Raw genomic sequence first — 144,179 nt, 5'->3', positions numbered from 1 at the left:
CTGACAGATCCTTCCCAAACTCCCATCATGAAATTTTTGCTGGACGAGTAATCCAGAGACCCAGGTTCAAATCCCACCATGGCAGACAGTGAAATTTGAATTGAATAAAATCTGGAATCAAAAGTCTGATGACGACTTTAAAAAAAAACTCATTGGTTCACTAATGGTCTTTACTGAATGAAATCTGCCATCCTTACCTGGTCCGGCCTACACGTGACTCCAGACCCACAGCAATGTGGTTGATTCTTGACTGCCCTCAGGGATGGGCAATAAATGCTGGCCAGCCAGCAATGCTCACATTCCATCAACAAATACATTTTAATAAATGGTCTCTTTCTGCTCTATCACCATTCTATAATTCAAAGATGTCTTACAGACATTGGCGCTAAAATAGGATAGAATCTACCCATGTAGCCGTACCATGCACCATTAATCAAGATTTGCTGTTGGTTGAAAGGGGAATTGGTCTTGTGGCTCCAAAGTAAAGTCAACAATGCTGGCCCCTCTCCTCCACCCAGCCCACCGCACCAACCCTCCCCCCCGCCCCCCCAGCTCGCACCCTCCCCCAAATTCTCCTTCCAGGCACTTCCTCAGATTTCAACTTAACTGCAAGTTACAAGTCAAAAATTTTAGCAACTGCTTTCCAAAATCAGAATTTTGCGCACATCTGATAGACCAGGATGAATTCAAGGAGGGGAATGAAAGGATTTCTGGATGGAGGAAGAATTTTATTTATATTTTACATTAATTTGTCACTAAAACCTGGATCCATGCCTTTGTTAATCTATACTTAACTATTTCAACACATCCCTGGACAGATTCCTCATGTTCTATCTTTCTTAAACTTGAGGTCAAATGAAACTCTCTTAACCACCCATCACTTTCCCTGGCTGCAAGTTAAGTAAAGCCTCCATTTTATAATTTATATCTTTGCTTTCAATCTCTCCAAGGTCTGGCTCCTTCCCATCTCTGTGATCTCTTCCAGCCCCACAGCTCTCCATACTATCTACATTCCTGTAATTCTGGCCTCTGTTCCATCATTCGTGGTCATTAACTACCAAAGTCCCAAGTTCTAGAAGTCCCTCCTCAAACCTCTCCATTATCCTTTTAAGTTCATACATATAGACTGCAGCAGATACCCACTACTTTCTCAAGGGCAATTAGGGATGAGCAACAAATGCTGGCCGAGTCAGCAACGCCAACATTGCAAAAAAAGTGTGTTTAAAAAAGGCATTTAACCTATCACCTTTGGTCATCTGCCTTAATATTCCCTCACATAACTTGGTGTCAAATCTTATTTTATAAGAAGTGATTTAGACAAGATGAATGAGTGGGCAAATACTTGGCATATGCAGTATAAATATGAAGTTATCTACTTTGGACAGAGAAACAGAATGGTAGAATATTATTTAAATTGGGAAATGCTGACATACAAGTGGACCGTGACATCCTTGTACACCAATCACTGAAAACAAATTTATTTTTGCTCATTCATGGGACACGGGCATCGCTGTCTGGCCAGCATTTATTGCCCATCCCTAAATGCTTGAGGGCAGTTGAGAGTCAACCACATCACTCTGGTTCTGGCGTCAGATGTAGGCCAAACCAGGTAAGGATGGCAGATTTCCTTCCCTAAGAGGGCATTAGTGAACCAGATGGGTTTTTCTGACAATCAACAATGGTTTCGTGGACTTTTGATTCCAGATTTTATAGAATTCAAATTTCACCTTCTGCCCAGGTCCCCAGAACATTGGAGTTTCTGGAATAATAGTCTAGCAATAATACCATGAGGCCATCACCTCCCCTTTAAGCATGCAAATACAGCAAGTAGATAGGAAGAGAAATAGTATGTTGACTGGAATAGAGGAGGAAGGATATATTACCACAGACATACAGAGACTTGGCAAGACCACACCTAGAGTATTATGTGTAACTTTAGTGTCCTTATCCAAGAAGGGATATACTTGCCATAAAGAGAGTGCAGTGAAGGTTCACCAGACTGATTCCTGGAAGGGCAGGATTGTTGAATAAAGAGAGATTGCGTCAACTGAACCTGTATTAACTGGAGTTTAGAATAAGACATCTAAATGAAACAGAATTTTGACAGAGCTGGACAAACATTGAATGTCAGAGAAAGTTTGTAAGGTTGAGTGGCCTATTCCTGTTCCTGTTTTCTACCTTAACATTTCTGTGTTTTGCCTTGGGATCTTGTATTGCAATAAAGACAATATGTAAATACAGCAACAGTTGTAGTTTCATGGATGTTGGCTGGAAAAAGATTTCATCATCAACCAGGGTGGAAAAGGGCTATGGTACAGAGGGGGTGGCAGAAGAGAAATGTATCTGCAAAAACAGTGGAAAAGGGGTAGCAGATGACACAGTTACCCAAGTGCAGGAGAGAAGTGCCAAAATAAATTGCACGTTGGAAGGAAATTGGCAGCAATCAACTGACTGGGAAGAGAGAAAGAATAGTTGGATTGTGTGAAAAGGATAGTGATGAGAGTGCCAGCACAAACTGAGGATTAGGCAAGGGTCAGGGAAAAGATTGGCATTATTACCGGGCGAGATGATCAATCAAAAATTATGTGAAGAGCGCTTCCAAGTCACTATGGCAACTACACACACCATTCAATACCATTTTAGGAATCAAATCTAGAAAGAGAGACTGCCAGTAAGCAGGCATAATAACTCAATTCTTTTACAAGGAGGGATCATTCCCACAAACGCTGTCAGTGTACCATTGTACAAACAGCAAATTACTGAGTGCACCTACAGCTTAAAATTTGATAATCCTCTGCTGTGCCCCTTCACCTCCCGAATAGCTGCTGGCTTTATGATCCAGCTGACTGCATTTTTTTTTAAAATTGCTGGGAAGCTTTTGTTACATTTTAAACTGGCATGTATGTTTTTATTTCCCTAACTCAAAGATAGCGACAGTCTGAGAGATTAACGACAGCGCCCATGCCAAGGAAACCACTACAGTCTCAGTAAAGGAAAAAGACAGGGAAAAAAAGGGAGAGCATAAAATGAAAATGCGACAGGAAAGAAATTCTAGTTCAAACACCCCACCATGTCCATAACGTTCCAAAAAGAAACACAACCAATGCCTTCACTATTATTGCCTAGGCAAACAGAGCAGTTAATCTGCTATCAATGACTGTGTGATTATATAATTTTTCTTTTGAGATTGTATTGATCGAGGGTATGTTAAGTAATATAGTTTGGTGTGGGGGTGGGTGGGATAAGCCAGAAACAAAGCGAAGCATTTCACTGTATAATTAGACATGACTGGACAAATTTTGCTGTCATTATATTTTCCTGCAATAGATCTTCGAGTACAATGCAGGGGAGAGAACTCAGGCTGAGTAGCTTACGTAACTGTAACAGAATTCATACTATTTTCCATCCAGTAATTTAAATGGACACAAAATCAAGTAGGCTCAGTTATTCCACACCACCATCACAATGGGATTTTAAAAAAATTTTGTCATATCACCAAATGCTTTCTAAACATATTTTACACATATTTTCAAACGGGAACTCCTGTCCATATTCAATGCATTTATCAATTCCATTACTTGTTACTCATCCACTTTTGATTTGATTTATTGTCACAGGTATTAGTATACAGTGAAAAGTATTGTTTCTTGCGCTACACAGACAAAGCATACCATTCGTAGAGAAGAAAGGAGACTGTGCAGAATGTAGTGTTACAGTCATAGCTAGGGTGTAGAGAAAGAACAACTTAATGTGAGGTAGGTTCACTCAAAGTTCTGACAGCAGCAGGGAGGAGGAAGCTGTTCTGAGTTGGTTGGTATGTGACCTCTGACTTTTGTATCTTTTACCCAACAGAAATAATACTGAAAACGGAAATGTTTAAAAACAAGTTATTTTGTTTCTTTCATTAATGGTTAATGATTTGAGGTTTGATTTTCTCATCAGTTAACTGACTTGCTCTCAGAGTTAAATTCTCTGCTGAAAGAGGGTGTTTTTGGAGTGGGGTTTTTAGTTGTTGTTGAACAACAACTTGCATTCCAAGCACTTCACAACATAATCAGAGAAGTATTGACAGGAACCCAAAGGAGGAGACTTTAGGATGAGTGGCCAAATATCTGGACAAAGGAGGAAAGTTCCAAGTAGGGTTTTAAAACAGGAATAATTTAGGGAGGGAATTCTCAGACTCAAGGTGTTAATAATTGTTGAGTGAGGTGGGATGAAAGAAGTGCGAGGTGGACAAAGAACCAAAGTTGGAGAAATACAGTACCAAAGTAATTAGATATCTTTAGCATGTACACTTGTTCCACAGATGATATTTCAAGATGAGAATAGAGAGATCACAGAACTTTGTCAATGCAAATCTGCAGGAAATGGGGGTTCCGCAAGGAACAGGGTTCCAAGATGTATGAGAATGGCAGGGAAGGAGATGGGGACTGCAAACTCAACACCAGCATACATGGTGAGCCAGAGTCATTAAAAAAAACCACACAGTAGCCCAATCAGGGCAGGCAAGCTAACTCTCAATGCTTAAATCTCCACTGCCTTGTCAATGTTTAGAATGGAGGCAAGTTATTTGCATTACTAATTGTTTGCTCAAAGGATGAGAAAGTCATAAAAGTCAGCTGTCCTGAGAGACAAACTTTCTGAAGTGATGAACGTCACAGCTTTATTTATGTCTACGTGCCTGTTTCAGTCATATCTTAACCGGTAGCGCACTTGCCTCTGAATCAGAAGGTCATGGGTTCAAACCCCACTCAAAGATTTGATCTCAAAAATGGCCAACACTGCAATATAATAATGAGGGAATGGTGCCGTATGTTGGACACTGCCTTTCAGGCAATACATTAAAACTAGCAGGTTCCACCTATCCTCAAGATCCTATGGCACTATTTGAAGAGGAGCTGGGGTGTTATCGTGCCAATATTTATCCCTCAAACATCATAAAAACAAAATTACCTAGTCTTTATTATATTACTTTTTATGGGACTTGACTATGTGCTAACTGGCTGCTGCAATTCCTCCCTTTCCAATGCAGAGGTTAGATGATGAAACTCTCCTCACTGTCCAAGCCCCAGATATCTCTTCCAGAAGAAACTATTACATGTACTACTTTCAATTTAGTTTCATTGCTCAATGTGGTCTGCGCTACATTGGAAAGACCAAATGCAGATTTGTATGTTCATAGAACATCTTCATTCAGTCCACAAGAAGGACCCAAAGCTTCCAGTTGCCTCTCATTTTAATACTTCGACTGCAATATTAAACCCAAATCAACACGTGTCATAACAACCCAGCGCCTAATATTTAATCACCGCTCCACCTCCACGTGGTCTATCACACAGGGATGAACATGTTACAGGGTGTAGAAATATATACTTCTGCTTGGCCAAGGAAGAGAATTAGTTATCCACCAGAAAACTTGCAAAAATATCTTTCCCAAACTAAAAGCTTCAATTATCCAAAGGATTTAACACTGAAGTTGTTCACTACCATGCCACTGTGCTAACCCACTCAGAGTAAGTGTTCAACACAAAATCGACTTGCCACCTGTGTCAAATGGTTACTTAACTAATTCTGAATGAGTTTCCAATCTAAATTATCTATGGAAATACAATGTCTCCATGGGGGAGGTGGTGGCATAGTGATATCTGCACTGGGCCAGTAATCCACAGACTCTGGTTAATGTTCTGGCTACTCAGGCTCAAATCCTACCACAACAAATGGCAAAATTTGAAATCAGTGACATCTAATGATGACCATGAAACCATTGTCATAAAAACACTATCTGGTTCCCTAATGCCTTTCAGGGAAGGAAATCTGCCATCCTTACCAGTCTGACCTCCATATAACTCAAATTTTTATCTTTATTGCTATTATAATTTTAGACTGGATTTCTTCTGCTGAGCAAAGGAAATTAAGATGGCTGCTACAAGTCATCTGATCACTGGGTTGACCCTCCATCTGGGAATTATCCCCAGCTGTTTCAGGAACAAATTAGTTATTTAAGTTTCTGAAACATCACATGACATTTGCCTAGTGAGCTACTAACAGACTCAAATCACAACTAAGTGTTTTCAGAACAATTTCAAAGGCAGCCAAAGAGATGTTGTTGAATTTGATAAGCCAATCTTCCTAGTGGTGTCAGTAGGCCCATTAAGACAATAGGCCAAATTCTCCCATCCCACCCGCCACAAGAATTGTACCACTGTGGCGGCGGGGGGTGTGCAGGCCATGCAAAGGTCCATTGACCTCAGACAGGATTTTCCAGACTTGGGGCGAGCAAGGCCAGAAAATCCCACCCTCAACCTTCACACCCCTTTCAACAACTAATGGGCGAGACATTATCCATCCTGAAACCAGAGCCAATTCCAGATGCTGAATAAACATGCCTGTGAAGTCATTGCAGAGAAGGAAGAGTCTTTTAGACAGTTGAATATTACATCTCTGGTCATCACTGTCAGACTGCTGTTTTAATCAACTGCATAGAACTCAAGTAGCCAGGTAAGCAGTCTCATTCCACTGAGCCTGCTTGATTCTCAAAGTCTCTGGTCAATGCTTGCCAAGTAGCCTAAACACAAAAGCCCACTGTGCAGTAGCATCATTCGTTTCAAGGATTTTGGTATAATTTAACCAGCCAGATGCTCATCAGAATGGAATCCTACCATGAAGGAAACACCCTCTGGACTCTAACTCAAACTATTATTAGTCTTTATATAGAAAAACTCCTTTTCCTCATTTGCCATCTCCAACCCCCGCCCACTTTCACTGGATTCAGAAGTGACGAACACTCCTTTATTCCAGGTTTTGAATATATAAAATTAACTCACCTCCTGAGTTAATTCCAACTCAAATTTGCTGTGGGTTCTTGGTAAAATTGACTCACAAAACTGAGAAGGACGGCACCATGGCACAAGGGTTAGTATTGCTGCCTCACAGCTCCAGGCACCTGGGTTTGATTCACAGGCATGGTCACTGCCTGTGTGGAATCTGTACGTTCTACCTGTGTCTGCGTGGGTTTCCTCCCACAAAAAAACAAAGATGTGTGGATTGGGTGGATTAGCCATGCTGAATTGTCACTTAGTGTCCCGAGATGTGTAGGTTAGAGGGATTAGTGGGGTAATTATGTGGGGTTACAGGGATAGGGTCTAGATGGGACTGTGGTCAGTGCAGATTCAATGGGCTGAATGGCCTCCTTCTGCACTGTAGGATTCTATAATTCTATGAATTCAAAATTGGGAAAACACGTCAATGCTTATACTCTGAAAAAGTAATTCAAAGCATCTTCTGCTTACAGACAGATGACAAGAGGAAATTAGTGCCATTTGAAATATCCCTTTCCTGTCCATAACCTCAACCGTGACTACTGGCACCACAACACCTTTTCCTCTTTCCTGACTCCACCCTTTCTTCAGACACTCACTCTCTCAGGTTGAAGTAGTACGTACACAGTCAGCATTCAACACATCACTGAATTTAACCCACCCATATCCATCCCAACCTGAGTTACCTAGGTGACATATCACCTACAGACTCAACAAATACAATCCTTTCCTGGTCAGACTCCCCATCTCTATCGTCTATAAATCCCTGCTCATTCAAGCTGTTGCTCCCCATCTATTCGTAGAATCATAGAAATCCTACAGTACAGAAAGAGGCCTTTCAGCCCATCGAGTCTGCACCAATCACAATTCCACCCAGATCCTACCCCCATATCCTAATCTATTATTCCATATTAAGCCTCATTTCCCCTTCACATCGACCTACATTAAGTCCTTGGGGCCAAATATATAGTTTCAACCTTGAATTTTAATCCCTCCATGGCCTTGCACCTTTCCCCAACCACACTGCTTTCCTATCAGTATCCATTCCAATAATTCCCAAGCTTCAGTTTCTGTCTCCAGAATCATATGTTTCCCAATCCTCCAATTTGTCCCTTTTTTTCTCGGGTGCCAGAATCCCAGTGCTGGAAATGCAACACTTGCTCTTTTGCAACCTCCCTTCATACCACTGAACTGTAGAAAGATTACAGCACAGAAAGAGGCCATTCAGCATTTCTCACCTGCACCAGCTGAAAATAAACTAGCCATCTATTCTTATCCCACCTTCCAGCACCTGGTCTGTAGCCTTGTGGGTTACAGCACTTCAGGAACAGATCCAAGTACCTTTTGGAGTTGAGAGTTTATGCTTCAACTACAATTCAAGGCAGTGAATTCCAGAGACTCACCACCCTCTGGGTGAAATAGCTTTGTCTAATATCCAATCGAATCAATCAGCTTTAATCTGTGTCCCCTGGTAATTAACCTCCCTGCTTGGAGAAATAAGTCTTCCTTATCCTACACTCATCAAGACCCACTCATTTTGTGCACCTCAAGTCACCCCTCAGCCTCCTTTGTTCAAAGGAAAACAACCTGAGCAATTCATATAATGTGGTGACCAGAACTGTACTCAAAATTCCAGCTGTGGCCTAACCAGCAGTTCCAGCACCACAGCCCTGCTTTTGTATTCAATATCTCACTCAATAAAGGAAAGCATTCCATATTCATCCTGTAAAACCTTATCTGCTCTGCTACCTTCAGGGATCTGTGGACATGCACTCAAAAGTCTCTCACTTCCTCCACCCGTCTCAATATCCTCGCATTTATTGCGTATTCATTTGTACTGTTTGCCCTCCCGAAATGAACTCTATTTATCAATTTCCCACCCACCCAATCTATTGACATTATTCTGGAGTCCACAGCTATCCTTTTCACTTCAACTACACGGCCATGTTTGTGTCATTGGCAATTTTGCCAATCACATCTCTCACATAAGTCCATAAGAGTTAGAAGCAGAATTAGGCCATTCGGCCCATTGAGTCTGCTCCACCATTCAATGATGGCTGATATTTTTCTCATCCCTATTCTTCTGCCTTTTTCCCCGATCCCCTTAGTCCAAGTCATTAATGTATACCAGAAACAGTATGGGACACAACTCTGAGCTCTGTGGAGTTCCAGTGGAAACCACTTCTCATTCACCAACATCTTTCAATTATTACCCTTTTCTTCTTGTCACTGAACCAATTTTGGATCCAACCTGCCTCATTCCACTCCATTGCATTGGCTTTTACCTTTCTGACTTCTGGCATGTGGAACTTGTCAAATACTTTCCTAAAATCCATGTAGACACTACCTTCAACAACCTTCCTTGTTACTTCCTCAAAAAATTAAGTTACTAAGACATGACTTTCCCTCAACAAAACAATGCTGACTTTCCCTAATTAATCCATGACTCAGTAACAGTTATCCTGGCTCTCAGAATTGATTCTTATAATTGGCCCACCACCAAAGTTAGACTGAATAGTCTATTGTTATTTGGACTCTCCCCCGCACTTTGTTTTAAAACAGTGGTACAATAATCGCAGACCCCACCTCATCTGTATAGTCAAGATTGAAAAATGATCTTCATTGTATTCATTATTTCTTCCCCGACTTCCTTTAACAGCCTGGGATACAGCCCATCCAGCCCTGGTGATTTATCCACCCTCAAGGACGTCAGTCCTTCCAGTACTTCCTCTCTCACTATTCTTATTGTCTTTAATGTTTCACACTCCACCTCATTAATTAAAAAGTCCGCAACAGATGCAAAATACTCAAAGGACAACACACTTCCCACATCATCTGCCCAACACATAAGTTACCCTGTACATCCTTGTTAAACCTTACCCTTTCCTTTCCAGTGTCCCAAATATTCCTGCTAGGTGAACCATAGAACACTACAGCACAGAAACAGGACTTTTGGCTCTTCTTGGCTGTGCCAAACCATTTTTCTGCCTAGTCCCACTGGCCTGCACCTGGAATAGAACCATCAAAAATAAGTAATTTTTTAAACTAAACCACAAAAAAGAGTGCAAGAGTAATCTACTTCTTTTTCTTCCAATTTAGTATGCGGTATTTACTTACTGCTCAAATTTACACTGATCGGGTGGTCGCTTTGCTCAACACATCCACCTGTGTGACCCTGAACTCATGGCCGCTTGCCACTTGAATTTTCTGTCACTCTCTGCCTTGGCATTCTGGACAATTCCAATGTAGCTTGAAGCGCAGAACCTTATCTTTCTATTAGGCATTAGTAATCTTCCAGCTTTTAACACTGAGCTTTATCACCAATCCCATTGTGTCTCAGCCATTAGGTACTGATCATGGCTGGTGACTGTACTAGGAGTCTAATAGGCTAGTGCTTAAGAGTGGGGCTCCCTTATCTATAAGCAGTCAGCAGGGTAGTCTGCACTCACTGGGGTCTACTTACTATTGTTCCTTTTCAGCAGATTTTCCATTCTTCCCTGCCCCTCGCATCTATACTAAACACTTACCTCCTTTGTTGTTATTGGCTGTTTCCAGACTTGTCTCTTATCAAGAAAGATAAGATTCTGCGCTTCAAGCTACATTGGAATTGTCCAGAATGCCAAGGCAGAGAGTGACAGAAAATTCAAGTGGCAAGCGACCATGAGTTCAGGGTCACGCAGGTGGATGTGTTGAGCAAAGCGATCACCTGATCAGTGTAAATTTGAGCAGTAAATCATATAAACTCGTGCCAATTATAGGCCTCTTTGGTTCTTTTCTTGCACCCTTTGCCCATGCTTAGAAGCTGTGATCTGGATCATCTTCAAGTTCTGATGAAAAGTCAGAACTTTAAAATCATAAAACTTTATGTATAAATAAATATATATTAAAGCATTCTCCATTACCTTTATGTATATGTGCAAGAGAAAATCTGCATTAAAAGGTGGTGTTTTTCATTTTTACAAAGGACACAACATTCTATGATTTTTAAAAAAAATAATCAAAGCTTATTCCAAATCTTCTGTGTTCCTCTATTCATCCTGGTGATGAATGTAGATCGCCATTCATGCACTCTGCCACCAGAGGATGCTGTTTATCAAAGTGCTGAATGAAATCCCTTTTACAGGGTTCCTGATAACATTGAAAATTTCACCTTTTAAAGCAACAAATAAATGTTTCCTCAACTTGTGTTGCACGGTTTATTGTCAATTTTGATTCATTGTATCCCAACACATGTGACAGTGAAAAATATTATTTCTTGCGCACTACACAAAGCCCACCAGATGTGGAGAAGGAAAGGAGAGGGTGCAGAATCTAGTAAACCCCCATCTGGTTCACTAATATCCTTTAGAGAAGGAAATCTGCCGTCCTTACCTGATCTGGCCTATGTGCGACTCCAGAGCCACAGCAATGTAGTTTGACTCTGAGATGTCCTGGCAAGCCTCGCAGTCCAAGGGCAATAAATGCTGACCCAGCCAGCGATGCTCATGGAATGCATTCACCACGTTCAATGAATTTCAAAATGTACAATTTTTGTGAGGTTTATTCTCCAGGTAAATATAATTAATAGTAAGTATTTAACACTCATTAAAAGGGTGCAGGATCTTTAATGTAAAGAGCTAAGAGTTACTGCACTGCCCATTACTCCAGCTCTGAAGCACGGAGTGACAGCATGCATGAGAACATTTTTAAAATATACGTTTAAAAATACAAATTACATGGTTAAAACAGAAATCAGTGAAGGACTCAGACATTTTGATGAAAACACCAATTTTATTCATGCCAGGCAAAAACTAAGCTTGGTTCTGACATGTTACAGAAAGTTTACATTGTTACTTCTTGCTCAGCTGGATTTAACAAGTATGGAATAAATTTATCCGGCTAAAAAAGCTCAGCAGACTCCTGCTGGATTTAATAACAAGCATTTCGATTATATTACTCCAAATAACTGCAGCTTCATCATTTTAAAAGAGAACTTCGAATTTATCTAGCACCAAAAATAATGTCCCAAGCTACAAAGGAATAAATAATTAAAAAGCAGTAAAGCAGCAGAGGCCGAGCTATGGCAAAAGATGTAGGACGTTTGGTCAAAGTGATGGGTTTATTAAGATTTCAAATCCTGAAAGATAAGCTGTGAAATGGAGAGAGTTTCAGATAATGCTGTGCCTGGTCACCCTTGCAGAGTAAATGGAGGTGCAAAATGTGTTGTCAGGGTACTGGAAGCTGTAGATAGACACAGGGCAAGGTAACGTCAGACAAGGGGCAGAATTTTCCCAAAAAAAAGTGATTTAGGGTGAGAAAACCAGTGTGATTTACACCAGATATGCTGCTGCCAATCATATCACAATTTTCCCACACATAGTCATTTTCTTTTAGAAGACTGATGAGTTTCGAACTGGTTCCAAGATGGTCGGAGTTTAAACACACCAGTCGGCACTGTTTCACAGAGATCAGGCACCATCATTACAGGGCACCACAATCTTAAATTAAAAGAACAACCCCCCCCCCGCCCCACACTCCACAGGCGTAGGGGACTATCCTGCCCTCCCCTCATTGATAGGAGGTTTTCTACCTCCCCCCTCCCCAAAGATCACTGGCATTGGGAGTCTCGCAATGGGTCCACCAGCACTAACACTGGTATTTCACCATATTGTACTCTGTAGAAGTCGATTTCCATTTTTATTTTTCAGAAGGATTCTTCGAGGCTTCTAAGTTATAATCTGCTGAAAGATACCTTAAATAATTGGGAATTATTGAAATCACTGGTATGGGTAACACTGAATAAACTGAGACCTTTCACAAACTCTCAAGATGGTCAACCATTTGCAACGGAAAGTTTTCCTTACTTATCTATTTGTTCTAAAGCAAAGTCATGGATTTGTTTCATTTTCATTCCGGTGTTATTTTAACTGTGAAATGATAAAATCTTAAGTTTTGGCATGTTCTAAATTCAAATTCCATTGATTTTGGGTTTGAATTGATGCACAGTGCTGATCTTTGGGCTTTATTGAGGAGGGAAAAGTAAGTGTGTGTGTGTGTGTGTGTGTGTGTGTGTGTGTGGTGTGTGTGTGTGTGTGTGTGTGTGTGTGAGTGAGAGAGAGAGAGAGCCCCCCTTCATGACTGCCCTGGCCCTCTCATGGTCATAAGAAATAGGAGCAGGAGTAGGCCATCTAGCCCCTCGAGCCTGCTGTCTCTGATTACCTGGGGCTTCTCTGGCTTCCGTGGCTCCTTGGCATGGCTACCTTGCCTTGGTCTCCACTTGTGAAGACTAATAGTGATTCTCGCCGCACCCGAGGGTCAGAAACAGGGATGATCCGGCTTCAATTAAAAACAAATTGTTGCGGATACTGAAATCAGAGACAAAAACAGAAAATGCTGGAAAATCTCAGCAGGTCCAACAGCATCTGTGGAGACCCTTTGTCTTCAAACTAACTCTGCATAATCAAATGCTCACTTAAATATGTTGATCTTGTGCCTGCCTGGGAGCAGCGGGTGTGAAGATGCCAAGGTTTGGCACCGATGGGAACACACTAAACTACGCACCTGTGATTCTCCAGCCCCGCTCCATTCTAACACACTCTGCAACAGGCGTGACACAGCTACAAAAGAAAATAATCACAGCCAAGGATTTCAACACAAAGACAAATGATTTATATTTTATCCATTGGAGAACAGACGAGTGAGAATATAGGGAAATAGGCAAATGGGTCAAGTGTGACGCATAATATGGTTGACCGAGTTTTGAACAAGTTTGAATTTATGGAACAAGGTGGGGGGCAATAGTGGAATCAAATCTACAGGTAACACGTGCTGATAAAACATTTCAACAACGGAAATGGGCAATAGCAAGATGGAAAGTGCCAAAATGCCTATGAAGGTATAACTGGTGGCCAAAATTAAAATGAATAAAAAGGAGAGAGGCACAAGATTGGATGCTTGTGCCCAAACCACCCCCTGCATGCATCACATTGCTTAAGCACAAACCTCTCCTCTTAGAATAGCAAGGTTGCATCAGGCAACTGCAGGTAATTTAAACACATGTTCTTCATACACACACACACACACACACACACACACACTTTTCCCTCCTCAATAAAGCCCAAAGATCAGCACTGTGCATCAATTCAAACCCAAAATCAATGGAATTTGAATTTAGAACATGCCAAAAACTTAAGATTTTATCATTTCACAGTTCAAATAACACCTGAAGGAAAATGAAACAAATCCATGACTTTGCTTTAGAACAAATAGATAAGTAAGGAAAACTTTCCGTTGCAAATGGTTGATCATCTTGAGAGTTTATGGAAGGTCTCAGTTTATTCAGTGTTACCCATACCAGTGATTTCAATAATTCCCAACTATTTAAGGTATCTTTCAGCAGATTATAACTTAGAAGCCTCGAAGAATCCTTCTGAAAAATAAAAATGGAAATCGACTTCTACAGAGTACAATATGGTGAAATGCCAGTGTTAGTGCTGGTGGCCACCAATCTGAAATCAAGAAAAGCCACCAGTTATTCAGTTTAAATGAACATGACATTTTATTGAATGAATGAATTCTACAAGGAAAACTTCAGCCACAATCAAAATGTTCTAAAGACTGTTGAGCTTTCATTTGTCAAATTACTTGTTTTCAGCAGCCGAAAGAGTTCATCAAATCCCTCGAGTTGCCTTGGTGACAGCGTCATAAGGGATCCCATTCTGGGTCAGATTTGATATTATCAAGTTCGGAATCACCCCTCCACAACATATCTTCCTCTCCACCAATTGAATTAGACATTGTGTATTTTTTGAATGATCTTATGCAAGTTTGTGCATTAATAGTATTCCAAAACCACACAAATCATTGAGTAGGCACAGCACGCATATTTCTACTGTCACAGGTTTTTCTCTATCTACCTAATTCAACACAAACATAACCCTTGAATGGCTTGTTGAAGCATGCATCAAATATTGAACTATGGACCTCATGGACTCCCTAATATAACGGCAATGAGTATGTGCTCTTCCTTCGCAATGATCTCTTGATTTCAATGGTTATACGGGCTCTGAACATGTCCCACAGTAATGAGTACGTGGTATTCTTTGTGTAAGCTACCTAGACACTTATTCCACACATTTAAAAATACTAAATTACATGGTTAAAACATAAATCATAATCAGTGAGGGACACAGACATATTCATGTCTGTGGAAAATACTAATTATATTTGTACCAAACAAAAACTAAGCTTGGTTATGGCATGTCTCAGAAAGTTTACATGGATAAGGCTTCAATGGCAGTAGACAAGAATGAAGCTTCCACTGATCTTGGTTGAACACAACCTATATTTACATAGCACCTTAAACGGAATAAAATCAACCAAGCTGCTTCACAGGCACATTACAAAGCAAAACATGACCTAGAACTACACAAGGAGATAATAGGGCAGATGATCAATTGTTTGGTCAGAGGTAGATTTTAGGTAATGCCTCAAAAGAAGAAAGAGAGGCAAAGATCCCGAGAGGTTTAAGGAGGAAGTTGGAGAACTCAGGGCATTGGCGGCTAAAGGCACAGCCATCAATGACGTGTTTAAAAATCATAGATGTTCAAGAGAGCAGAGTTAGGGGAGTGCAGATGTTGCGATATTTCTCCCACAGAAAAAAGAGAGGAGCAAGGCTCTCGATAATTTGAAAACTAGGGTGAAGATTTTAAAATTGATGTGTTGCTTAATCAGGAGCCAACGTCAGTAAGCGAGCACAGGTATGGGTGCATTAAACTTGGTATCAGGAAGGAAACAGGCAGGGGGAGCTTTGGGCAACCTCAAATTTGCAGAGAGAATGTGGAACGTCATTGTAACCTTGACATTGACTATTCCAAACGCATGGAAGAGGGTTTCTGCAGCTAATGAGTTGAAGCAGGCCTGGAGTTGTTGATATGATAAAGATGGAGAAAGGCACTTAGTGACACTCTGGTTACTTGGTCAAAAGCTCATCTCAGGGTCAAATGTGACACGGAAGCCTGCAGAGTCTGTTTCCATAAGACCATAAACACATAGAAGCATAGGCCCCTTGAGTCTGCTCTGCCATTCAATCATAGCTGATATTTTCTCATTCCCATTCTCCTGCCTTTTCCCCATAACCCCTGATACCCTCATTAATCAAGAACCTATCTATCTCTGTCCTAAAGAGACTCAATGACCTGGCCTCCATAGCCTTCTGCAGCAAAGAGTTCCATGGATTAATCACTTTCTGACTGAAGAAATTCCTCCTCATCTGTTTTAAAGGATTGTCCCTTTAGCCTGAGGTTGTGCCTTCTGGTTCTCATTTTTCTACTAGTGGAAACGTTCTCTCCATGTCCTCTCTATCCAGGCGTCACAATATCCTGCAAGATTCAATAAGATACCCTCTTATCCTTCTAAACTCCTAATGAGTACAGATCCATAGTTCTCAACCGTTCCTTACACGACAAGCTCTTCATTCCAGGGATTATTCTTGTGAACCTCCTCTATACCCTTTCGAAGGCCAGCACATCTTTCCTTGGGTATGGGGTCCAAAACTGCTCACAATCCTCCAAACGGAGTCTGACCAGAACCTTATGCAGCCTCAGAAGTACATCACGGTTCTTGTATTCTAGCCCTCTCAATATGAATGCTAACATTGCATTTGCCTTCCTAACTGAACCTGCACATTAACCTTTAGAGAATCTTGAATAATGACTCCCAAGTCCGTTTGTGCTTCTGATTTCCTAAGCATTTCCCCATTTAGAAAGTAGTCTATAACTCCATTCCTCCTTCTAAAGTACATAACCTCACACTTTTCCACATTGTATTCCATCTGCCACTTCTTTGACCACTCTCCTAACTTGTCCAGGTCCTTCTGTAGCCCCCCCCGCCCCCACCACACTTCGTGAATACTACCTATCCCTTTATTTGGATCATCAGCTTCAGCCTCATAATTGCCAAGGAGAAAGATGGAGTGGTAGAGGACAGTATTTGTAGCAGGAATCAAAGACAATAGCTGTGGTCTTCCCAATATTTAAATTGGAGGAAATTTCATCTTTTCGATCTTGGATGTCAGATAACCAGTGTGATAATTTAGATATTAGAGGAGTCAAAAGAGGCATAGGTGAGGAAGAATTTGGATGTTGTCAGTTAATGTGACAACATCTGAAAATTGATCTTTTTCAGATGTTGCCTCAAAGGGGCATCATGTAAATAAACAGAAGGGGCCATGAATAGATCCTTGCAGAACACTAAGAGGTAACAGTATGGGAGTGGGAAGAGAAGTCACAGCAAGTGATTTTCCAGCTACAATTTGGATAGATAAGAATAGATCCAAATGAGTGCAGTTCCACTCAGCATGATAACAATGGAGTCATGTTGGAGGATGGCGGCTTGTCAAAGATTGCGGATAGGTCAAGGAGAATGAGGGAAGAATATTTTATCTTTTGTCACAGTCACATAGGATATTGTGGCTTTGTTAAGAGTTGCTTTGGTACTGTTGTAGGAGTAGAAACTTGATTGGAGAATTCAAACGGAGCTCTGGGAAAGTCAGACATAGTCTCAGGTGAGAATATTCATTGACTGGACAACAAAGGGATGCTTGAGATGAGGCAATATTGTTTTGCAAGACCCTTTGACAAAGGGTCATCTGGACATGAAATGTCAGCTCTTTTCTCTCTTTACAGATGTTGCCAAGCCTGCAGAGATTTTCCAGCATTTTCTCTTCTTGTTCTGCATAGTTTGTCAAGTGAATGGTGCTTTTTGAGAAGAGAGGTATTGACAGCAGGTCTGAAAGAACAGTAGTAGCTGTAAAGTGAACTATTAATACTATTGGCTAATGTGGGAAAGAGAGGGGGGTGGTGGGAAGTTGGGTCTGCAGCAGTTTAGTGGACAAGATGAGCTCAGAGCAGAACTGGGTGATAGGACAGAAACTAGGGAACAGTTCAGAGCTAGGCAGGGGAAAATTTCAGAGGGTCCGATTCAATGGGCTAGGGGAAAGATGCAAGTGACAGATGCTGCTGATCAGATAATCCAAATAACAAAGTCCAAGAGCTTTACAAACTTGCTGCTGGAGGCGAGGGTGAAAAAGCCAAAGGGGCTTTTAATAGGGTGGCTTGCAGTAATTAAAAGAAACCTCAGGTGGTTCATTCCAGAACAGTGAGCAGTTTTCACTGACATGAACAGGATCTGTTAACACTTCATGGGACCTAATCAGATAATATGCTGACTAAAGCAATAGTCATTCACCATCTCCTTTCAAATCTGAACTTCTTGAATATGAGTGCCAATACGACGGAATAGTTAAGGTGACTTAATAACGATTTCAGTGTTGGCTTCCAAATTGTGCAGATGCACAGTACTCCAGAATACACAGTGCAGTCATTCTTAGAGAGATTGCAGTGAAACAAAGGCCTTGCCTAAGAGTGCACGTATTGGTGGGGGCTATGACATTAAAATGGAAGTGAGGACACAGTTGAGCAAATCAGCAGCTGCAGAAATGTCATGATAAATGGAGGACTGAGCTGGTTACTTTGGGGTTTTGAAGATCCCCTCATCTACTGACCATTACCTGAAACCCCCACCCACCCACACACAAAAGAAGCGGGAGTGAAAAACAGGGATGAGATTGATACAAAGAAGGGACCAAAGGTGGCTTTACCTGTGATTGCTAGGAGAGTAACAAAGCCATGTGTGATGGCAAGATCAAGTGGGTGGCCTTTATGATGATACTGTGCTATGAATATTTTGTGTTTAATGTGTTTTGCTTTAAGTGCTTTGCTACAGAGTCAGTTTGTCTGATAGGAGTACAGCATATGCTGAGAAAGCAGGATAATTACTCATTTTAGCTAAGTGTTTGTTTAGCAAGTGACTTAATGGGGTATTTTTTTTATTAAAGTAATAAGATGAGTTAGGCATGTAGGGACAGAGTCATGTGATACCGGAAGTGGGAAGAGATAGGCTTGTAGCAGAAAAGCAGATTTCTTTTCATTTTAAAAGTAGCTGCAACTGGTTAAAGGCACAAGCCTGGAGGCTCTCTCTCTGAAAGCTTCAAGGCAGTTAACCAAAGTCAAAAGGAAGTAAACCTGGATTTGCTAATTATTTTTAAAGAGGGGTTTATTCTGTGAGAAATATTAATTAATTGGAACTTGAATAATTAACTTCAACTGACCAGAAAAGAAACTAAACCTTTAGGTTGAGGAAAATAACGTTAATTTCAGCTAACACTGGTTGAAAATTATTTTTTTTTAAAGGAAACAACCATTCAAGCTCAGATCCCATTGGTGCAGTGCAGGCAGACTGAAGATAGCAGAGATTGGATCCAAAAGTTGTTTGTTACTTAAAGACAACATTGGTGGAAAAGAAATAGAAAAGAAATGGAGATGGTCATGAGCAGAGTTGAGAAGGTTTTGCAAGAGTATTTTGGTAGCAACTGTGCCTGTGGAACTTAGATTGGTTGTGTCCTGCAACCAGCTGGGGATCAGGCCAAACCTTCTATTAGAGGTGGTTCAGCGCTTGTTGTTTGAAATTAGTGCCATAACCAATAAATGGACAGCTGAACAAATCAGAGGTCTGCTTTGTTGCATCTGTGATTTGATGTGTAAAGTCTTGCTGACAATAATTTGTCTGTTAATGCATTTTTTTTGATTTTGGGTTTGATTGTCATAAGGTTTAAAAAATGAAATCTTGTCCATCAGGTTTTTCCAGTGGTGTCTTTTGGGAGCCAATTCTTTCACAACTGAGGACTGAAGAGCTATTTGAGGGTACAGTATTGGAGACTGAGGTATAGTTCCATGGCCAACGTGGTCGTGAAGCAAGAGGTATGCAAAGCTCAAGAGCTTGCCAAAGTGCTTCACAGTCAATAAGCATCTGATTTAGAAACATATAGAAAAAGCCAAGTGATGTTAATTGATCAAAAAGAAATGTTGGCCAGGACAGTAAGAACTGCTCTTCCTCAGAATGCTTTCAAATTTTTTTTTACATTTACCCAAAAGGAGATAGTGTCTCAGTTGAATGTCAGTCGACATTATAAAATACTGTGCAGATGTATTGAAAGTTAGTGATTTAAATGGAGGAGATTTGAAGAGAATGAAATAAACTATCCACAAAATATTTGGACAATATTTGGGGAATTGATATTCAGGATGAATTTTTCCACTCCTGCCAAAGTCAAAGGGCTTTAGAATGGCTTGCTACATTTTCCAACCCCATCCCTTCTGTTCAGGCCAGTGTTCAAAAATGGGGCAGTGACCTGGAAGGAAATAGCAACAAACGTCAGGTAATTAAATCAGGCACTGTCCTAGCACTGTATGATGTTTCCTTGTCAGTCAAGAGATTGGGTAATGTTGGAGTTGGAACTGACAGCTAATTTAAGATGGTTAACTGTGGCCTCCAAGGGAGGCTAGAGATGTAACAGGAAGGAGTCTCCAGATATGGGAAAGCCTGCCATCTTGTCCAGAACATTAACCTGGTGTTGTAAAGTCCAACAGGTTTATTTGTTAGCACAAACCACAAGCTTTAAGAGCACTGCTCCGTCATCAGGTGAGTGGGAGTTCTATTCACAAACAGGGCATAAAAAGGCACCAACTCAATTTACAAAATAATGGTTGGAATTTGAGTCTTTACAGATAATCAAGCCTTAAAGGTATAGACAATGTGAGTGGACAGAGGGTTAAGCACAAGTTAAAAAGATAGCCACGTTCCACACACGAGGATGACGTCAACCAGGATTTTGGGTTCACATCACACTATCTGTAACCACCATGATTTGTCTGGGCTTGCAAAATCTCACTAACTGTCCTGGCTGGAGACAATACACAAATCTTCAACCTGTGCTTAACCCTCTGTCCATTCACGTTATCTGTACCTTTAAGACTTAATTACCTGTAAAGACTCACATTCCAACCATTATTTTGTAAATTGAGTTGTGTCTGTGCGTCTTGTATGTGAACAGAACTCCCACTCACCTGATGAAGGAGTGACACTCTGAAAGCATGTGGTTTGTGCTACCAAATAAATCTGTTGGACTTTAACTTAGTGTTGAGAGACTTCTTACTGTGCTTACTCAAGTCCAACACCAGCATCTCCACAATCTTGTTAAAAAGGCAAGGGCATAAGAATAAAAAAACTGAACCATATTGAACCTGGAATGACTGAATGAGTTGAAAACATGGGCAGGGAATGAAAAAATAATTTTACTGAGGTTCAGGTAAGGGTGTTGACAAAAACTTGACATGGAACAAAGGCTATAAGAAGCAGGGTCAGAAGGAAGGATTGGCATTCTTTCAAGAGTTGCTTGACTTTCTGATCTTTTTGTTATCCCACAAAGAATTACTGTGCAATTTTGTTATACCAACAACAGTCAAACAGGATTTTACTGTAACAAAGCTGTGCTGACATTTAAATGGCTTTATTAATCCTAATATTAGACATTTCAACACTTCTTCATGAACTTAAAATTTCAAACTAAATTGTAGACTCGCTCATGAACTTACTCATGCTCAAACTAAAGTTCAAACATTTTACCTAGCTGTACGTCAGCAAGAAAATGCTCATTCATTTTCAAGTATTCTCAGTGCTGATCCTCAGTGCTTTTTGGAAGAATTTTAAATATAATTTGATATTAATCAAATGTTTCGCAAGTAGAATCGCATTATGGGAATCTTTAGCTTTGACGGAAATGTCGAACTGATGTAGAAACTTTTTTTAAAATCGTAGGTCTTGCAGACTGAAGCTGTTACTCATTTTTCATTTTTAAAATTGGTGGCCAACTACTTGTGCAATCCTACTTTAATAGATGAGAGAGAGATGCAATTAACAAGGCGTTGAGTTCAATGTCTTTTGCCCCGTTACATCTGGTGTCTTATTCCAGGATCTATGCAATGCAATTCTGTAGTCAACCTTCAAAGCTCAGTTTATTTAGCCCACATGTAGCCATACAACGATGTGGGCTTCAGGTGGTTCATGGACAAAGTTTTCTTCGGTTCAAATACTTCAAGACGGTCACACAAGGAGAAGCCTCAGAGAAAGCAAAATATTTGGCCAGAGACAACTTGCAAGTGTGGTCAAGTTTTAATCACAATTCTAATTAATGCAGGTAATAATTCAACCAACATTTCTCCTTTGGATGTTAGCACTTTTTTACAGATACCTCAAGTTAAAATTCAGATCCACATCTTGCAGAAATACACAGTTCCAATTACAGTACACAAATGTATCTCAGTATTTAAATCTTCTTTCTCCTTTTATATACACTGTACTGTTCCATTGTTAAATTGCAGGCAATCTTATAAGACTTGTCAATTCTAATTGATCATAGCAGTCTTAGTGATACTTCCTTAACACAGCTTTACTAACGATCAGCAGCCCAGCTAAGACAAGAGCAAAATACTGTGGATGCTGAAATAAGAACAAACAAATGCTGGGGGAGAAAAATCTCAGGTCAGGCAGCATCTGTGGCAAATAACAGAGCAAACATTAAAGGTTAATGATCTTTCATACCATTCTGATCAACCCTTCATCAGAATGGCCCTAAAACATTATTAACCTAAAACGTCAACTTAGTTTCTCACCACAGATGCTGCCTGACCTGTGGAGTTATTCCAACACTTTCTGTTCTTGGCCCAACTAAGTACCTACTTTATTAATAAAAACCTGTTTTAGTAAGATGCAATCAATTTAAATTTGAGAACTATGCAGATTTTAAACACACCTTTTAGAAAGCAAATTTGTAACATTGTTTTGAACTGAATTTAGAGACAGCATTAATTCCCATTCCATGCTGCTTCATGCCTGACTTTAAATATACTAAACTTGCATCTTCTGTTGATCAGTTCAACAGAATGAGCTATATTCAACACACCCATAGGATTTCTGATAGAACAAGATATTCCACAGCAATTTATAGGTTATTGGATACAGAGGACAAATATTCCAGAAGGTAGCGAATAATGATCAGAGAGTGATTTCAATACAAGGAAAATGGTAAGGTATAAAAGGAAGACTGCAATGGAATTCATGTACTCAAACATAGCAAGAGAGGAACACAAAGCTAGAGGGGGCAAAACAACTGAGGGATTCAAAGCAAGAGAAGCATCTTCAACTCAACTGTCTGGAAAAAAATAAAGATCAAACCGTCAGCCCTCTCCTTTCTCCACCACTGGTGCTTGTCTTTTAACTATAGAGCACTTTGATACTCTCTGTATATCGCTTGTCATGCCCCTTTTCCTTAAAACATAACTGTTCAACGATAGCTTGTATTTATCCTCCTAACAAGCTTCTTCATGGGTTGGTGTCCATTTTCTGGTGAAAACATAATTGCCACGAGTTTTGGGATTTTTTAAATTTAAATTCTCTAAATATTGATTCAAAGTTCTTCCTGATGAAGGCTGTATTCAAAATGATGAACATTTGAGTTTTGCTCATGTGAAGACATTAATCAGTGGTCGATGTGCTTCATAGAAGGCCACCAAGGACCAAATCCATTCTTGATTTGGCAAAATGTGGTTACAGTCAGATTTTGACAGCAGTGCAGCAGATAGGAGCAGAGGTGAAGCAAGTGATCAGAGTGAGTAAATGAAGTTGAAAACTTGTGTGGGGTCATGAATACATCAAGATTATGCATCTCTCAGCTGAGAAGAGGCTAAATATTTTGTAAATTACATTTTCATGTGTGTAGGTTTCAAATGTAAACTGTTTACAGCTCGTAGTTCAAAACTGATTTAATATCATTGGAACATGATAAAATGGTTTAAAATCACAGTTTCCAAAACAAAACTTAAAAATTGGCTCCCATGGAGTTCATAAATATAAAAGATATTTAACTATTGCCTACTTTCCAGTCACATATTACATCAAGCCAATCTGTGATCTTACTTAACAGCAAATGTGATCCTACATTTGTTAACCTTCGGTCATAAAGGCTATTCCCTCTGAAAATATTTCTAGTTGCTGCATCCATGACAGAGGAAACAAGATCTTGAAATTGCGTAGCAGTTAATTTTGGATTTTTAAAATTACTAGTTTATCTCAATCAACAATCATACTTCAAACTTGTTCACAATAGATGTTTCAATGTCATTCGTGCTACAGGATTGCAAGCCCCACTAATTCATTGCATTTACTCTTTTAGGTGGAGATGGGGTGGCATGATGGCACAGTGGTTAACACTGCTGTCTCACAGCACCAGAGACACAGGTCACTGTCTGGAGTTTGTACGTTCTCCCTGTGTGTGTTTCCTCCGGATGCTCCGGTGTCCTCCCACAGTCCGTCCACAAGACATACTGGTTAGGTGCATGGGCATGCTAAATTTTCCCTCAGTGTATCCAAACAGGCACCAGAGTGTGGCGACTGGGGGATTTTCACAGTAACTTCATTGCAGTGTTGACGTAAGCCTACTTGTGATAATAAATAAACTTTTCAATCATCCACCTGAACACACTGGAAAGAGGCATTATTTCTTGTTTCATTTTAATAAAGATTGTGATTACAGTGAAAAATTGTGTTCAGTTATTAGTAAAATTCGTAGCATTAATGACAATTTGAGCATCCCAATTACATGAAATGAGACTGATCTGCTTTGCTTCTTTTCCTAAACTATAATTTAAAATTCAGTTTTTCTACTCTAATCCAAATATCTTTATGCATTCCTTCAAAATTCCTTCTTCCCTTTTAAGTTCACCAGCTATCATTAATCATTGGATAGTTAAGTGACCTCTTTACCTTGCTCTGCATATAGCTACTAACATAAGTACGTGGCACCCTATATTTTGTTTTGAGAAAGCACTTGATCTCTGGTTAATAGATCAGAAGAGGTACAACAGACAAAAAAAGAGAATGGATGAAACGTAACTGGATCATACAGCCAGCCCCATCCTGAAATATTGCCCTCACAGGCATTATTAACCTGAGATCTTGTGAGTTCCAGCAAGAAGCAGGGACACAAAACAAAGCTATTTTAAGAAATTCCATAAAGTTCAGGAGACCATTATTATGTTCTATAACTCGAAATGCCTTCCAAACACATCAACTTGTCCAGCTTCCTTTTGAAGGGCAAATTCACAACTACTGCATGTGTTAACTATCTACCATACTAGTGATGTTTGAAGTATACTTTCTGGAACCGAACCTACCTCTACGATTTTATTTTGCCTTCAGACTCCCCTACATCTCTCTTCCCCTCCCTACCCAAATCATCTCAAATCTCCAACCCATGAACAGAATCTATTTTCATCAGTTTAAAGATTCTAGCTTGTTTATTCTTTCTAAAGCATAAAATGCCACACAGGTGTCATCCACAAATGCAAGGCCTATACATCTGATGCATCCCATACAAAACTAGCAGCCCCCGCCCCCACCCCCACCCCATGAATTTAAGGCCTATACACCTCAAAATAATAAAGGTGTCAGAAACAACTGCAACAGAAATTGCTAAGAAATTCAAGTGATCAAACCCATGCAGAATTGCTTCTATCAATAAATATCCTCCTTGAACTCAGAGTCCAGTTTAAAATTTGACTGTTATTCAGGCTGCAACTTTACTGAACAGCCTTTTGTGTAGAATGTATTGAAATACAAGGCCCGCACTTTCAAACAGGTTACCACCATCCACAAAATTTGAGAGCACTTTGGGGGGTGGAAAATCAACCAAGTTAGTTGACAAAATATCCTAATTTTCATGAGCAAATTGTGTTTCCTGATGCTTTCTTCTCTTTGTAAGTGGCATAGTGCATCTCTCATAATATATTTGGTAAATGGCCTATAACAAATGTCAGATTAAATAACTGTTTACAGCTTGCTTTTGATTTGTTCCCCTTAATTTAGGCAGCATGAGGACCACCCTCAAATCTATCTGAACAATCCAAACTTGAACGAACTGTTAAATGCATGTATCAGTGGTCAACAAAGTACAGATCCCATTGTTTTTAATACTCTTATTGTCAGTGCCATCAAGCCCAGCAGCCCAATCTGACTTAAAAGTCCAAATTCTCCATCAGTCTAAATGGATTCTGTTTAAGCTCCAATCAGCCCAGACACTTCTGCATCATTAACGAGTTGGGCCTTGAGTCAGACGTGCCTGCAGAATTTCCCAAGGACATGATGCAGTTCTTGGTAACCAAAATTGAACAAAACTATGAAAAGGCACAGTATCACTGCCATATTTATTCAATTGTATTCTTCATTGCTCTTTTGAACTGATATTAGATTAAGTATAATGCATCTCATGTTTAATCTTGATAATTAATTTTAGCAGATACACAATTCTGTGCTCAAATTGGTTTGTCTGCAGATGTAATCATAATTTAGTTTTACACCACACCTTCCTTGCAATTCAGGGAACTGATTATGATTTCCCATTGCTGAGTGTGGCTTACAAAAGGTGTCCATTTATTATCCCATCACCCAGTGAATATCTTGGTAAATGCACTTAAATCTGATGTTCCAAATACTGTGCTTCCCCGTGTAAAAGTTCTACATAGACACTCAAGTCTATATTCAACTACACTGATTATTTTTACATACACACAATACCTTGGTTAATAATCCAGATGAAATTACTAGCTGTGGGAGACATTATTTCATGCTTAAAATTAGGTATGCCTATCTTTTTACATTGAATGCCAGCATTCATTGCTCCTAGGTCAAGCACAACGCCCACATCCTGTCATTTGTATTGCCATTCTGCCTTGGCTCTGTGGTAACCAAAGAAATGTGAAACCAAAATGGCTTAAATGTGACATTCAATAACAAATTAAACAAAAACACATGTACAATTAGACACAATACTTTAAGAGGCATCCTCTGATCATTGGCAGCATTCCAGCCTCACTAAGTCAGAAAGCAGTGGGCTCAAGCTCCCTTCCAGCAGCTTAAGCATCAATTTCACCTGAACTTCAATGCAGTACTGAGGAGGGCTACATGGCTGAATGTGTTATCTTTTGAACAGAACATTAAACAAAACACTATTTGTTCTCATCCAGTGATGAAAGATTCATTGTTAGGATTGCAAGAGAGGACATCTAATCATGGTTCTAATCAAACTTAATCCTTCAACTAAAATCACAAACACAAAATATGTGCCATTTATCTCTTCTCTGTTTAAGGGGCTTTGCTGTATGCCGGGTTGCACACAGCAAAGCCCCTTCTGATACGACAACAAAACAGCACTTCATAAATACTTGATTGGTTGTGAAGTGTTTTGCGACATGTGAAAGGCCAAATTGTTCCTTTCTTTAGAAAGCAATCACACACACATGCATTATTTGCCTTCAACTACTTTGGTATATCATTAGCAGTATTTCTTGACAGTGGCCATGTTGTGTATTTTTAAATATGATGCATAGTGCCAAATCCTGCATAATATTTTTCTGCAGAATCATAATGAACACCAGGACAAATTGAGAGAAACTTTCCACTGCAGGCAAGATCATGGGTAAAAGCAAACAGAAGGATTGGCAATAGGACAGGTAAGAATTGTGGTGACTTAGGATCTAAACTGCTCTGCCTGAAAGGGTACTAAAAGGAGTTCTAAATTGATTGACTGATCTTTCCTTGCTCTTCATTTTTACATGTTCACATATTTAACTTTCAAGTAGAAATTGGAGATGGACTTGAAAAGGAAAACAAATAAAAACTATGGTAAAGAACAGGGAAATGGGACTAATTGAAATGCTCCAAAATAGCCAGCACTCATGATAGGTTGAATGGCTTTTTTTGTTTAGCAATATTCTGAATACAAATTGAATTGCAATTCCAAATAGCTTAAGGCAAGATTGTTCCCTGTCTGCAACATTACAATTCATGTTATATTCAAACACACAACAGATTTTGCAAATGTACTTAATGTTGGAAGGCAACTCCAAAGACAATTTTGACAACCTTCATCCTCAAGCCAAATTTTGTTGTATGCCTGTAATGACTTAACATAAGCAAGGTTAACCAACTTCCATCCCACACAGCTCTTTAACCTAGTCACTTGTCCATGAGGAATTCTCTCCAACATGTTCTAGTAACCAACATAAAAGTGAAGCTTCATCCCTTTTCTGAAATGTTAAGTTTCTAAATCTCACAGAATTATTCTTGGCAACAATGAAATGGCAAACACTGATTTACATACTATTCCATCTGCATGGTTAAATACACAATGCATGAAAGCTTTGCAAAAATATTCTACAGCTGTTAAACATAACACACTGCCAACCTTTTGTGATCAGACATCAGGACTGCATATTAACAGGAATAATTCATTTCAGAAGACAGGAAAAAGCACCAACCTACCTTCCAATTGACAGTCATAGAATGTCAAAGGCAGTGATTACAAATAAAGCTTGAGCCTCACACACCAATTAGCAGAAGGAAAAAATGTCGCAGCAAAGCAGGCAAAGATAAAGAGGTCTTCCACTAAATTAATCATCTTTTATTCTAGCACCAGAAGCTATACAAGGATATAGTAAGACCAAACTTCAAGGAGTAGATGTATAGTCACCATGTGGATAGTTGTGTACAACCTTTCAGTGATCCAGCTCGAAGAACAAATCTCAAACCAAGTTACAAATCTGCTGAACTTGTACTCAGAGACCACTCACAGTCAAACCCAAAAAAAATCAGCAGGAGTTTCTCAGATTCCACACTTTTACATAATAGACCCATCTTCTGCAATGCCTGGTTGAAGCATTCTGGAAAAATCAAGTTAAACTCTGTAGGTAAACTTTGCAGGCACATGACCACATACAGCCGGGTATGCCCAGCTCCTACGGGGACATTCGGAAAGGACTACCACAGTTTTGTAAATTATACCTATAATTTTGTCAGTTAAAAGTGAAATGTGAGAATTAAATACTCATCTTTACATATACACAAGTTATGCCGTGAAAGCATATTTGTTTACAAACATATAAAAATACTTGTTAACTAGTTTGATAAGAAAATAATGTATAAAAGTATATAGCAAAACATTTAATCATCTTCATCAATGGAAGGATCAATTCCATCTCTTTATATTACATGAGGAAAAATCAACTACAATTTAGCACTTTGAATCCCTTATCCCGAAATATTCTCACATCAAAAGGAAGACAAATAGAAAGACTTGGAACTCCTCAACAATGATGTGAAGTTGCTTTTTTAAAAAAATCTAGAATGTTCATATCCAGTGAGATCACAGGTTCTTGGCCACATTATTTCTTGAAAATCTCTCTGGATTGTTTAAAATAAATACAGTAGACTGACTGGATTTGGCCACTGGAACAAACTGCAGCATTACATGAAACTCAGAGACTCTTAGCAACAATGAGGTGTTGTTTAAGGCTTATTTCTGTGTGTGTTATCCAGGGCAAAGAAATAATTAGTTCACCCTTACTTGCTGCCCTTTTCTTATCAATTTATAAGGATTTTTTTTCTTGAAAATAAAGGATCCCTATGTACAATAGCTGATTAGCATGTAACCATACCACAAGTTAAATGGCACTTCGGACAAGACGTGTGAGCGTGGATTTTAAACACTTCACAAGGCAAGTTAGCTCAAATCAACTGTGTTTACATTCCAAATTTTCTTTCATGATTAGTAGAAATATCATTCCTCAAACAAACAAAACTGTGTGACATTCGAAGTAGCAGCCTTAGTGTTTGTTTTCTTGAAATTTAACCCTTGGCCTTGAGGAAAGAGGGGTGACAAAATTCTCTCCCCCCTCAAGAGCCTAACACAGCCAACTTCTTCATCAGACTAAGGCTCTCTGCGACCAAACAGTAAGCATGCAGGTAAAGAGGCAATACTGATAGACACAAAATGATTGAAGGCAGAAATAGGGACAGGTGATTTGGCAGCTGTTGGGTGAGTACAGGAAACATCATCTTAAAACAGAACACAGTGACAGCCACTACTGTCTTTTTCGTTCCGTGAAGGTTCTGGAGAAGGAGGACATTCTTGTTCTTGAAATCTCCTGCAGAGAAGAGAGAGTATAAAAACACAACAGTAAATAATTCCCTCCCTCATGAAAGCATGAATTTTGCAGTATTAAACAGCACAGAAGATGGTCATTTGGCCCATCGTGCCAAAGCCAGCTCAATAAACGGGCAATCCAATTGCTTTTGCTTCACAACCTTGCAAATTTACTTTCGTCACCCAAATATCAAATTCCATTTTCAAAGTTGCTACTGAACTTGCTTCCAATATCTCGTGGGGCAGTGCAATCCAGGTCACTATAACTCTCACCATATATTTTTAAAAATCTCATCTCCCCTCTGGTTCTTTAGCTAATTACTTAGTCTCATCTTCTGGTTACAAACCCTTATTTTGTCACTTTGCACTTCACTGCATTAAAACTCATCTGCCACATATTCCAATTTCATCAATTTGTCTATGTCTTCGTAAAGCCTGCTACCATACTTATTACTGTTTATTATATGTTCAGCTTTGCTGAGATCAGGCCAGAATGATCCTCTTCTGCAATGGTGGCCCTCATTCTCAGCAAGCCAATCGTCCTCATACTCCCTGACAGCACGGGTGTGTTTTCAGAGGAATTGTCCCCAGTTTTTAGAAATCTCTATCTTTAGCAAAACTATTTCTGAATGAATTCCTACATTCGATAAGCGATCAATGTAAATTCTTATGTCATATATATTAAACCACAGCATGCTGAAAAGGAGTCACTCAAAAGTCAGCTATTTTCTCAATTCATTCATGGGATGGAGTGCCACTGGCTAGGTCAGCATTCACTGCCCTTTTCAATTGCCCTTGAGAAGATGATAATGAGCTGCCTTCTTGAACTGCTGCAGTCCAAGTGGTGTCAGTACACTCTCAGTACTGTTGGGGAGTTTCAGGATTTTGCCCCAGCAACACTGAAGTAATAGTAATATATTTCCAAGTCAGGACACTAAGTGGCGAGGTGGGAAACTTCCAGGTGGTGGGGCTTCCATGTGTCTGTTCTCTTCCTTCTAGATGGTAGGGATTGTGGGTTTGGAAGGTGCTGTCAAAAGAGCCTTGATGAGCTTCAGCAGTGCATTTGTAGATGGCACACACTGCTGCTATACTGCATCAATGCAAGCGAGAAAGACTGTTTGTGGATGGGGTGCAATCAAGTGGGTTGCTTTGTCCTGTTTTGCTTTCTCCACCAATGATTACAGACTGTTCTCAGCATGTGAACTTTAAAAAAGTGCAAAGATTGAGAAATCCAAAGAGACAAGAGTTAATCACTGGCATTTAAACACAAATTATTTCCCCCCCTCAATGTCCAAATTGCATTTTCGCCATTCTTCCCGCCACCGCAATTTAACACTTGATTAAATGTCATTCTAAAATAAAGTGTTGAATTGCATTTTCGCTGATGTTGTACATCCTGATAAGTCCCTTCCCATTCAAGGAAATAACTTGAAGCATAAACCTTTAAATCCGGAGCTTAAAAAAGCAATTAAGTCATGATGATGAATCTCCACAGAATTTTTGTGGGAGGATTCCAAGTTACATTGAAGTTTACTCTCCAGTGCAGTTCTGAATGTTTTGCTACTACCCGTCCCAAAGCAAGGCAAGAAACCTTCAGATGCTAACAATTCCCACCTTATAACGCGGACTAGTTCATGAAAAGCTTGGTCTACATTCAATCGAATTTTGGCTGAAGCTTCCATGTATGTTACTTTGAGCTGCCTAGCAAGTTGTTGCCCTTCTTCTGATGTCACCTGTGGAGTTAAAAATCCACATTAGATTAACCAATGAAAAAGCTATTCTGCAAATAAATTAAGTATTCTGTACAAGATATATTGAGAAAAGAAACAACATTGTAAAAGGGAGGTGGTTTAAAAAACCAAAAGGTTTGGGATCAAATCCTGGAATAAAACACAGCCAAGTAAGCCATGACTAATAATACTGCTGTGCCAGTGTTTACCCTCCAACAAATTCTTAAAAATTCCAATTGCTCAGATTACACAATTGAATATGTAAACATTTGATACATCTAATACTTATCTAAAGGTTAAACTGAGCAAATACACATTTTCTAAACTTAAAATGCTTTCATTGGAAGCAATGGCATTGTGTACAATATTTAGTCTGAAAGAGAAATTATTCCAAATATTGCCGCTGGAAATATAAATTGATCCAAATTTGACATTCCCAAGATGAGCCCACTTCAAAGTAGCTTAGCTCTCTAAATTGATGAAAGCTTGCTGATTACGCATCTGTGTAAAATAAATGACTATAACCCTGTATGCATTACAATAAGTACATATTGTGCAAAATCCTCATTATCACTCATATAGTGATCTTCCCCGCGCCCCCCCCCCCCCCCCCATCACTTCTCATCACCCAATCAGGTTTACATTGCAGCACGATACAGGCTGAGTCATAAATGACATTCTCAGTGACTATGATGATGATCGAACTTGCAGTCATCATCCAACATGACCTCTTCTTGTTCTTTGACTGTCAACTACATCATTCGCTTCCAAGTGTTTCTTCCCTGGCAGTCCTGGTTTGATTCCACTCTGGTTATCCAACTAACATCAGATCAATGCTCTGCAGCCCTGCCACATCTAATGGTGAAAGATGGTGGTTAATTGAACTAACCAGAAGAGAGGGTCCACAAATATCCCTGACCTCGATGATGGGGAAGCCCAGCACATCAGTGGAAAATACAAAGAAAGGGGGGAATACAATTTAGAAACCAGAAAACATGAAGCCAGCATGGTTTTCACAAAAAAAAGGCTGCCATGACCAATTTCATTGCATGTTTTGAAGAGGTAGCAGAGAAAAGTGTAATGGGAGTAGAAGTAGTTTGAGATTTTCAAGAAGCCATCAATATTCTTCAACATTAAAGGCATATTGCAGTTTATTGCACAATGGGTGCCAGTGCCAACAACATCCCAAGAATGAAATAAAACAGCATCTGTATCCCTTCGAAAATTTAATCCAGGGTTGAAACATTTGATATCTACCACTGATCCCCAACCAGTGATCCTTACTCTAGGGTGCACATGTGGGAACACGGGTGTGGAGAGAAAACGTGACCAAGAACAACAGAAACAAATAAAACTATTATGGTTCTTGATACCCACTCTAGAGATTCACAAATAACAAACAGTCACTTGGGTGGGCACAAGAGACCTACGGATCTTCATGGAACTGGATTCTAGCAGTAGCACTGTCAGCAAAAAAACACAATTTAAAACAAAGCAAGAAAAATACATCTGTCCAGTATAGAACGTACTTTGTTCCAGAGAAGCTCCAGAGTTGTAAACCTAGAAGCAAGGGTTTTACACTACGTTTTCTGACTAAATATTGATGTTAAAAACCAAACTATAACACTGATTTGATTATATGCAATTTGCTTATTTATATGCCATTCAGCTTAACTGTAAACCAAAATCAGTAAGATGCAAAACAAATTCTAAAACTTACAAAGTTCTAACCTGATGTACACTCACAATCCACCAAGTTACTAAAATCAAGTTGGCTCCAAACCAGTTATTCCGTAGACGTAGAAACATAATACTTCAGTAATGCAACATAATGGAACTGCAAAATGCTTCTGCAACTTCTCTGCCCATGCTATTTGTTTAGGGCAGGAACTTTTCCTTGCTGCTGTCTCAAATAATCAGTAGGTGGAGTGGCAGCAATCAAGGCTACACTGGCCTCCAATTTTCTTTTCTGATGGGAAGAAATACCTCTTCCATTTTCCATTACCTCAATTAGCATGAGCAGAAAAATTTACAGCAGTACTAATACAGGACAATACATGAGGCTGAATAATTATTCGGTTCAGTTGGTATGACCCCATAATTATTTATCTCAAATGATAGAGCACACATAGTTGCTGCTGAACAGTGGGAAATATTCGCCCATCGACATACTTGTGATATCAAGAGCTTGGCTGAAATGATCTGATATACCTTCCCACCAATCTTTTCAGCTAAACAATATAAATAAGATTCAAATTTGTGGTGCTCTTCCTCTAATTGAGTTTTGCAAAGTGCTCTGGGTGCAGGCTGACAATGAGCAGGAGTCAATGATGGCTTACTCCATATACAGCCAGAATTTTCAATTAAATGTAATGTCAAAGAATTTTATATAGACACTTAAGTTCCACTTTAATCTCTCAAGCACAATAGGATTTAAATTTTATTTTTCACACAAGTTGAACAAAGCAGTTTACGCTTCTCCCACTCCAGTGTCAGAAGTTAAATTTGCACAAATGGAAATTAAGCCAGGAAAAACAATTAATTTGGACTGCCTATCAGGAACCTATGAAATAATTCTCTTCACCCAGGCTTCCTCATCACTTGATCTACTCAAATTGTCCAAAACAAAAAAAAAGTCAATTTCTTCATCCTTTCCACACTAGACCTTTTAGTCTATTGTATATCCTTGCTTCAATTCAGAAAGATCACAGAATCCCTATTGTGCAGGGGGTGGCCATTTGGCCCATCAAATCTGCACTGACTCTCTGAAGCAGCATTGTACCATCTCCCTCCTGCCAATCTCATGAAATCAAACATGACTGAAGTAAACACAAGAATTTTTATAACAGTTCTAACAAAAGGTCATCTACTTCAAATGTTATTCATTTCTCCACAAATGTTAACACTTTTGGCCAATATAAATACATTTTGATTTCCTGTTGCCTGCATTGCTCAATTACATGAAAGTCATCACCAAGAGCAAGATATTTCAAAGCACAACTGTAGATTTAATTTTAAATGATGTCATGAACAACTGGGAGATATCAACAGCGAAGCATATGCTGGAGGCAATAATCATACCATTGCAAACAGAACACAACTACATGAACATTTTTGATTCATAAATGCATAAGGCCATGACATACAATTGGTGCCTGAAAAGGAACTTGGCAGCATTACATTCATGAATTCACGTGTGTTTGGAAATGCATGTTGAGTATTCTACTTTTCTAAACTTTCTATTTACTGTTGAAAGAAAGATGTAGAAAAGCCAAAAGTGTGACTTAGACCATTGAAAATACTAAAGTAGTCTAACATGGTAGAATCCCTTTCTGCCTCTTGATAACACTTTATTTATAGCTTAACTCGAAGGCCAACTGGAAAATGTGAAGTACCATGAAACAAAGTTGTTAGAATCCCTACCCAAAAACAGAATCAAGGAAAGTCATTTAACTGTCTAGGCCTGAAAGGAGAATAGAGGTAAAGGAAATGTTTTTACAATTTTCCATATGCTTAAGTGAAATGCGTACAGAAAACGGTTGGTCATATTCTAAGTTTGTTGGTTATATTCTCTTTTTCCCCTCCAACTCAAAAAAAACTTAACTGGATTGAAGTAAATCCAAGATGTAGGAGGATTATGAATATTCTATACTTAATTGTAATACATGTTTTTATAGTCATAGAGTCCTAGAGGTTCACAGCATGGAAACAGGCCCCTCAGCCCAAGCCGTCCATGCCGCCCTTTCTTTTTTTAAAACCCCTAAGTTAATCTCAATTGCCCGCATGTGACCCATATCCCTCTAAACCCATCATATCCATGTGACTATTTAAATGCTTTTTAAAAGACAAAATTGTACCCACCTCTATCATCATCTCAGGCAGCTTGTTCCAGACACTCACCACCCTCAGTGTGAAAAAAATGTCCCCTCTGGGCACTTTTGTATCTCTCCCCTCTCACCTTAAACCTATGCCCTCTAGTTTTAGACTCCCCTATCCTTGGGAAAAGATATTGACTATCTAGCTGATCTGTGCCTCTATAAGATCACCCTTCAGCCTCCTACACACCAGAGAAAAAAGTCCCAATCTATCCAGCCTTTCCTTATAACTCAATCCATCAAGTCCTGGGAGATCCTAATAAATCTTTTCTGCACTCTCTCTAGTTTAATCACATCCTTTCTAATAATAGGGTGACCAGAATTGCACACAGTATTCCAAGTGTGGCCTTACCAATGTCTTGTACAACTTCAACGAGACATTCCAACTCCTATACTCAATGTTCTGACCGATGAAACCAAGCATGCCAAATGCCTTCTTCACCATTCTGTCCATCTGTGACTCCACTTTCAATGAGCTATGAACATGTACTCCTAGATCTCTTTGCTCTGTAACTCTCCCCAGTGCCCTACCATTAACTGAATAAGTCCTGCTCTGGTTCGATCTACCAAAAAGCATCACCTCTCATTTGTCTAAATTAAACTCCATCTGCCATTCATCATGTTTTTGCAACAAGCATTTACCATTGTAGCCAAAATAGGCTATATTCACTGACATTTGTGCAGGCAACAGGAAGCTACACATCAAAAATCAAAATCAATAATGACTAAAGCCACCTGACTTACATTTTATTTGTGTTGCCTCCACTGAACAAAGCTAAAAGTTCAGAAATGTCACCTCATAGCGCTCACCTGCCTTTGATGTTCCAGGTCAGCTTTATTACCCACAAGGATCATAGGGAATTCATCACGATCTTTTACTCGAAGGATTTGTCTTTGGAACTTGTAAATTTCTTCAAAACTGAAAAGAAAAATAAAATTACACAACTTAAACACAAAGAGTGGATAGAGGATAGGCTGTCTAATAGGAGGCAGAGAGGAGGTGTCAGTGGGTGCTATTCGGATCGGCGGTTGGTGACTAGTGGAGTGCCCCAGGGATCGGTGCTGGGGCCTCGGCTATTTACCATTTATATAGATGATCTGGAGGAGGGAGCTGAGTGTAGGGTGTCGAAATTTGCTGATGACACAAAGATAAGTGAAAAAGCAAATTGTGCGGAGGGTGTAGAAAGTCTGCAGAGGGATCTAGATAGGCTAAGCGAGTGGGCGAGGACCTGGCAGATGGAATACAATGTTGGCAAGAGTGAGGTTATCCACTTTGGCAGGAATAATAGGAGGAGGGACTACTATTTAAAGGGCGAAAAGCTGCAGCATGCTACGGTGCAGAGGGACCTGGGGGTCCTTGTGCACAAGTCGCAAAAACCCAGCTGACAGGTGCAGCAGGTGATCAGGAAGACAAATGGGATGCTGGCCTTCATAGCGAGGGGGATTGAATATAAAAGTAGGGAGGTCTTGCTGCAACTGTACAGGGCACTGGTGAGGCCGCAGCTGGAGTACTGTGTGCAGTTTTGGTTGCCGCACTTGCACAAGGATACTTTGGCCTTGGAGGGAGTGCAGAGGAGGTTCACTAGGCTGATACCGGAGTTGAGGGGGTTGAACTATGAAGAGAGGCTGAATAGACTGGGCTTGTACTCATTGGAGTTTAGAAGGATGAGGGGGGGATCTTATTGAGATGTATAAGATGATGAAGGGGTGGATGGGGTAGGGGTTGAGAGGTTCTTCCTGCTCAGAAAGGACGGCAGGACTAGAGGGCACAGCCTCAAGATTTGGGGGGGGGGGGGGGGGGGTCGCAGTTTAGAACGGAGTTGAGGAGGAACTTCTTCACTCAAAGGGTGGTGAATCTCTGGAATTCTCTGCCCGTTGAAGTGGCGGAGGCTACCTCGCTAAATATATTTAAGACACGGGTAGATAGGTTTTTGGTAGGCAAGGGGATTAAGGGTTATGGGGAGAGAGCGGGAAAGTGGAACTGAGCCACTTCAGATCAACCACGATCTTATTGAATGGCGGGGCAGGCTCGAGGGGCTAGATGGCCTACTCCTGTTCCTATTTCTTATGTTCTTAAAGGAAATCTCAATCTGTATTCACCTGAATGGTTAAACACTTCTGATAAAGTGGAACTCGTTTTGATTCATACCAATGTCATCTTCAACTGGTCCTAAACATGTACCATATTAACTTGTGAAGAAGTTGAACTTTTGAGACCGATGTTTTGAGAAGTCAAGGAGCCAAATTTTACACAGCAAGCACAGTGGAAATGGGTGAACAGGACTTGATGTGGGCAGCAGAGTTTTAGATGAGCTGAATTTACTGGAGTGGGGAAGATGGACTCTGTCAAAGACTGCCAAATCTGGAATTCAAATGCACAATTTGGTTTGACAGACAAGTTGAAGCTGGCAACATTAAGATAGCTAATGGATGTGATCTTTTATTTACAAGAGATACTGAACATAAAACTAAGGATAATGGGCTTCAGTTATACAAGACATTGGTGAGGTAACATCATGAATATTGTGGGTCATTTTGCTCTCCTTATTTAAGGAAGAGGTCAAGTGTGTTGGAAGTGGTTCAAAAGAGGTTTAGTAGATTGCCTTGTGAGGAAAAGCGAGACAGACTGGGCTTGTTCCCACTGCAGTTTTGAAGAGTGAGAGGTGACTTGATTGAAGTATAAAGATCCTGAATAGTCTTGACAAGTTGGAAATTGAAAGGATGTTTCCTCTTGTGGACAAGTCCAGAAATAGAGGCCAAAGCTTTAAAATTAGGGGTCACCCTTTAGGATGGAGATGAGAATTGTTTTCTGAGGGCTGTGTGACTTATAAACTTTCTGCTTTAAAAGATAGGGTTACAGAATATTTTTAAGGCAGAAGTAGATAAAATCTTGTTAGGCAAAGGAATCAAGTTATTGTGGGTGGACAGAAATAAGAACATAAGAAAAACAAACAGATGCATCATGATCGTATCAAATGGAGAGCAGTCTTGAGTGGCCGGATGACCTACATCTGCTTCCATTTCACAGGCTACTGAAATGGAAACAAAACAATCTTAGGTGATATATAAAAAAAAGACAGGTTTGGGTGCTAGCTTGAGATAAGAGTCTCACACCAAGGTTGCAAACTTATGGACTGCTTTAACATAACTATGTCTGGAAATTAACATGGATACAGAATTTGTAGCAAGTGATGATTATGAATTTGGTCTTCCTAAGATTGAACTGGAAGAATTTGTGGCTTATTCAAGACAGACAGACAACACAAAGGCTTCGGAAAAGTAGAAGTAGAAGCTCCTAGCATACATGTAGAACCTCACCTTTCATGTTCTCAATTCACATTCCCTCGAAGCAATATGTATGGCAGCACGGAGAAGAGCTACGGATAAATCTTTGGGGGACTCTTGAGGTAATAATGCCAAGGGGAAAGAAGAAACAATTACAGGAGGGGCTCTGGCTACAGTCAGCTGGTTAGCATGCAAACTGCAACACAGTCACCAAGGATGCCATTCGGTGCTTTGCTTAGGCTCGTGGTAGGTAAAATGTTAGAATCCGTCATTAAGGAGGAAATTGCGAGGCATCTTGAAGGGAATTGCTTGATAGGGCAGACGCAACACGGTTTCATTAAAGGGAAGTCGTGTCTGACAAATTTACTGGAGTTCTATGAGGATGTGTCTAGGGCGGTGGATAGAGGAGAGCCGGTGGATGTGGTCTTTCTGGATTTTCAGAAGGCGTTTGATAAGGTACCTCACAAGAGGTTACTGCAGAAGGTCAGAGGACATGGAGTTGGGGGTAGGGTGTTAGCGTGGATAGAGGATTGGTTGTCAAATAGGAGGCAGAGAGTGGGGGTCAATGGGTGCTATTCAGATTGGCGGTTGGTGACTAGTGGGGTGCCCCAGGGGTCGGTGCTGGGGCCTCAGCTATTTACCATTTATATAGATGATCTGGAGGAGGGAACCGAGTGTAGGGTGTCGAAATTTGCTGATGACACCAAGATTGGGGGAAAGGCAAATTGTGCGGAGGGTGTGGAGAGTCTGCAGAAGGATCTAGATAGGCTGGGCGAATGGGCCAGGAAATGGCAAATGGAATTTAATGTTGGCAAGTGTGAGGTGGTCCACTTTGGTAGGAAGAATGGTAGGAAGGACTATTACTTACGTGGCGAAAAACTGCAGCAGGCGACGGTGCAGAGGGACCTCGGGGTCCTTGTGCATGATTCGCAAAAACCCAGCCTGCAGGTGCAGCAGGTGGTCAGGAAGGCGAATGGGATGCTGGCCTTCATAGCGAGGGGGATTGAATATAAAAGTAGGGAGGTCTTGCTGCAGCTGTATAGGGCACTGGTGAGGCCGCAGCTGGAGTACTGTGTGCAGTTTTGGGCGCCGCACCTGCGCAAGGATATTTTGGCCTTGGAGGGAGTGCAGAGGAGGTTTACTAGGCTGATACCGGAGTTGAGGGGGTTGAGCTATGAGGAGAGGCTGAATAAACTAGGCTTGTACTCGTTAGAGTTTAGAAGAATGAGGGGAGATCTCATTGAGACGTATAAGATGATGAATGGGATGGATAGGATAGAGGTGGAAAGACTCTTCCCGCTCAAAAAAGACAGTAGGACTAGGGGGCACAGCCTCAAGATAAAGGGGGGGCGGTTCAGAACGGAGTTGAGGAGGAACTTCTTCACTCAAAGGGTGGTGAATCTCTGGAATTCTCTGCCCGTTGAAGTGGTGGAGGCTGCCTCGCTAAATATTTTTAAGAAGCGGGTTGATGGGTTTTTGATAAGAGAGGGGATTAAGGGTTATGGGGAGAGGGCGGGAAAGTGGAACTGAGCCACGACAGATCAGCCATGATCTTATTGAATGGCGGGGCAGGCTCGAAGGGCCAGATGGCCTACTCCTGCTCCTATTTCTTATGTTCTTATGTTCTTATGTTCAGCATCAGAAGCCAGACTGTAAACATTCAAATATGGAGTCACAGAATATGCAGGCATGAAATTGTAACGTGATAGCATACTGAAAGATATTGCAAAGGGAAATAGTTTGCAAGGGTTTGAGATTAAAAGATGCAATTTCACATGAACAGGAGTTTGATAATGGCCTTTGTGCAATCTAAGTGGACAGTACCCAAGGAGAAACATTAATTACAGTAACAGCGAGATTAGGATTCAGGTGGATAATCCATAGATGACGCAACAGAGTATTGCATCAAGTACTACACATTTCTGGGTAAAAGACTGACAAATGGAGTGTAATGTGGGAAAATGTGAGAAAATGTGAAGCTGCTCATTTTGCAGAGAACAAAAGAATAGAGTATAATTTATTTGCAGAAAAACTGCAGAAAGCTGCAACACAGACTTGTGGGTATTTCTGCATGAAACAAAGCTAGCGCATAGGTGCAGCAGTTAATCGGGAAGAATAATGGATGTTGGCCTTTATTTCAAGTGGGTTGGAGTACAAGAGTAGGGAAGTTTTGCTACTAGTGAAACCACATCTGAAATACTGTGAACAGTCTTCATAATCATAACTAGGAGCAGGAGCTGATGGCTGATCTCATCTCAGTCTCAGCTCCGGTTACCTGCCTGTTCATCTTCGCCCTGCAAACCCTAATTAAAAACGTCCATCTCTTCCTTAAATTTATTCAAAATTCCAGCATCCACCATGCTCTGGGTAATGAATTTGACAGACCCTTTGAGAGAAGAAATTTTGCCTCATCTCTGCATTAAATCTGCCATCCCTTATCCTAAAAAGCTATGACCTCTTGCTCTCAATTGCCCAAGAGGAAACATCCTCTTGTTGACTTTGTCAATCCCCATTATCATCTTGGACAACTAAATAGATCTCCTCACAGTCTTCTAAATTCTAAGGAGCATTAGGTCTAAACTGCCCAATCTCTCCTCACAAGGCAAACCCCTTTGATGCCCTGATTTAAATAAAGATATAATTTCATAGGCGCCAGTTCAGAGAAAATCCACTAAGATGATCCCCAGTATGGAGGGATTGTCTTATGGGCAAAGATTAAACAGATTGGGACTCTACTCATTGGAATTTATAAGAATGAGAGGTGATTGCATTGAAACAAACAGGATCCTTAAAGGACTTGACAGGGCAAGAAGCAGTTTTTGAGTCAACTGGTACGTGACCTCAGACTTTTCCCCGAAAGAAAGAAGTGGAAGAGAGAATGTCTGGGGTGCGTGGGGTCCTGCCAAGGCAGCGGGAAGTGTAGGCAGATCAATGGATGGGACGCTGGTTTGACCATAAGATATAGGAGCAGAATTAGACCATTAGGCCCATCGAGTCTGCTCCACCGGTCGATCATGACTGATAAGTTTCTCAACCCTATTTTCCTGCCTTTTGCCTGTAACCTTTGATCCCCTTATCAGCCAAAGACCTATATATCTCTGTCTTCAATGCACGCCATGACCTGGCCTCCACATCCTTCTGTGGCAATGAATTCCATAGATTCACCACCTTCTGGCTGAAGAAATTCCTCCTCATCTCAGTTTTAAAGGGTCATCCCTATACTCTGAAGTTCTGCCCTCAGATTCTAATCTTTCCTACTAAAGGAAACATCGCCCTCACATAATACAATATATAATATCCCTCATACTCTCTTTATCAGCATTCTGAATACATGGGGTGTGCTTTATTTTCTGTGAAGAAATGCTAAGGATCTCCAAGGAGCTTCAATAATGTGCCTTTAATTGTCACACACTGAGCAAAATACATCCCACAAATTCTACAAAGACTTTGTTCTCTGCACACCAAACTGACAGATTAAAAATATTTAACATTTGATGTTGTACATTTTCTCTCTTTTTATAAACAGAAACAAGAACTGTTTCAGGTTGAAAAGATTGTTTTATTGTTTTGGATTTGCAAAATTATATTGGATAGTTGTGAACATTTATTTACTTGATGCATGATGGATAGGGCTTCATTCATTACCCTTTGATAGTGGATGCCTTAGTGATTATTTACCAAACTTCGCTGGATTCCGGGAAAGTGCCGGAAGATTGGAAAACGGCTAATGTTACACCGCTGTTTAAAAAAGGTAGCAGGCAAAAGGCAGGGAATTACAGGCCGGTTAGTTTAACGTCTGTTGTCGGAAAAATGCTTGAATCCGTCATCAAAGAAGAATAGCGACGCACCTGGAAAGGAATGGTTTGATAGAGCAGATGCAGCATGGATTCGTTAAGGGGAAGTCGTGTTTGACGAATTTATTGGATTTCTATGAGGATGTGACTAGTGCGGTAGACAGAGGGGAACCGGTGGATGTGGTGTTTCTCGATTTTCAAAAGGCATTTGATAAGGGGCCGCACAAAAGGTTGCTGGCATGGAGTTGGGGGTAAGGTGTTAGCATGGATAGAGGACTGGTTGTCTAATAGGAAGCAGAGAGTTGGGATCAATGGGTGCTATTCTGATTGGCGGTTGGTGATGAGTGGAGTGCCGCAGGGATCGGTGCTGGGGCCTCGGCTATTTACCATTTATATAGATGATCTGGAGGAGGGGGCTGAGTGTAGGGTGACAAAATTTGCTGATGACACGAAGATGAGTGGGAAAGCAAATTGTGCGGAGGGTGTGGAAAGACTGCAGAGGGATCTAGATAGGCTAAGCGAGTGGGCGAGGACCTGGCAGATGGAATTCAATGTTAGCAAGTGTGAGGATATCCACTTCGGCAGGAATAATAGTAGGAGGGATTACTATTTAAAGGGCGAAAAGCTGCAGCATGCTACGATGCAGAGGGACCTGGGGGTCCTTACGCATGAGTCGCAAAAACTCAGTCTGCAGGTGCAGCAGGTGATCAAGAAGGCGAATGGGATGCTGGCCTTTATAGCGAGGGGGATAGAATATAAAAACAGGGAGGTCTTGCTGCAACTGTACAGGGCACTGGTGAGGCCACAGCTGGAGTACTGTGTGCAGTTTTGGTCGCCGCACTTGCGCAAGGATACTTTGGCCTTGGAGGGAGTGCAGAGGAGGTTCACTAGGCTGATACCAGAGATGAGGGGGTTGGACTATGAAGAGAAACTAAATAGACTGGGTCTGTACTCGTTGGAGTTTAGAAGGATGAGGGGGGATCTTAGAGAGATGTATAAGATAATGAAAGGGATGGATAGGGTAGAGGTAGAGAGATTCTTCCTGCTCAGAAAGGACAGCAGGACTAGAGGGCACAGCCTCAAGATGGAGGGGGCGGGGGCGGGGGGGGGGGGGGGGGGGGGGGGGGGGGTCACAGTTTAGAACGGAGTTGAGGAGGAACTTCTTCACTCAAAGGGTGGTGAATCTCTGGAATTCTCTGCCCGTTGAAGTGGTGGAGGCTACCTCGCTAAATATATTTAGGACACGGGTAGATAGGTTTTTGACAGATAAGGGAATTAAGGGTTATGGGGAAAAAGCAGGAAGGTGGAACTGAGCCACTTCAGATCAGCCATGATCTTATTGAATGGCGGGGCAGGCTCGAAGGGCTAGATGGCCTACTCCTGCCCCTATTTCTAATGTTCTTTGAGGTTTCTTGTGGTCTTGGGCAGAGCAGGAGTCATACCAAGCTGTGATACAACCAGAAAAAATGGTTTCTATGGTGCATCTGTAAGTGTTGGTGAGTCATAACTGACATGCCAAATTTCCTTAGTCTTCTGAGAAAGTAGAAGCATTGGTGGGCTTTCTTAACTATAATGTTGGCATGGGGGACCAGCTCGGGTTGTTGGTGATCTAGATACCTAAAAACTTGAAGCTCTCAATCCTTTCTACTTCATCCCTGTAGATGTCGACAGGGGCACATTCTGCTTTACTCTTCCTGAAGTCAATGACAATCTTTTTTGTTTCGTTGACATTGAGAGACAGATTTTTGTCGCTGCATGACTCCTGAGCTGTGTTTAATTCTCTAATCTACTTGACCCAATGTTAATTGGCATGTAACTCCAGTAACAACCCAAGGATTATTCCTTTGAAGTTTGAGGTTTTAGTTTGGACGTTCTCTCCTCTCAGCAGAGCAACTTTCCTACTACTGGCTGTGCAACTGCTTTTTATGGAGACCAAAACATCTAGATTCTTCTGCCTCCTACTCCAAGTTTGTTCCCAAATACTGGGCAGGCAACATGACCTTGTGGCCCCAAACGTTAGTTAGAAGCCTGCTGACTTACCATAAAGAAAACTGAAACCTATTGCCATTTTGTGGACCAAGAAAATGAAATTAAACTTCTTTAACGTAAATACAGCACCTTGTTTTTACACATACCTTCCTCTATCAGTAACAGAGAAAACCAGCAGAAACCCTTCCCCAGTCCTCATGTATTGTTCTCGCATGGCTCCAAACTCTTCTTGTCCTGCCGTATCTAGAACTAGATGGCAAACCGAAACTTCAAGTTAACAATTATACGACAAAAGCACAACAGATAAAATATATGGATCGAGTTACTATGCTACGCAAAATGACCTGTTACTGTATTTCTTTCAACTGATGACATCAGAATGCAAAAGTCAACTTGAAGAATCATATGCACTCCACCAAAAACAGCAGGTGCTGGGAAAATAGTCAGAAATTTTTCATTGCAAAATTATCTTTCTGGCGAGATTCACAATTTTTTTTCAAGAGCAATTATGTAATTAGCCCTCGATCAACTAAAACCAGTCCACAGCTTTTCAGATTCGTTTGAACTGCTAGGAAACTGCAAGAATTAAGAAAATCTGAGAATACGCAGACTTTCATGATGCCTGATGGACTAAATTACGCTCGGCTTTTTTACTCATCAAATATCAGATTAGTAAAATTAATTGCAAGCCATTGCTCTTTGATTAACCACTTACTGGAGGTTAACAGCATGCTGCAGACCTATTAATCAAACTCTTATCACAAGGTCAGCATTAACATTAAGTTTTCCTTCTTTTAAAAAAAGACATTCTGGTGAAACTTGCAGCTTCAGCCTTAATTATCCCACACTCTCATTATTGTTCATCTTAGAATTTATTATCAAATCGATTTTTCCTTTCAACGGTGTGAAAGGAGATGCACCTTTCAGTAATTTTTATTAAATCATGTTCTCTACAGCTCTACCAGCCTCAGCTGTCATTGTTGTCATGTTGGCTGGAGAAGTTCCTTTACTGAGCCTTAAATAGTGTTTGTTTATTTTTATTGTGGGATATTGAAGTTGTACAAGGCCACACTTGGAATACTGTGTACAGTTCTGGTCACCCTATTATAGAAAGGATATTATTAAACTAGAAAGAGTGCAGAAAAGATTTACTAGGATGCTACCGGGACTTTTGAATTGAGTTAAGAGGAGTGGCTGGATAGACTGGGACTTTCTCCTCTGGAATGTAGGAAGCTGAGGGGGGAACCTTATAGAGGTCTAAAATAATGAGGGGGCACAAATAAGCCAGATAGTCAATATTTTTTCTCAGAAGTAGGGGAGTCTAAAACTAGAGAGCATAGGTTTACGGTGAGAGGGGGGAGATACAAAAAGGTCCAAAAGGGCATTTTTTTCACACAGGGTGGTGAGTGTCTGGAACAAGCTGCCAGAAGTAGTAATAGAGGCACGTACAATTTTGTCTTTTAAAAAGCATTTAGATAATTACTTAGGTAAGATGGGTATAGAGGGATATGCGCCAAACGCAGGCAATTGGGGGTTAAAAAGGGGTGGCATGGACAAGTTGAGCTGAAGGGCTGTTTCCATGCTGTAAACCTCTATGATTCTGTTTTATGACCCTTGGGAGGAAAGCCATGTGTTTTGGACAGTTCTAGGGAATTGAAGGTTTTATCTTCTGTTTTGGCTGGCAGCAGTTTGAGTTTTAGAAGGGACATCAAGTGAATGGAAGTGTGTATGTCTCTCTCTCAGGTTTTGGAAGTTCTGCTGGTTCGCTGAAAGCAAGGCTTCTTGCCTTCCTGGAGTAGACAATCTGCTGTTGCTGGCTTGACTAGAGTTCTTCCTGGTGTTCTGGGAAGCTGTTCTGGGTGTCCCCAGAGGACTGCTGGAAGTTACAAGCTGAGGAGTCAGGATTTTCAATTCTCCAACCAAAGGACTCAATTCCAGCATCACGTCAGCACTAGTCTTTGCTGTGTTATACCTTGTGGAAAGGTTTTTTTTAAATCTAAAGGAAGTTTTGTTTGATTGGAATATCTTAGATATATTTACTGATTATATATTAGAGATTTTTTTTATTTGTAATTGATAAATGTTATTGCTAACTTTCATACTACACCACCTATTTCTTAAACAAACTTTGTTTGAAAAAAGCACCCTAGTGGGACATTCGAATCATACTTGAGGTGAACCATATTATGCTTATCCTAGCCAAGTTCAAAAAGTGCAAAACCGATGATCCAGACAGGCTTCATAGAACATGAGTTTCTGACCTGAACCATAACAATGCCTAATTTTGAACCAATGCAATCCTCTTTTTTACAACTTAATTAAATTCTCATTTCAGTTGAAAAGAAAATCTGTTTTTTTAAGTGGTCAGGCACAGATTTCTATAGTGGACCACTCTACCCTTCTACTAGAATGCTCTCCCAGAGGTCTGCCCTCAAAATTTAAAAGCACTTACATATCTTTGGCTAATCCAGTTTCAGAATACTTACTATCTAATCTTGCTGCTCTGTCATCAATAACACATTGCTTGGTATAGGAATCTTCAATTGTTGGATCATAATCTGTAACAAAGTAAGACTGAACAGAGGAAAAAAACATTTAGAAATTTTTTAAAAACCAGAACTGCACCTGCATCCCCAACACTGATACAATCTACAAGAGGAGGATCACATATTTACAATTTAGGAGGCAGCTATTCAGTGAAATGCATCTCAGAATGACAATGCAGAAGTCTGTTATTCCCCCGGAACTGCTTCTTTCAATCTTTTCGTGTCACCTCTGGTTCTTTTGTCAACTACTTAAAATCCATATCCTACAAACATAGAAAACAGAAGCAGAAATAAGCCATTCAGCCCCTCAGGTCAGCTCCACCATTCAATAAGATTATCTTCTGCTCACTATGTCAACTCTTACCAAGGGTAATCAAAACTAAAGTGCCGACCATAAAATGCCAAACCTCCATTAAATCATTCAATGCTCCAGCAACTCTTTGCATAATAAATTTCTTCTGACCTCTTTTTCTCATTGGAGACTTTTAAATCAATGTCCTTTAAGCTGTGCACGATTCCCCAGGCAGAAGAAGCATTGTTTCTTTATTATTCACCCCGTCAAACCATTCTTAGTTATAAATTTAGACTAAACCTGCTCTTCACTTTTACTTCACTGAAAAAAAACTTGTATTTATATACTTTCATGCCTCTCATGACCATACAGCATCCTAAACAAATTTGCTTCTCAGAATTTATTGTACAGGTTTCTTGCTGTAATCCTAGAAATCAGTGTGCACAACAAGTTCCTACAATCTGCAATAGGACAATAAGCAGATAATCTGTTTTGTGATGATGACAGAGGAATAAGTATTGCCAAGGCATAATTCCTTTGCTCTTCTTCAAAATAATGTTATTGAATCTTTCACATGCATCCATGGGGGCCTCCACTTGACACTGCATCCAAAAGACGGCCTCCAACAGTGCAGCACTCCGATTTTTATACCCAAGTCTTAGAGTTGGATTTGATCTGTGTCACAATCTTTTAACTTGAAGGCAACACACAATAATCCACCTATTTCATACCTACCCTCATAATTACCATTTTGCATTTCTATTATCAACCAATGTATTCCCAGCACCATCCTGTGTACTCACTGGGCTTTATTGTTCCTTCAATAATGTGCACTTTTCAAACCGTAGCCTGACAAAGTTTAAAATCTCTTATACCCCCATTTACAAAGTCCAAGACTCTATTAACCTTTATTTTTGTTTTATCTAATTGTACTCATTTTCAAGGTTCTATGCCTTTATACCTCTTGCCTCAAATATTCAACATCTTTCAGCTTCTTTGTATTTAGCATGTATTCACATTTCTCAGTCTCCTTCAAAAATTGTGTCTCAGTTACAGCTTAATTGGTAGCAAACTTGTCTTGGAGTCAGAAGATTGCAGGTTCAAGTTTTACTCCAGGGATTGGGCACAAAATAAATTAGGGCTCCCACTCCATTGCAGTAATGAGGGAGTACTGCACTGTCAATCTATCCTATGAAACATTAAAACAAGGCTCTATCCCTGGGTGGGGGTAAAAGAGCAATCAACATCACAAAAGAACAGACCATCTAGCCATTATCACCTTACTTCCAAGCGAGTCTACTGCATATGTACTGGCTGCCGTATTTCCAAGCAAGCTTGTTGCACATAAATTGGCTGTTGCGTTTCCAATATTAGTGAATTCACTTCAAAAGTTTTTCATTACCAGTGAAATGCTGCAAGATGTTCAGTGGGTGTGAAAGGCAATCGATAAATACACGCCTTTTTCCTCTTTCAACCATGTCATCACAATTGTCCACTTTAAATTCCACCTGCTGCCAAGCTACTCCTAATGTTTCAATAATCCTTACGGTTTATGAAACTTTGTGACATTATACAAATTTCATCATATTTCTTGAGCCCAAGTCAATATTGTATCCTTCTCCCTCAAAGAAGAGTGCTCACACTACTAACCCTTGTGGTATACCAGCATCAACTCTCCAGATCTTACTATGCTTTCTCTTAAGCCATACCTACACCTGAATGGATGAGTTAGTCATATTTTAACTTTGAATATAGCTTGCATCAAATATAAGTGATCTAAAATAGCAATTTAATCTTTATTGAACAATAGCAGGTCTAAGTCAAGCAAAGCATACAATATCATAGTACTACAAAATGGCATATTATACAGCAAGCTGAATTACAGGAGATAGTCATAGGTTATGTTCAAAGGGATGACCTCAAAAGCAGGCTGTTTGAATCTCAGCCTATTTCTTTGAAGGAGACACTGGCAGAGTCAATTTCACTATTCACCAAAAGCAGCTCCGAGTTGGTCCCATAATGTGCATCCATCCTCATACTCCCTGATAACTTTGCTGAACGCCACCAAGTTAGAGCACCTCTAACTTATCACACACGACTTTTATTCTGCAGTTAATTATTAAACCATACAAATTTGCAGAATACATGTCCGTTTTTAAATATGTCAGTATAACAGTACCAATGTAAACTTCAAATTAGTTTACATAGACAAATCCAATTAAAACTTCTGGTACTTACATCATGTTCTCAGCTAGGTAGATAAGCTCACTGAAGCAACCCAACTAAAATGTCTAGTGTTCCAAAGACAAGTTTCAGTTCAAACATTCATTGACCATGTATGTCAAATAAAGGTAAAAATCTACATTAGTGTAACATACTTACCAATTTCCATTTTAACACCACATGGTATTCATTTGACCAAATGCCATCAAATTGTTGACGTGAGCTACAGATTTCCAGCTGCTACCTGTTCCCATTTTTACCGATTAAATTTTCCAAAGAAAGCAGTACAGTATATTCATAGAAACAAGCAGCAGTAGGCTCTTTGAGCCTGCTTGCCATTTGTTTTGATCATGCCTGATCGTGGAATTCAATATTCTGATTCCCCCTTTCCCCACATATCCCTGATTTGAACGGTCGCTGGAAATTGTCACATCCAGCCATTTCATGCAGTTGAATAGTTCCTATGCCTACTGTGATCTCAAACTCAAGGCCATTTTTCAGGATATGGATGTTTTGTTTATTTTCCTTCTTGTACACCTTGTTTCTCTGTAGTTTGATCCACGTGTGGGCCATTTCCTTCTGTTTGTGAGCTGATCAACATAGAATTTAGAAGCAGGAGTAGGCCATTTGGCCTTCTCCACCATTCGTTTCAATCATGGTTGATCATCAAATTCAATACCCTGATCTCTGACCGCCCCGCCCCCCCCAACCCCAAAATATCTCTTGATCCTTTCAGCCCCAACAGCTATATATAATTTTTTTTTTGAAACCAATGTTTTGGCCTCAACTACTTTCTGCGGTTGTAAACTCCAAACATTCACCACCCTCGGGATGAAGAAATTTCTCCTCACCTCAGTTCTAAAAGTTATTCTTTAAGGTTACCCTTATCCTCAAACTATGAAAGTTTAAAGTTTTTTTAAAGTTTATTAATCACAAGTAGGCTTACATTAACACTGCAATGAAGTTACTGTGAAAATCCCCTAGTCGCCACACTCCGGCATCCGTTCAGGTATGCTGGAGGGAGAATTTTAGCATGGCCAATTCACCTAACCTGTACAATTTTGGACTGTGGGAGGAAACAGGAGCACCCAGAGGAAACCCATGCAGACACAGGAAGAACGTGCAAACTCCACACAGACAGTGACCCGAAGTTGCAATTGAACCCAGGTCCCTGGAGCTGTGTGACAGCAGTACTAAACACTGCGCAACTATGTCGCCCCTAATTCTGGACTCCCACACCATTGGGATCATTTTTTCTGAATCTACCCTGTCTAAACCTGTTAGAATTTTGTAAGTTTCTATGAAATCCCCCCTCACTCTTCAAAATACTTGCATTAAGAGAGCAGCCATCACAACAAAATAAAGTTATTTACAGACAATAAAGTACTTTAAGTATATTAACTGTGGCAATGGAGAAAATGCAACAGCCAATTTGCCCACAACAAACTCCCACAAACAGTAATGTGATAATGATCAGTGATGTTAACTGAGGTGTAAGTATTAGCCAAAATTTAAAAAAAAGGATAAATCCCTGTTCTTCCAAATAGTGGTGGGATCTTTTATCTGGTCTAACGATTCATCCCAAAAACAGCACCTCCAACAGTACAGCATTCCCCAAGTATTGCACTGGAGTGTCAGTCATAATTTGTGAATTCAAGTCCTGGAAGCGATCTTCAACCCATAACTGTGACAGAGTCGAGACAGCTACCAACTGAGCCACGGTTGACACGTTTGTGAAATGCTGCTCTTCCATTTCAGGCATCTAGGTCAGCATCAAACATTTAGGTAACATGATATTGCTTAGAACCACATAATCACTACAATGAAGAGGCCAATCAGCCCATCAATTCTGCACCAACTCTCCAAAACTGCAACCCAGATAGGCCCTCATCTCTGCCTTATCCCTGCAACCACTTACCATGGCTAATCCACCTAACCTATACATCTTTGGACCATAGGAGGACCACCACAGGGAGAACATACAAACTCCATACAGACAGTCACCCAAGGCTGGGATCAAACCTAGGTCCTTGGCAGTGCAAGGCAGCAGTGCAAATCACTGACTGTGCTGGAAGTTCCACTGCTTTGGCCAATAATGTGTTTGGAGTCTGGAAACAACACACCATCAGGATATATCAATTTCTAAACATTTCAGAAGACATAAAAACTGCAAACTTTTCAAAAACAGCGGAATGCCAAAGCAAGAGCACAGTGTGCATATCAGAACAAGGTTAAAATCTCATCCAATTAAAAAAATGCTTTGGGACGGATGGCATATAGCTTCATTGACCTCTGGATCTCGGCCAGATTACATCTGATATCTTTAACATACAACATCGACAATAATAATCACCAGTGTGCAACTCATACATGTCATACTCTAATGTTAGGTAAAATGGATATTTTGAGAACTGGTATAGTGGCTGTACGCTGGCTCTTAACATTTAGATCAGCATTAAACCAGAATGAGATGATCTAAGTTTCCGCTCTGCAAGCTCAAAGTACCCCATCTTAAATAAGTCATTACAGTCTTGGTCCAATTTCTACTGCACAGAAAACTTTCCTAATTTGGACTGGAGGTCAAATGACATATCTTTGGTAAAGAAAATGTCATGCCGATGCATTTCATTTTCACATTATTGATAATGGAGAGCTATCTTTTGCATTTGCCAAGACATGACCGATTTGAGGCTACTTGATACTGATGTTTGTTACCCAAGTTGAAGGGCTCCATTCTGCAGCAACATCTCTTACTTAAAATGAGTTCAAATTATATTGAACTCTTTTGAAGTAATCCTGCTCATGATACAATAAATACATTTGCAACACAATTTTAAAAGCAAATGTTGCATTTTCCATATTTCCCAAATATGAATATGGGAAATATTTCCCAAATTAATTCTACTTTTGAACCCAATTTCTGGAAAGCACTAGCAAACCCATTAATTTCTTTAAAAAGTTCTAGGCTACTTGGACATTCAATCAAAATAAACATCTTCTTGGCAACATTAATTATTATGCATTACATACTGTCTCAAATGTACAATTTTAAACTCAGCCAGACAACCCTGATTAAAGATAGCTAATAATGCAAATTGGTGACAACAAGGAAAAGCAGGAGCAAGCAGACAATTCAAACAACAAAAAAACTCTGTAGAAGAAAACCCATATGAGATATTAATCTTACATTGTCCACAATAAGAGACACGAAAACTGACACAATTTGCATGGTCGTATCAACTGTCTGAGATGATTTCAATGTGACCTCATTCCTTTGAGGTGCCAAGCTTGAAACGACAGGACAGTTCATCAGTAGCTAAACAAACAGGACAGCTATTGTTAGTTCAGAGGTGCCAACTACCATTTTAAATTGTTCATGAGATGAGATAGAGGTATTGCTCAGTTCATGGACTATTAAATAAATAATAAGGCAATTCTCAGCTTCTCATTCCTTGATTTAAAAGCAGAGGCATATTTCAGTTCAAAATGTGTGGGTAGTTTACCAGCCATCGCCCATGCAAATGGCTGACAAACTACCCAATGACCCCCAAAGCTCCAAAACACTCACCCTCCTTCAGAGTGATAACCATCTCAGTTGCTATGGTTTTTTGCAATGTGTCTTGCATTTACTTTCAGCAGGAGGGAAGGCACAAGGCCAGATGTTGTTGTCACTAGGGTATATTCAATTTGGACTTGTGCAGTAGGCAAGTGTCATTATAATGCTACCTAAAACAGTACAATGTTGCCCAGCCTGCAAGCGTTCTCAGCATTTCATTTATATTTACTGCCTAGTTGTTGACTTCAGAGTGATAACGGGCACAAAAGGAAGCCATGAACTCCATACTGGTTCCCGACAGATAAATTCAGTCAATCCCATACCCCTGCTCTCTTCCTTTATCCCTGCAAAGTTATTTCCCTTATGGGCCCATTGAACTTCCTTTTGTAATAATTGATCACATTAGATTCCACCACCCTCAAGTACGCCAGGTCATTGCTAAAGGCTGATGTTTCTTATAGTATGCCACATCTACAAACTTTCAACTTGTCACTCCATGGGAAGAATATTATTTCTGACCTTGCTCAGATGATTTTCAGCTTCCAGAATAAACTAAGGCTTTTGTAAAGAGACATACTATCAAGAAATTTCAATCACTTTCCCCATCTCAATAGGAGGGTAAACACAGCCCCCAATATCAAAGTGAAAGATCAAAAACTCAAATGCAGATATAAATTCTAAGGACTGCTTGATTATTTGAGATGTGGAGATGCCGGCGTTGGACTGGGGCAAACATACACATACATAGGCAAACACTCAGTTTACAGAATACTGATTAGAATGCACATCTTTACAGCTAATCAAGTCTTAAAGGTGCAGACAATGTGAGTGGAGCTAGCATTAAGCATAGATTATAGAGATGTGGATTGTCTCCAGACAGGACAGTAACTGAGATGTTGCAAGCCCAGGCAAGTCACTGGGGTTACAAATAGTGTGACATGAACCCAAGATCCTGGCTAGGGCCGTCCTCATGCGTGTGGAACTTGGCTATCGGTTTCTGCTCAGTGGCTCTGTGCTGTCATATGTTGTGAAGGCAGCCTTGGCGAATGTTTACCTGAAGATCAGAGGCCGAATGCCCATGACTGCTGAAATGTTCGCCAACAGGAAGAGAACAGTCTTGCCTAGTGATTGTCAAGCGGTGTTCATTCATCCATTGTCGTAGCGTCTGCATGGTCTCCCCAATGCATCATGCCTCAGGATATCTTTTCCTGCAGTGTATCAGGTAGACAATGTTGGCCAAGTTGCAAGAGTATGTACCATGTCATTCTAATGAGTATTCCGTAAACTGAGCATGTGCCTTTATATGCTCCATTTGTGATCAGAACTCCCCACTCGCCTGACGAAGGGGGAAAAACCCCAAAAGCTAGTGGCGTTTGCTACCAAATAAACCTGTTGGACTTTAACCTGGTGTTGTGGGACTTCTTATTGAGAGAGCCAGGTTTGACAACTTGCAGAAGCTGATAACCTGGTTCATTTCTCTTGTAACTCCTTCATGGGTTGACGTGGTCAACAATGGCTTTCCAATTCTCAAACCTCTGGCTACTAAAACATCTGCTGTAGAAATGGAACTATTGGACTTCCGGGGGATGAAGTTCTAAAGATAATATAATCTATAAATGAGTTCTGGAAGCCAGTGTCCAAAAGAAAATATCCTAAACTCAAGAAAACCAACTCATCCCAATTTTCAGCACCATATTCTGCTCTGAACCATGATACTCCATAATGAAGTTTGTAAAGTCAGAGTGTAGTGCAGTTGATGGTGCTCCTTTGTACAACCTTCAGAATACATCAGTCGGATTTTCAAAGAATGTTAGTCAGGATGGAGATCCATAAGGCCTCTACAAGCAGTAATTAGCCTTGTGAAGTTGGCTCACTGAGTCATTTGAGCATCTAATGATTATTGTATGCTCTCAAGTTCAGTAAGTTTGGCCATCCCTGCCCTATACCAATCACCAAGGAATGGGGTGAATTCAAAAGACACCACATGAAACTGAGAAGTGGAGATTTTAAAATCGCTTTTATTGGCTGATCTGGTCGGCAGTCAATTCAGAATAATTCATAGGAACTGCCCACTCTCACAGACTGGAAAACTGTTGAGCTCTCTGCTCCCTGCTTCCAGATAGTTCAAAGCTCTACTGAGCACCCAACAGCTTTTAACAATTAATCTGGACCAGAAAGAGGACCAACCCAGTCTCATGACTATTACATACATTTTCAGTATGGCACAAGCTTATATACTAGTGTTCAAACGTACATTATTCAGAAAATATCTTAGTCAATTTCTCCCTTTCACTCCTACCATTTGCAATAAAGCAACAGCACTGTTCATTCACATCACTCACTAGAATAGGAAGCTAATCTTTTTACAATACTCTAATTGGTAGACATAATTAATTTATCAAATTTTCCCTGATTTCAAAGACTCAAACTTACACATTTGCTGTGCAAATCAATAAATACTTCACAGCATAATGAATGGCTTCTTCTCCAGAGTTGTCTCAGCAAAGTTCAGAACAAATGAATCACAGGAAGGAAGCCACACCCTCAGCTACCCCCATCATCCCAACAGCCTATTAACTATGACCTGTTAAACAGCAATAGCTGCTAGATAACTTACTGAAAATAAATTTAGAAATATTTTGATTTAAATCAAAACACGATTTGATGATCACCAATACTGACCAAAAAGTCATATTCTTTTTTAACCACTTCTGTCCCAAAAGGAGTTGCAAAACCCAAAAGAAAGTACCATATTGGGGAGAACATCACTGGAATTATCACTTTGAAAATAATATTAATCTCAAATTTGAATGTTGGTTAAGGCCCACAAGAGATATAAATCATGAAAACCCAAACAATAAAATAGTATATACATATTAAGATTCTTAAGAGGCCATGGAGTCATCAATTTAGTATCAATTGTTTGACTCATGGCAACTTTTGCGCACCTATTTTACTTTATTCTGAAGAACAATCTCTGCTATCTAGAAATTATTCTCCACCTACCATGACATTGCAGCCAAAACCAGAAATCAAATAATTCATGTCAGAGTCCATATCCTTCAATACACAAAAAATAGTGGGAACACAAACATAAGTAGCTATTAATCATTTTGCAAACCATATCTTGTACATCAAATTAAACTTAACACATGGCAAGCCTGTCATGGAAGAGCTTTTTAAGTTCTGAAGTCATATGGACTCAAAATGTTTCTCTGTCTGCAGATGCTGCCAGACCTGCTGAATTTTTGCAGTTTTTTTTTAATTTCAGATTTGCCATCCACAGTATTTCACTTTCATTTAAGCCTGTCTTGGAGTTTTATCTCTATTCAAACAATTAATGTCAGTCAAAAAGGGAGGAGAGGCCAAACAAATGACTTTGTGCTTGCAAAATCTTCCAAGGGGTGGGGATTCAGGAAGTCGCTGCTTTTATCTGCGAATAAATGCATGGTTTCCCAAGGTAAGAGATCATGGAACGAAAATCACGATTACAAAGCAGGAAGCTATTGATTTGTGCAATATTGACGACACTAAAATTCATAAAAACCCATCACTCCAAGTCCAAGCCCATGAAATAAAGAAACAAAAAGAACGTATATTCAATCATTTAAGTCTAGAAACATAAAATGGTTACAGCACAGAATGAGGCTCTCAAGCCAAGATCATCTCTCAGCAAGATCAGTGAAGCTAATACCACTGCCCCACCCTTTTCACATCTCACAGATGCTTATCCAGTTGCCTTTTAAAAGCCATGACTGAATTTACCTCGAGGCAGTGCATTCCAGATCATAGCTACTCGCTGCATAAAAGAATCCTCATGCTATCTTTTCCTCTTCTGTCATTCTGATGACATTAGCAACTTGCAGCATAGAATACCCACACAGATTTTCAACTTTTGATGTTGCAATATAGAAGACTGAGAAATCTCAGCACATTTACAGGGAGACAATCATAAGAATGAGAAAACACAAGATCCCACTTGCAGGGAGCAGACAAGAGTTACAGCTCAGTTTGTTTAACACATCCATTATCAAGCAATATTTGTAATTGTTGAAGCAAACTTCAAACTTTGCCAAACAACTTGTGCTCCATTTTCTGAAATATTAAGCCAATGCAGATCAGGATGCAAAGCCTGTGTGTGTTAAATGCAGGGAGATGTTTGCAAATGAGTGCTTAATACTCTCAAAACATTTAAAGACTCAATACGGCAATGTGGAGAATAAACCTTTGTCCAACGATGTTTTGTCAGCTCAGGTTCTTCGCAGAAATTTAATGCTGAATGACAAGACAAAGCACAATTAACCTCTTGCATGGTAACTTACCATGTAGCTAAACTGAAAATTCCCCACACTGTTGCATTAATCTCCTTGCACCATTAGAGATGGCTCGTACGGTCTTACACAAGTCAGCTGAAAAACTGAACTGCATCCTGTTCAGTGATGAAGGGCCGCACCAAATTTGTGCTATCACTGAAAGTATAGCAGTGCAGCTTATTTCTCAGTTAGTTAGCAGGAGATTTCTCAATACAACTGGATGAAAGTATGGTTTACATAAGCTAGTTTGGCACAGTTATTTTGTGAAGGATTTGTTGTGCTGTTTGACATCCAACCCACATGGCTGGCGCACAGATCTGTGAAGTGTTAAATAGCTATGTGGTTGTAAAAACTCAACTGGGCTAATTGCAAAAGAATCAGAAGCAATGGGGCAGCAACATGACTGGGAAAAACAGCAGAGTTGCTAGAAGGATAAGGAGGCAGCTAGTCAGGACTAGGTTGTTTGGATTCACTGTTTCATTCAACACAAGTAACTGGCATTGAAAGGAATTCCATCCAATCTTGAAGGTGCAGTGAAAGTTGTTAACTTCAAAAGCTGTGTGTTCTGAGAAGGGGGCTCAGCACACACATTTATTGTTCCACACAGAAGTACACTGGCTGTCAAGGGGATGGGTACTTGGCAGAGTGTATAGAACAATGAAATACATACTTTCCTCCTTAAGAAATGATACACTCTGGCTAATTCAGTGATGAAAAATGGCTTTTATCTTTTCAATCCTAAATTAAGAGCCTAAAATTGTAAGGAAAGATTTCTGTTTTTTTCAGCGCTGGGAACAAATAGATGGCTTCCAAAAGCTGCTGCACCTGACCTGTGGCAGTGCGTTAAAAAGATGCCTCAAGTCCGTAAGGTTGTCATTCTGGAATAGCATCTCCTAGGAGTGCCCATTGGTGGATTTTGATACTATTGTCCTTCACAACGCCCTACACAAGGTAGGATTTTCCGTTTTGACAAAGCTCATGCCTAATGTGCACGTTGCCCCCTCATCTTGTGAACCTGATTGGAGAACAATCATGAGGACTATGCAGGCTTACCCGTCACAATGAGTGAGCAAATTTGACACACATCTGCACAATAGTGAAACATGAAATACCATTTCATGACACTGCCTTTTCCAAAGTGATTTGATTGTAACTAGTTAATTTTATACTCAGCTAGTTATTATTGAGATCGTGTGGGTGAACCACTTGGTAACAGTGGGTTGCCTGAAAAATGTTTTGGAAACCACTGATTGAGACACATCCAAAATTTTTAAATTGACAACTTAATAATCCACACAATGATGAATGCAACAGTACAAAACATGCACATCCAATTTTAATTCTAAAAAACTGCTTGTACATTGTCAACATTTAGTTCATAATTCATGGGAAGCATATAACTTTTAGTTTTTGGAATTCAAGTGTTAAATGCAAGGTAAAGGCAAACATTTGATTTAGATATTGATAGGAATCTGAAGTAAACAGTATTCAAACAAACTTGGAATCAATTACAGTTAAAAGCTAACCAATCTTTCAAGGTCAGAGGTAGAGGTGTGAAAGCAATTAACAACAGAGGATCTACTATCTAAGCTAGTAATCGAACAATGTCTGTCCATGTCTCAGCAGAAGATTTAAGCTGTAATTCCCACATGAAAACCAAAAATAATTCATGGGGACAACAAGCAAGAGGGAAATTAAATCCACTGAAGGTTTAACTTCTCACCAGTCAGTCACAGTATCAAAACAGGGATCTGGGTGTACAGATACACAGGTCACTGAAAGTGGCAATGCAGGTGGAGAAGGTAGTCAAGAAGGCATACAACATGCTTGTCTTCATCGGCTGGGGCACTGAGTTTAAAAATTGGCAAGTCACGTTGCAGCTTTATACAACCTTACTTAAGCCGCACTTGGAATATAGTGTTCAATTCTGGTTGCCACACTACCAGAAGGATGTGGAGGCTTTGCAGAGGGTACAGGAAAGATTTACCAGGATGTTGCCTAGTATGGAGGGCATTAGCTATGAGGACAGGTTGGAGAAACTTGGTTTGTTCTCACTGGAATGACGGAGGTTGAGGGATGACCTGACAGAAGTCTACAAGATTATGAGAGGCATGAACAGAGTGGATAGTCAGGAGCTTTTTCCCAGGGTGGAAGAGTCAATTACTAGGGGTCATAGCTTTAAGGTACGAGGGGCAAAGTTTAAAGGAGGCGTATGAGGCAGTTTTTTTTTACATAGAGGATGGTGGGTGCCTGGAACTCTGACGGGGGAAGCAGCGACTTTTAAGGGGCATCTTGACAAATACATGAATAGGATGGAAATAGAAGGATATGGCTCCCGGAAGGGTAGGAAGTTTTAGTTAAGTTGGGCAGCACGGTCGGTGCAGGCTTGGAGGACCGAAGGGTCTGTTCCTATGCTCTTATTTTCTTTGTTCTTTTATTTTGTTTTTGAAAGTTAAAAAAAAGATAGTTAATTTTCATTTCTGTTTGAACTATCCCGAAACATGCCACTATCATGGCTATGGCTGTTAGAAATTTCTTCTGTTTAATTTCACTGTGTTTTTCCTCACAGAAGGCAACTGCAGATTTTGTCTTCTGTAGGTTGCAACACACTGAGTCAAGTCCAGCTTGCATCTTAAATACTAAATTTATTATTCATCAAGCAAAATGTGGATGGGGACGCGAGCTTAGTTTGGAATTCATGAGGGAGAGAGAAGCTCAAGTATTAGTCTGCAGCTACATGAAAATGTCTAGAGTGGTCCTTGAAGAGCCTTATGCAGGAAGCAGTCAGCAAAGTTAGATTGGAAGGCTGTGAGAAGACCATTAAGTATCCAGCAGTAGCCAGGACAAAAGTTGGGAGTCTCCTTAGTCATGAAAAGTTGGATGATCACTGAGCCAAAAGCTAAATGCAAAGATACCCCATAATTCTCATATCTTCAACAAATTCCACTCCAACTTGATTTAGGTTTGCTTATATCACCATAGTAGTGGGTCGGATCTCAAACAATGACGACAGAGTACAGGAATGAGATACAGAATCTGGTGAACTGATGCAACAATAATCTCTCCCTCAATGTCAACAAAACAAAGAAGATAGTCATCGACTTCAACAAACGTAGTGGAGGACATGCCCGTCTACATCAAAGGGGATGAAGTAGAAATGGTCACGAGCTTCAAGTTTTTAGGTATCCACGTCCTAGTCCCTGTTCTACAATCTTAGTCCCCCCATGCCAACATTACAATTAAGAAAGCCCACCAACGCCTCTGCTTTCTAAGAAGAATAAGGAAATTTGGCATGTCAGCTATGACTCTCACCAGCTTTTACTGATGCACCATAGAAAACATCCTTTCTGGTTGCAAACCAGCTTGGGATGGCTCCTGCTCTGCCCAAGACCACAAGAACTACAAAAGGTCATGAACGAAACCCAATCCATCACACGTACCAGTCTCCCATCTACTGACTCTATCTATACTTCCCACTGCCTCAGCAAAGCCAGCATAATTAAGAACCCCACAAAACCCGGACATACTCTCTTCCACCTTCGGGAAAAAGATACAAAAGTCTGAGGTCACGTACCAACCGACTCAAGAACAGCTTCTTCCCTACTGCCAACCTCACAAGTTGATCTTTCTCTACACCCTAGCTATGATTGTAACACTACATTTTGCACTCTCTCCTTCCCTTCTCTACGAACAGTATGCTTTGTCTATGTAGCATGCAAGAAATAATACTTCTCATTGTATGCTTAGACATGTGACAATAATAGATAAAATCCAAAAGCTAGAATAGTGAGAAATGAATAATTTCTGGAGGACTGCAGCATACCTTTGGATTCGTCTCAAAAGAAATGAATGAACATTCAAGATTCTTGTAATGTACTGGAAGGGTGGGGAACGCAAGTGAAGACTGGAATTGAGCTTATAGCATATGACTTTGTAAATTAGTATTGTTTTGCTGCTTGCATTATTTTTGCTGATAAAATTTTGCCCAAAATTGTGGAATCTTTTGTGTGGTTCTCAGTTAATTACTGGATGTTTGCATTTCTGTTTAAATGTTAATGGTCTTCAAAGGTTGTAACAATAGCTACCACTGCAACATTTAATTCACAAATGCAGACAGACACACAAATGCTATTTACTATTTACATTTCAAGAGTCCCATTTTTCAGGCAAAAGGTTTAAGGGACTTTTACACATGACTTTAAGACTTTCAACTCCGAACGTTCACAATTCGGAGGCAGCAAACAATGGGTTTAATTTCAACTACTGACTCTTGCAGTTTCTAGAGGAGTAGGTTGGCGCACAGTCTGCAGTTTGTTCCAATCTTACCTCCATCATTTCAATGAGAAATTAAATTCCCCAATATCAGTGGGGAAATTGCACTCTGTTCTAGCACCAGTGCAGAAAGATGAGATAACACCTATTTCAAATCCTGGCACTTTGGCATGCGATATAAAATTACCCAACGGAGATCACTAAATTTCAAATAAATAGTACACGTAAACATCAGCTGAGCCTGGCATTCAAACCTGGGCATTTTGAATAATTCTAGAACATTTATCCTTAGCCACCATAATTAAAGCAACTGGCATGGAGAAATTACAAAGCTGACCTTTGAGGCTACGACAACTGTTGGACAGTTGGCTTATTGCACACACAAAGACCATATTCACTTATGTCAGAATTGGTCAGTGGTGATTAATAGTATTAACTTTCAACCAACATCACAGTGGGGTCAACTTGTAATTTTTAAAAAAAAATGGACTTCAAAAATGTTTTTACAAACCATTTCTTTGGGCTTTCGTGCCATAGAGAAGGCAGTTGCACTGGGTTTTTCAGGTCCTTACAGCTATCAATTCAGCTGCGACAAGTTGGAAAATCTAACCCCTACCCTCCAGTAAAGCATTCTGACTCAGAACCCACATCTTCCAGTCACTGGGGCCAAGTTGGCATCAAACTCTGACTTGCCACTTGCTGCAAAGCACAATAGAACACAAGTCATTACCTTACACTGATCCAAAATTTTAAACATCTCATAATTTAACTGGACAGAATCAGATGTTAAAATGAGCCATTTGCAAGTTGTGGAATGAAATTTCCACTCCTCCCACAATGGCCAAACTGTTTAACAAACCAAACTGCAAAGCTTACGAGTCCTGAATTTCTATATTGTGGTGGCAACTTGAATTAGATACACTTATTGTGCTGTAGTTCCAAAGCAAGGTGTTATATTACAAGCTTGTAGAGCAAAGACACATAGCTATACTAACCACATCCTTGCAGCATAGCACTGGCATAATTTCTGCAAGGCATCAACAGCATCAAGAAAATTGAGTAAACCAATGAAAGACTGACAATTTTAATATGTAATTGATTGTGACATTGTTTTATATGAATCATTGCTATAATTTTGTTCCCTACTCAAGCTCTTTGAATGCTTTCACTTTTTGATAAGAAAAATAAAAAACTTACATGGTGTCTTTAATAAATCAAAATCATGCAAATGAAAGGTAAGCTGTTACACAACTACATTTTATTTACAAATAACACAAATGTACAGAAACAAATTAAAGGATTAGCTTTAAATCCTATTTTCAAACTCTTGCAAATGCATTTTCTAATGTTAAATAATACACAATGCTATCACTCTCAATTAGGCATTCTCCCTTCAGCAACAGCCAATCAATGCATGCTGCTTGCCAAAGTAGTCAATTCTTTAGAGCAAGAAAAGCTTACGACTTTATGTACATTTTCCTTCAAGGATCAATCTTCAGGTTGAGATTATCTCCAAAAATTCCAAACAATTAAAAGGGGCAGTGTCTTAAGTTTAAAGGTGGGATGGGAGTGGGGTAAATGATTGGTAACTAGATGTTCACCTGAACTTAGGGACCAGGATAAATTGGTCCCGCTATTGTGAGTGTGAAGCCAATCCAGAGATATGGAAGTCCACACGGTTTTAAAAACCACCTCATCCCTTTGCCTTCACACAATTTTATCACCACAGGACAGGGACCATCAACACAATCCTAGTGAGAATCCAACCATCTCCCCTTGGCATTCAATTGGATTACAGTTGTTGAATTCCCCCACTATCAAAAGCCTGGGGTTACCTGTTGTGTTTGCACTTATCGACTTATGGTGCCTAAAGAACCACGAGGTAGGCTTGGTAACTTGAACATGGGAGATCATTATTGTAGGTGTGCACTATTCCACAATCAGGTTCCACACTGGGAGGAGTAATCCCTCCCACAAGCCAGTACACAACCCAAACCCCAACATACATAGCCTTTGAGCTGAAACAGAATTGGACAAGCCATAAATGCTGTGGCCAGAAAAGATCAGAGGTTGGGTCAGAGGCTGGGAATGCTGCACAGTGCAACTCTTCTCTTGACTTCCCAAAGCCAGTTCACTATTTACAAGGCACAAGTTGACAGCGTGATAGAATGGTCTCAATTTGCCTGGATGAGTGTAGTTCCAACAACATTCAAGAAGTCTGAAACTATCCAGGACAAGCAGCCTGTTTGATTGGTAACCCATTTACCACTTTAAATATTCGCTTTTTCCACCATCAAAACACAGGAGCAACAGAATGAATCTTCTGCAAGATGCAATGTAGCAATTCACCCATGTTCCTTCTCAGCATCTTGCAAACACACAACCTTGACCACCTAAAAGGACATGGATAGCAAATGCATGGGAACACCAGCATCAGCACCCTCTAAGGCATATACCATCCCGATTTGGAACTAGATCACTGCTCTTCACTGCTGTAGGGTCAAATTCCTGAAACTCCCTTCCTAACAGCACTGTATTTACTTACACAAGGATTGCAACTCTTCAAGGTGGCAGTTCACCACTACCTTCAAGGGAAATTAGGGATTGGCAATAAATGCTGGCCTAGCCAGTAATACCCATACCATAAAAGAATTTAAAAAAAACCACAAAAAAAAAGGATGTTGCACTCAATAGTCAACCACCTACCACTGCTTCCTCCCACCACTGACTGATGACCCTTGGTTCCCCTTCTGATGCCGAAAACACTAAAATGGGTGCAATGGGGCCAAAGGAAACAGGATACATCCATCCACGAGATATACTGTCACCATCTTACCTGAATAAGCAAAGTTCAGAGACTGGCACCCTGCATAGTTGAGGGAGTAGAACAGTGCATGCTGGGGAATTCACTGAGCATAAATTTTGCAGGATCAAGTGCGGACAGATAGGACAGCTCAGGAATTAACACTGGGAGACAAACTCGTATGTGGGTAAACAAAAACAGACTGGTGGCAGCTCAGTAAGGCTTTTGCCACCTGATCCTATGGTTCAGCTTGTACTCTTGCTTGTAAGGCATTAAAAGGGTCTGAGAGAATGTACAATCAATTCTATGGTTCTGTAAGTAGTCTCACAATACCAGGTTAAAGTCCAACAGGTTTATTTGATAGCACAAGCTTTTGGAGCATTGTCTCTTCATCAGGTGAGTGAAGAGTTCAGTTCACAAACAGGGCATATATAGACACAAACTCAATTACAAGATAATGGTTGGAATGGTTTGAATGCGAGTCTTAACAGGTAATCAAATCTCTTCAGGCACACAATGCGAGTGGAGAGAGGGTCCAAGCACAGAATAAAGAGGTGTGTATTGCCTCCAGCCAGGTCAGTTAGTGAGATTTTGCAAGCCCAGGCAAGTCATGGGGATTACAGATAGTGTGACATGAATCCAAGATCCCGGCTGAGGCTGTCCTTGCGTGCGGAACTCAGCTATCAGTTTCGGCTCAGCAATTCTGCATTGTCGTGTGTCATAAAGGCTTACCCAAAGATCACGAGCTAAATGTCCGTGACTGCTGGAGTGTTCCCCGACTGGAAGGGAACATCCTGCCTGGTGATTGTCAAGCAGTGTCCATTTATTCGTTGTCGTAACGTTTGCATGGTCTTGCCAATGTACCATGCCTCAGGACATCTTTTCCTGCAGCGCATCAGGTAGACAATGTTGGTTGAGTCACAAGAGTATGTACCATGTACCTGGTGGATGGTGTTTTCATATGAGATGATGGAATCCGTGTCAAATGATCCGGCATGTCTTGCAGAGGTTGCTGTGGCAGGATTGTGTGGTGTCATGATCACTGTTCTCTTGCAGGCTGGATAGTTTGCTGCGTACAGTGATCTGTTTGAGGGCAAGTAGTGGAGGTGTGGGTAATGCTCTGCATAAGAAAGGAATCCCAAGGCACAGCCACAGCCGCAAGGTAGTAGTTGTTTTTTGTGCGAGATGTACCATCCTCTCAGAATGGCAGCATGATTACTGCACTGCCACAAGTGCTTCTGTCAACAACAGCTCACAAAATCTGACAGAACAAAGTACATAAGAACATAAGAAATAGGAGCAGGAGTAGGCCATCTAGCCCTTCGAGCCTGCCCCGCCATTCAATAAGATCATGGCTGATCTGTCGTGGCTCAGTTCCACTTTCCCACCCTCTCTCCATAACCCTTAATCCCCTCTCTTATCAAGAACCCATCAACCCGCTTCTTAAAAATATTTAGCGAGGCAGCCTCCACCACTTCAACGGGCAGAGAATTCCAGAGATTCACCATCCTTTGAGTGAAGAAGTTCCTCCTCAACTCCGTTCTAAACCGCCTCCCCTTTATCTTGAGGCTGTGCCCCCTAGTCCTACTGTCTTTTTTGAGCGGGAAGAGTCTCTCCACCTCTATCCTATCCATCCCATTCATCATCTTATACGTCTCAATGAGATCTCCCCTCATTCTTCTAAACTCTAACGAGTACAAGCCTAGTTTATTCAGCCTCTCCTCATAGCTCAATCCCCTCAACTCCGGTATCAGCCTAGTAAACCTCCTCTGCACTCCCTCCAGGGCCAAAATATCCTTGCGCAGGTGCGGCGCCCAAAACTGCACACAGTACTCCAGCTGCGGCCTCACCAATGCCCTATACAGCTGCAGCAAGACCTCCCTACTTTTATATTCAATCCCCCTCGCTATGAAGGCCAGCATCCCATTCGCCTTCCTGACCACCTGCTGCACCTGCAGGCTGGGTTTTTGCGACTCATGCACAAGGACCCCGAGGTCCCTCTGCACCGTCGCCTGCTGCAGTTTTTCGCCCCGTAAGTAATAGTCCTTCCTACCATTCTTCCTACCAAAGTGGACCACCTCACACTTGCCAACATTAAATTCCATTTGCCATTTCCTGGCCCATTCGCCCAGCCTATCTAGATCCTTCTGCAGACTCTCCACACCCTCCGCACAATTTGCCTTTCCCCCAATCTTGGTGTCATCAGCAAATTTCGACACCCTGCACTCGGTTCCCTCCTCCAGATCATCTATATAAATGGTAAAAAGCTGAGGCCCCAGCACCGACCCCTGGGGCACCCCACTAGTCACCAACCGCCAATCCGAATAGCACCCATTGACCCCCACTCTCTGCCTCCTATTTGACAACCAATCCTCTATCCACGCTAACACCCTACCCCCAACTCCATGTCCATATCCATGTCCATAGTATCATAGATACATTGCAGTTTGCAGCTGGGTTCTGTACAACTAGCATCATTTAAGGCTATTCACCACACAGTTATGTTAACACCTCAATGGAAGTTTCAGCAATTTTACATCTTCCTTGCTATAGCCACTGGGCTGCCCCTTATAGTAGCACTAGCATAACAGAGTGCGTATTACAGACATTAGGACTTAGAACAAGGGTGACTAAGTTCTCCACATTCAGCAAAAGCAGTGAACATTGAAAGTTAGCCAAGAAAAACAAACATTCTTGCTTCACTAAGAGCAATGCACACAATATTGGACTGTTTAAGAAAGTGGACTACAGGAAACAGGAGTAGGTGGCCAATCAGCCCTTTGAAGCTACAAAATCATAACTGATCTATTACAATAACACATCATCTTCCTGTGCTCAACTTCTTCCTCTTGCTTCGGCTCTAAGGTGCAGTATTCAGCACCCAAGAACAAGAGTTTGACACCTATTTAGCTCTGGGTTACACTGAAGAATCATAGCACAAACCCCAACCCTGAGTAGACGTCATCCTCAAATCAGTTGATGACAATTATTGAAATATGCTTCCCAACAGCAGTCACATGCCATGTGCTCAGGGACAGCCTGAAAACACAAATTTATTTTGTCTTTTAAGTCTTCATAGATGTACATCAATCCTAATTATCACTTCAGATCACTGGGAAACATTGCTAGTCATATCCCATTGATGATGAAGACTTCAACCTCTGGTCCACTTTGTACATCTAAACCTATTTTCAGTCCACGAAGCAAGGTTGTCTCCAACTCTATGGTTTTTATTAATGGTCTCTTGTGCAGAAACTTGTAAACGTTTTCTGAAAATCCATTTGCTAACACCATAGCTATGCCACATTAGTGGTCTAGTCACTCCATGCTAGTGGCCTGATCAAAAAACTAATTAGATCACCAAGGTACAACTCACCTTTCATGAGACTCTTCTTACCTTTGACCTTTTACAGAAAGCATTTTTTTTGGTTATATCACAGCTTGGTATGGCTCCTGCTCTGCCCAAGACTGCAGGAAACTACAAAATGTCATGAATGTAGCCCAATCCATCATGCAAACCAGCCTCCCATCCATTGGCTCTGTCTACACTTCCTGCTGCCTCAGCAAAGCAGCCAGCATAATTAAAGACCCACACACCCTAGACATTCTTTCTTCCATTTTCTTTTGTTGGGAAAAAGATATAAAAGTTGGAGGTCATGTACCAACCGACTCATGAATAGCTTCTTCCCTGCTGCTGTCAGACTTCTGAACATACTCACCTTGCATTAAGTTGATCTTTCTCTATGCCCTATGACTGTAACACTGCATTCTGCACTCTTATTTCCTTCTCTATGAATGGTATGTTTTGTCTGTATAGCATGCAAGAAAAATATTTTTATGTTAATACATGTGACAATAATAAATCAAAGAATTGGTGCTAGACACAGTCATTGCATTTACACTTTCCCCCACGCTGTTAGCTTTTGCATTAGAACTTGCAGTTATTCAGTCATCAAAACAGATCTCTCCAATGGTGATGGGGTCTCAAAGAACAGGGCAAGTCATGATTGTCTCCTTAAACAAACCAGATTGAAAAGACTTGTAGACTCAAAACCAGGAATTGTCAAGTAACAACAGTCAATACAGAAAGCTAAAGAAAGACAGGATTATACAATAAGGGAGAGGAGACAGATAGAACATAGAACATAACAGCGCAATACAGGCCTTTCGCCCCTTGATGTTGTGCCAACCAGTGGAACCAATCTAATGACCCTCTGACCTAAACTATTCCAATGTTATCCATATGCCTATCCACTGACCCTTAAAGTTGGTGAGTCCACAACTGCTGCAGGCAGGGCATTCCACGCCTTATTACCGCTGAGTAAAGAACCCACCCCTGACATCCATCCTATAATTACCACCCCTTAATTTAGAGCTATGTCCCCTCATGTTAGCCATCACCATCCGAGGAAAAAGGCTCTCACTATCCACCCCATCCAACCCTCTGATCATCTTGTACACCTCAATCAGGTCACCTCTTAACCTTTCTCTCTCCAACAAAAATAACCTCAAGTCCCTCAGCCTTTCCTCATAAGACCTTCCCACCATACCGGGCAACATCTTGGCAAACCTCCCCAATGCCTCCCCATCAGGTAAAACATTAAATTGTAAATAAAATTTCAAAACTCTTAACACTTTGTCAAATCTGAAATAAGAGTCCACATGACCCTATGCTCCAAATTTCCTTTAAAATGCTCTCAAAAATATACTTTATTGAACATTCTTATCCTACCATCGTCTTTAGCTCAGCATCTTGTTTTAACATTATGACTCAGCAGTAAACATTCAACTCACTTTGCAAAGATAACACCTTTAGATAAAAGCAAGCTGCTGTTTAAACAATTCCAGACTTCATTCCCACTGTCTCCTTCCGCTATGGTCCTCTGATGACAAAACAACACTATTACCACTGACACAAAACAGCAAATAGGTGTTTAGACAAATAATCTGAAGAACAAACATTGGTCCATGGATACAATAATCTGGATTAGTGTCACTCTTACTCCCAGAAAATGCACTTGACGCTAAAAGAAAGCATTTTTTTTAAATATTCATTCATGGGACATGTGCATTGCTGGCTGGCCAGCATGTATTGCCTGTCCTTGGCTGCTCTTGAAGGGTACTTGAGAGTCAACGACATTGTTGCAGCTCTGAAGTCACATGTAGACCACGCCAGGTAAGGACAGCAGACTTCCTTCTTTAAGAGGACATTAGAGAACAAGATGGGTTTTTCCAACAATCGGCAAAGGTTTAATGGTCATCACTAGATTCTTAATTCCTGATTTTTTTTTAAAAATCTAATTTAATTTCCACCATATGCTGCGGCAGGGTTCAAACCCAGGTTCCCAGAACATTAGCTGAGTTTCTGGATTAATAGTCTAGCAATAATACCGCTAGGCCATGACCTCTCAACTGAACGGTGACAAGTGACAAGTGGGTGGATGAAAGGTGGAACAATGGTATCAGGGAGGGAATGGACACAAAGCAGAGTCAATGGCAAGATGAAAGCAAAAAGCAAAATACTGCTGACACTGGAATCGGAAACAAAAACAGAAAATGCTAGAGAATCTCAGGAGGTCTCCCCACTGATGCTCTCAGACCTGCTGCGATTTTCCAGCATTTTCTGTTTTTGTGATGGCTGATAATGGAAATAGTGGAAATGATATTGATAGACTGATTGAGAAGGCTGGGGTGGCAAAAGATAAGGACAAGGGAGAACTACTTCTGTGCAAAGAAAAAAGGTCAGGGCAAAGAGTGGTCAAGGACTATTATATTTGATCAATGTGATGTATTTACAAGTAAACAAGAAATTAAAATTGGTTTCCCAAATTTAGGAGAACATTTGCAATCATTCCGCTTTCTTCTGTTATGGTGGTGTGAAGATTGAGGTTTTGGTTAGAGATGGTTCAATAGAAGTAGACAGCCTGAACCAAGTTTCTAGTTATGAGGGATGGAACAAAAAAGTGACTTCAAATTTCAGTCAGAAAAAGGCAGATGAACACTCCTTTTTCTCCACCACTGTGGTACTGTGCTAATACTAAAGGAAATGCTGCATCATTCGTGATGACGACACAAATGGCTGCCTATGGCATTTGTAGTGTCCTACACCAAAACTGCAAGTTTCCTATTAAAAAAGACAACCATCCCAGGGGGAAAGAGTACCAGATCACCAGTGAAATCAGAGAATCCCATGCAATTAAAATGAAATTGTGAGCAGAGTTTTCAAAAGTCAACTCAAAACCAAAACAGGCACTACCTTCATTCTGGTAAGTTTAAATAGAATGTTCAAAAATACAGATCTGTTGCACCACACACTACCCAAGCACAGGCAAACATGTTACAAGGCCACCACTTTGAGGTGCAACTGTCTTCAATTCCCACACAGCAACTTCACAAGGATTTTTGCAGCCTTGCTTCTGATCAGATTAAATCTACATTGAAGCAGGTGCTTTTCAAACAACTTTGGCAGAACTGAAGTTCAATGTTTTGTTTCAAAACCTGCACACTATATAGACCATGCTATTATTTCGCAATAGTCAAATGCTCAGATCTGTGATGACATCAACTACATACACACTGTGTGAACATTAAGTACAGAATTAGAAAAGGCTTAGAGCCCAAGTCTGTTCCTCCTGAAGAATACACAACTGGACTACTCATCTTCTGAAGAAACGTCTTGTAAAGTTCTCCCTGACCCTCAAAACATCAAAAGCAAGTTTATAAAAGCAGAGGTTGATCCTCCTCAAAGAACTAACACCAAAACACCCTAAGAGGAATGCCTGGCCCTATACTTGTAAACAGTGTGTGAAGCGCTGAGACCTGCACTTCAACTTCTAGTGGTTAAACAAAGATAAATCCCTGATACCAAACATCAACACGTAACAATTTACCCAAGTGATTTTTGATTTGATTTACTATTGTCATATGTATTAGCATCTGTGAAAAGTATTGTTTCTTGCATGCTATACAGACAATGCATACCATTCATAGAGAAGGAAAGAAGGGTGCAAAATGTAGTGAGCCATTACTACAGTGTAGACAAAGATCAACTTAATGCAAGGGTGGGTCCTTTCAAAAGCCTGGTGGCAGCAGAGAAGAAGATGTTTTCAAGTCGATTGATACGTGGCCTCAGACTTTTGTATCTTCTTCCCAATGGAAAAAGATGGGAGAAAGAATGTCCAGAGTGTGTGGGGTCCTTAATTATGCTGGCTGCTTTGCCAAGGCAGCAGAAAGTGTAGACAGGGTCAATGGATGGGAGGCTGGTCTGTGTGATGGATTAAGCTACATTCACAACCTTTTGTCGTTTTTTTGCAATTTTGGGCAGAACAGGAACCATACCAAGCTGTGATACAACCAGAAGGACTACTTTCTATAGTGCATCTATAAAAGTTGGTGAGTGTCTTGGTGGACATACCAAATTTCTTTCGTCTTTTGAGAAAGTAGAGGCGTTGGTGGGCTCTCTTAACTATAGCATCAGCATGGTGGAGGATTAACTAAACTATCAACAAACCAAATAAATACCTAACTATTCCTGAATAAAACAATATTCTACTGGTATGCTATTACAACCAGGTTTCCCCCCCACAGTCCAAAGATGCGTGGGTTAGGTGGATTGGCCATGCTGAATTGCCCCTTAGTGTCAGGGGGCTAGCTAGGATAAATACATGGGGTCACTGGATAGGGCCTAGGTGGGATTGTGGTCAGTGCAGACTCGATGGTCAAATGGCCTCCTTCTACACTGTAGGATTCTATGAACTGGCAAGTTCAAATTGATGCCCAGGTGTACTAATGAGGCAAAATGATGTTGTTGGAAATGCCAGTCTTCAGCTTTTATCTGATGAGTAATTCAGCTGAACATTGAAGATTCCATGGCACAATTTCAACAGGAATAATGTATTCCTCCAGTTTTGAGGGAGACATTACTCAAATACTACCACCATTGGTTATTTTATGGCTATTTACTGAACCTTGTTATGTGTATAACAGCAGTCTTATCTGCTTACTCAACAGCATAGGCTGCATATCCAGAATTTATTAGTATGGCATTGGGAAGTTCCCACAGAAATGTAATAATTGCTTTTCCTCAGTGAGCCAATTTAAATGCATGTGTCCAACACTCCCTCCATGTATGTTTTGTAAAAGAAGGGAAAAATAACTATAAGCCTGATATGAAATTCCAGGGCTATGTCATCTGGCCATATTTTCTAGTGCTCTACGCCTGCTTCCCAACATTAGTCACGGTCGTGGACTACAGCGATTCAAAATGGTTCACCATCACGATCTCAAGGGCATTTAGGAATGGCCAATAAATGTTGGCCATTTCATCCACATCCCATGCAAAAATGTTAAGTCTACTAGAGCCTCCATGTCCAAAAGACAATGGCGCATTGTTCAACCCAAACGATCAGCAGCATGACAAACAGTGAACTAAGGGGATGGCATCATCGCATATCCTAGCCACTACATAATTGAAACCAATGGAAAACATGGCTAAATTTAGACAGTGAATTCCATTTAACAGCACTGACATTCAGCACGTCGATCAGATAAGCATTTACCCTGATTTACTATTCATTGCATCAATCAATGCGTTCTCCAGAGCATGTTATGATAGACCATGGGAAAGAGAAAATATCATTTAGCTATATTTTACATGTCTTACCTGAGCAAATTCTAATATAGAAGTGCTTATAAGCAACTGCTTATTGAATTCACACCGCTATATTTATAGGAAACCAAATCCAGGAGAGACTGTGAGCTGTCCATTCAGCAGTCCATTGTTTCAATGGCTTCAGAAATCACAAGAACAAACCCACAAAAATAATGCTGTTACAAGCTTGGCAGTACCATAAAATCACCTGCTTTGCAACAGAGGCCAGCAAGATATATATACCAGCATAAGTATATACATTATGATGATGTATGCTAAAAACAAACCATTATCTCAATTTCTCCCTCAGATAGTAATCTTAATTGCTGGGCTAATTGGTCTAATTTCACACGAGAAAAAAAGTCAAGCAAAATAAATCAAAGATTGGCATATGCCGAAATGAGTTTAAAATCAGCTGGATGCCAACCTGGAGGTCTAATTTCACACAAGGAAAAATATATATAAAACAAAATGATTTGGAGACTTCACATTTTTCACCTTCACAATTCAGTATTGCTTTCAGGACTTTGGTATTACACAAAAGCCTCTTCTAACACACACTTCTTGAGGAGATTCACATAAAAGGTTTTGCCCCAAACATACACTTTGCAGTTGTCACATTGTCAACTGGCTGAAAATAAAACAGCAACAAATCATGTAAAGAACAGGTGTGGTCATACAAATCAGCAGTGAATAAAGTACCTATCAAACTTAAGACTTATATGAAGCAAGGCAACCTATTCTGAATTTGCAGTATTATGAAAATGTAAAGGCAGATAAACAAAGATAAACTGCTGCTACCATGCAGTAATGACAAAGAAAGTTAACATTTAATAGGCTGCCAATTAAGCAAGTTGCTTTGTCAGTGGGAATAAGGGATTCGTTTGGTGACCTGTAACCAGTTGGGACCACAACTGTTTAGAATAAACACTGATGATTTGAAGGAAGCACATGCACTATAGCCAAAATTGCAAAGGAAGGTGGAAAAGCAAGTTACAAAACAACACAAAAATAAGCTTCACAGTTCACAAACTGAACGGCAAGTCATAGCTTCTATGCGTACGAAAGCTTTGTCTCCATTTAGAATGAAAAAAGACAGGGTCACAATATGTAAAAGCTGTTGTAAAATTAACTCAAGGGCATTCAAGATTTACAAGGTCGTTAAGTTCAAGTTATCATAAATTGTGATACATTATTTGTGTCATAGTTATGGCAGCTAAGGATAACAAACCAGAACATCAACAACCATATATTAATGTAGGCAATAAAGCATTAGTTTGATTAAAAGTGATTATTTTTCATTAAAAATGGAATGTTACTTGACTCTGGTTCTGTACATATGCTCTTAAAGTCACAACTCATTAAATTGATTTCAAAGTTCAAGCAATAAACACCTGTAATGTGATTTTATTTAAATTGCTCAATGCATCTTAAGTCTTGAAGCAAAACTGACCTTGAATGAACTTGAGCAGTTTCGATTAACCAGTACAAGATTTGAGGTCATGTCATGCATCTTAATTGTGGCTGGTTGAGGCCTAGGCCAAATGTATGCTATACACCTGGCTTCTACTACACAAGACAAAAGTTTTGAACTTTAAAATAATAAATCATTCTGGACATTGCTTCAGCAAGCTGTTTCGCTACTCTGAAACTGTGCCTCTTTGGTCCTTACGTTATAGATCAGCTTTGCAATGATCCAAACGAAGCCAGTACAATACAACTTTTTTCTTCACTGAAGAGATGTAGACACCACCAGTAAGACTAGCCTCAGCAAGTTGCTGCAATGCATCTTGCACATAATTAGGAATGAATAATAAATGCTAGCCAGCCAGAGACACCCCCTGTCCCATGATTGAACAATAACATAAGCAGGCTGCTTTGTCCTGGATCATGTCAAGTTTCTCAATTTTTGTTGGATTCACTCTTGGATGTGTCAATGATAACTCTCGCAATAGTAAAATTCTGCAGAGGTGAGATGGTTTTAAAAACCTCATGGACTTCCAGACCTCTGGACTACATTCTTCCCATAATGGTGTGTCCAATTTATTTTTGTTGAAGCTGCAATTAAACCAGGCAGGTGGACTGCATGTATTACATCACACTCGTGACTTGTGTGTAGGCAAGAGACAGGCTTTAGGGAATCCAGTGACAAGTTACTCTGTAGAATTTCTACCTTCTGACCTGCTCTTGTGGCCAGTATTTATATGACTGGTCCATTCTGTTTCTGGTCTAAGGTAACTCCCAGGTGTTGATAGTGGGGATACAACAAAAGTAACACCATTGAATATCAACTGGAGTTGATTACATTTGCTTGCATTGGTCATAGTTATTGTTTGGCACTTGTATGGTGCAAATGTCACAAAAGCATAAACATTGTCCAGGTGTTCCTGCAGGTGGGGATGGACTGCTTCATTATCTAGAATGGGGAATGGTACAAAACACTGAGCAATCAAATACTCTTCCCACTTCTGACTTACAATGGAAGGAAAGTCATTGGTCAAACAACTGAAAATGACTCAGTCTAGGACAATGTCCTGACTACATCCGACTGCAACATTCAGATGATTGGCCTCCAGTTACCATGTTCATCTCCCTTTTTTCCTAGGGGTTCTGGCCCGTTTAGACTTATTCCCCCTCCGTCCCCAGTTCCCATTACTAACGCTCGATGCCGCACCTGATCAAATATCAGCATGTCAGGGGCAATGGTTCACCACATCTCTGGAATCAAAATTTTGTTTGGACCAATGATTTAATGGTCTGGAGCCAATGGTTCGAGAGTGTTATTACAACTGCACTCATCCAAGCAAGTGAAGAGGATCCCATCACACACACGACTTTATAAATGATAGTCAGGAGACAGTCTTCGTGGGGTCCAATGGTGAGTCAGTGCCACCTGACAGCACAATTAATGACAACTTCCATTCCTTTGCTAAAGATTGAAAATAGACTGGTGGAACAGTAATTAAGCGAACCAGATTAGTCTTGTGTCATGCGAACATGATATAGCTTGAACATTTCCCACATTTGGGGAACTAATGTCTTGGGGGGGGGAAAATTTGCCAATGCTATTCAGGGGGGTTTAAACTGATTCTGAGGGGGGATGGGAACCTGAACTGTAGCTCCAATATACAGGAGGATAAGAATAGGGAGGTCATGGATAAGGTTTCTAGGTCACAGCAGTGTATTGGCAGGCAGGAGGGTGGTTTGAAATGCGTATACTTTAATGCGAGGAGCATACGCAATAAGGTGGATGAACTTGCAGCCTGGATTGGTGTCTGGGACTTCGATGTTGTGGCCATTACAGAGACATAGATAGAGCAGGGACAGGAATGGTTGTTGCAGGTTCCGGGGTTCAGATGTTTCAGTCAGAGCAGAGAAGGTGGTAGAAGCGGGGGAGGCATGGCATTGTTAGTCAAGGACAGTATTATGGTGGCAGAAAGAATGTTTGATGCGGTCCTGTCTATTGAGGTAGTATGGGCTGAGATTAGAAACAGGAAAGGAGAGATCACACTGTTGGGAGTTTTTTTTTATAGGCCGCCAAAAAGTTCGAGATGTAGAGGAAAGGATTGCAAAAGATGATCCTGGATAGGTGCAAAAGTAACAGGGTAGTTGTTATGGGGGACTTTAACTTTACAAATATCGATTGAAAAAGCTATAGTTCAAGCACGTTAGAGGGATCAGTTTTTGTCCAATGTGTGCAGGAAGGTTTCATGACACAGTATGTAGATAGACCAACAAGAGGTGAGGCTACATTGGATTTGGTACTGGGTAATGAACCAGACCAGGTGTTAGACTTGAAGGTAGGTGAGCACTTTGGTGATAGTGACCACAATTCGGTTACGTTTACCTTATAGCGAAGGGCAGAAGTTATAGCTGGGGGAAAGGTAATTATGAGGCTATTAGGCGAGATTTAGGATACATAGGGTGGAGTAGGAAATTGCAGGGGCTGGGAACATCTGAAATGTGGAGCTTATTCAAGGAGCAGCTACTGCGAGTCCTTGATAAATATGTACCTGTTAGACAGGGAGGAAGTGGTCGAGCGAGGGAACCGTGGTGTACTAAGGAAGTTGAATCTCTGGTGAATAGGAAGGAGGAGGCTTATGTAAAGATGAGACGTGAAGGCTCAGTTAGGGCACTGGAGAGAGTTATAAATTAGCCAGGAAGGAGCTAAAGAGAGAGTTAAGAAGAGCTAGAAGAGGACATGAGAAGACTTTGGCAGATAGGATCAAGGAAAATCCTAAAGCTTTCTACAGGTATGTCAAGAATAAAAGTTTGGTTAGGGCAAGATTAGGGCCAGTCAGAGACAGCAGTGGAGCCTGAAGAGATAGGAGAGGCACTGAATGAGTATTTTTCGACAGTATTCACACAGGAAAAAGTCAGTGTAGTCGAGGAGAATACTGTGATACCAGGGAGTAGACTAGATAGGATTGAGGTATATAAGGAGGTGGTGTTGGCAATTCTCGAGAGTGTGAAAATAGATAAGTCCCCTGGGCCAGATGGGATTGACCCTAGGATTCTCTGGGAGGCTAGGGAGGAGATTGCAGAGCCTTTGGCTTTGATCTTCATGTCGTCATTGACTTCAGCTATAGTGCCAGAAGACTAGAGGATAGCAAATGTTGTCCCCTTGTTCAAGGAGGGGAGTAGAGACCATCCTGGCAATTATAGACCAGTGAGCCTTACTTCTGTTGTGGGCAAAGTTTTGGAAAGAATTATAAGGGATAGGATTTATAATCATCAAGAGGGAAATAAATTGATTAGGGATAGTCAACACGGTTTTGTGAAGGGTAGGTCGTGCCTCACAAACCTTATCAAGTTTTTTGAAAAGGTGACCAAAGAGATGGATACGGCTAAGGCAGTTGGCGTGGTGTATATGGATCTTAGCAAAGCGTTTGATAAGGTTCCCCATGGTAGGCTATTGCAGAAAATGCAGATGCATGGGATTGAGGGTGATTTAGCAGTTTAGATCAGGAATTGGCTAGCTGATAGAAGACAGAGGGTGGTAGTTGATGGGAAATATTCAACCTGGAGTGCAGTTACAAGTGGTGTACCTCAGCGATCTGTTTTGGGCCACTGCTGTTTGTCATTTTCATAAATGACCTAGATGAGGGTGTAAAAGGATGGATTAGTAAATTTACTGACGACACCAAAGTCGGAGGAGTTGTAGACAGTGAGGATGGATGTTACAGTTTGCAGAGGGACATAGGTAAGCTGCAGAGCTGGGCCAAGGCGTAGCAGATGGAGTTTAATACAGAAAAGTGTGAGGTGATTTATTTTGGTAAGAATAACAGGAGTACAGAATATAGGGCTAATGGAAGGACTCTTAGTAGTGTTGGCGAGCAGAGAGATCTCAGGGTACATGTGCATAGCTCCCTGAAAGTTGGCACCCAGGTTGATAAGGTTATTAAGTAGGCGTAGAGTGTGTTAGCTTTTATTGGTAGAGGGATTGAATTTCAGAGCCGTGAGGTCATGTTACAACTGTACAAAACTCTGGCGCGGCCGCACTTGGAGTATTGTGTACAGTTCTGATCGCCGCATTATAAGAAAGATGTGGAGGCATTGGAAAGGGTGCAGAGGAGGTTTACCAGGATGTTGCCTGGTATGGTGGGAAAGTCTTATGACGAAAGGCTGAGGGACTTGAGGTTATTTTCATTGGAGAGAAGGTTACGAGGTGACCTGATTGAGGCATACAAGATGATCAAAGGATTGGATAGGGTGGACAGTGAGAGCCTTTTACCTTGGATGGTGATGGCTAACACAAGGGGACATAGCTTTAAATTAAGGGGTGGTAATTATAGGATGGATGTCAGAGGTAGGTTCTTTACTCAGAGGGTAGTAAGGTAGTGGAATGCCCTGCCTGCAGCAGTTGTGGACTCGCCAACTTTAAGGGCATTCAAATGGTCTGTGGATAGGCATATGGATAACATTGGAATAGTTTAGGTTAGAGGGTCATTAGAGATTGGTTCCACTGGTCGGCGCAAAATCGAGGGCCGAAGGGCCTGTACTGCGCTGTAATGTTCTATGTTCACATCTGTATGGTAGATGCCAGTGTTTTAACTGGGCTGGAATAGCTTTGCTACGGAGCATGGATAGTAATAAAAGTGTCATTCTTCAGCAGCTCAGCCAGAATGTGGAACGGCGTCAAGGTATACAGATTTTGCTGTATCCAACATGTTCAGCCTTTCCTTGTTATCACGTGAAAGCAATAGTCTGAAGAAGACAGGCATCTATGATCCTGGCATAGGGAGGAGACTGAAATAGATCATCAACTTGGCACTTTTGGCTGAAGCTTGAAGAAGCTTCCTTTGATTTTTGCACTGACATGCTGATGCACTAGAGTTCATGGATTTTGCAGAGTTTCCTCCTTACGATCCAAGTTGATGTTACTGATCATTTGGTATTGATCATGTCAGGTAGAGGGAGAGAGAAAGGTAGTAAAGGGCTTGGTAAAAGCAGAGCCAAGTGGCACCGCAAGGTGTCCGCGACAATATTCAAGGCATTACCAAGCCTGCCATCAGGCGTCTGGCTCACCGCAGAGGCGTCAAGCGTATCTCTGGCTTGATCTACGAGGTCCGCAGGGTGTTGAAGGTGTTTTTGGAGCATATGATCAGGGACTCGGTGACCTACACTGAACACGCCAAGCACAAAACGGTGCTGTACACATGAAAGTGCTGGGGCGGACCCTGTATGGCTTTGGTGGTTGAGGACAATGTAAAGGGGAACAGACTTGACATGACGGTTCCAGAATGGAACCTGTGCCAAAAGACTGTAATTTTTACCTCTTTCTAAGACAAGTTGGAGAACAGGACTGCCAATTAGCTTTTAGCAACAAAACGTTTATTAAACGTGACAAATTTGACTCCAATGCAATACCCCTTCACATCCACTTATCTTCACAGATGCAAAGACTTTAAAGACAACAGGTTACAAAATTATCTGATGCTATAAAGGTATTCAGTAAACAAATTATCCTTGTAACCTAACAGGCTAACTGTTATCAGGCAACATCTTATTCCGAAACCAAGTGGCAGATGCCACTCAAATCAATCCTGAGAGTTTCACCTCAAATTTCACTGCTCTTCCCAGGTCTGACTTTCATTTTGACATGATGTGGAGATGCCGGCGTTGGACTGAGGTAAACAACAGTAAGAAGTCTCACAGCACCAGGTTAAAGTCCAACAGGTTTATTTGGTAGTAAATGCCACTAGCTTTCAGAGCGCTGCTCCTTCGTCAGGTGAGTGGGGAATTCTGATCACAAACAGGGCATATAAAGGCACACATGGTTTACAGAATACTGATTAGAATGCGAGTCTTTACAGCTAATCAAGTCTTAAAGGTGCAGACAATGTGAGTGGAGATAGTATTAAGCATAGGTTAAAGAGATGTGTATTGTCTCCAGACAGGACAGAAAGTGAGATGATGCAAGCCCAGGCAAGTTATGGGGTTACAGATAGTGTGACATGAACCCAAGATCCCAATAGAGGCCATCCTCGTGTGTGGAACATGAGGTGTGCACACACAAGGATGGCCTCAACCAGGATCTTGGGTTCATGTCACACTATCTGTAATCCCCAAGACTTGCCTAGGCTTGTAAAATCTTACAATACAAAGAGTTGGAAACCAAAAACCCCCAGACATGCGAACACCTTTGTCCAACAAGAATCCAACTTGGGTTGTACCCTTCACTGCACAAAAACACTAAACTCATTTAAATCTGTATCTTACTTCTAACATTCAGCAATACAAATATTGAGACTGCACCTGGAGTATTGTGCACAGTTTTGGTCCCCTTATTTGAGGGAAGATGTACTGGCATTGCAGGCAGTTCAAGAAGAGGTTCACTAGATTGATTCCAGAGAGGAGGGTTTGGCGTATGAAAAGAGATTGAACAGTTTAGGCCTATACTCTCTGGAATTTAGAAGAACGAGAAGAGATCAAATTGAGGTATGCAAGATGATAAAAGGTGGAGCAGATGCTTCCTCAAGCAGGGCATTCTAGGATGAGAGATCACAGTGTTAGGATAAGGGTTGGCAAATTTAAAACAGAGTTGAGAAGAAACTGCTTTTCCCAAAGAGTAGTGAATCTGTGGAATTCGCTACCCCAAAGTGCAGTGGATATTGGGACAGTGAGTAAATTTGAGGCATTAAATTGATTTTTAGTTGGTATGGGGTTGAAGGGTTATGGGGAGAAAGTAAAAAAAAGAGATGAGGAGCATATCAGCCATGATCAAATGGCAGAGCAGACCTGATGGGCCAAATGGCCTAATTCTGCTCCAGTATCTTATGAACTTACGAAATATAGGCCATTTAAAACTACCTCTGTCCACCACCATTCACAACTAGATCTGCAGAACTTTGATCCGATCGGTTGGTTATAGTCTCACTTAACACCGTCTGGAACATGTGTCTGTGGTTTACTATGAACGTCCTATATTGTGACTTCACCAGGTTGCACCTCATTAATAGGCATGCCTGGTGCTGCTCCTGGTATGCTCTCCAACTTGCCTCATTTAACAAAGGTTTGTGCCCTAAGCTTAATGGCAATTAGCAAATGAGAGATATGCGAGAATGTGGAGGTGACAGCTTCTGACAAAATACAACTCTGCTGTTGCTTCCAATAAGAACATAAGAAATAGGAGGAGTAGGCCATCTAGCCCTTCAAGCCTGCCCCGCCATTCAATAAGATCATGGCTGATCTGTGGCGGCTCAGTTCCACATTCCCGCCCTTTCCCCATAACCCTTAATCCCCTCGCTTATCAAAAACCCATCAACCCGCGTCTTAAAAATATTTAGCAAGGCAGCCTCCACCACCTCAACGGGCAGAGAATTCCAGAGATTCACCACCCTTTGAGTGAAGAAGTTCCTCCTCAACTCCGTTCTAAACCACCCCCCCCCCCCTTTATCTTGAGGCTGTGCCCCCTAGCCCTACTGTCCTTTCTGAGCGGGAAGAGTCTCTCCACCTCTATCCTATCGATCCCATTCATCATCTTATACGTCTCAATGAGATCTCCCCTCATTCTTCTAAACTCTAACGAGTACAAGCCTAGTTTATTCAGCCTCTCCTCATAGCTCAACCCCCTCAACTCCGGTATCAGCCTAGTAAACCTCCTCTGCACTCCCTCCAAGGCCAAAATATCCAAGGGTATCTCATGGATGCCCACTCATTTTGAAGCTTTTGACTTCAAATCAATATACACAATCAGTCGTTTGAAAAAGCAAGACATTTTTGCTTCCAACCTACTAGTTTTGTTCCTCAGATCTGACAAATAAAGAGCACAACTCTGCAAATAGAAGCAACAACTTTCCAGTCACTACTGAACAGAACATGCAAGTTTGAATAACTTAAGCTACATTCCCAAATCGGAAAATGTGCTAAAAACATTGGCACCCATTGTATTTTTGCCAGGGTTTTTTTTTGAAAAATGCCCCATGGAGTGTAAAACTGGGAAAGGGGTAAAAAGGAAGAATTTTGTATTTTCAACTTTTAAATCTACAGTAACACACCAGTAATCAAAACTAGAATTGTAAAATGAAACACACTCACTTTTAAGGAAACAATTAAAAATAAACAATTTTCTTTGAAGCCAGCCTCTGTACAACAGTGACTGTCTTCAAACACGCAATACTTGAGGTTAACTCGCTTACAATTTGTTCTCCTAAAACCCGTATACGGTCGATCAATGTAGCATTCACTGGAGAAAATAGCTTTGCTCACTTAGTGATAACAGCCACTCTCATCTGCACTTATTGAAACCACATTACTTTATAGATGATGAAGATAAAGGTTATTTAGTGCACTATGTTTGGAGAGCTTATACAGACACTTCCGATACACCACAAACTAAAGGTTCAGACAATGAATTAAAAAGACCTTGATAGTACAGAAGTTTAAATCAAAACAAAACTGGTCAAGATAAGGAACAGTTTATCACAATTCCTTGCGACTGATGAAAGGTTCTACAAATAACCATGCGCAGGTTCAACTGTAGCCTGAAAAGTCATTCCCGTAAGAGCTAATTTTTTTACACATATACACAAAATGTCATACAATGCAGCCATTAATTGTGCATCTTCAAAGACAATTCCAAGGAAGAACCAATATAGTAAATTGAAATTACTCCAAATATTGAGTGAACGTTATTGCTCTGAAACAACCAACACAAGTTTTATGAACCATTCTTAAAGAACAGACTTCCAAGCAATCAAAACAGCCAGGATTCACCTACCCAGAATTTCAAAGATATTCAACCGTGTACTGAGTTGTGAATCACATTCAAATTTAAGACCTGTTCAAAACAATATATAGCTGCCATCATACAAACAGAAAATAGAAATTACAAACTCTTATCTGAAAAATTCAAATTGATTACGCCATTGTTGCTGGCAAATTATTGTGGTCCAGGTGACAGCAAACAAACCAAGGCCAATTTAGAATGATGTGATAGGAGCAATGGAAAGTGAAAAAAATGCAAATCATCAGAAGTAACATCCAATCCTAAGCAACTTGAACAAACTGCACAATCACTTAGCAGTATAAAATTTGAAAAGGTTAATTTATTTCACAAGTTGATATGGCTTACCATAAATCAGAGTAGCGTCTAAAACTGAATGAGAAACGAACAGCTCAAAAAACGTAATGCCACTTGTGCCAATGACTGAGACAAAGTTCAACAGCAAGCAGAAACAAATAGGAATTGAGGCAAAATGGAAAAATTGCATCAAATGGAACAATTTTGACAATTAATTTCCAGTGACAGAAGTTTTTGTTAAGATGAAGCACCAGATTAAGCCCAAGATGGGATGTAATATCTTTTCTTGTCAGCGATTTTATGCGTCTCTCTCATAGAATCAGAGTGCAGAAGAGGCCCTTCAGCCCATTCAGTCTGCACCAACATGAAAAACACCTGACCTCCCATTTACCACTTAGCTCCTAGTGTTGAATGTTACCATACGCCAAATGCTCTTGGTAACCCACCTCCCAGAAGGCACATTCCAGACGGTATCACATTCTGGAAAAAATGTTGTCTCACATCCCCTCTAAACATCCTGCTCCTGGCCTTCATCTTGTTTCCTTGTGACTGACCCTTATACTAAGACGAACAGCTGCTCCTTATCCACTTTGTCCATGCCCCTCAATCAAATTGCCCAAGTCTTCTCTGCTCCAATGAAAACACTTAAACCTATCCAATCTCTCTTCATAACTTGCATGTTCCATCCCAGGCAGCTTCCAAAAATGTAGCAATCAGGACTGAACAGTACTCTAGCTGTGGCCTCACTAAAGTTTCATACAACTCTACATGACTACCCTGCTTTTGTAATCTATGCCTTGATTGATAAAGACAAAAATCCCATATGCCATTTTCATCACCCTTCAGAGATCAATGGACAAACACACCAAGGTCTCCTTGTTCCAAAGAACTTCTCAGTGTCCTATCATTCACTGAATACTTCCTGTCAAGTTACTCCTGCTAAAGTGTATGACCCATTTTTCAGGGTTAAATTCCACCAACTACATATCTGCCCATCTGACCATCCTGTTTATACCTTCCTGTAACCCAAGACATGCAACCTCACTGTTAACCACCCAGCCAACTTTTGCGTCATCTGCAAACTTGCTAACCCTACTCCCCACATGGTCATTTATATAAACAACATGCATGACAAATAATACAAGACACAGCACAGATCTCTGTAGTACGCCACTGGATACTGGCTTCCCATCACTGAAGCAGCCTTTCGTCATCACCCTCTGTCTCCTACAACTAAACAAAATTTGAATCCACTTTATCAAACTACCTTGTATCCCATGTGCTTTGCCTTCTTCATAAATCTCTAATGTGGGAACTTGTCACTCCCTTTCCCATTCCAACAGGGCACAAAGTCTCTCAAGGGTCAAAATAGAAGAGGTAAGAAATCTGAAACACACCTGAGTAGATCAAGCATCAGGCACAATAATTTCAAATCAATTGTGATGGGACATTTATGACTATTCCCTCTTTTTTTCCCCCTCAGTCTGCACAAGGAGGCCTTTTAGAGACCAGGTACAGTACAATATAGCTCATTTAATTCACCAATAAAATAGGCTCAAATTCTGACAATTCGGGCCATATTAAATTTGACTCTCCAATTTAAATGCAGCATTATTTAGGACAGCACGGCTGCACAGCGGATAGCATTGCTGCCTCACCACACCAGGGACCGACTTCAATTCCAGCTTTGGTGTAGAGTGTGCACATTCTCCCCCGTCTGTGTGGCTTTTCTCCGGGTGCTCCAGTCTCCTCCAACAGTCGAAAGATGTGCGGGTTAGGTTGATTGGCCAAAGTAAAATGTCCCCTTAACCAAGGCTAGCATGGGTGGAATTACGGGGATAGGACCTGGGTGGGATTGTGGTTGGTGCAGACTCAATGGGCCAAATGGCCTCCTGCTACACAGGGGATCCTATGACCATGTTTCTGTTTGGAGACAGTTTGCTAGTTTCAAACAACTTTTTTTTGAAGAAAGGAAGCTTCCAAGCCACGTCTTCTCACAAGACAACGAAAGAGTAGTATTTGTCAGCCCTGATATCAGTATGTTGGATATCTCAAATTCTAAACAAGTAATTTAAAGTGAAGCAGCTTCTTCAGTCCAAGTAAATGTCACATGCACAAATTCAAGCCAGTTTCCAAAAAAAATTGGACAGGTGGAGTTGAAAAAGATGGCAACTATTCTATCTTTGGGTGTCGAGTGTACATAATTCAAGCACGTTAATGGAAAATCAATAAAATGTTGCTTCTAACAAAAAGTGCCTGGAAGTACTTAATACAAATATAATTGCAAAACAAAATGTAAGCAAAACAATTCAAGTGTTTATGGAAAAAAATTTCACCGTGAAGGGCTTGAATATCATTCGAGGCATACCAGTAATCAGTCCAAATCAGTATGAACATGTTTGTGCATCAAGTTTGAAACAGGTTTGATAATTTCACAGCTATACAACATTAGTATGTATAAATGAAGGCAAGACACTTGCAAACTTCAGAAGTTAATTACTTATGAATGCAAAATAGAACATGACTTTAAAATTAACAAATCCAATGTGTGATTAGGTGGTATTAAGTTCATTGCGAAAAGGTAATCATCTGTCAGCTTACGTAGGCACAGAATTAGTTACCAAACTATGAGGTACAAATCTCATGAATGGCAATCAGATCATTTTAGCCCTGCTATTAATAAATTTGACTTTAAATCGAAAGGTCATGCTTTGAAGTACAATCCCACGACTTAAACACAATCACAGCCAGGGGTAAGTAAACAGCACCAACTATTCCACATGTGGTTCTTTGGAAGCAGCAGCATAAGTTTTTGAATTATTTTTTCAGATGTCCTTCTCACACAGTCCTAATAGGAGAACGGAGAAAAATAAAACAAATCAACCATAGCAGAACACCATCTGATTGGCAAATTAAATACTTGTGGAATACTATTTGCTGCTGGGTGTTCAGGAATAACATGTTCTATTCACAGCCAAAGCACAATACTATTAAAAACTGTGATCCAAATTTGGAACGCAAATTTCTGAAAAAATTAAAAACTTGGATTTTTTTCTATTAAAATCAGTTTTGAAACTCAATTCTGCCCACACTACTTGCCATGCTGGATTAAACATCTTTATTTAAAATGCGTTACTGAGAATATTTCAATTTCAGAATCCAACAAGTTGCACAAATTGTTTGTGAACTACCGCAAGGTAAACTCTACTGAATCATTCATTATTTTCTCATGGAAGGGTACTAAACTGGACTTCTTTGAAAAATGTCTGCTAAATACTGAACTTCTGCATTCAGTGATATGTCTGGCATCCAGTTTCATTTCATCAGTTTTGACTTAGGTCACTCAAGGTTCTCAAATCTGTAGTTGTGGAAAAATCAATTTCTTGGGCTCTACACATTTTTGCTGATATTTTCAGTTTGAAATTTTTTCTCTATAAAAAGGGGATAATAGTGACTAGAAAGTGGATTATGCTAAAATTCTGAATTAATATGAGCACAGCGGAAATGTGTTTTGCCATGACCAACTGTTTAGAAACCAGTCTGTTCAGATCACTGATTTTATTTTTTAAACAATAACTTAGAAAATGAGATGCACAAATTGACTGGTTCATTTTACTAGAGTCATTTCTGATTAATCCTACTTGCACTGGCCAAACCCAGCATGTCAAGCTTAAGCAACTGTCTGAGGTTTAAAAGGCCAACAATAGTTGTCATCAGCACCAATGTCAGAACACTCAGACCTGCAGCAGAGAGAAAAAAAATCCAGATATCATATATACTGTGGTTTGAGAGAGAAAGTCTTAGTCCAGGAGAATGAATATCACAAGGATTTCAAAAACTCAGATTACATTACAGCTTGCATCCACTCTTCTACTTCGTCTTGTAATGTGCATTCAAATATTCCCCCTGGATTAAGGGATTCAGCAATTCATACACTTACAAGAGTAGCCATAATATTTCTGAGTATCAGCACTGAATCACCATGTTATTAGGGAGATGAAGAGAAAACTTGCAACAAGTTGACAATGGACTAACCTAGAAATAACCAATGGAAGACTGGTATCCTTTGCTTCTGGTCAAATAATAATTTTAACAGCTATACCTTTAAATACTAGAATGTAAAAGCAGCTTAAATTGCTGCATATGACAGAATAATTAATCATCGAAACCAGAATAGAATTACAGTGCAGTGCTAAATAAGGCCTGCAACTTGAAAAAAGGAGCCATTCTTGGGCAAGACATTAAACTGTTGTCGCATCTGTAATTCTGGTGGATATTCAAGGTCACTTTCCAATTTTCAAACGAGTGGAAAGTTCTCTTGGTTTCCTGGGCAGCATCCCTCCTGTAACCTTAATCAAAGGCAGCAAAAAAAATTAACTTCTCATTTACCTCACTGCTCCTTCCCCAATTTTACTGTGCAGAAATCAGCTGCATGCAGCACTTCTGAAGGTGTTTCTAACAGGGCTTCGCCGAGAAAACTACAGACTCATTCAAGACTTCACTGTCGGACATGCAGTTTAAAGGACCAGATAAGGAGGCACTGTAAAGCTGGGTGTTACCTGCACACAAGTGATAATTGAACTCGCAGCTGAGGATGGTCTTGCTGAATGTAGATGAGGAAGAGGGGAGAGATGGGTCCAAGGATAGATTCTTTCCAAAGTCCAGAGGTTACTCGGTAGAATGGGGAGAGGTATTACATTCCAAAACGTCAAGGATAGGAGAAAGCAAGAGCAAGACGTTGGAGTTCAACAATGGAAGAGTCACTGAAGGAAGATGACATTATCAAATGGAGAAATCAAGGAGCAATGATGTGCCACAATCACCAGAGGTGAACATTTTGACACTTCAATTAAGCTCATCAATACAATGAAACAGACATACCTGGGCTTAACGGTTTCAGGTGAGGAACTACTGGAGAAAAAGGGCATGGAGTTGGAAGGAAGCAACATTCTCAAGTAGCAAAAATGGAGATTGGCAGGGAATAGAAAATTTCTGAAAGACATAAAAATGCTTTGAAGAGACTTCCAAAAAGCATCCTTTAAATTCCAAGCTCTATCAGAACTTGCAGAGTCGAGTAAATGTGCCACCACCCTGCAGGCAAGCTATTACTTGCTTACTCGAGTATGTATGTTAAATTCCTGTCTCAACCAAAACTGCAGAATACATTTCAATCTCAGCAAACCACACCCTTTACCAACATAATCGACTTGACCATCTACAAGAAACAATGGCTCAAGAGAAATCAAATACTCCCATTTTCATTTCAAACACAAATAGCTTTCTACAATCATTCAAATGTTACTGCTGCAAACAAATCAAGATGACCAAAAGGTGGAAATCAAGTAAATATCTTCACATTTTGCAACAGATGAAAAAAGCTACAGATACTAGATCACCATCATGGATGACCAAAAACAATTCCACACTGCATACCTTCATTGTAGAAAATGTTGCAAGGCACGTTTCAGAACCAGTACAAAAATAAGGCGAGAGTAAACAGATTTTTAATATGATGCAATGGACGTGATGGTGTTCGAGGTAGGCCATATAAAGTTTTACTAAAAAGCTGAGATGAGAGAAAGGCTTTCAAGGTGGGTTATGAAGGCAGAGAAAAATTTAGCAAAAAAGTTCTAGTGAATGGGGCCAAAAGAGCAGAACGCTTTTCCACCAAGCATATATCATATACAGGAAGAAGGGGTGAGAAAGCAACAGCACAAGTAATCAAGATCCAATGAGAAATTTGTGTTCATACTTGACATATTAATTTCAGTTACAGTACAATATTCACATGACATAACCCCATAAACAAGCAGAAAGGAGTCTTTCTTTAAACTCCGAAAGTCAGTTATTGCTAGAGGGAAGGATATGATAGTAGAACAGTCAAACCACAAGTCAGGACAAATCAGACCAATTAAGGTGTAGGGACCACAGCCTTAAGGTAAGGATGTTGGCAATATCACAGTAAAAGAGGGACTAAAACACATAAGAAAGATTGACAAACACTAATTTCACCAGCGCTGCCAGAACATATATCACTGTTTGTGAGAATGTGTTTAAATTTGGCTGCCATGCCTCCCAATTACAACAGTGACAGCACCTCAAAGGCATTTAATTGCCTGTATATCTCTTTGATGGATTTGGTAGTGGTGAAAAGAGCTCTGGACATGCATTTTTTTCTTTACTCAAGTCTATTTTTCGTGTAATTATTAGCATAACTCTCAATGCCTTTCTCTCTCATATCCTGAACAAATTTCCTTCTGTCTCTATATGATTCACTTCAACTCATCTGTTAATTGCACATTCTCAGCACTCCCCTATTTCTTGGCAACTATCTTACATTAATGGCCTCTAATTTTACCCTTCCATTCTTCTTAAGTGTCAAAATTCTCTGTCAACTGAATCAAAATCTTCCTCATTTTAAAAAGCTTTATCAAGCCATCTCTTTACCTTGCCCCATTTCAACAGTTTAATTTCACAGTTTTGGGGTCATCCTTAGGAATCATTTTTGCATCCCTTACTTGATACCTTCTTCTTTAATACAACAATTAGGACTGCACACGCACAAGTGTGATCTGTTGACTTTTAAACTTTAAAGGCTGTGTTCAATTCTTGATACTATATTCTATGAAGGATTATGAAAAATATGAAAAAGAATAGATTTGTTATATGATGCGAAGAATGAGGGACTTCAATTACATGGAGAGATTAGAGAAGCGATGGCTAAAAATAGATTTACGCTGCACTACACTACAGACAGTTACCCGCAGGTCCGACCAAAGAACACACCCGTCAACTCAGACTGATCAAGACCTTTGATCCGGACCTTCAGAGCACTCTCCGTGCTCTCATCCCACACACTCCGTGTTGGAGATACCCGGCCATCCCATCGTATCGGGCAATGGGACCTTGTGCGAGAACCTCTCCAGCTACGTCGAGGGCATCTTGAAACCCAAAGAAACCCCAGCGTTTGCCATGAACTACAGACTTCCTACAGAAACTCAACACACACGGAGCAGTTGAACAGGGAGCAATCCTTGTCACGATGGATGTCTTGGCACTCTACACCAGCATCCTCCATGATGATGGCATTGCTGCAACTGCCTCAATACTCAACGCTGACAACTGTCAGTCTCCAAATGCAATTTTACAATTCATCTGCTTCATCCTGGACCACAATGTCTTCACCTTCCACAATCAGTTCTTCATCCAGACACACAGAACAACCATGGGGAACAAATTCGCATCTCAATATGCCAACATCTTCACGTACAGGTTCGAACAAGACCTCTTCACTACACAGGACCTTCAATTGATGCTATACACTAGATACAACGATGACATTTTCTACCTTTGGACTCATGGTGAACAATGAAACAAGTACATGACGACATCAGCAAGTTCTGTCCTACCATCAGGCTCATCGTGAACTACTCTCCAGAACTGGCTGCATTCTTGGACACATGCACCCCCATCAAGGATGGTCACCTCAGCACTTCACTGTACCGCAAGACCACGGATAACCTCACGATGCTCCACTTCTGCAGCTTCCACCCTAAACACATTAAAGAAGCCATTCCCTCTGGACAAGTCCTCCATATACAAAGGATCTGCTCAGATGAGGAGGATTGCAACAAACACCCCCAGACACTGAAAGATGCCGTTACAAGGACGGGATATGGCACTCGACTCATTGATCGACAGTTCCGACACAGCACAGAGAAAAACCGCACCAATCTCCTGAGAAGACAAACACAGGACACAGTGGACAGAGTAACCTTCATCGTCCAGAGTGGAACGGAGAAGCTACGACATCTTCTCTGGAGCCTTCAGCATGTCAGTGATAAAAACAAACATCTCACCAAAGCCATCCCCATTGCCTCACTTCTTGCCTTCAAACAACCCCACAACCTCAAACAGAGCATTGTCCTCAGCAAACTACCCAGCCTTCAGGACAGCAGTAGCTATGACATCACACAACCCTGCTACAGCAACCTCTGCAGGGCATGCCAGATGATTGACATGGATTCCATCATCTCTCGTGAGAACACCATCCACCAGGTACACATACATACTCTTGCAACTCAGCTAACATTGTCTACCTGATACGCTGCAGGAAAGGATGTCCCAAGGCATGGTAAATTGAAGAGACCATGCAGACGGTACGACAACGGGTAAATGAACACCGCTCAACAATCACCAGGCAAGAGTGTCCTCTTCCTGTTGGGGAACACTTCAGCAGCCATGGGCATTTGGCCTCTGATTGTTGGGTAAGCGTTCTCCAAGGTGGCCTCCACAACACACAACAGCGCACAGTCGCTGAGCAGAGACTGACAGCCAAGTTCCACACATGAGGACAGCCTTAACCAGGATCTTGGTTCATGTCACACTGTCTGTAACCCCCACAACTTGCCTGGGATTGCAAAATCTCACTTACTGTCCTGCCTGGAGACAATACACATCTCTTTAACCTGTGCTTAACGCTCTTTCCACTCACACTGTCGTTTCCTTTAAGATTTGATTACCTGTAAAGACTCGCATTCCGATCATTATTTTGTAAATTGAGTTTGTGTTGTTACGTGCCCTGTTTGTGAACAGAACTTCCACTTACCTGACAAAGGAGCAGTGCTCTGAAAGCTAGTGGCTTTTGCTACCAAATAAACCTGTTGGACTTTAACCCGGTGTTGTGAGACTTCTTACTGTAAAAGTAGAGTTAAATAGGAGGTGCTCAAGGGGAGATAGATACAGGAAATAAGGAGAATCTTACACCAGTAACCAGTTTGATTTTTGATAATAGGCAGAAAAATTAGTGGTGACATGGCAATAAAAAAAAATACACAGCAAGTTTTGAGTTGAAAAGCATTTCCTGAAAAGGGCAGTGGAAGCAGATTTAACAGTAACTTTGTGACAGTTTTACTTCGAACAAGGAGCATTTTTCAAGGCATGATAAGGGGGAGGGGGGGGCAGAGGGAAATAGAGATGGCAAGCAGGCCTAGCTCTTTCAAAGTCTTTAGCACAGGGATACTGCTGTATAATTCTAAGAAAGAATCCATGTACATCATTTATAGTGCCACTATAATTGTGAACCTTGCTGGAACTTGATCTTCGTGTGTTTAAGCCTTGATTGGATTTAAATGATTTAATTTACCCCAACATATCCTGAATGCAATCTATAACTGTGGTTGGTTTTGGAAGCATTAAAGTTACAAACTGCAGAACTTTGGTACCATTTCATTTGATACTATCTGAAAGTACAAAATTAGACATCACCACCAATTATTTTTCCATCTCTCTCCCAATTTCAATAGCAGCAATGCAACACCATGTCTGTGCATCAAGAGCCCCTTGTCCAAGATGTCAAATTTACAAATGGATTGGGATAGTAAATAACCGTGTTATTACTATGCTGAGTACAATCCGGAATGCACATACATTCTGACAGCAAGAGTGTCCAACCGGTCTTCACAGGGATGATGTACGGCTCCAATTACTTCCTTCCCTTGCCAAAGGCACATAGCCCAGTTGATTACTCTTACTGCTTCTGGTCAAAAATCAACCGCCTAAGCCCAAGACAGCAATTGAGCATGAATGTTGTAGTCTGTATGGCTCAGTACCAGTATGCACCAAGCTACAGAGTTCCTCGGAAGCCACATCAATGCCTTTCAAGGAGTGAGTGTCAATTTAGTTCAGGTTATCAAGTGAAGATTTCAAAACACACCACTAATTTACTCCTCAGAACATAAAACAATCAAATCACAAGTAACTGTAACTCTCAAAAAGTGTGTACTCCAGCAAGTTGGAGTTTAAGATTTCAAGATTTTCTCCTCTTCAAAGTAAAGATGCAATGCAAGAAAAAAAAAGCACATCTGCAGAGAGAAAACATAGGTTGTTTCAGATGAAGGTCATAAACAGATGTAATTAAGAACCCCATTCAATGTTGATTCTATATGCTCCACTCAAATGTTGGTTCCATACTGTGTTACGGTGGTGATCATTTTTTGCAGAATTTTCCCCAGTTATTTCAAGTTTTTCAATTTTGAACTTACCCAAGGTTCAATAAAGAAGTCAATAGTTATTCAATTTCTCATTTTTAAAAATTGCAGGTGTGTGTTCCTTTTAATGCAGTTTTATTTTTAAAAGGATCAGCAACTTCATTTACAAGTGAAGAAAATCACCAAATTAAAGAGGCAGCACCATACTTACATCCTACAGACAAGTCTCCAAATTATCTAGGACTGAGTTGGTCTTCAAATCAAACGAGCAAAGACTCTGGCTTACATCTTCATCGGCAAGTGATGCACTAAAAATGTGCACAGTTATCTTTCTCCAGTGTTTTAAAAAATTTTGCATGCTTGGTTTCCCTCCTGTTTTGAGAATTATTACTAAAAGGGAAGTATGTACCACTTTTCTGGGAAACAAATATCAAGTCTCAAGTTGTCTTTGTGATCTTTGAGAAGATACTGACATAAACTAATGCAATCTAGAGATCAGATCAGATTTGGGGGTCAATTACTCGAAAATAAATGGGGAAAAGACAACATGCTGTCTACCATCAATGTGCTATACTGCATTAAAATCGCCATCAGTTGAAGAAACCTCTGTTTTCCTAATTTCACAGTGAAGTGATTGAACTACAACTGCATACCAATTTTCTTATGAAATCATTTTTTTTAAAACTTACCATAAATCAGTTTTTTATTAAGGGAACAAAAGTTCTTTTTTAAAACAATTTTAAAACAGATTGCAGAGATACCACTGCACTCGTTCAAAATCTAGAAACGATGAAAAAACTATTCTCACTTCCTCTGATGGGATACCAAGTATTTAAAAATTAATATTTTAAAAAGCCATTGTATACAACAATCAAATTTTCAAATGTGGAGAAAATCAGTGATAAGATCCCAGTCTAAATATGCTGCAATGCATACTCTGGCAATAGAACTAGCAATGAACAATTTGAATTAAATTACCTAGTTTAAAATCTTTACATAAAACACACTGTTCCATGTCCCACAGCAATTTACATATGCATTTAAAGGTGAGTTCAAACAGTGATTACACTGTAAACAAACTTGGTACTGAAAAGCTTCAAAAGCATTTTATGAACTGCAGTAACAAATAAATGCCATTGTATAATACCAAATATATCCAAAAAGATTACTATTAGTAATGAGACTGATGACTTGAGTGAAAACAATTTCAAAGTTTAAACTTTTGTTAGCGACATCCAGTATTGCAAAATCTTAATGCACAAGCTTTCTTTGCAGATTGCCACGGCTAATTGAACTCTGTTCTCTTGCGCTACCAAAAGCAGGATACCACAATTCAAACAAAACAAGTCAATTTGAAAAACGTGCTGAACGATATCAAAACCACAAACATGATGAAAACAACGTGCAATTGATCAATGCTGAATTGGAGGCATGTGGATTCAAGTGTCAAAAGGAAAAAACACCACCCTGTGTTAGAAACTCAGAATAAGCATATTTGCACAAACTGCTCTTTGAGTCAAGAAGGAAGTTGGTAAACAAATATGTTGTAAGAAAATATATTTAAATACTTTTAAAATGCAATTATCCTTTACCAAGTTACAAATAGTACTACCACACTAACATGTTAGCACCGTTTTAGTTTGCAAACAGAATTAACTTGCCGAGAAAAATAGAACCAAAGCTGCAAAAAGAGAACCGTTTCCAGAAGCCTTATTCTAAGTCTCGCATCCAATTATTCAACCAATCATTAGGGAAGAAGCCATTTCCACCCCCAATCCCATTCCCAAATCAGCAATTTATGCAGTGTTTGGGATAAAAGATAAAGATCAAAATTGTGGGACATGTCAATTTATCACTCAAATGCGGACTATTCAATTTATGGTTGAAATTTTATGTTTCTTTTTCCATGGATGTTGCCAGGTATACAGATTTTTTCCAGTATTAATTATCCAAGTACCCTTCCAGTCCCCCCATTAGCTGAAATTATTAGCTCCCTCTCCTCGGGCACCATCTCCTTCCCGTTCAAATTTGCCACTGGCACTTCATCTGAAAAAAATCTTAGTCCTTGTGTCATTGGAAAATATAAATCCTACAGTGCAGGAGGGCACCATTTGGCCCATCAAGTCTTTGAAAGAGCATGTTACCCAGCCGATACCTCCACCCATACCCATAACCACCTGCATTTACCATGGCTAATCCACCTAACCTACACATTTTGAGACCGTGGAAGGAAACCAAAAACACATGCAGACATGGGGGAACATGCAAACCCTACAATCACCCAACACTGGAATCTAACCCAGGTCCTTGGCACTGTAAGGCAGTAGTTCTAACGACACCATCTCCAACCTCCTTAAATTCCTTGAATTGGATGATAGTCCAGAATTTCATACTCATCTTGCACACACAATGCTATATTTGAACCTCTTGAATGAGATTTCCAGACCACCACTGCATTTGAAACAGCCCAAATCAAAGTCACATATGACAACTTCGATGACTGACATATTGTCTTCGTCCTCCTTGGCCTATCTGCAGAATTTGGCACAGTTCAGTGGGGCTGTCTTTACCTGGTTTGATTCTTAGCTATCAAGGCTTAGTCTGGATATCTTCTGCAAAGGCACCTCACCCAACTCTGTAATCCCCAAGCAACTACACTTGCCCCTTTCAAACTTCTCATCAAAAGAATGACATCATCCAAGCAAGTATGTCAGGTTCTGCATGTATACTGACAACATCCAGCTTTTAATTCTGCCCAAGATCCATTTGTGAATGGGCCAAAATTTAAGATAACAAAGACTAAAGACATGGTCTTCAGTCCCCATCACAAACTCCATTCCCAATTAAATTCCACTCCATTACTACTGTCTCAGGCTCATTCATAATATTCAAAACCTCAGTGTACTATTTAACACCAAACTGAATTTCTAGCCCAAAAGCCTGGACACAAAGATGGTCCCTTCTACCTCAGTAACCTATCTGATCCTCAAATCCTCATCCATCCTTTTTATTAAGTCAGATTTAACTTTTCCAATGCTTACATACCTCTAATCATAAACTCTCCAAAAACGTGACCCATCCAAAACTATCAATTCCTAACCACCCCTAGTGCACACTGATGTGCGTTAGCTCCCGATGCCTCAGCTTTAGAACTCTCAGCACAAAAATTCTTCCATCACTTCGTCTCTCCCCAACCCTGCAACTTTGTAATTTTGTGTTCCTCCCAATCTAGTTTTTTGTGTACATTCCACTTCCTCTGTCTTCACATTTTTCTTTCTGCACCCCCCCCCCCACCCCCACAAATGTCCTGCCCAATCCCCAAAATCATGTCTTGAGCCATCAAGACCCAAAAGGTCTGGAATTCTCTTCCAAACCTCTTCACTTCATGCTCTCCTTCACTACTGTCTCCAAAATCTACCTCTTTGGCCAAGCATCTCAATATCTCCTCCTCTAGCTTGTCTGTTTAAACTCTCAAGTTTTCTAGCACATTTTAAAAATGAAATCCTTTATAAAAGGCAATTTATCATTTTTCTCATCTGTATACTCTGGAATCAAAACAACATGCATCTAAAATTAGGTTTTTAATAAATGAATTTGTGCGTTTAGAAGTAGATTCAGACATTACTGTACTAAAAAAATGTCCAATAAATTGCTTACAGGTAATAGAAGCAGCAATTAGACAATGTGTGCAGACAGCGATGGTCTGAATGCTGCAACATTAACAGTGCACTCAAGTCTGAATTTTTATCAATTTAAATCTGAATCAAGTTTTAGACTTGGCATATAATCATAGTCGTAGAGCTCTACAGCACAGAAAGAGGTCCTTTGGCCCAGTCTGCACAGGCCATCAAGCACCTATTTATTTGTAATAAGACCTCAGAGGCAGAAATCCTTTTAACAACACGGTAAACAATGCTCTGGAGTATGCTGTCCACATTCAGAGTGCCAGGGAAACGGATTTTCCTGTTTAAGTACAGATCATAGGGCTCCCAGATTTAAGCCCAAATTGGTCCAGAGGCATCTTTTAGTCGTTAATATGCAAACAGGCCAACATCAATTGCCTGATTAGAATGTAACGATTTCAATCCCATTCAAGGACTATAAGCACACTGGACATTCTCTTTTCCACCTTCTTTCATCAGGAAAAAGATACAGAAGTCTGAGGTCACGTACCAACTGACTCAAGAACAGCTTCGTCCCTGCCGCCATCAGACTTTTGAATAGACATATCTATTAAGTTGATCTTTCTCTCCACCCTAGCTATGGCTGTAACACTACATTCAGCACCCTCTCCTTTCCTTCTCTATGTACAGTATGCTTTGTCTGCAGAGCACACAAGAAACAATATTGTTCACTGTATACTAATACATGTGACAATAATAAATCAAATGATTTTCTGGGACTTGGTTCATAGCTTTGCATGCTATCGAATTTCAAGCTTCTTAAATGTTATGGGGGTTCCCACTCTACCACTCTTTCAGGCAAAGTGTTCCAGATTCTCACCACCCGTTGGGTGAAAAAGTTTTCCATCAAATCCCCTCTAAATTTCCTGCCCCTTAAGTCTATCTCCCCTGGTTACTGACCTGAGTACAAAAAAGGCAAAGTTCCTTCCTAACTATGGTGCTCTCAATTTTGTCCACCTCGATCAGGTTCCATTCCACATCCCTGCACCCCCCCCCCCCGCCTCGAATATTGTCCACATCAATCAAGTTCCACCACCCAACCCCCTCAATTGTCAGAAACTGCTAACTTGCTCCACATAAAGAATTTTTTAAAAATTTCTATTCGTAAACAACAACGATTCTGACCAAAAAGACTGACTGGAAATCAATGTTGCATTGCAGTTGCAAATCTGAACAAGCAATTTACATTAACTTGCACTTTAACAGCTCACTATAAAGCAATTCACAAATACAGCAACACCAACAGCTATGTGAATTTCTAAATACATTGTGACAATGTTCAAGACTGCAACAGCACAGCATGTTCTGAGACTTGGACAAAGAATGAAAAAGCTCTGCCAACTCCTTACCACGTAGTCGAAAGAAAAGCAATCTAAATACACAAAGCAGCAGTTATTTCATTTCACTCTCAATGAACCTTATGAAGTGCATTTGTAATTTCCATAGCCAGCTTAAAGTCAATTGGAAGGTGTGGGAAAAGGAAATTTATATTGGACAAAAGTTTGGAAAACTATTACAAGTGATGTATTGTGGGAGGCAGAACATGGTGAGCAAGTGGAGTTGCGATATAGAGCAGTTTTAATTGGCAGATTTGACAGGAGTGAATGCAGACCATTGAGCCTATGTTCTAAATCTATAGCATATCTGTAAAGGGCCCAGTAACAAAAGCTAGGGTCTTTTCGAATTAGGATGTCAAAATATCACACCCCCTTTCTGGATTCATATCGTCTATACTACTCCACTAATATTACCCTGAAGCAGAAACAACTAACTTACCTCTGATCTCAATTTGTTTATTGCAACACCATGAAACCAGCAATACATAATTTTCATCCAAAATTTCAATTTAAAACTAGTTATTTTATCAGCTCCAACAGCCATTTTAGATATGAAAACATGACAATTCAATAGCAGTTTTTGAAAATAAAATACCACATTTTGACACCTGCCATCGGTTACCAACTGCCAGCATTACCACATCTAAGTGTGCAAGCTGCTGCTGCTTAAATTTCAATATTATTCAAACAGTAGTTTAATCAATGTATGCCCTCACCTGCACATTATCTCTAGCCACATTGATAGTGTTTTGTTCACATCCCCTCATGCAAGAAAAACTTTTTGTTCCAAACTATTAAATCTCTTCCAGAAGGGTGAAAACTGTGTCATTTGCTAAATATTCCACACATCAATTCTACAAGACTTACAACACGATACGGCATGTCATTTTCATCAAAGTCATGCAAACTGTTACACTGATTTAACTTGAATGTAAAATTTACATGTTGACCAATAAAGGGTTTCATAAAGGTTTGCTAGTTATCACCTGATATTTGAAACTACACATTCCATAAAACATTTGTGCTTTTCATGTTGAAGGATTAAGGACGCAGGTTAATGCAAAACTAAACCCTGTAATGATTTGCTGCCTAGTCACTGTTCAGACACTAAACTGTTAGGAGTCAATTCATTAAGGGAAGTGTTTTACTGATGTTTTTTCCTGTTATTTCCAGTCAGAAGAGTAACTGATCTATGACAGCAAGAACCAACAACAAAATCACCAATATGTTTAACTCTAACTGCCACATTTTTTTCCATAGCCTCAACAACAAACCTTTTACTGCATTACTCAAGATCTCCAAAGGGCTTAATTAGTAACAAATTAACATCTACATTGGAATCTAAGACAAAGTTAATTAGAAGCATGACATAAGAATTATGCATTCTTCAGGTATCTGTTTCTCCACTCCAGCATGCTAGTATGGATGCTGGATTCTCAGTGTTGTTTTAACTAGTGAATAGTTAAAACAACATTTTGAGCAGCCCCCTATTCACAGATAGTAAAGCAGAGAGAGGATAATCAAATTCCTGAGAAGTCAAGTAAGGGGAGATCCCAGAGTATACGACTAGTTCCTCAAACCAAACTTTTACAATGGCAAACTACTTCAATACTTCACATCTCACTGCACATTAATCCTGTACTTTAACTCAGGGTTATAATAATCTTAGTTGGTTTCAGAAATTCCACCCAATGCAATATTTATAGCACACAATTATATCAGTTATCATCACAGTCCAAGATTTTATATTGAATAAACAAGCAGAGACACTTATAAAAAACATTCTGCTGGTAATACAAAGTGTAGGATACAAGGTTTAGCACAATTCTCCACCCTCGGAGTAAACTTCTGAAATCAACTACAATGCTGTGTGATATCACAGGATTGGTGCTTTTGCACACGTTTGAAGGAATAAGAACAATGTCCAAAACAACACTGCCAGAGCTGAGAGATAGTTATCTCTTTAATACCACCCCCCTCAGCAGTGAATTGTGCAATGCATGGAAAAATTCTTTTAAATGTCTCTCTGAATGACTTTACTAGAATCGTATGATATTCACTAACAAATCTGTTAAGCTGAAAATAAACTTTTTTGTCTGTAAAACCAAATCCTTGATTTCTACCATTTCAGCAGCACTGTGCTTGGGTTCCAGAAAGATCTACAAGCAAACCAGTTAATTGTAAAATCGAACAAGTTCCATTATAAATAATATTTATCTTGACTGGAGTCTGCACAATCAAATTTTTCATTTTAGATGCCAAAATAAAAATGAAGCATGCCAGTTCTACTTTTTCATCACAAACACTTGTGTAAAATGATATGCAAGTTATGAACTATGAATATATCCTGGTTGTGAATATCACAACTTTCTGCCAAAAATATACTGAGTTTAAAGAACTGTTGCAAAACGGATTAGTATTTCGGCAACTCAAACATATCTATCCCATCCAAAGAACCAAGAACAGTACAGCACAGGAAACAGGCCCTTCGGCCCTCCAAGCCAGTGCCACGAATTGGTCCAACTGGACCATTTGTTTGTATCCCTCCATTCCTAGGCTGCTCATGTGACTATCCAGGTAATTCTTAAACAATGCCAACTTGTCTGCCTCCACCACCCTACTTGGCAGAGAATTCCAGGCCCCCACCACCCTCTGCATAAAAAAAGTCCCTCTGCTATTGGAGTTACACCTCACCCCCTCACCTTGAGCCCGTGACCCCTCATGATCGTCACCTCTGACCTGGGTAAAAGCTACCCACTATTCACCCCATCTATACCCTTCATAATTTTGTACACTTCTATTTGGTCTCACAGCAAGATCCACTTACAATTTATCCAGCAAAATGGACATGACTTCAAGAGCAACATCATTTTATAGCACATAGGCTTAATGATACCTGATACAAAATTACTTAATTGCTTTTATATCCAATAATCCCTTTTATAAAACCAAGACTCTCATAAACCTTAAATTTTAAATTCCAATTTTAAAGATATATATACCGAAATCACCAAATCCAAGTTCTTTGCTCAGTTAAGGAACACAGTGCCGCTCCAACAATGCTTAAGTTGGACACCAGCCAGGCCAAAGCAAACCATCCACTCCTGGCAAACTGAGACCTGTTACAATTCCCCGATTCCCATGGACGAAGTGCAAGCCAAAGTAACCAAATTAGCGCTGAAGAATAAATGAACAAGATTTCATTTAACACGAATCAGAATTGATGCCAATTAGACAGGAATCAACAGGCCAATGACACAATTATTTTAAAATCACTTTCAATCGTCAATACAATTAAGATATATCCAGAAGCATAACCACAAGTTATGTATGCAATTACACGGCTACAAAATTCCACAATACGCTGTTTTTTAAAAAAAACATTCACAACAGATAGGATTTCCAACAACCGCTTACAGCTTCTGGTTTCGTTGTCGTTAGCAATGCACACTTTGACAAATCCTCTCTCCCTCTCATTACAACAGTCCCAATTGGTGTCATTTTTCAGAACTTTTTTTTCCAACAATCCAACCAATAGTTTGCCCATTTCTGGGAAAACACCCAGCTCTCTAGTGTTTCCAACCTTTGTACAGTTTTCCAGATTTTAAAAGGTACTGCCTCCTTTCACCTCATACCAAATGATTTCCTTGTTCTCCTCAAGAGATCAGTGTGTTCTCCCATGTTTGCTTTCTCTGTGGTGCCATGTGGGCCTTTACTCTCCAACTCCTCTGTCTAACCATGCAGCATCTGTGGCTTCTCAGCCTTTTTGTTTTTATTCAATTCAATCCAATCAAGTCCAATTCAGAGTCTCAACAAGTTGAGACATTCCTGATCCAAGCTGACAAGACAGGGCTCTCACCTCCTGTCTTGGGCTTGATCTACATGATCCAAGCTGATTGGAGTAGGCATAGTTCCTCCTCCAAGGCTTGATCTTATTCGCATCTTAGCCAAAAGGCCGAGATGCTGCTTTTAAAAATTGCTTCAAATGAACCTGAAATGTAACCTCATGACTTCAACTCAGCACAGCAGATCAATACCACATTTGATCTTAGCCAAAAGGCCGAGATCAAGTGCCGTAACAACATGCTGAACTTGGTTGAAGTCATTAGGTTACGTTCTAGCTTCATTTGAAACAATTTTTAATAAGTGGCATCCGTGGCTTAACTTGATTCCTGTCTAATAGGAAGCAGAGTTGGAATCAATGGGTGCTTTTCTGGTCGGCAGTTGGTGACTAGTGGAGTGCCGCAGGGATCGGTGCTGGGGCCTCAACTGTTTACCGTTTACATAGATGATCTGGAGGAGGGGGCTGAGTGTGGGGTAACAAAATTTGCTGATGACACAAAGATGAGTGGAAAAGCAAACTGCATGGAGGGTGTGGAAAGTCTGCAGAGAGAGCTGGATAGGCTGAGCGAGTGGGCGAGGACCTGGCAGATGGAGTATAATGTTAACAAGTGTGAGGTTGTCCACTTTGGTAGAAATAATAGGAGGGATTATTATTTAAAAGACAAAAAGCTGCAGCATGCTACAGTGCAGAGGGATCTGGGGGTCCTTGTGCACGAATTGCAAAAACCCAGTCTGCAGGTAATCAAGGCGAATGGAATGTTGGCCTTTATAGCGAAGGGGATAGAATATAAAAGCAGGGAGGTCTTGCTGCAACTGTACAGGGTACGTGAGGCCGCAGCTGGAGTACTAGGACGCTTATTGGTATTTGTAGTTTTTTTTTCGGGTCTCTGACCCTATAAATCAGCACAGAGAGGATACCCGATCCTCTACACTGGTAGAGAATCCCACCCTCCCACCTCCTCTAACCTAAATATAAGTGTGTGGAAAGTTTTTTTTTCTTTTCTGCTGGAAATTGTTTCAGAGATGGCAGTTCAGGCAGTAAGCTGCACCTCCTGTGGTATGTATGTGGTGAGGGACACCAGTAGTGTTTCTGCTGATTTTACCTGTAGGAAGTGCGTACGATTGCAGCTTCTGGAGGAGCGTGTTAAGGAGCTGGAGTTGGAATTGGAGGAATTCCGGATAATTCGGGAGGCTGAGGTGGACATCGATAGGAGTTACAAGGAGATAGTCACTCCTAGAAATGAGTCTTGGGTAACTGCCAGGAAGAGGGAAAAGAAGCAATTGGGGGGACAATACCCTGGGGCTGTTCCCCTCCAAAATAGGTTTTCTGTCCTGGAGGCTACAGTTGAGGAGGAATCAACTGGAGATAGCCAAAGGGAGCAGGTCTCTGGAGGTGAGCCTGTTGTGAAGGCTCAGGTGGTTAAGGGATGTAAAAGATTGGGCCTGGTGATTGGGGACTCCACAAGTTAGGGGGACGGATAGGAGAGTCAGAGGTAATGGTAGGGACTCAGGGCTGGTGTGTTGCCTCTCAGGGGCTGGGGTCCAGGATGTTTCAGAGAGGGTGTTCAGGACTCTTAAGGGAGAGGGAGATCAACCCCAAGTCATAGTTCATGTGGGGATGCATGACATAGGGAGGTTAAGGGAAGGGGATATTAAGCAGAAACTTATGGGGTTGGGGTGGAAAGTTAAGGCCAAGTCGGACAGAGTGGTTATCTCGGGACTCTTGCCTGTGCCACGGGATAGTTTAGAGCGGAACAGAGAGAGAGGGAAAGTTTGAACTAGTGGCTGAGGGGATGGTGCAGGATGGAGGGGTTCAGGTTCTTGAGCAATTGGGGCTCATTCTGGGGAAGGTGGAACCTCTACAGGAGTGATGGTCTACACCTGAATCAGAGGGGAACCAATATCTTGGGGGGGAAAATTTGCAAAGGCTATGCAGGGGGGTTTAAACTGATTCGGGGGGGGGGGATCCTGAGTAGCGGGGGTGAAAGTGAGGGGGGCATAGATGGGGACTGCAATGCACAGCATCGTGGGGGTGAAGCGGAGCAGGGTTTGAAATGCGTATACTTTAATGCGAGGAGTATTCGCAATAAAGTGGATGAACTTGCAGCGTGGATCAGTACCTGGGACTTTGATGTTGTGGCCATTTCAGAGACATGGATAGAGCAGGGTCAGGAATGGTTGTTGCAGGTTCTGGGGTTCAAATGCTTCAGTCGGAGTAGAGGAGGAGGGGTAGCATTATTAGTCAAGGATTGTATCACAGTGTCAGAAGGAAGATTGATGAGGACTTGTCTGTTGAGGTAGTATGGGCTGAGATTAGAAATAGGAGAGGAGAGGTCACCCTGTTGGGAGTCTTTTATAGACCTCCTAAAAGTTCTAGAGAGGTTGAGGAAAGGATTGCGGAGACGATCCTGGATAGGAGTGAAAGTAATAGGGTAATTGTTATGGGGGACTTTAACTTTACTAATATTGATTGGAATACCTATAGCTCTAGCTCATTAGAGGAGTCAGTTTTTGTACAAAGCGTGCAGGAAGATTTTTTGACTCAGTATGTTGATAGGCCAACTAGAGGTGAGGCTATATTGGATTTGGTGCTGGGAAATGAGCCAGACCAGGTGCTAGACTTGGAAGTTGGTGTGCATTTTGGTGATAGTGACCACAATTCGGTTACATTCACCTTAGTGATGGAAAGGGATAGGCATGAACCTCGGGTCAGTAGTTTTAGCTGGGGGAAGGGTAATTATGAGGCTATTAGGAGAGAATTAGGAAGCATAGGTTGGACTAGGAGACTACAGGGTCTCGGAACGTCCGAAATGTGGAGTTTTTTTTCAAGGAGCAGCTACTGCGAGTCCTTGATACGTATGTCCCTGTCAGGCAAGGAGGAATTGGTCGAGCTAGGGAACCGTGGTGCACTAGGAAAGTTGATTCGCTGGTTAAAAAGAAAAAGGAGGCTTATGTCTGGATGAGACTTGAGGGCTCAGGTAGTGCACTAGAAAGCTTTAGATTGGCTAGGAGGGAGTTAAAGAGTGAGTTAAGAAGGGCTAAAAGAGGACATGAGAAGACTTTGGCTGATAGGATTAAGGAGAATCCTAAGGCGTTCTATAGATATGTTAAGAACAGAAGGTTGGTTAGGGCAAGATTAGGGCCAGTTACAGACAGCAGTGGGAATTTATGTGTGGAACCGGAAGAGATTGGAGAGGCATTGAACCAATATTTCTCTTCGGTGTTCACGCAGGGGGACATAAATGTAGCTGTGGAGAACACTGGGTTACAGGGTTGTAAACTGGACAGTATTGCAGTTGATAAGGAGGATGTGCTAGATATTCTTGAGGGTTTGAAAATAGATAAGTCCCCTGGGCCGGACAAGATTTACCCTAGGATTCTCTGGGAGGCAAGAGAGGCGATTGCAGAGCCTCTGGCTCTGATCTTCAGGTCGTCGTTGGTCACAGGTGTAGTGCCAGAAGATTGGAGGATAGCGAATGTTGTCCCATTGTTTAAGAAGGGGAACAGAGACTTCCCCGGGAATTACAGACCACTGAGTCTTACTTCTGTTGTGGGCAAGGTTTTAGAAAAAATTATTAGGGATAGGATTTATAGTAATTTGGAGAGTAATGAATTGATTGGAGATAGTCAGCATGGTTTTGTGGAGGGTAGATCGTGCCTTACTAACCTTATTGAGTTTTTTGAGAAAGTGACCAAAGAGGTGGATGGGGGTAAGGCAGTTGACGTGGTATATATGGACTTTAGTAAGGCGTTTGATAAGGTTCACCATGGAAGGCTTCTGCAGAAAATGCAGATGTATGGGATTGAGGGTGATTTAGGTAATTGGATCAGGAATTGGCTGGCGGATAGGAGACAGAGGGTGGTTGTTGATGGTAAGTATTCGTCATGGACTTCAGTTACGAGTGGTGTGCCTCAGGGATCTGTTTTGGGGCCACTGCTGTTTGTAATTTTTATAAATGATTTGGATGAGGGTATAGTTGGGTGGATTAGTAAATTTGCTGATGACACCAAAGTCAGAGGTGTGGTAGATAGTGAGGAAGGGTGTCTTAGTTTACAGAGACTTGGACAAGTTGCAGAGCTGGGCCGAGAGGTGGCGGATGGAGTTTAATGCGGAAAAGTGTGAGGTGATTCACTTTGGCAGGAATAACAGATGTGTAGAGTATAGGGCTAACAGGAGGACTCTGAATAGTGTGGATGAACAGAGGGATCTAGGTGTATGTGTACATAGATCCCTGAAAGTTGGGAATCAAGTAGATAGGGTTGTTAGGAAGGCATACGGCGTCTTGGCGTTTATTGGTAGGGGGACTGAATTTAGGAGCCGCAGCGTCATGTTGCAACTGTACAAAACTCTGGTGCGGCCGCACTTGGAGTATTCTGTGCAGTTCTGGTCCCCACATTATAGGAAGGATGTGGAGGCTTTGGAGAGGGTGCAGAGGAGGTTTACCAGGATGTTGCCTGGTATGGAGGGGAGGTCCTATGAGGAGAGACTGAGGGATTTGAGGTTGTTTTGTTAGAAAGAAGGCGGCTAAGAGGGGACCTTATTGAAACATATAAGATGAGGTCATTAAAGTAAAATAAGAACATAAGAAATAGGAGCAGAAGTAGGCCATGTAGCCCTTCAAGCCTGCCCTGCCATTCAACAAGATCATGGCTGATCTGAAGTGGATCAGTTCCACTTTCCCGCTTTCTCCCCATAACCCTTAATTCCCTTGTCTGTCAAAAACCTATCTAGCCGTGACTTAAATGTATTTAGCGAGGTAGCCTCCACCACTTCAATGGGCAGTGTTCCAGAGATTCACCACCCTTTGAGTGAAGAAGTTCCTCCTCAACTCCGATCTATACTGCCTCCCCCTTATCTTGAGGCTGCGCCCTCTAGTCCTGCTATCCTTTCTAAGCAGGAAGAACCTCTCTACCTCTACCTTATCCATCCCTTTCATTATCTTATACGACTCTACAAGATCCCCCCCCTCATCCTTCTAAACTCCAACGAGTGCAGACCCAGTCTATTTCGTCTCTCTTCATAGTCAAACCCCCTCATCTCTGGTATCAGCCTAGTGTGCCTCCTCTGCACTTCCTCCAAGGCCAAAATATCCTTGCGCAAGTGCGGCAAAAGTGGTGGAGGCTACCTCGCTGAATATATTTAAGTCACAGGTAGATAGGTTTCTGATAGACAAGAGAATTAAGGGTTATGGGGAGAAAGCAGGTAAGTGGAACTAATCCACTTCAGATCAGCCATGATCTTATTGAATGGCGGGGCAGGCTCGAGGGGCTAGGTGGCCTACTCCTGCTCCTATTTCTTATGTTCTTATGTTGGTACTAGGTCAAGGACTGCAAGGTTATATAGATCTTATTATCCAAAACAAAATTACAACTGCTGAACAAAATTCAGATTCAACCTTTTACAAGTTCCTGTCATGGTGCTATATCCTCATTGCTACTGGAAACTCTGTAGTTGGATGCCATGGAGTGCAGTGGCCGAGAAGGGTCTCACCATCACTTTCTGGATGGCAATTCAGGATAACAATGCAAGTTTAACTTACCAGTGATGTCCACATCACTGAATGAAAAGAACACTTCCTCCCCCGCACCTCTAAATGACCTTTGTGTCTGCTCATTCCACTAACTTACTCTCATCTTCCAGCCAACTCTTGCAGTTTTGCATGCTTTTTGGCCAGTGTCGCATTTACAAAATTCAATGTCATTGCTCTTGTACTTATGATAAAAATTATTTCAACACAGACAAAAAAAGACATTATACTGTTGCTACAACCTGTGCTTTATTAATATGAAATAAGCCCATTCACCCAATTCTGAAAATTCACACACATCCATCACATCCCTCCTTAAATCCATAAAATCTTATTAAATAGCAAAAATCATTAACCTATGGATCAAACATTTCAAAACTGCAGGATATTACAGATGAATATTTTGCAAAGATTGGCAGTAAGTGGTAAATATGTACATGTAAGGAAATAAAATGTATTAGGTGTTTCGGTTGGAAACGTGAGATGGTTAAAGAAATGAAGTGATACCAGATAGCACAACAGAAACTGAAGACACAAAACAACTTGAAAAGGCAGGCGGACAATGGATGAGACAGGCAGAAATGGAAGCACAAAAAACTAACAATACAACAATAGTTGCAGATGCCCAGGAGCCTATTTACAGGGTGCAAACCTCCGCACTGTTCATATCAAAAGGTCATCATTCAGTAACAGCACCTCTTGCCAGAGAGAAAGTGGGAGCTTTCATTAGGGTCTGCCATCAAAGTCAATGTCAAGGTCAAATGGTTACCAAGTGCACAATAGCAAGACACAATGCTGCTTTTCAAATTTGCCTCATGCTTTTTAAGAATAATACAAGTCAAAGAGGGGCAGGAAGGTAGAAGATGCGCTTTTACAGATCAGAAAAAGTCATCTAAACTGCATTTGGTCTTCCCAGAAGAAATCACACCATGTTCTCTTTCTTTTTAAAGAATTTGTTCATCTGTAATATCCTCCCATTTAACAGATTGCGCTACAAATGCTGCCGAGCCTGCTCAGTGTGTTCAGTATTTTGTTGGCAGTACCAGTTTACTTGTTAGAGTACAAATTCCAATGTACAGCTCGATGACAGTATGAAGTCTCAAACACCAGGTTAAAGTCCAATAGGTTTATTTGGTAGCACAAGCCACAGCTTTCAGAGCGCGCTGACCCTTCATCAGGTGAGTACGAGTTCTGTTCACAAACAGGGTATATAAAGACACAAACTCAATTTACAAAATAATGGCTGGAACGCTGTCTTTTCAGGTAATCAAGTCGCTAAGCAGAGACCGATAGCCAAGGTCCACACACGAGGACGGCCTAACCGGTATCTTGGGTTCAATGTCACACCATCTGTAACTCCCGCAATTTGCCTGGGCTTGCAAAATCTCACTAACTGTCCTGGCTAGAGACAATACACATCTCTTTAACCTGTGCTTAACCCTCTCTCCACCCACACTGTCTGTACCTTTAAGACTTGATTACCTGTAAAGACTTGCATTCCAGCCATTATTTCGTAAATTGAGTTTGTGTCTTTATATGCCCTGTTTGTGAACAGAACTCCCACTCACTCACCTGATGAAGGGGCAGCATTCCAAAAGCTTGTGGCTTATGCTACCAAATAAACCTGTTGGACTTTAACCTGGTGTTGAGAGACTTGATACTGTGCTTACTCCAGTCCAACGCCGGCATCTCCAAATCACATCTCAATCACACCAGAAGCAAATCTCGATGTATGATTTAAGGATTATAATGAGTTCCCCATGAAATAGCTGACTTAATGAAATCACAATCAACTTGTGATCAGTTTTGCAAGTAAGGCATAGAATAATAGACCACTGGCCTCCATAAGAACTACGCCTATTTAAAAGTAAGTGAAGAGTGACTGGATGGAGAATGGCTGCGGCAAGAAATGTGTCATGATTGCATTAACACAATGCAAATATTCAGATTATGGCCATGAAATGAAAATTTACAACAGTTAAGTGCAGAAAAGTACCCAAAACACATTTAAAATAAAACATTTAATTCATATTCAGTCTGAAACATGTATACAGGTAACCCTAATTTTACTCAACATTTACAGGACAAAAATATGGAAAAGACATCTGGTCCAGCCAACATGCCTAACACAATAATTATGTTTACTGTCCGAACTCCATCCAAATTCTTGTGATCCGGTCTGGTGGTGCGGGGCATATTAAAGCAGAGGCCATTTTGGGAAGGAAAGGTCAGAGGAATTCCCCTCCGACTAACCAGTGCAGGAGATTCCCTGGCCATGATAATTAGGTATTGTATCCATTATAGGAAATGGTCTCCAACCCAATCAGATTCAGGTCCTGCTTGCGCTTGAAATAATTCAAATTGGAACTGGTCAATTGGAATTGACCACACCAGCCAGTACCCAGTTCCAAGTCCATTATTCTGTGAAAAGGGCCACTTTAACATCCAACTTAAATCTAGTCCCAAGTAACCTAAAAATTGTTACCTCTGGATCTCTCCAACATACCTGATCAGAACAAACCAACTCAAATACAAACATAAGACTCAATGAAATTCACCCTTCAATCTATAGCATCCCAACTTTGTAGCCTATCTTGATAAATTAGACACTTCAACTGGAAATAGGATCAAATTTCATATGGCTACAGCAATTTAAAGTGGCTGCTATTTGATTACAAGATGATACTATATTCTTTACATCATAAAAACCTTCATATTTCAGTCAAGAAAAATGGCTTATAAGCAGAAAACTAAGTACCTTGGTCCCACCTTTGCCTCCACATGCAAATAGCCTGTCATTATTCATTTTCCCAGGCTCACACGTGAAGAGCATGTATTTGAGCACAATGCCAGAAGTTTCCAAACAACAATGGCATTGTCTCATTACAAATCACCATGTGGAAAGATGGGGTACAGACCAGATAGAACATAACCACAAATGCAACCCAGGTAACAGACCAACACCGATAAAATCAGAGTAGATAAAGTATTGATGGATATGGTCTATTTCGGGTTTATTATACGGCTGCAAAAACTACATCTAATAAAAACGCACAAAAAATGCACAAAAGAAACTTAGGAGTGCAAATGGTCTTTCAGTTCACTTTTTGAAGTAACAGTTGCCATTAGATTTTTGCAACATAAAACCAATGTTGATCAGTTGAGAATGTCAATTTTTTGCAGTTCTTTTTAGAGTCAGAGTTATAGAGGTTTACAGCATGGAAACAGGCCCTTTGGCCCAACTTGTCCCGCCCTTTTTTGAAAACCCCTAGTTAATCCCAATTGCCTGCATTTGGCCCATTTCCCTCTATACCCATCTTACCCATGTAACTATCTAAATGCTTTTTGAAAGACAAGACTGTATCCACCTCTACTACTACCTCTGGCAGCTTGTTCCACTCACCGTCCTCTGAAAAAATTGCCCCTCTGAACACTTTTGTATCTCTTCCCTCTCGCCTTAAACCTATGCCCTCTAGTTTTAGATTCCCCTACGTTTGGGAAAAGATATTGACTATCTAGCTGATCTATACCCCTCATTATTTTATAGATCTCTAAAAGATCACTCCCCAGCCTCCTACGCGCCAGAGAAAAAAGTCCCAGTCTATCCAGCCGCTCCTTATAACTCAATCCATCAAGTCCTGGTAGCATCCTACTAAATCTTTTTTGCACTCTTTCTAGTTTAATAATATCCTTAATGGTCCAAAGCTTCCAGTATCCATATCATCAGACATGATACATAAACAAAGATATGGGCATCAGGACCCCACAAAAGTCCTGCAGCACACAGGTGCTGAACTTGGGAGAGATATGCAAAACCTGCATACTTACCCAGAAATGTTACACTGATTAATGCCTGGTCTAACTCAAGTGATTAGCCAGCATAACTGAACTGAGCAACAAAACTAACCAGCTCCACCCTCCCCCACTTCATCCAACTACAGTCCCCTACCTGACTCAACTACCTTCCCACTTGATTTGATTGTTCTTCCCGCCTGACTACTCCAGACACAACTGACTGACCGCTCCACCAGCCTGACCCAACAACCCCTCCACCAGCCTGACCCAACAACCCCTCCAACCCACCCAATCATTCATCCACTTATTAACTCACTCACATCAATACGTTTAAAAACTTACCTCAATGTGGAATCATAGAACAGAATTTTGGAATCCATACAGTGCAGAAGGAGGCCATTCAGCCCACTGAGTCTTCACCAACAATTGCACCCAGGCCCTACCCCACAACCCAAATGTATCCTGCATGGACCAAATGGCGGAGGTATTCACAGACATCTTTAACCTCTCCCTTTACCAATCTGAGGTCTTTACCTGCTTCAAGAAAATCATAGAATCATAGAAACCCTACACTGCAGAAAGAGGCCACCCAGCCTATCAAGTCCACACCAACCACAATCCCACCCAGGCCCTATCCCCATATCCCCACACACCAATCCGTCACACCTACGCATCTCAGGACACTAAGGGGCAATTTCTTAACATGGCCAATCAACCCAACCCGCACATCTTTGGACTGCGGGAGGAAACCGGAGCATCCGGAGGAAAGTCACAGAGACACAAGGAGTATGCGCAAATTCCATACAGCCAGCAACCCAAGCCAGGAACTGAACCGAGGTCCCTGGAGCTGTGAAGCAGCAGCACCAACCACCATACCATCCCTGACAATTATCATCTCCATACCAAAGAACAGCCAGGCAGTGTGCCTTAATGACTATTGCCCAGTGGCTCTGACATCCATCATTATGAAGTGCTTGAAAATGGTACAGTTCAACTCCGGCCTCCCAGATTGCCTGGATCCAGTACAGTTCGTCTATCGCCACATCAAGTTTACAGCAGATTCCATCTCCCCGGCCCTACACTCAGCCCTGGAACACCTGGATAGCAAAGACAATGTGTCAGACTCCTACTTATTGACTATGACTCAGCCTTCAACACCATTATTCCTTTCAAATTCATCTCCAAACTCTGTGGTCTTGGGCTCAGCTCTTCCCCTGTGACTGGATCCTAGACGTTCCAATCCATAAATCACAATCAATTAGGATGGGTAACAACACTTCCTCCACGATTACCCTCAACAGTGATACCCTGCAAGGCTATACCTCTTACATACTTATGACTGTGTGGCCAAATTCTGCTCCAACTCCATTTTCAAGTTTGTGATGGCTCCACTGCAGAGGGATGGATCTCAAATAATGATGAGATGCAGTACAGGAAAGAGATAGAAAATCTGGTGAAATGGTGCAGTGACAATAATCAGAAATCAATGTCAGAAAAATGAAAGAGATAGTCAGTGATACTGGAAGCATAGTGGAGAACATGCCCTGTCTACAGCAGGGATGAAACAGAAATGTGAAGCTCTCGGCCATTACCATGTGTCCGGATCACCAAGAACCTGTTCTGGTCCCTCGATGCCACGCTATAGTTAAGAAAGCCCAACAGCTTTACTTTCTCCAGAAAAATTTGGCATGTCGGCTATGACTCTCACCAATTTTTACAGGTGCACCTTTTCTGGATGTATCACAGCTTGATGTGGCGCCTACTCTAACCAAGACTGCAAGAAACTACAATGGGCACGAGTGAAAGAATGCTGCTTGATCCACAAACATCACATACATTCTCCAATCAATTTCACAGAATTTCCCAACATAAACAACTTTTGGTCTGAGATGTTTTTCTCCTCATGAGTCACTTGTCTAATCCCACTGTTTTGTGCTTGCACCATATGCTTTCAAATTCCTCTTTTCACATAACTAATTTCATTTCATGGACTCTGCTTTTACAGTGTTTTATGTCACAGATTTGTACATTCTAATTGCCCATTATAAAGAACATAAGAACTAGGAGCAGGTGTAGGCCATCTGGCCCCTCCAACCTGCTCCGTCATTCAATAAGATCATGGCTGATCTTTTTGTGGACTCGGCTCCACTTACCTGCCCGCTCACCATAACCCTTAATTCCTTTACTGTTCAAAAATGTATCTATCCTTGCCTTAAAAATATTCAATGAGGTAGCCTCAACTGCTTCACTGGGCAGGGAATTCCACAGATTCACAACTCCTTTGTGTGAAGAAGTTCTTCCTCAACTCAATCCTAAATCTGCTCCCCCTTATTTTGAGACTTTGCCCCCTAGTTCTAGTTTCACCCGCCAGTGGAAACATCTTTCCTGCTTCTATCTTACCTATTCCCTTCATAACCTCAGTCTACTCAGTCTCTCTTCATAAGCCAACCCTCTCAATTCCAGAATCAACCTTGTGAATCTCCCCTGTACTCCTTCTCGTGCCAGTATATCCTTTCTCAAGTAAGGAGACCAAAATTGTACACAGTACTCCAGGTGTGGCCTCACCAGCACCTTATACAGGTGCAACATAATCTCGTTTTTATTTTTAAATTCCATCCCTCTAGCAATGAAGGGCAAAATTCTATTTGCCTTCTTAATTACCTGCTGCACCTGCAAACCAACTCCTTGAGATTCCTGCACAAGGAATCCAGGTCCCGCTACACAGCAACATGCTGCAATTTTTACCATTTAAATAATTTCCATTTTGCTGTTATTCCTACCAAAATGGATGACCTCACATTTACCAACATTGTACTCTATCTGCCAGACCCTCGCCAACTCACTAAGATTATCTCTGTCCCTTTGCAGAATTTCAGCGTCCTCTGCACACTTTGCTCCTCCACCCATCTCAGGTGTCATTTGCGAAATCTGACACACTACACTTGGTCCCCAACTCCAAATCATCTATGTAAATCATAAACAACTGCAGTCCCAACACTGATCCCTGAGTCAAACCACAAGTCATTGATCGCCAACCAGAAAAACACCCATTTACCCCCATTCTTTGCTTTCTGTTAGTTAACAAACCCTCTATCCATACTAATACATTACCCGTAATACGGTGCACCTTTATCTTATGTAGCAGTCTTTGGTGCGGCACGTTGTCAAATGCCTTCTTGAAATCCAGATACACCATATCCACAGGTTCCCCATTGTCCACTGCACATGTAATGTTCTCAAAAAATTGCATCAAATTAATCAAACATGACTGGCCCTTCATGAACCCATGCTGCGTCTTACCAACAGGACAATTTATATCCCAATGTCTCGCCATTTCTTCCGTGATGATAGATTCAAGCATTTTCCCTACTACAGAAGTTAAGCTAACCAGCCTATAGTTACTTGCCTTTTGTCTATCTCCTTTTTCAAACAGTGGCGTCACATTTGCCATTTTCCAACCTGCGGGAACCACCCCAGAATCCAACAAATTTTTGTAAACGAAAACTAGTGTATTTGCTGTTTCTCCCGTCACCTCTTTTAGTACCCTGAGATGCATTCCATGAGGACCAGACTTGTCTATCTTCAGCCCCATTAACTTGCCCAACACTATCTCTTTCGTGATAATGATAGTTTCTAGTTTATCACTTGCCATTGTCTTCCTGTCATCAATTTTTGGCATCAATCTGTATCTTCCACTGTGAAGACTGACAAAATACCTGTTCAATGCCTCAGCCATTTTCTCATTTCCAGTTATTACATCCCCCTTCTCGTCCTCTGAAGGACTTTAATTTATTATGTAACTACTTTATTATGTAATTATTTTATGTAATTAGCCCTTCATTTCTACTGTGATTACTTTAATTTGACTCTTGTTACAATCTTGCCGACCACTATTCACCTTATCACAACCTTAAAAGGTCTGTGTCAGGCTATTTCTTAAAGTTAAGAGCTCCAATGAGTCCCAAATCTAGATAGGAAGAGATGTGAAAAATTGAGCCTATCTAACCAATAATTCAGCTGACATCCCAGTGAATCCATGCTGTATCTTTTATGCTGCCTCAAAACTCAGTTTAATAGTGTGGTTCCAAAAATGGTATTAACACTCTGACTAGAGGCAAAGGTCTCGTATGGGTTCAACATTATCTCTTGCTTTTAAAAATATGCTTCCAGGATCAAAAGCCAAGGATGATGATTGCCATTTAATGTCACTGAGTTATTTAATAAAAGGTGTGGTGTATCTGTCCAAGGAAACTGATTATAAAGAATTAAGACAATTAAAAATTGAAATCACTATTAAAGGTTTTCATAATTGTAATGAAGCACTTTCCTAACCAAGCAGTACTTTCCCCAAAAATGAATTACTACCACACAAGAAGATCACCAATTTATAACCCAATCTTTATTCCACTTCAAGGTAGAGATTTCTTCCATGTATGATCCTGAACCGAGATCACTGTGGAACAGAAGCAGTACCAACTGTTTTCAATTTAAATAAATCTTCAATGTCAAAAATCAAGTGATTAAAACAAATTTGTTCAGAACTAAGACAGGATTTCAAAACAAATTCTGTGATTACCTCATTTGACACTGCATGTGCACACAATATGTCTGCATGAGTCAGGACTCTCATCAGAATTACAGGAAGACTCAAAGTTAATTGCTCCCAGGTCAGAAACAACAGCTCCTGAAATGAAGAGCCTTAATTTGATGTTCCAAAAATACAGCCTTATATTACATTAAATAGAAACTGTTAGAATCAATGCCTGTTATTTGTCATCATCTAGATCAGCAACCATTTAGATCAGTTCTTTCTCAAATGTTCTGAAATCATGGCCTGCCGAGACATCTCTATGATGGGGCATTATAAAATTAAAGGTGCAGTCACTTTGTGTGAAGGCCCATGTGGTGGCATTAGTTTCTGCAGGCCGATCTAACTAACGATCACAACCTGAAAATAAACTGCCAAGATTCACGAAAACCAGCTGTTAAATAAGTGTTTTCTCCTGTTTTTCTTGTACCAGCAATGGTGGGTTTCAGCAAGTTTATTTTTAGGATAGAGCCAGCTGTGCAGAATCCATTCAGTAGAAAATGCCAGTAGCACTGGACTCCACAAAGAAACATCAAAATAAAGCAAGGTTACCAGCAAACTAGAAGGTAAATCACATGACTAAGCTTAAGATGGACATTTGGGCAATAACTACTGTCACTGTGAACTACTAAAACAACTGCTCAAGATCTCAGCAGCAGTAAAGCTGTGCTTCAATAACTGAAAGAAGTCAGAATTATTTCAAAATACAAAACATTTCCTGTAACAAAACAGCTGCTCCAACAAAATGCAGTTTTGCCAAATTAACATAATACAACCATTCATTCATAAAGCACACTAATATAGTAAAACAAGAGGCTTCAGAGAGCAAACAATCTAAAACCAAAACTTAAGAATTTAGGCCTTGGTCAAAAATAGGCTCAAAAGGAAAAGCTTACAGGAGAAAAGCAAGAGCTGGAAGAACTTGGGGAAGGAATTCTCTGATTTAACAATTTAGGAGTGGGAAGAGAAACCATTGCTTTTGAGCACACATGCAAAAATGGAACCAGGCAAAAGCAGTCCCAGTCAGCTGGGACTACTAAGATGCGTGTTGGAAGAGGTTGGCGTGGTCAAACATGTTAAAGACTACAGAGTGAGCAATAAAAGCCTACCACGATCAGTTATAGGGTATTATTTACAACATGAATAAAGGCTGTTTCAGTGCTGTGGCATGACAATAACTTCAGAAACATGAAAACATCATAAATATTTTAATTTGGGTAAATTGTTCAGCAAAAACAATAGGTTCACTCTAAACCTGATTTAGTACAATAGTCTTTGTTTCACTGTTCACGTTTCAATCTAGATACTTGACCCCAATAGATTACAGAGAATATCTTTAAATTATTTTGTGGAATGACAGCATTGTTGGCAAGGTCAGCGTTTGAGGGCAATTTGGGATGGACACCAAAATGATGATGAACCACTGCCTTCCCGAACCACTGAAGTGCACGTGGCAGATGCAGTCCCACGTTATTGACCCAGCAACAGTCAAGGAACAGCAATATAGTTCCGAGTCTAGATGGTGTAGGAAAACTTGCAAGGGCAATGTTGTCATCCTAGTTGTATAGGTCAGCAAGTTTCAACAAGAAAATACTGAAAGATAGATTTGAAAGTTCAAATTTCATAAATTCGGGGGGAAAATTGCTTATTCGAAGGATTTACAGGACTTTGTTGTATGTAGGTTTATTGAAATCATCTCATAAATTAACGCATAAGCCATTAGGTTTGTCATTTTAAAAAACATTCTTGCTATCCACCCACACAGAACATTTTACAAAAAAAGTGGTCATTTTCTTTGGTGGATGCTATTTCTCAATGTTTTTCTTGTTTAACTGATATTTTAACAACTGTGGATGTAAAAACCATTGATCTGCAGTATTAATTATGGTATCTCACAGCATATGCAATAATACTAGACAATGGAAGTGAAACTGAGGCCAAATTTCATTCAGCTGAACTTCTGCACACCTCAGTTAAATACGGAATTTGTTTTTAAAGCGCAAGTTATATTGGGGAAGTGTGTTTTCCACATGACCAATATACAATCTAATAAGCAGGTATAGGTCAGTCATTCAAATTGCATAGCTGAAGTATCTATTTCCCCACAATCCAACCATGAAGATCCACTCCATCATAGATTTTATCTGCTCTCCCATCAACTCAATGTCTACAGATTTTGCTTACTAACCTCAACAAATACCCTCCAATGCCAACAAACATTCTAATCCAAGAAACTTAAGGAAACATGGCTACCAATGCTCCTGTTGAATATGTAGACACTTCAGCATACATTTAAAACCTGTAACATTCAATCCTGTTTCCAGGAAGAGAATCTTTTTTAAAAAAAGAGATAAAAGACAGAATCAATGGCTTTTGATAGAAGTCTGCCCCATATACCAACTGCTGAATTGCAAGAAAAACCAAGAGAGAAATTTAAGACAAAATTTAAGATACCCAGATAACGCACAATGATTGATTCAATCAGCAGCCAAAACACTTCAATCAATACTACAAATGAAGGATATGGTACCCTGGCCACACACACTTCCATTTCTTCCATCAGGAAAAAAAGACAAAAGTCTGAGGACATGTACCAACCAATTCAAGAACAGTTTCTTGCTTGCTGCCAGATTTTTGAATGGGCCTACCTTGCATTAAGGTGATCTTTCTCTACCCCCCAGCTATGATTTTAACACAACATTCTGCACTCTTCTTTCCTCCCCCATGGGCTGTCTGCTTTGAATAGCGCGAAAGAAACAATACTTTTGACTGTATACTAATATATGTAACAATAAAAAGGATAAATGATTTGATTTATTATCATCTGGTTAATACCTATTATGCATTTTGCAGTTTACAAATTAGCTCCTTCTTTCCTACATTATACCGGTGACAGAACCTTAAAACACCATCACTGGGACATCCAGACGTCTTGACAGGCATCAAATAAATACAAGCTTCTTCGATCATTCATGCTTATTATGCAAGTTTTGCTGCAAAATTTCCATCCTCCAAGCTTTTCGTCTTTCACTCATCAGGACGATGCGCAAGAATACCAAATATAAAGGGAACAACGAATTATACTGAGAAGAAAGCATCAATTGGTTGGCAAATGGACTCTGATTAACAGAGGTGCGGTCATAGTGAATGCAACAGTTAACTGCCAAGTTTTGTTTGGATTCAAACCAGATTGGTTTAGGCATTGCCCTGGGGAATGAACTAGAGATTGGCTGTCGCCCACTTTATTTAACTGAAACAGGTGCAATATGTGTATACGCTCTGCATGCGAAGTACAGGGCCACATACAGCAATATATTGAGCTTCCAGCACATAATGCAAACCCAACAAAGAATCTTAGCACACAAGATTGTTCTGCAAATGTTTTCAAATTACAAAATTACAGTATGTTGAGTTTTGTATACAAGGGTTCTGTATGGTTGGTACCGGAGAAGCACATTGGCGTAGGGTTTAGCACTGATGCCTCACAGCGCAAGATTCCCAGTTTGGGTCACTCTCTGTGCAGAGTCCACACATTCAAGTCTGCATAGATTTCTTCCAGATGCTCCTGTTTCCTCCAACAGTGCAACAGACATGCTGGTTAGGTGCTTTGGCTACGCTAAATTCTCCCTCAGATGTACCCAAACAGGCACTGGAGTCTGGCAACTAGGGGATTTTCACAGGAATTGCAAAAGCCTACTTGTGACACTAATAAATAAAAACTTTAAACCTTTCCTGTTGCAAACATCCAAGGGGACACTTTTTTTGATGCAATCCACCAATCTTTGGGTCATACGGCTTACATACTTAGCATCACACCAGCACTGAAACCTACACCACTTTACTCATGTGTGTCAGGTAGAACATGTTTACTGGTCCATGCTATTGGTGCCTCTTCCAGAGTCCACTTGCCAACGAATCAGCCCTCTTGAATATAAATCATTGCTCCCTTTCAAATTTGATATGCTTGTGAATTGACCTGAATGGTGCAAGATGAAAAGCTTCAGCAACATACTTTTGCAAGCATTTTCTGCACTACAAACATCTTAACATTCTACATAAGAACATAAGAAATAGGAGCAGGAGTAGGCCATCTGGCCCTTCGAGCCTGCCCCGCCATTCAATAAGATCATGGCTGATCTGTCGTGGCTCAGTTCCACTTTCCCACCCTCTCCCCATAACCCTTAATCCCCTCTCTTATCAAAAACCCATCAACCCGCTTCTTAAAAATATTCAGCGAGGCAGCCTCCACCACTTCAACGGGCAGAGAATTCCAGATATTCACCACCCTTTGAGTGAAGAAGTTCCTCCTCAACTCCGTTCTAAACCGCCCCCCTTTATCTTGAGGCTGTGCCCCCTAGTCCTACTGTCTTTTTTGAGCGGGAAGAGTCTCTCCACCTCTATCCTATCCATCCCATTCATCATCTTATACGTCTCAATGAGATCTCCCCTCATTCTTCTAAACTCTAACGAGTACAAGCCCAGTTTATTCAGCCTCTCCTCATAGCTCAACCCCCTCAACTCCGGTATCAGCCTAGTAAACCTCCTCTGCACTCCCTCCAAGGCCAAAATATCCTTGCGCAGGTGCGGCACCCAAAACTGCACACAGTACTCCAGCTGCGGCCTCACCAATGCCCTATACAGCTGCAGCAAGACCTCCCTACTTTTATATTCAATCCCCCTCGCTATGAAGGCCAGCATCCCATTCGCCTTCCTGACCACCTGCTGCACCTGCAGGCTGGGTTTTTGCGACTCATGCACAAGGACCCCGAGGTCCCTCTGCACCGTCGCCTGCTGCAGTTTTTCGCCACGTTAAGTAATAGTCCTTCCTACCATTCTTCCTACCAAAGTGGACCACCTCACACTTGCCAACATTAAATTCCATTTGCCATTTCCTGGCCCATTCGCCCAGCCTATCTAGATCCTTCTGCAGACTCTCCACACCCTCCGCACAATTTGCCTTTCCCCCAATCTTGGTGTCATCAGCAAATTTCGACACCCTACACTCGGTTCCCTCCTCCAGATCATCTATATAAATGGTAAATAGCTACCATGCTAACTTTCAGAAACCAAACATTAAAACTGCAAGGAAGCTCCTGCAACACAAATAAAACAACTAGAGATTGATTCATTAAAGTGTTCATGCACAGATACTGCACCCAAAATATGTTGCAATGTGTAAATTCAGTTTAATGAATAAAAGGACTCTTCAAGTAATCAACTAAGTAACTCCATGGGTCAGATCATTGGATTGGCTGAAGTAGTGCATGCAAGGACAGCCAGAGACAGCGAGACGGCATTTATGAGACAGCTCAAAACCTCAGGTTCAGTTCAAACTTGTACCTGGCAGGAATAGGAAGAACTGTTCTTGCAGCCATATCACTTGTTACAACTGTCACAATAAAGAAACATGGTCCTGGTAGTTTAAAGATTTATAAATGAGCCTTCAGTATTTGGTTGAGGTCAGCATCAATCTGTCATCAAAAATGCATCAATTCAACAATACTTTACATGTACTCATGAAATAAATATTTTCTCACTTCTTTTCATGCCAAATACTTACATCAACTCAATCCATTTTCTCCAATGAGATCAGATTCAATCAGCTGAATTTATTCTTAAACTTATGGACATCAATGTTCCAAATCTGCATTTGTCTACTTGCATCTTTCCTTCAATTAATGCAAAAATCTTTCCTTCCATTAAAGCAAAAAAGAAAAGCACAGTGCAGAAGTAGAGCTTCTCCTCCATTATGTCCAAAGCGCAACCTTCAAGAATGGGCCTACATTTTCTGGAGTTTAAAAGAATGAGAGATGATCTCATCAAAACATCCAAATTTTAAATAGGTTAGGTGTGGAGAGCCCATTTTCACTGGCTGATGAGTCCAGAATCAGGGGTCAGTCTCAGGAAAGAGATGAACCATTCAAGGCTGAGACAAGAAGAGATTTCAACACTTAAAGGTTATGAATCTTTCTAATTCTCTATTCCAGAATTTGGATCCGTGTGGGGCAACCATAAACCAAAATTTACTGAATTACCCCAAATGAAAAAACTACCAAGACTCCACTTGTTGTAATTTTCTAGTTTAACAGGATTCAGAACCAAACTAAAACGTGCCTCAAAAATAAATATAAATTTCATTTTAAACAGTCAAAAACAAAAATGCATCTTGCATCACTACAATAAGCCCCTTCAAAATGTAAGGCACTCTGTAGCAATACAGTTCCACCACAATGTTGTATGATATGCTTATCATATGGGATAAGTTAGGAATGTTATTGGCAAATAATTTTGACCTCAGTTTTCCAGGCACTGTGGTCATCAGTAAGGTAGACTTGTACAAATCCTCTCCTTGGATCATTTCAGGCCTCAAGGTATAGCTTTCCACAGCTACTTTCAGCTGACCAACAACACCTGAGTTCAACCACATCTGGGAAAACACCCAGCTCTTCAATGTTGCCAAGCTATTCACAAAGCCCCTCTGGTTTTAGACCCTTCTGAGCCAGCTTGCAGATGCTTAAGATTTCATGACTCCTTTTCTGCCATACAGAAAAACCCGATCTCTTGCAAGGAGCACGTTTCTCTTTCTGACTGTCTGAATCTGGGCCATCACCCTCCAGCTCTCCTTTGTCTGCCAGCCCGACAATTTATTTCACTTTCTACCTGTTGGTACTGCTTCCAGGTCAAGGGTCACATTTATTATCCAGAAAATGCAAAGAAACAGTCTTGAAAACCACAAATTCCAATGGCATTTTAAATAAATTACAAATTTACTTGGCTGTACTGCTTCTGGGTCAAATGTTATCACACTATGGATGCTCAAGTGACATGTACATTCAAAACAGAGAATGTAGGCCAGACCAGGTATGGACAGCAGACTTCCTTTCCTAAAGGATGTCAGTGAACCAGATGAGTTTTTCCAACAATGGTTAAAGTCAAGTCAAGTAAGGCTTACATTAACACTGCAGTGAAATTCCCCTAGGCACGACACTCCATCACCCATTCAGGTCAATGCACCTGACCAGCATGCCTTTCAGACTGTGGGAGGAAACCAGAGCACTGGAAACCCACGCAGACATGGAGAAAACGTGCAAACTCCACACAATGATCCAAACTGGGAATTGGACCCGAGTCCCTGGCGCTGAGGCAGCAATGTTAACCACTGTGCTATCGTGCCACCCTATGGTTTCATGGTTATTATTAGATTTTTAATTGGATTCAAACTTAACCCCTATCGAGGCGAGAGTCGAACACGAGTCCCCCAGAGCATTAGCTGAGTTCCTGGAGTAATAGTCAAGCAATAATGCAACTAGGCCATTGCCTCCTGTTGAGACAGCACCATTGCATTTGTACATCAGGAAGGAATGCCCACTTGTGTGTGTGAAATGGCAGCAAAGCACTCAAACCCGGTGGGAGGGAAGCGAGGCCCCACCAATAAATTGATTGTATCACCAGGCAATGGCCAATCTGGGTGGGATTGTTTTTGGTGCAGGCTCCACGGGCGAAATAACCTCCTTCTGCACTGTAGATTATCGCCTTCTATGAAGGGGGCCTCAGAAGCAAAAATAGTCAAGAACCCCAAGCTAAATGACAACCAAGTAAAAATATTACACGCAGCCCAGCAGGCATTAAGTCGTAACTATCTGATGGTAGGTACGGGGAACAGAAGTCAGGGCCGATTTCAAACTTGAGCTCTGAAGATAACTCGTCACTTAAAAGCCACTGCTCTTTTAGGAGAGATCTAAATGATTGTAACTAGTGAGGTCAGAATTTAAATTGTAGGTGGTAAACTGTAGGTTCCAGGTTAGCTTTAAAAAATGACTTGGCATTCAAGTATGTCATTTTGTCTGCACATACCAGATTCAAAAACTTGTTTTACGTACATACGATGCAATCCATGGTGCTAGATCTTTAACATTTTGTTCTACAGCTTGACTCCAACGACCAGGCCATATAACCTGTACTGCCAGAACTTGTACATTTCACCACTTGCTTGCATCCATGATATAACAATGTGTTTTTACGGATAACAATAAAACCTTTTGAGGGCAAGCTAGCTCCAAAAGCAAGATGGCAAGCATTGGCAAGAATCAACCTCGCTGACCAACAGCGATGACGAGGCACTGTCACTAAAGGGTGGGCCCAAACATGCCAGTAAAGCCAGCTACTCGAGATTGGGATGTCTTCTTTTAAATCCGCCCAACAGACCAAGAAATAACATCTGCCCCTCATGGAGATCCCTGGGGGCAACGCCAGGCTATTTCCATCTCCCACAGAGGAGAAAATCACATTTACGTTATGTGTGCCTGTTGGAAGCGGAGGTATGGAAATTCAACAGAGGGGGAAGATCTGACAAAGTGGGTATTTAATAACATTCAAATTTATTTAAATACATGTAAATCATTTTCCAGTCCATTATGGACATGAACCTGATTACATAGCTCTGAGAGATGGCAAAAATCTTGCCAGCAAGATTTGTGATTTCTGTGTTTCACCAGGTCTTGAGCCCCCTCCACCGATCCCAGATGGAAAATGTGGGCTCAATAACGGCCCCATCCTGCGCTCATTTGTAAAGATTCTTTACAGATTCAAGGGAAGGTGTTGCTTGAATTGTACATTCACATTAGACCCCTTGTCGAGGTAAACATGCAAAAATGGATCTTTAATCACCACATAAAAGCTGCAAGCATAATTAATGGTAAGCACCGCTGTTTCATTGTTGAGTACAAAATTAAAGTCCTGATGTCATCAGTACAGTAAACAATGATACTGACAAGATATTCAATGTGTTGTCAGAGACTTTAAATTGACATTAAACATTACAGAATTCATTAAATATATGGTAGCAAACTTCCTGTGGCGCTGCTAATATGGATGATCTGTTGTTTTATAAAGTGCAGAATGCGCTTCTACTAAGCTGGAGCATTAGCACTGCAAAAGTTTCAAGTTTACTAATAATCTTCCTTTTTTAAAAACTGAGTTATTGGTGTCAATAGTAAGGCCTGTATTTATTGCTCATCTTTGCCATCTCAAAGGATGTGATGATGAATGTGATTATTGTAGCCCTGTATAGTGCAGGTATTCATACAATGCAACAATCAAGGGACAACAATATAACATAAGAACATAAGAAATAGGAGCAGGAGTAGGCCATCTAGCCCTTCGAGCCTGCCCCGCCATTCAATAAGATCATGGCTGATCTGTGGCGGCTCAGTTCCACATTCCCGCCCTCTCCCCATAACCCTTAATCCCCTTGCTTATCAAAAACCCATCAACCTGCATCTTAAAAATATTTAGCGAGGCAGCCTCCACCACCTCAACGGGCAGAGAATTCCAGAGATTCACCACCCTTTGAGTGAAGAAGTTCTTCCTCAACTCCGTTCTAAACCACCCACCCCGCTTTATCTTGAGGCTGTGCCCCCTAGTCCTACTGTCCTTTCTGAGCGGGAAGAGTCAAAGAACAAAGAACAAAGAACAACACAGCACGGGAAACAGGCCCTTCGGCCCAACGAGCCCACGCCGCCGTCCTACTATCTCAGTGACCTATTCATGATTTTAGTCTACGTCTAACGTCTCTCCACCTCTATCCTATCCATCCCATTCATCATCTTATATGTCTCAATGAGATCTCCCCTCATTCTTCTAAACTCTAACAAGTACAAGCCTAGTTTATTCAGCCTCTCCTCATAGCTCAACCCCCTCAACTCCGGTATCAGCCTAGTAAACCTCCTCTGCACTCCCTCCAAGGCCAAAGGGGTCAGTGCTGGGGCCTCAGCTATTTACCATTTATATAGATGATCTGGAGGAGGGAACCGAGTGCAGGGTGTCGAAATTTGCTGATGACACCAAGATTAGTGGAACGGCAAATTGCGTGGAGGGTGTGGAGAGTCTGCAGAAGGATCTAGATAGGCTGGGCGAATGGGCCAGGAACTGGCAAATGGAATGTAATGTTGGCAAGTGCGAGGTGGTCCACTTTGGTAGGAATAATGGTAGGAAGGATTATTACTTACATGGCGAAAAACTGCAGCAGGCAACGGTGCAGAGGGACCTCGGGGTCCTTGTGCATGAGTCGCAAAAACCCAGCCTGCAGGTGCAGCAGGTGGTCATTTTTGAAGACAAATTTGTGAGTGTTAATGGTCCCTCCACTTCCCTTATTCTTCAGTGATAACAGTTGAGAGTTTAGGACATGCTGTCAAAGAAGATTCTGCAACTTGTTGCAGTGTACTTTGCATGAGTAATGAATTGGCTCCAATCAAGATGACTGTTCCGTCCTGAATGGTTTTGAGTTACTCAAGTGTTGGTGCAGCTGCATCCATCCAAGCGACTGGGGAGGATGCCATCACACTGCAACACTCCTGAAGGAGTCATCAGCTGAGTCACTGCTACAAAATATCTAGTGACTTGTTCCAATACCCAAAGCATTTACAAACCAGACCAGCTGAGTTTCTGGTAAATAGTGACACCTGAGTTACTGCGAGTGGGAGATTGGATGATGGCAACTCCATTAGATGCCTTCATGTTGTAAGCCCAGCTTTCTTCAAACAAAACGTTAAAAGCAAGTTACTGTGGATGCTGGGGAAGGGTCACCTGGATTCTTTTAGCTGTATTCTTTTTTTCCTTTTTTGTTCTTGCGGGTCGAACCAAGTAAACAAACTTAAATTACATTCGGACAAAGAAAAAGGGGGCGGCTCCCCAAAAGGAGGGGGAATGGCCCGAACGGAAACAACAAGTACAAAGGAAACTTAAGACGAGTCAAATCAAAATGTGACTGTCGGGGTCTATAAGGCACGTCAGCCCCTGTGGTGCCCAACAGGCACGGAAAGCCTCGACTGTGCCTGCGGACACCGCGTGCTCCCTCTCCAGGGACACCCGGCCGCGAATGTAGCCGCAGTAGAGGGGCAGGCAGTCGGGATGGATGGCCCCATCGATCGCCCGCTGCCTGGACCTGTTGATGGCGCGTTTCGCCAGGCCCAGGAGTTTCCACAGACACTGTCTGACCTGCTGAGATTTTCCAGCATTTTGTTGCTGTTTTAAAGAAAGCATGCCTGGTAAGGTTATCAAGAGGTTACAGATATTCCAGTTACTGTGTCAATATACTGCCTTCGTTTATTGTACCAGTACTCTATAAATCACTTCACAAGTGCAACACTTTCGTGACAGTATTCTTTCCACTCATCAACAAACTACAAAATATTATACACCAGAGCATCAAAATGCTACAATTTAGAAACTAAGTGTTAAAATTTGACTCAATGCTGCAAGTGGAACGCTGGCTATAGTCGGTGACAGCTGGAAGAGTGCTGACAGTTGTAAGCAGATAGTGGCTGAAATGTTGCAGCTGCTTAAATGGTACAATACATAAGTTATCATAAATGTACAAATTTACAAAACAAATCTTTTGCTCGCTACCACACTGAATCTTCAAAATGTAAAGAAGCGCAAGCCATTTGGCACCTCCAGCATTTTTTTTTTTACTTAAGACAAACTCCTTCTTTGAAACAGGGGAATATTCTCCAAGCAAGTCAAATGAAAAGATCATACCAGTCGCAGTTAAGGAAAGTCAAATCAAAACTCCAGAAACAGGGTAATCATTTAAGTAGAAATGGAAGTAGGCAGCATCAAAGGTAGATCACAACAGTAATGAAATCCCCAGCTATCACATATAGAAGCCAAAAGAAAAATGAATACACTGGCCTAGCGAGGTTTTATGCATGGCTTCCTCAATTTAAAGTTTCTACTTGTGGTAAACGTACCAGCTTCCCTCAACATTACAGATATTGTTAAAAGTAACATTAAAAATACAAACCAAATAAAGAGATATGTGTACCCCAACACAAAGCACAGATGGACTTGTTTGATACGACAGCTTCAAATAAAATTTTCCAACATTTCCACCCAAATTACATTTCTCAAAATAAGACAAGTTGAATGATGTTAGACATTAAAATGCCACCAGGGAAACAGCCGTAAAAAAACTGAAAAAATTGTTATTCCCCAAGGAGTGGGGGAGGAGAGAGGGCTGCATTTTAACAACGGCTTTTAAAACTTGCGCCCACCAGAATAGCAGGTTGACAAAAGTTGGGCACGGGCCAGAGCTGAAATTGTGCAGCACCCAACCCTGACAGGGAAGAGGCAACCAGAGAGAGAGGAGTGAGTGAGTGAGTGAGTGGAGTGAGAGAGAGGAGTGAGTGAGTGAGTGGAGTGGAGTGAGAGAGAGGAGTGAGTGAGTGAGTGGAGTGGAGTGAGAGAGAGGAGTGAGTGAGTGAGTGGAGTGGAGTGAGAGAGAGGAGTGAGTGAGTGAGTGGAGTGGAGTGAGAGAGAGGAGTGAGTGAGTGAGTGGAGTGGAGTGAGAGAGAGGAGTGAGTGAGTGAGTGGAGTGGAGTGAGAGAGAGGAGTGAGTGAGTGAGTGGAGTGGAGTGAGAGAGAGGAGTGAGTGAGTGAGTGGAGTGGAGTGAGAGAGAGGAGTGAGTGAGTGAGTGGAGTGGAGTGAGAGAGAGGAGTGAGTGAGTGAGTGGAGTGGAGTGAGAGAGAGGAGTGAGTGAGTGAGTGGAGTGGAGTGAGAGAGAGGAGTGAGTGACTGGAGTGAGAGAGAGGAGTGAGTGAGTGAGTGGAGTGGAGTGAGAGAGAGGAGTGAGTGAGTGGAGTGAGAGAGAGGAGTGAGTGAGTGGAGTGAGAGAGAGGAGTGAGTGAGTGGAGTGAGAGAGAGGAGTGAGTGAGTGGAGTGAGAGAGAGGAGTGAGAGAGAGGAGTGAGTGAGTGGAGTGAGAGAGAGGAGTGAGTGAGTGGAGTGAGAGAGAGGAGTGAGTGAGTGGAGTGAGAGAGAGGAGTGAGTGAGTGAGTGGAGTGAGAGAGAGGAGTGAGTGAGTGAGTGGAGTGAGAGAGAGGAGTGAGTGAGTGAGTGGAGTGAGAGAGGAGTGAGTGAGTGAGTGGAGTGAAAGAGAGGAGTGAGTGAGTGGAGTGAGAGAGAGGAGTGAGTGAGTGGAGTGAGAGAGAGGAGTGAGTGAGTGGAGTGAGAGAGAGGAGTGAGTGAGTGGAGTGAGAGAGAGGAGTGAGAGAGAGGAGTGAGTGAGTGGAGTGAGAGAGAGGAGTGAGTGAGTGGAGTGAGAGAGAGGAGTGAGTGAGTGGAGTGAGAGAGGAGGTGAGTGAGTGAGTGGAGTGAGAGGAGTGAGTGAGTGAGTGGAGTGAAAGAGAGGAGTGAGTGAGTGGAGTGAGAGAGAGGAGTGAGTGAGTGGAGTGAGGAGAGGAGTGAGTGAGTGGAGTGAGAGAGAGGAGTGAGTGAGTGGAGTGAGAGAGAGGAGTGAGTGAGTGGAGTGAGAGGAGAGGAGTGAGTGAGTGGAGTGAGAGAGGAGGGAGTGAGTGGAGTGAGAGAGAGGAGTGAGTGAGTGGAGTGAGAGAGAGGAGTGAGTGAGTGAGTGGAGTGAGAGAGGAGTGAGTGACTGAGTGGAGTGAAAGAGAGGAGTGAGAGAGAGGAGTGAGAGAGAGGAGTGAGAGAGAGGAGTGGGAGTGTGTGTGTGAGAGAGAGGAGTGAGTGAGTGGAGTGAGAGAGAGGTGTGAGTGGTGGGAGTGGTGAGAGGAGGAGTGAGTGAGTGGAGTGAGAGAGAGGAGTGAGTGAGTGAGTGGAGTGAGAGGGAGTGAGTGACTGAGTGGAGTGAAAGAGAGGAGTGAGAGAGAGGAGTGAGAGAGAGGAGTGAGAGAGAGGAGTGAGAGAGAGGAGTGTGTGAGTGGAGTGAGAGAGAGGAGTGAGTGAGTGAGTGAGAGAGAGGGAGTGAGAGAGAGGGAGTGAGAGAGAGGGGAGTGAGAGAGAGTGAGTGAGTGGAGTGAGAGAGAGGAGTGAGAGAGAGGAGTGAGTGGAGTGAGAGAGAGGAGTGAGTGAGTGGAGTGAGAGAGAGGAGTGAGTGAGTGGAGTGAGTGAGTGGAGTGAGAGAGAGGAGTGAGAGAGAGGAGTGAGAGAGAGGAGTGAGAGAGTGGAGTGAGAGAGAGGAGTGAGTGAGTGGAGTGAGAGAGAGGAGTGAGTGAGTGAGTGGAGTGAGAGGAGTGAGTGAGTGAGTGGAGTGAAAGAGAGGAGTGAGTGAGTGGAGTGAGAGAGAGGAGTGAGTGAGTGGAGTGAGAGAGAGGAGTGAGTGAGTGAGAGAGGAGTGAGTGAGTGAAGAGGAGTGAGTGAGTGAGAGAGGAGTGAGTGAGTGAGAGAGGAGTGAGTGAGTGAGAGAGGAGTGAGTGAGTGAGAGAGGAGTGAGTGAGTGAGAGAGGAGTGAGTGAGTGAGAGAGGAGTGAGTGAGTGAGAGGAGTGAGTGAGAGAGAGGAGTGAGTGAGTGAGTGAGTGAGAGAGAGGAGTGAGTGAGTGAGAGTGAGAGAGAGAGTGAGTGAGTGAGAGAGAGGAGTGAGTGTGAGAGAGAGGAGTGAGTGTGAGAGAGGAGTGAGTGTGAGAGAGAGGAGTGTGAGTGAGTGAGAGGAGTGAGTGAGTGAGAGAGAGGAGTGAGTGAGTGAGAGAGGAGTGAGTGAGTGAGAGAGGAGTGAGTGAGAGGAGTGAGAGAGGAGTGAGAGGAGTGAGTGAGTGAGAGAGGAGTGAGAGAGAGGAGTGGAGTGAGTGAGAGGAGTGGAGTGAGTGAGTGAGAGAGGGGTGAGTGAGAGAGAGGGTGAGTGAGATCGGGAAGTGTGAAGGGTGGAGCCTCAAAACTTCCCCTCAATCCCTCCCTACTCCATCACTGAAACAGACAAACTCTTGGTCAATGAGTAAATGCAGCCAGCACTTCGGCACGCCCGGTGGAATGAGCGCCTCCCCGGCGGGAGGAGCCGAGACACCAGCCGCAATCTCGGCTCCGGATTCACCACTGCCCCCGCCCCTCCGACTAGGCCGCAGCCGCGGGCTGGAGTAGTTTGGATGTGGGTCGGACGGGCACTGACCTGGATGAACTGGATGGTGAGAGCGCTCTTGCCAACGCCGCCGCCCCCTACCACCACCAGCTTGTACTTCTCCTGGGCCACTCCGTCCCTGGCGGCTGCCATGGTAACCGGGACTGGAGCCTGAGGCCTGGCCGCTTCCTCTCTGCCGGTGTGTCCCTCTGCCCCGCGCCGAGCTCCGCACCGACTCGCACACTGGGCGGGTTGGGGTGGCGGGGGGAAAAAAAGGGGGCGGGGACAGAAACTTCAAGGCGGCAAAGACGTGACTGAACCGGAGGGACTGGTCAGGTCGCTGCTCATGGAAGCCCGAACGGCAGCGCGGGGAGCCCCCAATACACCGAATGGAAGAGCAGGCAACGGGGGACGCTCCTAATGGCCGCCGCCGCCGCCTCCCTGCCGGAGCTCATCAACATTATAATCAGATGCAAATCCACTGCTGCATATTCATACACTACCAGCCAATAGCAGCCACGCTGCTGAACCCGCAAGATCTGAACCGGCGCAAACACTGTACCCCACACCCTGAACCCCTAAACACTGAACCCACAGCCTGAACTCCTAAACACTGAACCCACACACACTGAACCCCTAACCACTGTACCCCACACCCTGAACCCCTAAACACTGTACCCCACACCCTGAACCCCTAACACTGAATCCACAGCCTGAACCCCTAAACACTGAACCCACAGCCTGAACTCCTAAACACTGTACCCCACACCCTGAACCCCTAAACACTGAACCCACAGCCTGAACTCCTAAACACTGAACCCACACACACTGAACCCCTAACCACTGTACCCCACACCCTGAACCCCTAAACACTGTACCCCCACACACTGAACCCCTAAACACTGTACCCCCACACACTGAACCCCTAAACACTGTACCCCACACCCTAAACCCCTAAACACTGTACCCCCACACACTGAACCCCTAAACACTGAACCCCTAAACACTGTACCCCCACACACTGAACCCCTAACCACTGTACCCCACACCCTGAACCCCTAAACACTGTACCCCCACACCCTGAACCCCTAAACACTGTACCCCCACACCCTGAACCCCTAAACACTGTACCCCCACACCCTGAACCCCTAAACACTGTACCCCCACACCCTGAACCCCTAAACACTGTACCCCCACACCCTGAACCCCTAAACACTGTACCCCCACACACTGAACCCCTAAACACTGTACCCCCACACCCTGAACCCCTAAACACTGTACCCCCACACACTGAACCCCTAAACACTGTACCCCCACACACTGAACCCCTAAACACTGTACCCCCACACCCTGAACCCCTAAACACTGTACCCCAACACACTGAACCCCTAAACACTGTGCCCTCACACACTGAACCCCTAAACACTGAACCCCCACACCCTGAACCCCTAAACACTGTACCCCAACACACTGAACCCCTAAACACTGTGCCCCCACACACTGAACCCCTAAACATTGAACCCCCACACCCTGATTTCCTAAACACTGAACCCACACACACTGAACACCTAAACACTGAACCCCCACACCCTGAACCCCTAAACACTGAACCCACAAACAGTGAAGACCTAAACACTGAACCCCCACACCCTGAACCCCTAAACACTGAACCCACACACACTGAACACCTAAACACTGAACCCGCACACCCTGAACACTGAACCCCCACACCCTGAACCCCTAAACACTGTACCCCCACGCACTGAACCCCTAAACACTGTACCCCACACACTGAACCCCCACACACTGAACCCCTAAACACTGTACCCCACACCCTGAACCCTTAAACCCTGAACCCACACACACTGAACACCTAAACACTGTATCCCCACACACTGAACCCCTAAACAATGTACCCCACACCCTGAACCCTTAAACTAAGTGCCCCAGGGGTCGGTGCTGGGGCCTCAGCTATTTACCATTTATATAGATGATCTGGAGGAGGGAACCGAGTGTATGGTGTCGAAATTTGCTGATGACACCAAGATTGGTGGAACGGCAAATTGTGCGGAGGGTGTGGAGAGTCAGCAGAAGGATCTAGATAGGCTGGGCGAATGGGCCAGGAACTGGCAAATGGAAATTAATGTTGGCAAGTGCGAGGTGGTCCACTTTGGTAGGAATAATGGTAGGAAGGATTATTACTTACGTGGAGAAAAACTGCAGCAGGCGACGGTGCAGAGGGACCTCGGGGTCCTTGTGCATGAGTCGCAAAAACCCAGCCTGCAGGTGCAGCAGGTGGTCAGGAAGGCGAATGGGATGCTGGCCTTCATAGCGAGGGGGATTGAATATAAAAGTAGGGAGGTCTTGCTGCGGCTGTATAGGGCATTGGTGAGGCCGCAGCTGGAGTACTGTGTGCAGTTTTGGGCGCCGTACTTACGCAAGGATATTTTGGCCTTGGAGGGAGTGCAGAGGAGGTTTACCAGGCTGATGCCGGAGTTGAGGGGGTTGAGCTATGAGGAGAGGCTGAATAAACTAGGCTTGTACTCGTTAGAGTTCAGAAGAACGAGGGGAGATCTCATTGAGACGTATAAGATGATGAATGGGATGGATAGGATAGAGGTGGAGGGACTCTTCCCGCTCAGAAAGGATAGTAGGACTAGGGGGCACAGCCTCAAGATAAAGGAGGGGCGGTTTAGAACGGAGTTGAGGAGGAACTTCTTCACTCAAAGGGTGGTGAATCTCTGGAATTCTCTGCCCATTGAAGTGGTGGAGGCTGCCTCGCTAAATATTTTTAAGATGCAGGTTGATGGGTTTTTGATAAGCGAGGGGATTAAGGGTTATGGAGAGAGGGGGGGAAAGTGGAGCTGAGCCACGACAGATCAGCCATGATCTTATTGAATGGCGGGGCAGGCTCGAAGGGCTAGATGGCCTACTCCTGCTCCTATTTCTTATGTTCTTATAAACACTGAACCCACACACACTGAACACCTAAACACTGAACTCCCACACCCTGAACTCCTAAACACTGAACCCACACACACTGATCACCTAAACACTGAACCCCTAAACACTGAACCCCCACACACTGAACACCCTGAACCCCTAAACACCGAATCCCTAAACACTGAACCCCAAAGATGTGCAGGTTAGGTTGATTGGCCATGCTAAAAATTGCCCTTACTGTCCTGAGTTGTGTAGGTTAGAGGGATTAGTGGGTAACTATGTAAGGATATGGAGATAGATTCATGGTGGGATTGTGGTCGGTGCAGACTCGATGGGCTAAATGGCCTCTTTCTGTACTGTGGGGTTTCTGTGATTTCTATGAAACTCCTAAAAACTAAACCTCTACACACTGAACCCACACACCCTGAAACCTTAAACATTGAAGCCCCACACCCTGAAACCTTAAACATTGAACCCCCACACCCTGAAACCTTAAACATTGAAGCCCCACACCCTGAAACCTTAAACATTGAACCCCCACACCCTGAAACCTTAAACATTGAACCCCCACACCCTGAAACCTTAAACATTGAAGCCCCACACCCTGAAACCTTAAACATTGAACCCCCACACCCTGAAACCTTAAACATTGAACCCCCACACCCTGAAACCTTAAGCACTGAACCCCCACACCCTGAAACCTTAAACATTGAACCCCCACACCCTGAAACCTTAAACATTGAACCCCCACACCCTGAAACCTTAAGCACTGAACCCCCACACCCTGAAACCTTAAACATTGAACCCCCACACCCTGAAACCTTAAACATTGAACCCCCACACCCTGAAACCTTAAACATTGAACCCCCACACCCTGAAACCTTAAGCACTGAACCCCCACACCCTGAAACCTTAAGCACTGAACCCCCACATCCTGAAACCTTAAACATTGAAGCCCCACACCCTGTACCCCTAAACGCTGAGCCCCTACACCCTGAACCCCCATGTGCTAAACACACACACTGAACCCCTAAACACAACCCTCAGGCCCTGAACCCCTAAAAACTGAACCCACACACACTGAATCCCTAAACACTGAACTCCTACACTCTGAATGCCTACACACTGAACCCACACACACTGAACCCCCACACCCTAAACACACACACTGAACCCCTACACACTGAACCCTTAAATACTGAACCCACACAAACTGAACCCCTAAACACAACCCCCACACCCTGAACCCCTAAACACACACACACACACACACACACACTGAACCCACACACCCTGAACCACCACACCCTGAACACCTACACACTGCACCCTTAAACACTGAAATCCCACACACTGAAACCCCAGACCCTGAAACCCCACACTCTGAACCTCTAAACACTGAACACCTAAACACTGAAATCCCACACACTGAAACCCCAGACCCTGAAACCCCACACTCTGAACCTCTAAACACTGAACACCTAAACACTGAATTCCCACACCCTGAACTCCTAAACACTGAACCCCTACAAACTGAACCCCTACACACTGAAGCCCTATACACTGAACCCCCGACACTGAATCCCCACACACCGAACCCCTACACACTGAAACCACACACACTCATCCCCTACACACTGAACGCCCACACCCTGAACCCCTACACACTGATTCCTCACACTGAACCCCCATACACACTGAACCCACACACACTGAACCCATACAGATCCTGAACCCATACAGATCCTGAACCCACATACACACTGCACCCACACACACTGAATCCACAGGCACACTGAACCCACACACAATGAACCCACACACACACTGAACCCACACACATACTGAACCTACACACACACAACACCCACACACACTGAACGCACTCACACACTGAACCCATGCGCACACTGAATCCACACACACTGAACCCACACACACACTGAAACGACACACACTGAACCCACACACACTGAACCTACACACACTGAACTCACACACACTGAACCCACACACACACTGAACCCACACACACTGAACCCACGCACACACTGAACCCACACACACACTGAACCCACACACACTGAACCCACACACACACTGAACCCACGCACACACAACTCACACACATTGAACCCACACACATACTGAACCCACACACACTGAACTCACACACACTGAACCCACACACACTGAACCCACACACACTGAACCTACACACACTGAACCCACACACACTGAACCCACACACACACTGAACCCACACACACACTGAACCCACGCACACACTGAACTCACACACACTGAACCCACGCACACACTGAACCCACGCACACTGAACTCACACACACTGAACCCACGCACACACTGAACCCACGCACACACTGAACCCACACACACTGAACTCACACACACTGAACCCGCACACACTGAACTCACACACACACTGAACTCACACACACTAAACCCACGCACACACTGAACCCACGCACACACTGAACCCACACACACTGAACTCACACACACTGAACCCACACACACACTGAACCCACGCACACACTGAACCCACACACACTGAACCCACACACACACTGAACCCACACACACACTGAACCCAGACACACTGAACCCAGACACACTGAACTCACACACACTGAACTCACACACACTGAACTCACGCACACTGAACCCACACACACTGAACCCACACACACTGAACCCACACACACACTGAACCCACACACACTGAACCCAGACACACTGAACTCACACACACTGAACTCACACACACTGAACTCACGCACACTGAACCCACGCACACTGAACCCACACACACTGAACCCACACACACTGAACTCACACACACACTGAACCCACGCACACACTGAACCCACACACACTGAACCCAGACACACTGAACTCACACACACTGAACCCAGACACACTGAACTCACACACACTGAACCCACACACACACTGAACCCACACACACACTGAACTCACACACAGTGAACCCACACACACACTGAACCCACACACACACTGAACCCACACACACACTGAACTCACACACACTGAACCCACACACACACTGAACCCACACACACACTGAACTCACACACACTGAACCCACACACACACTGAACCCACGCACACACTGAACCCACGCACACTGAACCCACACACACTGAACTCACACACAGTGAACCCGCACACACACTGAACCCACACACACACTGAACTCACACACACTGAACCCACGCACACACTGAACCCACGCACACACTGAACCCACACACACTGAACCCACACACACTGAACTCACACACACACTGAACCCACACACACTGAACCCACGCACACTGGACCCTCAATGTTTCCTGGCCTTATTTTTGCAGTTGCAGACCAATCAGAAAGAATCCCACATAAAATAATACATTTCTTTCTGAAGTATTTTACAGAAAGATGAAGCTCAGAACTGCTGCAGACTCTCAGCAGGACGGTGCAGAGTGACATAAGAAGTTTGGGGGATAGATGAGCAGAGGAAGTTCAATTTGGGGAAATGTGAAGTCATTCATTTCGTTGGGCAGAACATGGAGACACAAAATGAAATAAAGGGTACAAACACTAGAGATTCAAGAACAGAGTGATCTGGGAGCACATGTACCTCAGGAAGGTGGCAGGATAAGTTGAGAGCATCTTTAATAAAGCATAGTGTATCCTCAAGTTAATTAATTAGGGCACACAAACATAGAAGTTAGAAGCAGGAATAGGCCATATGGCCCCTTGAGCATACCCCACCATTCAATCAGATGAAGACAGATCTGATTGAGCTTCAACTAAATGTGTTACCTGCACCTGACAACCCTGGAACAAGCTGGAGTCGCAGGCGAGCTGTATGGACACCCACTGATTAGGGCAAGGTCTGCAAGACACAATAGGCTTCAAGATGAAGGCATGTAGAATCATCAGCAAGAATACATCCCTCCCCCATGAGCTCAACTCATCCAATGCCCATTTTGAGCAAGAGGTCAGCAAGAGGACACCTTCCACCCTGGAAGCCTTGACCGAATCAATATCCAAGGCCACCATCGCAGAAGTCAGATTAGCCTTCTTGAACATTAACCCACTTAAAGCAACTGGTCAGGATGGGGTAACCGACCAACATTCAGATCCCGCATGGACCAATTGGCAGGTGTATTCGCACACACCTTTAACCTCTCCTTACACCAGTCTGAGGTCACTACCTGATTCAAGAAGACAACGATCATCTCTGTATCAAAGAAAAGCCAGGCAGTGTGCCTTAATGACTATCGCCTGGTTGTTCTGACAGCCATCATTATGAAGTTTGGTCATGGCACCAGTGCCCCTACTTTCTCAAAAGACTAAGGAAATTTGGCATGCCTGCGATGACTCTCACCAATTTTTACAGATGCACCATAGAAAGCATTCCTTCTGGTTGTATCACAGCTTGGTATGGCTCCTGTTCTGACCAAGACTGCAAAAAACTACAAAGTGTTGTGAACATAGCTATCACACAAACCAGCCTCTCATTCATTCACTCTGTCTACACTTCCCATGCCTCAGAAAAGCAGCCAGCATAATAAGGACCCTACACACCCCGGGCATTCTCTCATACACCTTCTTCTATCAGGAAAATATACATAAGTCTGGGATAACGTACCAACTGACTCAATAGCAGTCTCTTTCCTGCTGCCATCAGACTTTTGAATGGACCTACCTTATATTCAGTTGGATCTTGCTCTACACCCTAGCTGTGACTATAACACTGCATTCTGCACTCTCTCCTTTCCTTCCCTATATACTCTATGAATGGAATGCTTTGTCTCTGTAGCACAAGAAACAATATTTTTCACTGTATCCCAATAAATGTGACAATAATAAATCAAATCAATAACCTTTCTTAATCACAGATCTGTCTACCTCTGCCTTAAAGATATTCATAGAAACATGGAAAGTAGAAGCAGGAGGAGGCCATTCAGCCCTTTGAACTCCACCATTCATTTTGGTTATGGGTGATCATCAAATTCAATATCCTGATCCTGCCTTGTCCATATGCCTTGATCCCTTTAGCCCCAAGCATAATATCTAATATAGAAATTTCATTGACTCTGTTTCCACATTGTCTAATAATAATGTCTAACAGTTCCAGATTTCCCCACAAGGAGAAACACCTTGGCAGCATCGACCCTGCCAAGTCCCCTCAAATCTTAAGTTTCAGTCTTTTCAGCTCGAATGGACACAGGTCCAACCAGTCCAATCTTTCCTCGTAAGGCACTACCCTGTCATCCCAGGTTTCAATCAAGTGAACCTTCTCTGAATTGCTTCTAATGCACTTATATCCTTTCTTAAATAAGGAGACCAAAATTGTACACAGTCCTCCAGACCTGGTCTCACCAATGCCCTGTACAACTGTAACAAAACATCATATTCAATTCCCCTTGAAACAAATTACAAAATTCCATTTGCCTTCCGAATCACCTGCTGTACCAAGATACTAACTTTTCCTGATTCAAGTCAGGGTGGCATGGTAGCACAACGGTTAGCAATGCTGCCTCACAGCTCCAGGAACCTGGGTTTGATTCTGGCTTTGGGTGGAGTTTGCACTTTCTCCCTGTGTCTGCACGGGTTTTCTGTGAGTACTCCAGTTTCCTCCCACAGTGCAAAGATATGCAGGTTAGGTTGATTGGCCATGCTAACTTGCCCCTTAGTGTACTAGGAGCTTAGGTTGGAGGGATTAGCAGGGTAAATATTGAGGTTACGGTGTAGCGCCTGGGTGGGATTGTTGTCAATGCACACTCGATGGGCCAAGTAGCCTCTTTCTGCACTGTAGAGATTCTATGATTCTTTGATTCCAAGTGCCAGGACACTCAGATCACGCTGTACCTTAGCAGAGAATACAAGAACAAGGAGATTATGTTGAAAGTGTGTAAGACATTAGCTCAATAGCAGCAGGAGTATTTTACCCAGTTTTGGGTGTTGCACTTTCAGAAAGATTTGAAGGCAACATGGCGAAGGCAGAAAAGATTCACGAGAAAGGTTCCAAAGATGGGGAACTTCAGTTGTCACGGTAGGTTGGAAAAGTTGGGACTGTTTTCCTTGGAGAAGAGAAGAGAGGCGTTCAAAATAATGAGGTGCCTGGACAGAGAGGGAGAAAATGTTACCACTTGTGAGAAGATCGGGAACAAGAGGGCACAGATTTAAAGTAATTCACAAAAGAAGTAATGAGGAAAATCTATTTTCAGACGGCGAATAGTTGGAGTCTGCATGAGAGTGTGGTGGAGGCAGGTTCAGTTGAGGCTTTGAAGAGGGAATTAGACTGTTAGCTGACAAGGAAGACTGTGCAGGGTCACAGAAAGAATGGCACTCTCGTTTGGAGAGTTGGTGCAGACAAGATGGGCTTAATGGCCTCCTTCTGTATTATAACAATTCTGTAACTCTGTGATTCAATGATTTTTTTATTCAAATACATTTTTAAATTTATTTTTACCAAAAAAAAGTTGCAATCAATACTCCACAACCTCTGAGTTCATTTGAAGTTGGAAACCTAATTGACTGAAATTTCCTGTTTATATTTCTTCAGCATTCACTGAATCGTCAGAAGCATATTTTGCAGAAGGAACAGTGGTTAAGCAATAGGTCAAATGGACACAAGAACTTACGATTTCTAAAGGACCACACAGTAGTCTATGCCAAGCTAACTTGTTTTAAAGCAATAGCTGACACTGTGACACCGACAGTAAGTCTGACACTGTATGTGCAAGTCGTGCTCCCCCTGGTGTTGTGATGCAAATAAATATTGCCTCCTGAAGAAATTAATCCAACATGTGAAGCATAGGACACCCCTAACATTCCTTGCACAATTAATACAAAGGCAAAATACTGCAAATGCTGGAAATCTGAAATCAAAAACAGAAAATATTGCAATTCCTGAGCAGGTCAGCCAGAATTCTGCGGAGAACAAATCACAGACCTTGCCACAAACTTTTTCTTTATTCATTAATGGGACGCGGGCGTCGCTGGCCGGCCAGCATTTATTGCCCATCCCCAATTGCCCTTGAAATGAACCATTTCAGAGGGCAGTTGAGAGTCAATCACATTGCTGAGGTTTTGGAGTTGCGTGTAGGCCAGACCAGGTAAGGACAGCAGTTTTTGTTCCCTAAAGGGCATTAGTGAACCCAATGAATTGTTCCAACAATCGTGAATGATTTCATGGTCATCAATAGAGTCCTAATTCCAGATATTTTTTATTAAATTCAAATTCCACCATCTGCCGTGGTGGGATTTGAATTTGGGTCCCCAGAACATTAGCTGAGTTTCTGGATTAAGTGTCTTTCCATAATTCAATATCCCAATGGATTTTTTAAATTCATTTGGGGGACATGGGCTCCACTGGCTGGCCAGCATTTAGTGCTCATCCCTAATTGCCCTTGGAGGGTAGTTAAGAGTTAACCACATTGCTGTGGCTCTGGAGTCACATGCAGGCCACACCAGGTAAGGACGGCAGATTTCCTTCCCTGAGGAACATTAGTGAACCAGATGGCTTTTTCTGACAATCAACAATGGTTTCATGGTCGTCAATGGATTCCTAATTCCAGATTCTTTTATTGAATTTAAATTCTACCATCTGTCTTGGCAGGATTCAAACCCGGGTCCACAGGACATTAGCTGAGTTTCTGGATTAATTTTCTAAGGATAACACCACTAGGCTATCGCCTCCTCATGATCGTTATCAGATGTAAAACAATGCCAAGCATCAAGTTCCCCGCAGAATTGTTTGTGCATGTCCATGACAATAATTGGATGGATTAGGATGGAGTGACATTATGTATCAATAATGTATAGAATATGCATCCCAGTGGCCTTGATAAAAAAAATACAGCTTATTCACATGGACATGTTCAGATCCCACTTCAATGATGAGATCAAACGTTGCCTGTGGAGAAATAACATCCACATTACTGGAAGATCTAATATCCATCTTTAGCTGTGCCCCCAACAAGCCACTCAAGGACCATGTCCACGCCAATGGCATAGGTGGTTGATGGAGAATAAATCCTTCAGTAAGAATGGAAATATGTGTTTGATATTTTGCATGGTTTCATTATCAAGGTAGGGTACACCAAATGTCATCAGATCATTCAAATATTCAACTGAGGGAGAGAAAGGTGATTTGTTGTATAGGGTAATTCTGAAAATGAAAGCACCTCATCTGGTCGAATGTAGAATCCTTACAATTATGCAATATATTAATTTGATGAGCTCTTTCCGTTGGCTGTCAAGGACAATGAATTTGGTAGTTTTAAAATGCTTTGATTGTAGTTAAAGGTTTTTTTGTAGAATTAGATCAATCAAGAAGCCATGCCAGATTAATTTAATATGAGCTACCCATGTTTTGTTTTCCTTTCACCTCTCAAAATGGTGATTATCTACACCCAAACCAGAGTTTAACATTTTATACTCAGAATATAAGTCAGCACGTGGTTTTGGAAAGATTTTTGGGTGCTTCAAAATCACCACAAACTAAGGTACCAATTTTGGTGTCAAGGATTATCACACTGGGGTCTCACCACTTCAATAACAGCTTCTCCTGGGTTCCAGATTTTCTTGATTACATTCTGTACACATGCGGTTTGTCCTGTCATCAGCTTAACCAAGGATTTAACGTGCTTGTTGAAGAGTTGACCTCCATCTACCTGAGCATCAATAAGTTGTTGTCTTACTTCCTCCTGGTCACTTGGAGGGATGTTTCTTGATAATGTTGTCTTATACCTTTTCCCATTCAATAGCCCTGCAGGTGATTTCATGTCACCTCAAGAGGTGTAGATTGGAATCATAATAAGGTAAGTCTTCTTCTGTCTACTGACATTTCATCAGATTTGCTTGACCTTTTAGAAGTGTCTTTCCATAATTCAATGTCCCCATAGACAGGGAAGAAGCTGTTCTTGAGTTGGTTGGTACATGTCCTCAGACTTTTGTATCTTTTTCCCGACGGAAGGAGGTGGAAAAGAGAATGTCTGGGGTGCGTGGGGTCCTTAATTATGCTGGCTTTTCTGAGACAGCGGGAAGTGTCGTCAGTATCAATGGGCGGGAGGCTGGTTTGAGTGATGGCCTGGACTTCATTCACAACCCTTTATAGTTTCTTGCTGTCTTGGGCAGAGCAGGAGCCATACCAAGCTGTAATACAATCAGAAAGATTTCTATGGTGCATTCTATAGCGATGGAAAGGTGGTAGGACTGGAGGGTCTTAATGACATTACTGTTACTAAAGAGGCGGTGCTCGACAGACTGGAGGGGCTGATTGTGGACAAGTCCCCAGGACCGGATGGAATGCATCCGAGGGTTCTGAAAGAAATGGCGGAGGTAATAGTGGATGCCTTGGTGGTTATTTTCCAGACGTCGCTGGATTCTGGGGAAGTGCCGGAAGATTGGAAAACGGCTAATGTTACGCCGTTGTTTAAGAAGGGTGCCAGGCAAAAGGCGGGGAATTATAGGCTGGTTAGTTTAACGTCTGAGGTAGGTAAAATGTTAGAATCCGTCATTAAGGAGGAAATTGTGAGGCATCTTGAAGGGAATTGCTTGATAGAGCAGACGCAGCACGGTTTCATTAAAGGGAAGTCGTGTCTGACAAATTTACTGGAGTTCTATGAGGATGTGTCTAGGGCGGTGGATAGAGGAGAGCTGGTGGATGTGGTCTTTCTGGATTTTCAGAAGGCGTTTGACAAAGTACCTCACAAGAGGTTATTGCAGAAGGTCGAGGGACATGGAGTTGGGGGTAGGGTGTTAGCGTGGATAGAGGATTGGTTGTCAAATAGGAGGCAGAGAGTGGGGGTCAACGGGTGCTATTCAGATTGGCGGATGGTGACTAGTGGAGTGCCCCAGGGGTCGGTGCTGGGGCCTCAGCTATTTACCATTTATATAGATGATCTGGAGGAGGGAACCGAGTGTAGGGTGTCGAAATTTGCTGATGACACCAAGATAGGGGGAACGGCAAATTGTGCTGAGGGTGTGGAGAGTCTGCAG

The 144,179-nt window shown here is 41.6% G+C and overlaps 1 protein-coding gene across 4 annotated transcripts; it reads right to left on the bottom strand.

Annotated features, from left to right (window-relative positions):
* Window positions 1-28,194: 28,194 nt before the first annotated feature.
* On the bottom strand, window positions 28,195-131,634 carry rras2 (RAS related 2). 4 transcript variants are annotated; one of them, XM_080190170.1, is made up of 6 exons: window positions 131,244-131,634; window positions 46,890-46,977; window positions 44,550-44,652; window positions 36,146-36,254; window positions 31,345-31,463; window positions 28,195-29,731 (listed from the first exon to the last, which is right to left on the bottom strand). In XM_080190170.1, the coding sequence occupies exons 1-6, from the start codon at window positions 131,343-131,345 to the stop codon at window positions 29,644-29,646; spliced, it is 609 nt and encodes a 202-aa protein (XP_080046296.1). In that variant the 5' UTR covers window positions 131,346-131,634; the 3' UTR covers window positions 28,195-29,643. The 4 variants fall into 4 exon arrangements, with proteins under 4 accessions (XP_080046296.1, XP_080046298.1, XP_080046297.1 ...); XM_080190172.1 differs by lacking the exon at window positions 131,244-131,634 and adding an exon at window positions 99,460-99,535; XM_080190171.1 differs by lacking the exon at window positions 131,244-131,634 and adding an exon at window positions 99,309-99,374.
* Window positions 131,635-144,179: the final 12,545 nt, after the last annotated feature.

This window comes from Carcharhinus amblyrhynchos, chromosome 6 (genome assembly GCF_965287045.1).
Source record: "Carcharhinus amblyrhynchos chromosome 6, sCarAmb.v2.hapA, whole genome shotgun sequence".
NCBI classification, from domain to species: domain Eukaryota; kingdom Metazoa; phylum Chordata; class Chondrichthyes; order Carcharhiniformes; family Carcharhinidae; genus Carcharhinus; species Carcharhinus amblyrhynchos.
Note: the sequence above shows the minus strand (reverse complement) of the source record. Positions and strands in the feature narration are given on the sequence as shown.

Coding starts and splice junctions, on each gene's coding strand:
- rras2 (XM_080190170.1), bottom strand. CDS start 131,345: ATGGCAGCCGCCAGGGACGGAGTGGCCCAGGAGAAGTACAAGCTGGTG. Junction 31,464..36,145: donor ACCTGGAACATCAAAGGCAG/GTGAGCGCTATG, acceptor TTAACTCCACAG/GTGACATCAGAAGAAGGGCA. Junction 29,732..31,344: donor GAACTAGTCCGCGTTATAAG/GTGGGAATTGTT, acceptor TCTTCTCTGCAG/GAGATTTCAAGAACAAGAAT.